This window comes from Lagenorhynchus albirostris, chromosome 15 (genome assembly GCF_949774975.1).
Source record: "Lagenorhynchus albirostris chromosome 15, mLagAlb1.1, whole genome shotgun sequence".
Classification (NCBI taxonomy): domain Eukaryota; kingdom Metazoa; phylum Chordata; class Mammalia; order Artiodactyla; family Delphinidae; genus Lagenorhynchus; species Lagenorhynchus albirostris.
The window spans coordinates 3,579,777-3,703,023 of NC_083109.1; the positions used below are offsets into that span (position 1 = coordinate 3,579,777).

Sequence of the window (123,247 nt, forward strand, 5' to 3'; positions counted from 1 at the left end):
GTAGGGACATTTAAAACCCTAAATGTTACTGTTATGTTAGCATAACATAATAAATGGGTAATCAAACTGTCTGTTCAGGGTGAGCACAAATGTATTTCCATGGGCACATGTAAATTAGCACCAAACGTTAATTGGTGGTGGGATTCAAGTGGGCTTTTTTTTTGTTTTTTCTTTTACGTTTACCTTATTTTTAGACTTTATCATACAGTCATCAATAAAATTAAGGAATTTGGTACTTTACGTTTACATAATTATTTACATTGAGAATTGTTTATCATTTTTATCTCAACAAATTTCCCCCTCAAATAAAACACCCCAAACATGTACAGTAAGAGTGTTGAAGTACCAAGAGAAAGAGACGAGCCCTGCAATGGATGTCAAACCAACACAAAACATGTGTGTCTGTATGTATATGTGTATGTGTGTGCATGTATGTGCATGTGTGTGACACCCATAGTTCTACTTCATTCATTTTCACTGCCCTGTAGCATTTCACTATACGAATAGAGGACAATTTATTTGTCATTCTCCTAATGATGGCCATTTAGGTTATTTCCAGTTGTTTGTTATTATACACACACAAAAAAGATGCTGTGGTTATAAACGTCCACATGCACATAGAAAATGTCTCTGGACCCTGGTTTTCACTTTGGTTCACTGTGGTCCCTGACGCTATCAGAGACTCCGCAAGGCCAAACACGTACATAATAATCTAAGATACTATTTGTGTTGCTGTGTGACATTTGCACTGATGGTACCAAAGATTGGTGACAAAACTGCTGATGCCTCAGCACCATTGGAGGCCATGGCACAGATTCCTCTGATAGTCATGCATTCTTCATCACCGCGCACGTGCAGGAAAGAGGAAGGAAGGGAGAGAGGAAGGAAAAGAAAAAAAGCCAGTCTCCTTTAAGAATGATGTAACTGGTGAATTCACTTAGTTATTGAAATCACTTGAGGATGGGCGAGGCAGGAAATGTTATTAATTTATCCCATTGCCACACCTGCATGTCTATCTTTTGAGCACTCTGGGTCTACATGGGAAGGATGCATGAACCCCTGTGCTGCCCATCAGTGTAGAAGGTTTGAATCAAAGAAGAGCAGGTTTGTAATTATCAGAGTTGACAGCTGAACAAGCCCCTTTTTTTTTTTGGCGGTACGCGGGCCTCTCACTGTTGTGGCCTCTCCCGTTGCAGAGCACAGGCTCCGGACGCTCAGGCTCAGCGGCCATGGCTCACGGGCCCGGCCGCTCCGCGGCATGTGGGATCTTCCCGGACCGGGGCACAAACCCGTGTCCCCTGCATCGGCAGGTGGACTCTCAACCACTGCGCCACGAGGGAAGCCCCAGGCCACTTTTTTCTGAAGCAGCATTTTCCTCGAAAGAATGACTGCCTGACCATGGCTGTTCGGGATCAGGTACTTGACAGACAGGTCGTTGGTAATGAACAGAGTCAGCCCGTCACTTCGAGAAAAACAATGGACAGTCATGTTGCCGACAGTAAAATTTAAGCTCTCAAGCAAAAATTAGAATTTTGGAAAATTTGTGTCTGCTACTCCGAGCTTGACAGCTTCCCAACAGGTAAAGAGTTTTCTGCTGATATCGGTGGACAGATTGATGAATGTGATTTTTTGATTTTGTAGAATGAAAAATGTCAACATTTGGAAGATCTTCGTTGCTCCGAGAGCTGAGTTTCCTACTGATTAAGACATCACGGTCCAAAATCATGCACAGGTGAGAATCATCTGCAGTGCAAGAGACACAAATGGTTTTAATGGAACGGAGTAAGGAAAGTTCATTAATATGCTTTCAGATTCCACATTGCAAGTAAATGTTAAAAAAGGACCACTTGTCAAGTTTTGGTGTGATGTCAAAAAGAATACCCACAATTATCTGTTCCAGGCGATTAAAATATTCCTCCCTTTCCATATATACCTATGTGAGGCCAGAATTGCTTCACATACTTTAACCAGACAACATTTACAACAGACTGAATTCAGAATCAGAGAGGAGAATCCAGCTGTCTGCTTTTAAGCCGGACAGCCAAGAGATTTGCAAAAAAACATAAAAGAGTGCCATTCTTCAAACTGAATGGAATTTTGAAAAATGTTTATTTTTCATAGACATGTGTGATTTATATTAACATGTAATGGACTTATCATTAACTTTAATGAATTGAGAAATACATTTAAAATTTCCCAGTCTTGGGAATTCCCTCTCGGTCCAGTGGTTAGGACTCCATGCTTCCACTGCAGGAGGCCCAGGTTCGATCCCTGGTCAGGGAACTAGGATCCCACAAGCCACATGGCGTGGCCAAAAAAATAATTCCCAGTCTTAATTTCTAACATGGTAAGCATCAGTAAATATAACCTCATAAGCAACAGTTCTTTGGGTTCTGCATAAAGTTTGCGAGTGGAAAGTCATCCTGAGAGCAAGAGGTTTGATAGCTGCTCCTCTAGGATTTATACGATCTCCCGGGACAGGGTAAGAGCTCACCAGCCCACCTAGAGCCTGCCAAACACCCCTTGTCGTGGTCACCCCCCCCATTATAAGGATCTGTAGCAGCATAAAGGACTGTGTAGTAAATAACAGCGTCATAGAAAATAAAGAAACATTCTCCAAATCTTCATTTCTTGTGGTCGGCCACCCTTCCGGTGAGTGGGGTATATTATTGGGTCATCTGGTTTTGTTAATGTCAAATATAAACGTATTTGTTTCCTGCCACAGACTCTATTTCTATCTTTTTCCCTAAAGGCAAAGAATTTTTTTAAACTCTTTCCAAAATCTCAAACATCGACTTATTCAGACAACAAATGCTTCTTGATTAATGTTGTTAATTTTAAATTAAGAGCCTAACCTCATGTGGAATTTTAAAATGGAGAAAATTGCAGGTCTTGCAACAGAATGAAGAAATTCATTCCATTTCTAAGACAGGTGTATTTCCGGGTGGCCCAGGTCATGAACAAGGAATACATTAAGGTTTTGTCTCCTCTCTGGCCTCAGTTTCCCCTTCTGTGAGCAAGGGTGTGAAGCGAGGTGTAGGGCCCTTTCAACAGGAAAGCTCTAGTTTCATTTTCCTATGACGGCACATAAACAGCACAGCCGACAGTCACTAGGAGCTGGCTGGAGCGCTGGAAAAGAGGCCTGAAAGAGTGTATTTCTTTACCCAGAGACACCTGAAATTTCACATCCTTGTGTGCACATGTGTGTTGTTTCTCCTCTCTTTATGCACCACTTGGAATTCATTTGCACTGTCTCGACTGGTGAGGCAGGAAGACTGGAAACAGTTATATTTGTCGAAATGATCTTGTAAGTACGCTTATTATAGCTCCCATCCCTGCCAATTTTAGGCTGTTTGTCCAAAGAGGATGCCATTCAAAAGATTTACATAATGTTTTCTGTAACACGACTGGGGAGCAAACTTTCTCCAAGCGCATCTCCAGCTGCACTGTCCACCTATTTCATGGGAGTGTGGCAGGTGCGCGGTCACTGTAAGGTCCAGCCTGCCCATCACATAATAGCTGCTGCTGACTTGAGGGCATGTCACCGGCATTGTGCGGGCCAGGCTGAGGAGCCGTGGCAACTCTGGGGAGAAGTCTTCTCAGTAAATGAAGGCTTTGTGTCTATAGAAGGTCGTAAAGAACTAAGAGACCTATATGGAAATAATTCTTTCCTGAAAATATTTTTCACAGCAAACTTGAATTCAAGAACAATTTTTTTTATTGGGGTATCATTGACATGCACCATTATATTAGTTCCATGAGCACAACACAATAATTCAATCCATATATGTATGTATTTCGAAATGATCATCACAATAAGTCTACTTAATATCTGTCACCATTTATAGTAACAGATTTTTTTTCTTGTGATGAGAACTTTTAAGATCTACTCTCTTGGCAAGTCTCAAATATGCGATTTGGAATTATTAACTAGAGTCGCCATGCTGTACATTTCAGTTGCCTTAAGCCACCTAGTTTGTCCTCTGTAATAACAGCCCTTGGAGACGAGCACACGGGTCCAAACACATTCTCTGCATATGGAAGCTTGGCTGATCGTCTACAGGTGCGGATTTGGCATAGAGCAACAGAAAATGCGGTTCTCAGGGCTCTTAGGACAGAGCCCAGCCACTCTGCCCCCTGCTGGGGGCTCAGCATCACCTCTGACCATATGACGCCTCACCTCCTGCAATCCGCCAGCTCTGTTGTTCTTGAATGAAGTGGTTGAGTGAGTTAATCAGGCAGAGCATAAATGCTAACAAACTTTTCAAAGATAACTCGACTCAGAATTTCCCAGATTAAAAACAACAACCAACCGTAACAGACTTTGTGCACTAACTTCTTTCCCAAACCCTCCCTTCTCTTGGGTCCTGGAAGCTGCCACAGCCCAAAGCTGAGGATGTGCAGGCTCTCAGGACTGGAAATGGCAAATAGGGGAGCAGGACCCTGCTTCTGTGGCTTGTCGTGGAATCTGGGACAAAGACCTGCAGCAGAGTCACAGCTTTGTCCTTTGCTTCATGTCAGGATGACAAAGCAAGGGTGGGGGATTTGGGGAGAAAACTGTTGTAGACATTGCAGCTCTTCAGCAGAATGGGTACCAGTTTTAAATCTGGATCAGAGGAGGGGGAGGGGGTGCCTACTTTGCACGTCAGAGCTGGTCAGAAGCCAATGTGGGAGGAAAAGTTAGAGGTGGAAAGGAATAGGTTACTTACAGCCCGCTCAGCAAATAATTGGGCACCTCCCAGGCGCAAAGGTCTTCGCCAATTAAGGGTCCAGAGTGTGGATTGCTCAAAACCTCTGAATCCTGCTGCATCCCATTCTCTCCCTTGGCCTTGATCCCCTGGAATCTATATAAAGCTGCTTTCAACAAACACAGAATTGCTACCCACAGTCCAGTCCTACTGCCCAGCCAACCCACCACACCCTCCGACGTGAATTGACCTGCCCGGGCTCTGTGCTAACACAACAGAAAGGAGAAAAAATACACCTCTGTTTTCTAATGAGTCCAGTTAGGGGTGAGGGCAGGAGCAAGACAAAGATGGAGACAGGGTTTGATTTGTGATGTATTCAAATCCAGGTGAACATGGGCTACTGAAACAGGATTCTACCAGAACACACAACTCCTCATGGCAAAAAGTAACCAAGAGGGCTTCCCTGGTGGTGCAGTGGTTAAGAATCCGCCTGCCAATGCAGGGGACCAAGGTTCAAGCCCTGGTCCGGGAAGATCCCACATGCCGCAGAGCAACTAAGCCCCTGTGCCACAACTACTGAGCCCCTGCGCCACAACTACTGAGCCCGTGCGCCTAGAGCCCGTGCTCCTCAACAAGAGAAGCCACCACAATGAGAAGCTCGCGCACCGCAATGAAGAGTAGCCCCCGCTCGCCACAACTAGAGAAAGCCCGCACGCAGCAATGAGACCCAACACAGCCCAAAAGCAAATAAAATAAATTTATAAAAAAAGGTTCTTCCATGTTAAAAAGTAGCCAAGAAAGTCCTCCGAACACCAAGCAAAGGGTGCCAAATAAGGCATCAAATTTCAGAAGCAGAGCTGGCTAGAGGACTGGGAACTTTTTGTATGCTCCTTTGTTTACTGTTACACCCCAGTGGCTATGAAAGCACCTGGCTCAGAACAAGTAGCCAATCAGTAGTAGCAGCCCCCGCCCTGAGTAAACAGAGCAACCATTTCACCAGGGCTGCGAAAACAGAAAGATGCAGATTTTCTGTATTACCTCATTGACTCCCACAGGAAAGTACAAGCATTAGCTCCAATTTCAGGTGGAGGAAATGAGGCTGAATAAGGTGAAGTTAAAACCTTTAAAAACCGGATGCCCAGGCCACACCCCACTAACCCAGCGCAGGCCCAGCATCTTGACCCTCGCCCACTGCAGGGCCTCCTGCCTCTGCCCTCCGCGGGTTTATAAGGGGGAACTCAGCAGCAACGCGAGAGTCTCACGGCTCTCCCTCCCGTTCTGAGGAAAGTGACTAAGCAGGTCGTGACCCACAAGCATATGCAGCAGCGTTAACTCCGTCCACTGTAAGTACAAACAGAACAAGCCCATACTTTTCTCACCTTGATTCTACTGTTTCCCAGTTGAGCCGAGGCAACTGGTGGGGGACGGGGGGATTTAGCTTTCCCACCCCCATCGGTTTGCTCAAACCGTCTTTGACATACTCAGTTGAGATTTTCTCAGTCTTATGTAAGGTGAATAGACGTATCCTTAGGAAATGTGTTGATGTAAATCTAAAAGTGTGTGTACTATGTACACCGGTTTTAAGGCGAGTCCCCTTAGCCTGTTCCCACTACTCTCCCAAACAGATCACGGCGCTAAACCCCTCCTTTGTATAAATTCTGGAAAATCCTTTTCCTCCCCTGTACTAAAGTTCCCAGCCCCCTCGCTCTCAGCTGCAGCCGATCACATGCAGTCCACCCCCGACCCCTTATCCTCGAAGGGGCAGAGCCAGCTGGAGCTGTGCTCTCCGTTCCTGGCACCTGGCAGATAGATCCCACGCGCCAGGTTGTGGGTACCCGTCCCTGCTCACCTGCAGCATCAGCAGTGCGAGAAGAAGCAGCAGCACGGACTGGGCCCTGGAACTCATGCCGATGTGGGGATGCCTGGGATACACCCAGAGCCTGCGGGCGATGGTCAGTCCTCCGGGCCGTGGGCTCACCTGCAGCCCAGCCTTTCCAGCAGGCCCTCTCCTCCAGTCACTCTTTGGTCACTTTGTCCCAGGCATTCTCATCTCAACTCTCCCCTCCCGTCTCCCTGGCCTTTCTTTTTTCTTTTTTTGAATTTTATTTTATTTATTTTTTTATACAGCAGGTTCTTATTAGTTGTCCATTTTATACATATTAGTGTGTACATGTCAATCCCAATCTCCCAATTCATCCCACCCCCCCCACCCCGCCGCCGCTTTCCCCCCTTGGTGTCCATACGTTTGTTCTCTACATCTGTGTCTCTATTTCTGTGCTGCAAACCGGTTCATCTGTACCATTTTTCTAGGTCCCACATATATGCGTTAATATACGATAATTTGTTTTTCTCCTTCTGACTTACTTCACTCTGTATGACAGTCTCTAGATTCATCCACATCTCTACAAATGACCCAATTTCATTCCTTTTCATGGCTGAGTAATATTCCATTGTATATATGTACCATCTTCTTTATCCATTCGTCTGTCGATGGGCATTTAGGTTGCTTCCATGACCTGGCTATTGTAAATAGTACTGCAGTGAACATTGGGGTGCATGCGTCTTTTTGAATTATGGTTTTCTCTGGGTATATGCCCAGTAGTGGGATTGCTGGGTCATATGGTAATTCTATTTTTAGTTTTTTAAGGAACCTCCATACTCTTCTCCATAGTGGCTGCACCAATTTACATTCCCACCAACAGTGCAAGAGGGTTCCCTGTTCTCCACACCCTCTCCAGCATTTGTTGCTTGTAGATTTTCTGATGATGCCCATTCTAACTGGTGTGGGGTGATGCCTCATTGTACTTTTGATTTGCATTTCTCTAATAATTAGTGATGTTGAGCAGCCTTTCATGTGCCTCTTGGCCATCTGTATGTCTTCTTTGGAAAAATGTCTATTTAGGTCTTCTGCTCATTTTTGGATTGGGTTGTTTGTTTTTTTAATACTGAGCTGCATGAGCTGTTTATATATTTTGGAGATTAATCGTTTGTCCATTGATTCATTTGCACATATTCTGAGGGTTGTCTTTTCGTCTTGTTTATGGTTTCCTTTGCTGTGCAAAAGCTTTGAAGTTTCATTAGGTCCCATTTGTTTATTTTTGTTTTTATGTCCATTACTGTAGGATGTGGATCAAAAAAGATCTTGCTGTGATTTATGTCAAAGAGTGTTCTTCCTATGTTTTCCTCTAAGAGCTTTATAGTGTCCAGTCTCACATTTAGGTCCCTAATCCATTTTGAGTTTATTTTTGTGTATGGTGTTAGGGAGTGTTCTAATTTCATTATTTTACATGTAGCTGTCCAGTTGTCCCAGCACCACTTATTGAAGGGACTGTCCTTTCTCCATTGTATATCCTTGCCTCCTTTGTCATAGATTAGTTGACCATAGGTTTATCTCTGGGGTTTCTATCCTGTTCCATTGATCTATCTTTCTGTTTTTGTGCCAGTACCATACTGTCTTGATTACTGTAGCTTTGTAGTATAGTCTGAAGTCAGGGAGCCTGATTCCTTCAGGTCCATTTTCCTCTTTCAAGATTGCTTTGGCTATTCGGGTTCTTTTGTGTTTCCATACAAATTGTGAAATTTTTTGTTCTAGTTCTCTGAAAAATGCCAGTGGTAGTTTGATAGGGATTGCATTGAATCTGTAGATTGCTTTGGGTAGTATAGTCATTTTCACAATATTGATTCTTCCAATCCAAGAACATGGTATTCTCTCCATCTGTTTGTGTCATCTTTGATTTCTTTCATCAGTGTCTTACAGTTTTCTGAGTACAGGTGTTGTACCTCCTCAGGTAGGTTTATTCCTAGGTATTTTATTCTTTTTGTTGCAGTGGTGAATGGGATTGTTTCCTTAATTTCTCTTTCTGATCTTTTGTTGTTAGCGTATAGGAATGCAAGAGATTTCTGTGCATTAATTTTGTATCCTGCAACTTTACCAAATTCATTGATTAGCTCTAGTAGTTTTCTGGTGGCATGTGTAGGATTCTCTATGTATAGTATCATGTCATCTGCAGACAGTGACAATTTTACTTCTTTTCTGATTTGGATTCCTTTTATTTCTTTTTTGTCTCTGACTGCCATGGCTAGGACTTTCAGAACTATGTTGAATAATAGTGGCAAGAGTGGACATCTTGTCTTGTTCCTGATCTTAGGGGAAATGCTTTCAGTGTTTCACCATTGAGAATGATGTTTGCTCTGGGTTTGTCATATATGGCCTTTATTATGTTGAGGTAGTTTCCCTCTATGTCCACTTTCTGTAGAGTTTTTACCATAAATGGGTGTTGAATTTTGTCCAAAGCTTTTTCTTTATCTCTTGAGATGATCTTATGGTTTTTATTCTTCAATTTGTTAATATGATGTATCACATTGATTGATTTGTGTATATTGAAGAATCCTTGCATCCCTGGGATAAATCCCACTTGATCATGGTGTTTGATCCCTTTAATGTGTTGTTGGATTCTGTTGGCTACTCTTTTGTTGAGGATTTTTGCACCTATATTCATCAGTGATATTGGTCTGTAATTTTCTTTTTTTGTAGTATCTTTGTCTGGTTTTGGTATCAAGGTGATGGTGGCCTCATAGAATGAGTTTGGGAGTATTCCTTCCTCTGCAATTTTTTGGAAGAGTTTGAGAAGGATGGTGTTAGTGCTTCTCTAAATGTTTGATAGAATTCACCTGTGAAGCTGTCTGGTCCTGGACTTTTGTTTGTTGGAAGATTTTTAATCACAGTTTCAATTTCAGTACTTGTGATTGGTCTGTTCATATTTTCTATTTCTTCCTGGTTCAGTCTTGGAAGGTTATACCTTTCTAAGAATTTGTCCATTTCTTCCAGGTTGTCCAATTTATTGGCATAGAGTTGCTTGTAGTAGTCTCTTAGGATGCTTTGTATTTCTGCGGTGTCTGTTGTAACTTCTCCTTTTTCATTTCTAGTTTTATTGATTTGAGTCTTCTCCCCCTTTTTCTTGATGAGTCTGTCTAATGCTTTATCAATTTTGTTTATCTTCTCAAAGAACCAGCTTTCAGTTTTATTGATCTTGCTGTTGTTTTCTTTGTTTCTATTTCATTTATTTCTGCTCTGATCTTTATGATTTCTTTCCTTTTGCTAACTTTGGGTTGTGTTTGTTCTTCTTTCTCTAGTTCCTTTAGGTGTAAGTTTAGATTGGTTATTTGAGATTTTTCTTGTTTCTTGAGGTAGGCTTGCATTGCTATAAACTTCCCTCTTAGCACTGCTTTTGCTGTATCCCATAGGTTTTGGATCGTTGTGTTTTCATTGTCATTTGTCTCTAGGTATTTTTTTATTTCCTCTTTGATTCCTTCAGTGATCTCTTGGTTATTTAGTAGTGTATTGTTTAGCCTCCATGTGTTTGTGTTTTTTATGTTTTTTTCCCTGTAACTGATTTCTAATCTCATAGTGTTGTGGTCAGAAAAGATGCTTGATATGATTTCGGTTTTCTTAAGTTTACTGAGGCTTGATTTGTGACCCAAGATGTGGTCTATCCTGGAGAATGTTCCGTGTGCACTTGAGAAGAAAGTGTAATCTGCTGTTTTTGGATGGAATGTCCTATAAATATCAATTAAATCTATCTGGTCTGTTGTATCATTTAAAGCTTGTGTTTCCATATTAATTTTCTGTCTGGATGATCTTTTCTTTGGTGTACATAAGGTGTTAAAGTCCCCCACTATTACTGTGTTACTGTTGATTTCCTCTTTTAGAGCTGTTAGCGTTTGCCTTATGTATTGAGGTGCTCCTATGTTGGGTGCATACATATTTATAATTGTTATATCTTCTTCTTGGATTGATCCCTTTCGTAGTGTCCTTCCTTGTCTCCTGTAACATTCTTTATTTTAAAGTCTATTTTGTCTGATATGAGAATTGCTCCTCAAGCTTTCTTTTGATTTCCATCTGCATGGAATATCTTTTTCCATCCCCTCACTTTCAGTCTGTATGTGTCCCTAGGTCTGAAGTGGGTCTCTTGTAGACAGCATATATATCGGTCTTGTTTTTGTATCCATTCAGCTAGCCTGTGTCTTTTGGTTGGAGCATTTAATCCATTCATGTTTAAGGTAATTATTGATATGTGTATTCCTATTACCATTTTCTTAATTGTTTTGGGTTTGTTTTTGTAGGTCCTTTTCTTCTCTTGTGTTTCCCACTTATAGAAGTTCCTTTAGCATTTGTTGTAGAGCTGGTTTGGTGGTGCTGAATTCTCCTAGCTTTTGCTTGTCTGTAAAGCTTTTGATTTCTTTGTCGAATCCAAATGAGATCCTTTCTGGGTAGAGTAATCTTGGTTGTAGTTTCTTCCCTTTCATCACTTTAAATATGTCATGCCACTCCCTTCTGGCTTGTAGAGTTTCTGCTGAGAAATCAGCTGTTAACCTTATGGGAGTTCCCTTGTATGTTATTTGTCCTTTTTCCCTTGCTGCTTTCAGTAATTTTCCTTTGTATTTAATTTTTGCCAATTTGATTACTATGTGTCTTGGCGTGTTTCTCCTTGGGTTTATCCTACCTGGGACTCTCTGCACTTCCTGGACTTTGGTGGCTATTTCCTTTCCCATGTTAGGGAATTTTTCAACTATAATCTCTTCAAATATTTTCTCGGGTCCTTTCTCTCTCTTCTCCTTCTGGGACCCCTATAATGCGAGTGTTGTTGCGTTTAATGTTGTCCCAGAGGTCTCCTAGGGTGTCTTCATTTCTTTTTCATTCTTTATTCTGTTCCACAGCAGTGAATTCCACCATTCTGTCTTCCAGGTCACTTATCCGTTCCTCTGCCTCAGTTATTCTGCTATTGATTCCTTCTAGTATATTTTTCATTTCAGTTATTGTACTGTTGATCTCTGTTTGTTTGTTCTTCAGTTTTTCGAGGTCTTCATTAAACATTTCTTGCATCTTCTTGATCTTTGCCTCCATTCTTTTTCCGAGGTCCTGGATCACCTTCACTGTCATTATTCTGAATTCTTTTTCTGGAAGATTGCCTATCTCCACTTCATTTAGTTGTTTTTCTGGGGTTTATCTTGTTCCTTCATCTGGTACATAGCCCTCTGTCTTTTCATCTTGTCTGTCTTTCCGTGAATGTGGTTTTTGTTCCAATGGCTGCAGGATTGTAGTTCTTCTTGCTTCTGCTGTCCTCCCTCTGGTGGATTAGGCAAACTAATCCCTGGCCTTTCTTGGTTTATCAGAGTGGGGTGGGCTGAGCCTTAGCCTTTAACCTCATTAGCTACAAGCAGAATTTTTAGGAAGGGAGTGGACGGAAATAAAACTGCCCCTGCCACACATACAGCAGACATGAGGCTGGGAATCTGACCCCAGGAGATTAGGGCTCAGTCAGAGGAAAGTGAAACCAGTGGCTCTGAGGAACTAGGGGTTTAGTTTCTTTATTTTTAGTTTCCAAAAATCAGTGAAATGCCCAGTGATCTCTTTCTATAGCAGGGTATTTTAATATTTATTTCCTTATAGTCTCTATCATTTGAAACCAAAGAACTGGAAAAGGAAAGGATAACTTTATCAAGGAAAAAAGAAAAAGTATACTTTTTACTTTGCAAAGCACTAACAATCTTTATCCCAACCATGTCTCGAGGCTCTGGGGTTTGTAGACTTTTTCTACCAAAATCTCTTTTATGCTTAGATGAGTCTGGCTTTTTGAGTTTGGGGTTAAAGGAAGAGGGAGGAGGGATGGGAAAGAGACTCCCTACGGGTGGGGTCTCTGTACCAACCTGGGGTCTTTGCATTAGAATTCTGAAAAAAAGACAAGTTGAGGTTCTACCATACCAATACTTAAGGCTGCAATGACCAAGTTTAAAACACAATCTGACATCCATTAGTCCTCATTACCTTAACCTATTACCTTGTTATCTCATCACCTTGTTTAAAATAGTAAACAGTTTTTGAGCAGGTGAAATAGAAGGTAGGCTTTCTTGCCTTACCGTACATTCATAGCTCCACGAGAGGCTGCTGCACATTTTAATTCGAATAGTTTATAATCTGAATCCAAATTAATAGTTTGTTATTGAAAAGAGTAACTAATGTAATTTTAAGACGTCTCTGTATTTCCTGTGCATAAAGAGAAGCATAACAATAATTATCAAATTTACAACCTTGCATTTATTTTCAACGTGGATTTTTAAAAATTTTATTTATTTATTTATTTATGGCTGTGTTGGGTCTTCATTTCTGTGTGAGGGCTTTCCCCAGTTGTGGCGAGCGGGGGCCACTCTTCATCGCGGTGTGCTGGCCTCTCACTGTCGCGGCCTCTCATTGCAGAGCACAGGCTCCAGACGCGCAGGCTCAGTAGTTGTGGCTCATGGGCCCAGTTGCTCTGCGGCATGTGGGATCCTCCCAGACCAGGGCTCGAACCCGTGTCCCCTGCATTAGCAGGCAGACTCTCAACCACTGCACCGCCAGGGAAGCCCCTCAAAGTGGATATTTTGATTCCATGTAAGTCTATTCAAAAACTTGATTAAGTTAGAGTCACTAATTCAGAATTTATAGGTGAGGTAAACTAAACCATGTGGAATGTTCATGAGAGATGCAGGTCGTACACTCCTAATGCTGGCGCTGAAAATGTTGATCAAGAAAGACAGTGTGGGGTTTCCCTGGTGGCGCAGTGGTTGAGAGTCCGCCTGCCAATGCAGGGGACAGGGGTTTGTGCCCCGGTCCGGGAAGATCCCACATGCTGCGGAGCGGCTGGGCCCGTGAGCCATGGTCGCTGAGCCTGCGCGTCCGGAGCCTGTGCTCCGCAACGGGAGAGGCCACAACAGTGAGAGGCCCGCGTACCGCAAAAAATAAAATAAAATAAAATAAAAAGAAACACAATGTGTTGGCCTCCAGAGATCCGGAGAGGGGCTGGGGAATGCGAGTGAAGGGTTCCACTTTTATATTTGCTTTAAGTTGAAGAAAATTAGTATTTTAATATTTTAAAAAGCAAACAAATTTTCAACATCCTCAAACATTTAAAACTAACTGAGCAAGAAGCCAGTTTCCCATATGGCAGTCCTTCTCAGTTAGGCTGTGACTCACTCGGCTGGTGACTCTGGGCTTCACCTGCCTCATGTCTTAGGTGAGTCAGAGCTGGAAGACGTCAAGTTTCTCTGTTCTGTGTATCCGCAATTCCGGGGAAAGACCATCAGTGTTCCTGTGTCCTTGGAAGTGCAGTAATACCTTATGGCCACAAGGTGGCAGCTCCCAGCTCAATGTAAGCTGAAATGAAGAAAGTGATGGTGAGATAAAAGTTTCTTGATTAAAAGGAAGGTGAGGGTGAGAACTAATTATCTAGACTCTACATTCACACCTTGGGTGTTGAGGGGTGCCCAACCCACCTCAAGTTCTCGGTGGTTTTTTTTTTTTTTTTACATCTTTATTGGAGTATAATTGCTTTACAATGGTGTGTTAGTTTCTGCTTTATAACAAAGTGAATCAGTTATACATATATCCCCATATCTCTTCCCTCTTGCGTCTCCCTCCCTCCCACCCTCCCCATCCCACCCCTCTAGGTGGTCACAAAGCACCGAGCTGATCTCCCTGTGCTCAGCGGCTGCTTCCCACTAGCTATCTATTTTACTTTTGGTAGTGTATATATGTCCATGCCACTCTCACTTTGTCACAGCTTACCCTTCCCCCTCCCCATATCCTCAAGTCCATTCTCTAGTAGGTCTGCATCTTTATTCCTGTCTTACCCCTAGGTTCTTCATGACATTTTTTTTCTTAAATTCCATATATATGTATTAGCATACGATATTTGTCTTTCTCTTTCTGACTTACTTCACTCTGTATGACAGACTCTAGGTCCAACCACCTCATTACAAATAGCTCAATTTCGTTTCTTTTTATGGCTGAGTAATATTCCATTGTATATATGTGCCACATCTTCTTTATCCATTCATGCGATGATGGGCACTTAGGTTGTTTCCATCTCCTGGCTATTGTAAATAGAGCTGCAATGAACATTTTGGTACATGACTCTTTTTGAATTATGGTTTTCTCAGGGTATATGCCCAGTAGTGGGATTGCTGGGTCATATGGTCGTTCTATTTGTAGTTTTTTAAGGAACCTCCATACTGTTCTCCATCATGGCTGTACCAATTCACATTCCCACCAGCAGTGCAAGAGTGTTCCCTTTTCTCCACACCCTCTCCAGCATTTATTGTTTCTAGATTTGTTGATGATGGCCATTCTGACTGGTGTGAGATGATATCTCATTGTAGTTTTGATTTGCATTTCTCTAACAATTAATGATGTTGAGCATTCTTTCATGTGTTTGTTGGCAGTCTGTATATCTTCTTTGGAGAAATGTCTATTTAGGTCTTCTGCCCATTTTTGGATTGGGTTGTTTGTGTTTTTGTTATTGAGCTGCATGAGCTGCTTGTAAATTTTGGAGATTAATCCTTTGTCAGTTGCTTCATTTGCAAATATTTTCTCCCATTCTGAGGGTTGTCTTTTGGTCTTGTTTATGGTTTCCTTTGCTGTGCAAAAGCTTTGAAGTTTCATTAGGTCCCATTTGTTTATTTTTGTTTTTATTTCCATTTCTCTAGGAGATGGGTCAAAAAGGATCTTGCTGTGATTTATGTCATAGAGTGTTCTGCCTATGTTTTCCTAAAGAGTTTGATAATTTCTGGCCTTACATTTAGGTCTTTAATCCATTTTGAGCTTTTTTTGTGTATGCTGTTAGGGAGTGCTCTGATCTCATACTTTTACATGTAGCTGTCCAGTTTTCCCAGCACCACTTCTTGAAGAGGCTGTCCTTTCTCCACTGTACATTCCTGCCTCCTTTATCAAAGATAAGGTGACCATATGTGTGTGGGTTTATCTCTGGGCTTTCTATCCTGTTCCATTGATCTATCTTTCTGTTTTTGTGCCAGTACCATACTGTCTTGATTACTGTAGCTTTGTAGTATAGTCTGAATTCAGGGAGCCTGATGCCTCCAGCTCCATTTTTCATTCTCAAGATTGCTTTGGCTATTCGGGTTCTTTTGTGTTTCCATACAAATTGTGAAATTTTTTGTTCTAGTTCTGTGAAAAATGCCAGTGGTAGTCTGATAGGGATTGCATTGAATCTGTAGATTGCTTTGGGTAGTAGAGTCATTTTCACAATGTTGATTCTTCCAATCCAAGAACATGGTATATCTCTCCATCTATTTGTGTCATCTTTAATTTCTTTCATCAGTGTCTTATAATTTTCTGCATACAGGTCTTTTGTCTCCTTAGGTAGGTTTATTCCTAGATATTTTATTCTTTTTGTTGCAATGGTAAATGGGAGTGTTTTCTTGATTTCACTTTCAGATTTTTCATCATTAGAGTATAGGAATGCCAGAGATTTCTGTGCATTAATTTTGTATCCTGCTACTTTACCAAATTCATTGATTAGCTCTAGTAGTTTTCTGGTAGCATCTTTAGGGCTCTCTATGTATAGTAGCATGTCATCTGCAAACAGTGACAGCTTTACTTCTTCTTTTCCGATTTGGATTCCTTTTATTTCCTTTTCTTCTCTGATTGCTGTGGCTAAAACTTCCAAAACTATGTTGAATAAGAGTGGTGAGAGTGGGCAACTTTGTTTTGTTCCTGATCTTAGTGGAAATGCTTTCAGTTTTTCACCATTGAGGATGATGTTGGCTGTGGGTTTGTCATATATGGCCTTTATTATGTTGAGGAAAGTTCCCTCTATGCCTATTTTCGGCAGGGTTTTTATCATAAATGGGTGTTGAATTTTGTCGAAAGCTTTCTCTGCATCTATTGAGATGATCATATGGATTTTCTCCTTCAATTTGTTAACACGGTTTATCACATTGATTGATTTGCATATATTGAAGAATCCTTGCATTCCTGGAACAAATCCCACTTGATCATGGTGTATGATCCTTTTAATGTGCTGTTGGATTCTGTTTGCTAGTATTTTGTTGAGGATTTTTGCATCAATGTTCATCAGTGATATTGGCATGTAGTTTTCTTTCTTTCTGACATCCTTGTCTGGTTTTGGTATCAAGGTGATGGTGGCCTCATAGAATGAGTTTGGGAGTGTTCCTCCCTCTGCTATATTTTGGAAGAGTTTGAGAAGGATAGGTGTGAGCTCCTCTCTAAATGTTTGATAGAATTCGCCTGTGAAGCCATCTGGTCCAGAGATTTTGTTTGTTGGAAGATTTTTAATCACAGTTTCAATTTCAGTGCTTGTGATTGGTCTGTTCATATTTTCTATTTCTTCCTGGTTCAGTCTTGGCAGGTTGTGCATTTCTAAGAATTTGTCCATTTCTTCCAGGTTGTCCATTTTATTGGCATAGAGTTGCTTATAGTAATGTCTCATGATCTTTTGTATTACTGCAGTGTCAGTTGTTACTTCTCCTTTTTCATTTCTAATTCTATTGATTTGAGTCTTCTCCCTTTTTTTCTTGATGGGTCTGGCTAAAGGTTTATCAATTTTGTTTATCTTCTCAAAGAACCAGCTTTTAGTTTTATTGATCTTTGCTATCGTTTCCTTCATTTCTTTTTCATTTATTTCTGATCTGATTTTTATGATTTCTTTCCTTCTGCTAACTTTGGGGGTTTTTTGTTCTTCTTTCTCTAATTGCTGTAGGTGCAAGGTTAGGTTGTTTATTCGATATGTTTCCTACTTCTTTAGGTGCGATTGTATTGCTATGAACTTCCCTCTTAGAACTGCTTTTGCTGCATCCCATAGGTTTTGGGTCGTCGTGCTTTCATTGTCATTTGTTTCTAGGTATTTTTTTATTTCCTCTTTGATTTCTTCAGTGATCACTTCATTATTAAGTAGTGTATTGTTTAGCCTCCATGTGTTTGTATTTTTTATAGATCTTTTCCTGTAATTGATATCTAGTCTCATAGCGTTGTGGTCGGAAAAGATACTTGATACAATTTCCATTTTCTTAAATTTACCAAGGCTTGATTTGTGACCCAAGATATGATCTATCCTGGAGAATGTTCCATGAGCACTTGAGAAAAATGTGTATTCTGTTGTTTTGGGATGGAATGTCCTGTAAATATCAATTAAGTCCATCTTGTTTAATGTATCATTTAAAGCTTGTGTTTCCTTATTTATTTTCATTTTGGATGATCTGTCCATTAGAGAAAGTGGAGTGTTAAAGTCCCCTACTATGAATGTGTTACTGTCGATTTCCCCTTTTATGGCTGTTAGTATTTGCCTTATGTATTGAGGTGCTCCTATGTTGGGTGCATAAATATTTACAATTGTTATATCTTCTTCTTGGATTGATCCCTTGATCATTATGTAGTGTCCTTCTTTGTCTCTTGTAATAGTCTTTATTTTAAAGTCTATTTTGTCTGATATGAGAATTGCTACTCCAGCTTTCTTTTGCTTTCCATTTGCGTGGAATATCTTTTTCCATCCCCTCACTTTCAGTCTGTATGTGTCTCTAGGTCTGAAGTGGGTCTCCTGTAGACAGCATATATATGGGTCTTGTTTTTGTATCCATTCAGCCAATCTGTGTCTTTTGGTGGGACCATTTAGTCCATATACATTTAAGGTAATTATCGATGTGTATGTTCCTATTCCCATTTTCTTAATTGTTTTGGGTTCGTTATTGTAGGTCTTTTCCTTCTCTTGTGTTTCTTGCCTAGAGAAGTTCCTTTAGCAGTTGTTGTAGAGCTTGTTTGGTGGTGGTGAACTCTCTCAGCTTTTGCTTGTCTGTAAAGGTTTTAATTTCTCCATCAAATCTGAATGAGATCCTTGCTGGGTACAGTAATCTTGGTTGCAGGTTTTTCTCCTTCATCACTTTCAGTATGTCCTGCCACTCCCTTCTGGCTTGCAGAGTTTCTGCTGAAAGATCAGCTGTTAACCTTTGGGGATTCCCTTGTGTGTTATTTGTTGTTTTTCCCTTGCTGCTTTCAATATGTTTTCTTTGTATTTAATTTTTGACAGTTTGATTAGTATGTGTCTTGGCGTATTTCTCCTTGGATTTATCCTGTACGGGACTCTCTGTGCTTCCTGGACTTGATTAACTATTTCCTTTCCCATATTAGGGAAGTTTTCAACTATCATCTCTTCAAATATTTTCTCCGTCCCTTTCTTTTTCTCTTCTTCTTCTGGAACCCCTATAATTCGAATGTTGGTGCATTTAATGTTGTCCCAGAGGTCTCTGAGACTGTCCTCAGTTCTTTTCCTTCTTTTTTCTTTATTCTGCTCTGCAGTAGTTATTTCCACTATTTTATCTTCCAGGTCACTTATCCGTTCTTCTGCCTCAGTTATTCTGCTATTGATCCCATCTAGAGTATTTTTCATTTCATTTATTGTGTTGTGCATCATTGCTTGTTTCATCTTTAGTTCTTGTAGGTCCTTGTTAAATGTTTCTTGCATTTTGTCTATTCTATTTCCCAGATTTTGGATCATCTTTACTATCATTATTCTGAATTCTTTTTCAGGTAGACTGCCTATTTCCTCTTCATTTGTTAGGTCTGGTGGGTTTTTATCTTGCTCCTTCTTCTGCTGTGTGTTTTTCTGTCTTCTCATTTTGCTTAACTTACTGTGTTTGGGGTCTCCTTTTTGCAGGCTGCAGGTTCGTACTTCCCATTGTTTTTGGTGTCTGTCCCCAGTGGCTAATGTTGGTTCAGTGGGTTGTGTAGGCTTCCTGGTGGAGGGGACTAGTGCCTGTGTTCTGGTGGATGAGGCTGGATCTTGTCTCTCTGGTGGGCAGGTCCACGTCTGGTGGCGTGTTTTGGGGTGTCTGTGGACTTACTATGATTTTAGGCAGCCTCTCTGCTAATGGGTGGGGTTGTGTTCCTGTCTTGCTAGTTGTTCGGCATAGGGTGTCCAGCACTGTAACTTGCTGGTCGTTGAGTGAAGCTGGGTGCTGGTGTTGAGATGGAGATCTCTGAGAGATTTTTGCCATTTGATATTATGTGGAGCTGGGAGGTCTCTTGTGGACCAGTGTCCTGAAGTTGGCTGTCCCACCTCAGAGGCACAGCACTGACTCCTGGCTGCAGCACCAAGAGCCTTTCATCCACACGGCTCAGAATAAAAGGGAGAAAAAGTAGAAAGAAAGAAAGAGAGAGAGAGAGAGAGAGAAAGGAAGGAAGGAAGGAAGACAGAAAGAGGGAAGAAAAGGAAGGAAGAAAGAAGGGAGGGAGGGAGGAAGGCAGGAAGGAAAGAAAGAAGATAAAATAAAATACAGTTATTAAAATAAAAAATAATTATTAGGAAGAAACATTTTTTTAAAAGAAAAAACAAAAACAAAAAACAAAATAAACAAACAAAAAACAGACGGATAGAACCCTAGAAAAAATGGTGGAAGCAAAGCTATACAGACAAAATCTCACACAGAAGCATACACATACACACTCACAAAAAGAGAAAAAGGGGAAAAAATCGTAAACCTTGTCCCGAAAGTCCACCTCCTCAATTTGGGATGATCCGTTGTCTATTCAGGTGTTCCACAGCTGCAGGTACATCAAGTTGATTGTGGAGCTTTAATCCGCTGCTTCTGAGGCTGCTGCGAGAGATTTCCCTTTCTCTTCTTTGTTCTCACAGCTCCCAGGGGCTCAGCTTTGGATTTGGCCCCGCCTTTGCATGTAGGTCGCCGAAGGGCGTCTGTTCTTCACTCAGATGGGAAAGGGTTAAAGGAGCCGCTGATTCGGGGACTCTGGCTCACTCAGGCCGGGGGGGAAGGAGGGGCACGGAGTGCGGGGCGAGCCTGCGGCGGCAGAGGCCAGCATGACGTTGCACCAGCCTGAGGCGTGCCGTGCGTTCTCCCGGGGGAGTTGTCCCTGGATCCCGGGACCCTGGCGGTGGCGGGCTGCACAGGCTCCCTGGAAGGGGGGGTGTGGAGAGTGACCTGTGCTCGCACAGAGGCTTCTTGGTGGCGGCAGCAGCAGCCTTAGCGTCTCCCGCCCGTCTCTGGGGTCCGCGCTTTTAGCCGCGGCTCGCGCCCGTCTCTGGAGCTCCTTTAAGCGGCGCTCTTAATCCCCTCTCCTCGCGCACCAGGAAACAAAGAGGGAAGAAAAAGTCTCTTGCCTCTTCGGCAGGTCCAGACTTTTCCCCGGACTCCCTCCCGGCCAGCCGTGGTGCACTAACCCCCTGCAGGCTGTGTTCACGCCGCCAACCCCAGTCCTCTCCCTGCGATTCTACCGAAGCCCGAGCCTCAGCTCCCCGCCCCGCCCGCTCCGGCGGGGGAGCAGACAAGCCTCTCGGCCTGGTGAGTGCCGGTCGGCCCCGATCCTCTGTGCGGGAATCTCTCCGCTTTTCCCTCCGCACCCCTGTGGCTGCGCTCTCCTCCGCGGCCCTGAAGCTTCCCCCCTCCGCCACCCACAGTCTCCACCCGCGAAGGGACTTTCTAGTGTGTGGAAACCTTTCCTCCTTCACAGCTCCCTCCCACTGGTGCAAGTCCCATCCCTATCTTTTTGTCTCTGTTTATTTTTTTTTCTTTTGCTCTACCCAGGTACGTGGGGACTTTTTTGCCTTTTGGGAGGTCTGAGGTGTTCTGCCAGCGTTCAGTAGGTGTTCTGTAGGAGTTGTTCCATGTGTAGATGTATTTCTGGTGTATCTGCTAGTGTTAGAGGGTCTCCTACAGAGGTAGGGGGTGGCTCTGTTTCACTGTGGGGACAAGGACACTGGCAGCAGAAGTTCTGGGAAGTACTCCTTGGCGTGAGCCCTCCAAGAGTCTTCTCAGTGTTTTTTATAATGATAAACGCATCGTGAGTGCATCTAAGCAAGGATTTTGTCTTGAATTATCCCTGTCAATCAGGGTTCCTACAATTGCCAGGCACTCACTGAGTTTCATTTTCAGGGTTGTTAGTCAAGACGACTGAAACATGTTCATCTTCCATCTTTTCAGGGAAAAGCATGTTTCATGGGAGGTTTCTACTGGCCCAGGAAGTGGTGAGTAGAGTCATTAACTGAGAATAAAGAAGCAGTAGTTCACAACGTTCTAAAAAGAGACACCAACAGTTAGGACCAGACACCTCAGCGTTCCCCCAAATGGCAGGACTGACCCTGTGGCCCACAACCTGCACCACAGCCCAGTCTCCTGGTCCCAGCCCACCCACTGGTGAGGAGTCCAGGGGGGCGGGTGTCAGCTGGCTTCCTTGGGCCTCATTTGCAGTGAGAGCTGATCCCACCTTCCCTGCTGCAGATGGATGGGATGCTTTCTTTCCACTTCAGGAAATCGGTGAGTTGGATTTTTCCTGTGAATGGGACGGGAGCTTCCTGCGGATCACTGGTCAAGCACGAGGGTCGCTGCAAGCCGAGGCCCTGGCGTCCCAGCCTGGCTTAGACTTCTGCTCGGACAGTGGCTGGCTGGCCGAGCCCTGTGCCCAGCTGAGTTGAAGGGCCTTGTGGTGGCCAGCAGGACTCAGAGAAGGATAACGGAAAAGTGCCCATCACTTCCTCCGTTGAGTGTGGCGAGGAAACCGAATTTCTCCCGTTGGTCAAGTCAACATCAAAGAAAGGAAATGGTCGGGTATGAGCCTTCTTCCTGCCCCCGCAGTGGGATGCTGCTGGTTGGGAGGGGGGGATACCTCATATGCATAGAGGAGTCCAGAGTCGGACATTTGGACGCCTTCTCCACGGAGGTGAGACAACCTAAGCGACCACCTGGAAACAGAAGAAGGAGGGAAGGAAGGTGTCCCAGTGGGACCCACAGCCATGCCCTACTGTGCCGGTGGGAGCTAGAGAGAAGAGGGGAGACTCTGTTTCTTCAGAGTCATGGGAAAAGCTTAACTTCTGAGAACAGTCTCCAAGAGACAAAACAGAAGACAACCCAAGGAAGGGCTGTGCTTCCAGAAATGGGGAAGTGGTTCCCACAAGCCCAGCCCTGCCTTATAGAATGATCACCTTTCAACAAAACATAAAACAACAACTGCCTGGAGCCTCTGGAGAGAGAACAAAGGCGCAGAAACTAAAGGGAACCAGGTGCCCGGAAAAGGATGGACAGACGGAGGATGGACAGACGGGCCGAGAGCCAGGTGTTCATGCAGGATCTGGGTACTGAGCGTGTGGGTGTTCCCTGCACAGTTCTTTCAAATTTTCTGTATGTTCACAATGTTTTACAATACAATATTGGTGAAAAAAGTCACTGGAGTGAATTTGACTCCAGCAGTAAAAAATAAAATAAAATAAAAAAATCCAAGTTATTATTAAGTGTAGTTTTACTCCAATGTTAATATCACGTATCCAGTTGTAGCCCAATATCTAACACACATACAGGGGAACACATCTAATGTGTTAGATTTCATGAGAGAATAAAATAATTCATCACTTGTATTTCCTGTCTTATTTTCAGTGACTCACAAATGTTTGTCTCCTATATGGGTGCTTTGTAGTCACATAGGTTGATCAGAAGTGGTCCCTTATGTTTCAGTATTTTGAGTCCGCCACCAAGAGCTGGCCAGAAAATTGCCTTTGAGAGATTTTAATCTCTTGCCCCTATTTGTTCAACTAATCATTGTAGATGAACAATTGGGGGGGGGATGCTGCCAAACACAACAGATTGGAGCGTTTTTCGCTTTGTGCAAGTATTCTGATAGTAGCATCACCAAGCTCTTTCTTCAGTTGTTTATGTATGTAAATGTTTTTATGCTTTTTTAGGGAAGAAGAAGGGAGGTAAAGATTTGAGGCTATTTACTTTGTCTCCCCACATAAGCTACCCTGTTGAGGTAAAAATATATGCTTCTTTTTAAAATTAGAATATTTTCAGTTAAACTTGGTAGATCATTCATTATTGCAGAAGACCTGTTAGCAAAGAGCATTTCATTTCAGTATTTAGAAAATTGAACAACATAGGAAAAGGGCCAAGCCTTCCTTTTCTTTCTGTTTCCTTTATTAAGGTGGACATCTCCAGAGAGATGAGTTCAGAGGAAAACCTTGGTGACAGGAAGTGGTGACCTTACCAAACCTGGCCAAAATGTTGAATGAAGAATGTGAAAAAGTCAGCTGAAGGGAGGGTGAGTTCTCTACACCTGGAGTTTAAAAATAGAAGAGTGTGGATGTAAGAAAAACATACTGAAGGTGGATGTGTTCTGAGAAACCTCTACTCCTTCATACCCACCTGTGGCACAGGTCATCAGAGCCATGAAGCATGCAGGTTAGTGTCCTATTTTCTTTTTTATTGAAGTATAGTTGATGTACAATATTAATAAGTTACGGGTGATTCACAATTTTTAAAGATTATATTCCATTTATAGTTATTATAAAATATTGGCTATATTCCCTACATATATCCTTTTAGCTTATTTTATACATAACAGCTTGTACCTCTGAATCCCCTACCCTATATTACCCCTCTCCCCACTGCTAACCACTTGATTGTTCTCTATATCTGTGAGTCGGCTTCCTTTTTGTTATAGTCACTAGTTTGTTATATTTCTTAGATTCCACATGTAAGTGATATCATTCAGTATTTGTCTTTCTCTGTCTGACTTATTTCACTTAGCATAATGCCCTTCAGGTCTATCCATGTTGTTGCAAAGGGCAAAATTTCCTTCTTTTTGATGGCTGAGTAGTGACCTATTCTTGAGGTGAAGAGCCAGCTAAGTGCCTTTAAGCCCTGGAGAAAGTAGACGGGGGTAAGCAAAAGGCTTTGTTAGTGGCCAAAGCATGAGAGGGGACTGGTCCAGCGGGTGAGATGCTGTCAAAGCAGCCACTTCAACCTTGCAGTCTTTAAGTGCCATAAAGGCAGTTTTCTCAAACTTTAACCTGCAAAGATGTTGTTAAAACATGGACTCTGATTCTGGAAGCCAGCGTTTACCTTTACCCTTGTGAGTGCCAACTTAAAAAAAAAAAAAAAAGCACAATGTGAGAGTCGTGAGTTAAGTTGTACTGGGGGCAAAATGAGGACTATAGCCTGGGAGACAGCATCTCAGAGAGCTCTGAGAAATCGCTCCAAAGAGGTTGGGGGGAAGGTCAGTATAGATGTGATTTTGGTGAAGGGGGAGTACATGCAGTCAAACACGTATCTTTTGGCAGAAGGTTTCTGCTAGTCACGAGGAGCAGACGTCACCATGAAGGATTTTAGTGCTTTTCTAGATACGAGGAGATACAAGAAGTGGGCTCTTAAAAATGACTCATGGAAATATCTAACTATCTGAAGACCTGTTGTGCTAGTTTTTTTCAGAGCACAGAGTGCCTCATCTCTGCTCTCCACCCTGAGCTCCTTTCAGGGGGTGTCGAAGGTCAGCAGCTGCAGCAACATGTGATTTAACCCTTGTAGAGGTGGATGGCAAGGGCCAATTTGTAGTTGACATGGGGAAGGAAAAATAATGTTTCCCCTACCCTCTAGCCTCTTGGCTGACATCCCCTGTAATAAGAGACAGATTAACACAAGGAAAACCAACAGAAGTTGAATAACCTGTATGCTCCCTGCATACATGGGAGACACCCAGGAAAAGTGAGGAACTCCCAGACACGGCCCAGCCGCCATAAATACCATCTCCAGCTAAAGACAAAAGATGTTGGATTTGGGAGAGCGAGTGAAAAAGGAAGTTGTCAGGAAAAGCACAGGAAACGGGAGTATAGTTGTTATGCAGGTTTAACTCCTGCCTTAATATAAGAGTTGATAAGACTGATAAGAATTTCTAGATTTAGTTCATCCTCCTCTTCCAGGCACAGAGAGGAAGACACCCTTACAGATGGAGATTTCCCTTAATGTAAATGTCTTTTTACAAAAGGGTAACGTCTCAGTTTTCGAAGCCTCTCCAGTGTCTGCTGTTTCTCAAAAATGATCAGCCTAAAAAAATCCTCATGCCAAAGAGGCATATTTTGTGGCAGCAAGTTCTGCCCCCCTCCACCCTCTTAGGGTATTTTTGGCTGGGCCTGACAGCTACATTGACATGAGACAGATCAACAGGAGAAAAGCACGCCAATTTATGCAACACGAGTCTTCCAGGACCCAGAAGCCTTCATAAAGAATGGAGACCCAGAGAAATGGTGACACTAACTTGCTTTTATATTAGGTTGAACAAAGTGGGCAATTGTCGTCCACGATGTGGACGGCTAGAGGAAGTTAAGAATCATTGAACAATTCAAGTTTGTGTAGAGTTCTCTCGGTCTCAACTTCTCATCCCTGACGATGAAAAACGTTACTTTCCTCCTGGTATAAGGAACACAGCTTTCATAGAGGAATTTAATTTCCTGCTTTTAGGAGAATGCAGAAAGGTAGGAGTGTTTGGTCTTGTACCTGCTGTTTTTCGAGTGCCTCTAACTCAAAATCATCCAAACGCCAGAGCGCCGTGTTTCGGGGTGGTGTGTTCTGAACTCCTTCACCATTAGTGGGTCTGAAGTGGGGCTCACAATACGAGGAGTAAGGCCTAAAATTGTGCTAGCTGAACGGGATCGAAAGTTAAATATGCATCATTAGTTTTCTCTAAAATATCATGCAAGCTGGGACAGTTCTATGTACGACTCTCCCATTTTTAAAGTTCCATATATATATTTTCCAGTGTTATCACAGTTAATTCCTTAAATACCAAATTGCTGAGGACAGATATACGATTGGTATTTTTTGAAACAGGGTCTCTCTGAAGATTTTTATAAACGAATGATTTATGTTCCTTCATGGAGCATTGTTTCTATGCTATAAATAGTGTTTTATGATATCAAAGTCGATGCAGGGAGGCTTTTGGACTGAGGTGGTTTTAACCCCTTCTCCGCCTACCTAAGCAGACCAAACCCTAAGCGGAGTATTTCCTGCAAATGCCTCAAGAGCAGGAAAAACAACCCAGTCACCAGCAGCCAATCAGGCTTTCCCAAATGGCAGGACCACCTAAGCCACAGCCAATCAAATGATTTCCTTGCTTCTGCATCCTCTCTATAAAATTTTCCGCCCTCAGCTCCTGTCTGGGAAGTAAGTAGTGCTCCGAACCTCTAAGGCTTTGCTGCTGCTCAATTTGAATTGATTTTTGCTCAAATCAATCCTTAAATCTTTCAAAGAGAAAAGTCTTAATCTTCTTGTGTCTGAAATCAAAACAGTCCTCCCCACTCCCCATGTCTTTTTGATTACAAGAAAAATGTCTCCATTTGGGCAGAAGGCATTCATAGAACCGATTCAGTGCTTCCCGAAAAGGTTTACATGCCACCTCGTGGATAAGAAAAGAGCCGCATCCAAAGATAATCTACCATTTTCTGTACAAACAAATGATTTAAAACCTCCAGCATGGTTAACTTTCAAGTTATCAAAAAATTATTTGTAAACCCCGTTAAAAACAAGACAGCAGGCCCCAAATGAGTCGCTTATGCTAAGCCCCACTTCACCAAACCGAGACTTAGTTTCAGCTCTCCCCAGACGGAATCTTCAGCCAGTCTGTCGGAACAGCCCAGTCGGGACTCGTTCAGTCGCCTGCCTGGTCCGCCCCCTGCCATCCTGGCCCCTAAAGGAAGGCGACCTTGACACCACCAATCTGCTTTTTGCTGGTATAACTTTCTCGTCCGGCTCCCTTCTGCCTGTAGTTCCATTTTATACAGCCCCGCAGAGCTCCTTTCTAGCTGCTGGACTCCATGCTGCTGATTCGTGAATCACAGAATAAAGTCAGTAAGATTGAAATTTACTCAGTGAACTTGCTTTTTTACACCCCAAAATTATTTTTTTAAACTGCCACTATTTGGTAGACTCAAAAGAGGGCGCCTCATTGTCAGAGTGAGTTTAGAAAGAGGGGCAGGAAACCTTTCAGAATGCTTACGCCAGTAGCTGCCCACAACTGCCATCTCCCAGCCGGGGGGCTTCCTCGAAAAGACACGGGGCTCATTTCTGGATGTGTAAGTTCACGTGCAATAGATTTCTACCGCGTTATGTCAATTTTATTGAATTTTCATCTGCTTCCCTAACCACCTTTGGGGGTCATAAAAGGAAGAGGGACCCAAGAAAGGTACAGCCAGGGGTGCTCCTCAGATGCCTCTAGTACTGCTGCCATGCACGCTGCTCAGTATTAAGAAAGGAATTGGAACAGAATTTCCCCCTCAAGTAGTTTTTTGAACTAATCAGGGAGAGAAATAAGACAAACTCTGAAATAAAACTGCATAAAAGGCAAATGAAAACCATACCAGAAAAATCCAGGCAATATTTTTCTAGTGTTTAATTGATCTCAAGGAAGGAAAAAGTCCAGATTCACAAAAACCTACGTGTATTGTTTTATTATATACAAAACCAAGCATACAAATAATTACACAGCAAATAACATGCTGAATATTTTCAGGCCATTTTGAATGGTGCTCTGTACATGTACATGAATAAGTAATAAGTGCTGCTTCTCTATTACCTTGAAATACGGTACCACCAAGAGTTTTATATTTTTATTTTACTACTCACGTAAATGAGCACAAAGGAAAGAGGAAATAGATAATATTTAAACATGGAAGGTAGAAATTCTTCCTTCTGGAAACTAACCAAATAGGCCTAAGAACCACTACTAATCAATGATATCCTCTCCCCCATCTTTTCTGTCATAGCCACCAATCCCACCCTATTCCAGTTAAGTTACAAACCTGCAGCCAGTTTAGTCATTAAAGATTTGAGAAGTAGTCTCAACCTAAACAATTGTAGCTAATACTGATATATATTTGTAATTCATTTTTGTACTGTTTTTACAACTTTTTCCCCAATCCTAAGCTTGAAGCAGTTCTTTTTACATTCTCTAAACGTTGGGGTTTTTTTTTTTTTGCTACCATTTATTTTATTTTATTGGATCATTTTAATTGGTTTAAATGCAACATGTATGTAAACAACTCCACAGAAATGAGAGGCACTTCTTAGAAATACAATGACTCATGTCACAAGATTCAATGGCTTCGATTTGATGAACTGAATGAGCTCCTGACTCAGCTCTCCAGTGTTGTCTGCTTGAATGGCAAGATCTTTATCTGCCGCGTTTAGTGCATTAAGATGTGTGCATCAGAAATCATAAAATTGTGCTTATCTTCCATAATGAACCGGTATTCATTAGGAGCTCTGATCCAATCACAATAATGTTGGTTAAAATAAACTACGAACCCGAGGCAAAAAAGTAAACAAGCCACTTTTTCAGGCTTTTAAAACTGTCTTAACATGTGACATTATAGCTATCCCCCAAATTAAGCAACCAACTTCAAGTCAAAGAGCTAGGAACAAATGGAACATTCGAGGCGTTACCTCAGCATTTCTCAATCAGCTCAGACATACGCGAGGCCGGGAAAGGTCTCTGAGGGTACCTGCACAGGTGCATTACTGGTAGAGGCGGCAGCTCAGCATAAACCCTGTGGGATTAATGTCAGGCGTATATACGTGTATATAGATGTGTGTAAATATATGTAATGTGCTTACAGAGATTTATCGACCCGGAATACTTCATAAAGAGCTGCATAAAAATCTAGCAGAGAGGGCTTCCCTGGTGGCGCAGTGGTTGAGAGTCCGCCTGCCAATGCAGGGGACACGGGTTCATGCCCCGGTCGGGGAGGATCCCACATGCCACGGAGCGGCTGGGCCCACGAGCCATGGCCGCTGAGCCTGCGCATCCGGAGCCTGTGCTCCGCAACGAGAGAGGCCACAACAGTGAGAGGCCCGCGTACCGCAAAAAAAAAAAAAAAAAAATCTAGCAGAGAACGACTCATGAATTGGGTCCTATATACATGCCGGCAGTATATATAGGACTAACCCATCTGTACTCACTGGAGCAGGGCCGTCGAGGGACATGTGGGGTGCCACTCAGGAACCACAGAAAGGAAAAGTAAGACTAGCACTGTTTTCAAAACACTATACTTATACTGAGTACAAAAGTTATAGTATAATTGCGAACCATGGAAGTAATGCCTGCCAGATGTACATTGTTTGTTCATTTATAAAAATGCATAAGATTTTATTGTAAGCAGTGCTTTCTCCAGTAGGGTGGTGTGAGAGAGAATATAAGAGGGACTCTGTAAAAAAAGTCTTAGAAGAAAAAAAATTGCCGTCAAAATTTTTGTTGTTTAATACAATTAAAATCAGATTTTAAAAGGGCATCTTAATATTCAACTTCGGCCTATTATTTTAATTATTTATAAATGCATCTTGTCTTTATGTTAACTTAAACAGTGCCTTGGATGACACTGAGTTACTGGGTGAAAAGTCTGCGAATTAGTAAATATTTTCAGATGAAAAGTGCCGAGTTTTTCATTTGTCCCAAAGGTGAGAAAACAGAAACAAGTATATATGTAAAAAAACAAATAGAATAATCGTTTGAAGGGATAAAATCAGCTACAGTCATTAAAACATACTGTACATCAAGAAGTAGTCAAGCAAAGGTTCTACGGATATTCACCATAATATCGAGAACTCTCTCAGCACAACCATAGGGACAAGTAGATGTGACTTAACAGCAGTTAAATAAGAAGCATTTAGGGGAGTCAGGAAGCCGCAGGGCCAGGTGAGGAGGTTTAAGACATTCAGTAACTTTATCCATGGTCCGCCCTCCCACTCCCTGCTCCCAGCAAGATTATAAAGTCCTGCTCTTGCAAATGAAGACAGATCATCATTCTCATGATTTTTCCCACGGCACCTCTTCAGAGAAGCCACACACGCCGGGGATTCTGGTGCCAACTGTTTCATTCTTCCTCCCATCACGTGCTAACAACTGTGCTTAGACCCGCCGACATCCACTGGGACGAAGCCTGCACGCTATTTTAAGTTCAGCTTAGAGAATACAGAAATGGACTTCGCCACCACCTCTAAATTGAAAAGGCCTTTTTTTTTTTTTTTTGCGGTACGCGGGCCTCTCACTGTTGTGGCCTCTCCCGTTGCGGAGCACAGGCTCCGGACGCGCAGGCTCAGCGGCCATGGCTCACGGGCCCAGCCGCTCCGCGGCATGTGGGATCTTCCCGGACCGGGGCACGAACCCGTGTCCCCTGCATCGGCAGGCGGACTCTCAACCACTGCGCCACCAGGGAAGCCCGGCCTTGTTTTTTTTAAACCCATATCAGGGAAAGTGTTTGAAAGCACTAGATTCCACTGTCTGGAAGGAGCAGGCAGCTTAGTGATAAATGACTTTGCTCATAATAGCTGCTCCGTAACTCGAGGAAGAGCCGAAGCTTCCCCAGGAGTGAGATGCCCGGACCTTATGCTTGAATAGTTTAGGATGAGGATGCAGAGAGCCCTATTTCAGACCTTCAGGATTCTACACCGTTTGAAGCAGGACGCACTAGTTTACCTGCACTGTACGTGGCCTGGCTGAGGTTTCAGAAGTTTAGTCCACTCTTCCCTTGGAGAGCTGTCGTTTTATTTCTTTATATGGCACAGACCTTGGTTAATTTTTATCTGAAGGGCTCTCATTTGCCTAAGACTGTCAACGCAAAATATGGTTACTGAAAGACACCCTTCTTTGGAAACCACCCTGTTGTGGCTTGGGTGGGCGTGGCGTGGACTAAAGAACTGGTCAACCTCTCCAGTGTCAGTAATCCCCAAATCTCTTAAAATTCACAGTATTGTAACTTTTGGGAGAGCTCTAATATTGAGGCACCTGCAGGTCCTTGCAATTCATCGTCTCAGTTATGATTTGAATTTGTGTGTGTTTTGTTTTACTTCATTTGTTTTGAGCTTTTTCTCGCTGGATACAGTGGCTCGAGCACAATTATTTGCATTTCCCTTTTGCTTAAGACTTGCATGTGCTGGCGCTCTGGAGGCCTTGTAGGTGTCCGTGGAGTCCCCGATCACCGCTGGCTGCCTGGGAAGGCGAAGGTTCACGCTACTCTTGATCTTAGGGTCGCCGCTGTCCCCACAGGACAGATCCCAGTGCTGCAGCTTGGAGCTCTTGTTGGATTTCTTTTTCTTCTCCTCTGTCTGCACGTCGAGGGTTTGCTTCTGAGAACACAGTCTGCTGCTATTCAGCACATCGAGGGGTTTGGTGGAAGCCTCACATGTGTAATAGGATGGATGGACTTCTTCGCGGTGCACGTCTTTCTTTCGTGAAGGGCCTGACTTCGGAGGCCCTTCCTGCTGAGGCCTGGACAGAGCGTTGGCAATCAGCTTGCTCCTCCCAGGGCTTTTCAGAGCCCCCGAGGTCCCAGGGGCAGTGGGAGGCCTCGCCTTGGCCCCCTTTCCTTTCTCGCACTGGACAGTCTGGATCTGCAGCCACTCGAGCTGGACAAGCCTGTCGATGTACCTCCCCAGCAGCCCCCCGGTTCTGGGCACGGCCTCTGTCCTGCGCTCAGAGTGCAAGAGCACAGCCATGTCCCGCAGGTCCCAGGAGTTACACGGGGCCGGGAGGAAGTCAGGGTAGGAGTATTCGGGCTGTTGGGTGGGACCCTGCCCTGGGTGCAGATCGAAGTGAGCCGCATCGATCTCTTCGGCCCGAAGATGAAGATCTGGAGGCGTGAGGGGAGAAGGGGGGACGGGGATTCTTTCTGAATCAGAGAGGTCACTGGCACTGTCCTCCTCAGCATCTTCTTTGATAATTTTCATCGTCTGAAAGTCCAGAAACAACTTGTTCCCTGAGGACCCCCGACACCTGTAGCCAAGGGGACTCCTTTTGGGGTTTCCTTCCGGGGAAATGCTTTCCTTCAGTTTATCCTCAGTTGATTGGGGGACACATCCTCCGAGACTGCTTTTCGGCTGGGACGAGAGATGGGGGACTTGGGATTTACTCTGCCTTTTTCTTGAATTCTTTGGACGCTGTACTTTATTCCAAGAGGGGCCCGCATTCATATTGCTGCGAGAAATAAACCTGCAATTCTTAGTCCATCTGACAAAAACTGGCCAGCCGATGATTGAACAACGGAACCAAAAGAACCCCCTGGTGGTAGATTTCAGCTATCGCGAGGCATTAGAAAATGTGAGGCCTTTAAACTCACAGAAGAAGTTACAGGACGATTTTCCACTTCACACTCTACTTAGGAAACATCACGGAGCAGGTGCCAGAATACACGCGTGGACTCTGCTTTGCATCAAACATTAGCTTTTACGAAGAACACTAACATTTCATAAAGTGCTTATATTATCATTTTAGACATTAGTAACATCTCTCATAGGACTCTGTCCTGTTAATGATGAGCAGTGTTTAATAACACGAACAAGTAAAATCCACAGCTTCCTTTCATATACCTATTTTCAACTAAATGTAAACAGGATGTAAAATGCAAGTTTTACAGAACTTAATCACTGATTGGTGGTAATTCTGAGCTGACAAAAATCTTAAGGAAAAGTGTAGCATGTACAACCTACACCTTAAACCAAAAGCTTATCGAAGTGTTTTCAAATAGAAAACACACTCAGAAAAACTGGTTAGAGGAATAGGAATAAAATCATACCTTTTAACACAATATGAATTTAAAAAATAGGCTTAATGCAATCCTTCAAATGGCGGGGAAGTAGACGTTGTGAATACCGTGTGCATTACCAGCATGGCAACTGATCCTGCCTCTAATTTATTCTGAGACAGGGTCTCATATCAGAGTTGAAACTATTTTCTTTTTGACTTATTTACCAAGAACGTAGCATTTTGCCAAGATGAATAATACTTCTCAGCAATATCAGTCTGGTGGGCTTAAAAGAATTGGGTGGTAGGGCTTTCCTGGTGGCGCAGTGGTTGAGAGTCCGCCTGCCGATGCAGGGGACGCGGGTTCGTGCCCCGGCCCGGGAAGATCCCACATGCCGCGGAGCGGCTGGGCCCGTGAGCCATGGCCGCTGAGCCTGTGCGTCCGGAGCCTGTGCCACAGCAGTGAGAGGCCCGCGTACCGCAAAAAAAAAAAAAAAAAAAAAAAAGAATTGGGTGGTAAACATGCTTTGTGGAAACCTCAGAGGTTCATCTGTCTGGTTTACATTCGTCTGTGTTTCCACCACACTAAGCAATTACTTGAAAATGTGTCACTTCTTAACAAATAAACACGTTGGAGGTTAAATCATTGCCAGTAGCATAACACGTGCTCAATAAATGTTGACGAAATGGATAAAGGAATTGCCATTATTTAGAACTCATAGCCAATATTGTTAAAACTTTCATTTACCTCTAGCTGTCTGTGTGCATCCATAAACGTTAACAGTATCCTTTTTATATAAAAGGAAACTAACATAGACAGATGATTAAGGGATTTACCCAAAATTGTGGATTCTGCTAACGGTGCAAGAATTATGACCTCTGGAATTTTTACCAACTAGTAATGTTTAAAATCATTTCTGCCAGACAAGAAATATATATTTCCTATCAATAGACATATTTTTTCCCAACCACACATATCAATCTGGAGAACTGAGATAACGTGCCTTTTGCAAGATAAAGCAATTACATGAAAAACGATTTACCTGCTTTTCTGATAAGATTTATTCACCCTATTCCCTTTCTTGAAAAAGTCACATGGCTGATCATCATCTAGGGTTTGATGGACTGTCTAAAAAACAGACACGTAGTTAATAAATACCCTGAACACACACACACACACACACACACACACACACACACACACACACACACACACAAGAAACAAACAGGAAAAGAAACCCAACAAATCTAAATAAGATTTTACTTCAAAGTTTACATCACCTTTGCTGTAGCGCTCGAAATATTCTTGCTCAGTCTGTTGGGAGATGATGGCAGCAGGGGAAGTAACTTCTTTATTCCTCTTATATTTGGAAAGGACTCCTTACCACCGGAACTAGAAGCAACAGAAGTGTCGGTAAGTACTGACTGCAAACGGTCCTATCACCAGTATTGTTGGTTTTCACTTGTTTGTTCTTAAATATTCAAATTGTATAGAAAAACTGGTGGAAGGATATTGCCTTCTATTTACGGTTTAATCTTGTTTGTTTTTCACAGTGGATATTAGATACAAGATCACACTACTACAAATGGATTCCCTCTCTCTCTCTCCCCATACCCACACATACCCACACACAAAATCCCCTTGGAAATAACATGCTGTGGAAATCTGTGGGGCTAATTAAGGTCGGGTGTTGCTCCGAAGTTCCCATGTCCATTCATTCATTCATTCGTTCGTTCTTTCAACAAACACTTACAGGAGTGCCTAGAAAACGGCAGGATTACACACATGCCCTGCTCTTGTGGAGCTTAAACTCTGCTGTGGAGGCTCTCTTTCAAGTCTCCTGCCTTCACTATCACATCAATCCACGAAAAAGTCATATCAGTATCTTCATACACATCACACGATGTTATCTCTTTGTGACATTCTGTTGATTTGTACCACCCAAGGTTGCTTTTCGCCTCTTATTTTGAGTGGGCTACTAAAAGTGCCCCATTTGAACGTGAATACGTATTTCTTTCTTCCATAATATCCCTTGCCTCTGAAAAATGGAAGAGGTGGGATTATAGAAGATTTTTATTTCCTTCCTAAAACTTTGCTGTGTTATTTTTCAAAAGAAGCACGTGTGCCATTTTGGTCAGTGTACATACGATGGGAATAAAAAACACATGCGGGCCCTCACAATGAATGAATTATACCATCATCAACGGCTTGATTCGTTTTGGGCGTAGAAAACGTTCTTTACCAACCCTCCTCCAATTAGCCTGGTGCACGCCCATCTTCTCGCCTTCACCTGGCAAGCTTTACACCCTAGGCTGTGCCGTTTTCTGCACCAAATTAGAGACAGATGACAGCCTGCAGGGTCCCTAAGGACGCAGAAAACAAGCTCCGGTTTCCCTGACGGTTCCGGCTCCCATCGGAACAAAGCTGAAAGTCTGAGATTCTGGCTCCAGAAACGCGTCCCAAGCGCCAGAGGCTGCTTGCTTAAAGGCAACCGCATATGTCACCCGGGGTATGAACTGTTACTCCCACATCTTCCTCTCCGGCGCGGCGCCACGAGACAGCCGCAGCCGCAGCCACGCCGCCTGCTCCCCACCCCCGGGGACGGTCCCGGGCGGCAAAGCATTGTGGGTGCCGTGGGGACAGGACGCTTCTCTACGCAGCGAGGCTCCCTCGGTCTGGCCTAGGGTACATGCTGCAGTGCAAACGTCCAAAGAGCTGGCTAGCCTCGAGGCTTAAAATCAGCCTGGGGACGAGCTCCTGGAAAGGCCGGGCTTTGCACGCCTCCCCCGCCCCCATTAACCCAGAAATCCGAGGACCAGCAGCATGCACGTTCCTGGTCCTCCGTTTGTGCAGACGCGGAACTATGATCGATCGGCGGGCGGGCCAGGCAGACGCGGACAGAGATTGATCAGACCTGTTTCGCGATCGCCGAGGACACTTGACGCGGCCGCCGGCCTTCTTTCCCGGGCCCGGGCGGGAGGCCGGACTGCGGCGCGCTGCTGGAAGCGCGGCGGCGGCGCTCGGGCTGCGGGAGTCAGCGCGCGGCCGCGTCACGAGGGGCGGGGCGGAGGCTCGCCGGGAAGTTGCACCGACAAGTTGCAGCCGTGTAAGTAACGCCAGGGCCCCGGGGGTGGGAGCGGCCGCTGGGCGGACACCGCCTTCCCCCAGGCACCCGGGAGGAAGCAGAAGGCCGGCGCCACCCCGCGCTCCGCGGTGGCCCCGAAAAGCTTCCACGAGAGCAAGCACTCATCGATTGAAATCAGCTTTTTTTTTTTTTTTTTTTTTTTTTGCTGCCCAAAGCGAAAAACCCGGGCGAGGACTCGAGGGGCGAAGTGGCTGTCGAGGGGAGGGCGCAGCCGGCCCACTGGATCCCCTGCAGTCAGAGGTTCCGGCGGACCCTCCCCAGGGGCAGCTGAGCACGGCCGGGGACACCGAGGGAGCGGACGCGGGGTCGGAAGGCCGCCCCTCGGTTCCACCTCCCCATCGCTCGACGGCCGGCCGGGCCATGTTCAGAGACCCAGGCTCCGCGGTACTCCCCGCCGCCGCCGGTTTCCGGAAGCCCGCCCCGCGGAGCCTCAGCTGCCTCTCGGACCTGGACGGCGGCGCGGCCCGGGAGTCGCGGCCCTGCAGGCCCCCCGGGAGCCCGGGCAGCGCGCCGCCGCCGCCGCCCGCGCCGTCCGGCTGCGACCCCTGCCTGCGGCCCATTATCCTAAGGCGGGCGCGCTCGCTGCCCAGCTTGCCTGAGCGCCGCCGTAAGGGCGCAGGCGCGCAGGGCGCTGCGTGCCGGCAGGGCTGCAGCCGGCAGCACCGCGTGCGCTTCGCCGACGCTCTGGGCCTGGAGCTGGCGCAGGTCAAGGTGTTCAACGCGGGCGACGACCCGTCCGTGCCGCTGCACGTGTTGTCGCGGCTCGCCATCAACTCGGACCTGTGCTGCAGCAGCCAGGACCTGGAGTTCACCCTGCAGTGCCTGGTGCCTGACTTCCCGCCGCCCGTCGAGACCCCTGACTTCGGCGAGCGCCTGGGGCGGCAGCTCGTGTGTCTGGAGCGCGTCACCTGCTCAGACCTGGGCGTCAGCGGTACGGCGCGCGTGCGCAACCTGGCCTTCGAGAAGCAGGTGGTGGTGCGCTACACGTTCTCCGACTGGCGCAGCGTGCACGAGGCTGTGGCACGGTGGCGCGGGCCGGCGGGCACTGAGGGCGCCGAGGACGTCTTCACCTTCGGCTTCCCGGTGCCGCCCTTCCTGCTGGAGCTCGGCTCCCGCGTGCACTTCGCGCTGCGCTACTGTGTGGCCGGCGCCGAGTACTGGGACAACAACGACGGCCGCGACTACAGCCTCACGTGCCGCAACCACGCGCTGCACATGCCGCGCGGGGAGTGCGAGGAGAGCTGGATTCACTTCATCTGAGACTCCGCGCGCAGGCCGCACCCGCGCTCACTTCCTGGCTGGGCTGTCGCATCTGGGCAGTGGCCCTTTCTCACACCCCATCTCCTAACCGAGGTCGTTTGACCTCACTTCCTACTGTAAGGTGTGCTGGCATGGCCCGTCCTGTCTTCTACTTGCATCGTCTGTGTCACTTGGTCTAAAAAGTAAGCTCAGGTGCCAGAAGGCCGAGCTGTGTCCTATGCTGGGGCAGGGTGCTGGGTGGGTAGACTCATGGGTGCGTTGGCCCCTCTGAAGAAGGCCCAGGCAGGTGGTTTTGGAAAGGCCTGCATCCTCCCGCTGGGAAAGCCTGTGGCTTTTGCGTGTGTCCTGATTGGGTCTCTGTGAATATAGCTGTTACTTGTCATCATTGTGACATTGGGACTTTTTACCCTTGGTGGATGCCTTCTTCGGAACATTCTGGATTTAATAAGCTAAAAAAGAAAAAAAGTCATTTTGTGTGTTTGTGCCCATTGTAAACAATGTACAGTGTGACCCCCATTGTGGTCCCTTGTGGCATTCCTGCCCTGGGACAAGAAAAACCTGTGATCACATTTGCTTGCCAATGTCTGTAGGCTTCTAACAGCCGGGAAACTATTAATAGGCAAGAAATTTATGCCTCATCTGGTCATCTTACAACCATTCCTGGGAGTTCAGGCTGCCCGGTTAGGCTGTGTGTCTCCTGCATCAGCAATTGCGAAGGAAGAAAATGCTTAAAACTTTTAACTAGCAAAAGAGCCAGCCCTTTCTGCAGTCTCCTTTCGCACGTCATGTATTATTCTTGTACATGTTTGATAATTATGTATCTGCACTTTATCAGGCCATTCTGTTTAGATTTGAACTACCTAAATATTTTAAAAAATTCTGCCTTAAGTTATTTCAGTTTTCAGGCAACTCTATGGAATTTCGGGCAACGATGCCCTTTGCGATGACCTTTTTGATGAATTAAGGTGACTCTATGTCTTCTTGAGCGTCAAAGGTTCCAGCAGTCATCTTTCAGAAATCACGTTACCAAGTGGAACTAGCAGGTATTTTCAGCAACAGCCAGACTGGAGGAAAAACAATACACAAATATTTATACTTTTTAAGTGTTTTAAACTGTATTTATATATGCCTGGTTTTATCAGCTACCTGCCAACTTTGTTCTTTGCGCCTTCAGATAGAAAAGTTTATAACCTCATCTGGACTTGTTTCCCAATTTTAAAATGTTAAATGCTGTTGTTGTTTTTTTTAAATCTCTAACCAAAAAGTCAAGGCCATTGTCCCCTGCAGACTGCCACAAGAACTTAAAACCTCAGTGAGGGGCTGGTGATTGTTTTTGCTGAGTGGTGGTCTGACGGCAGGTGCTAGCACTGAAGTGTGAAAACCCAGCTAAGATGGACACGGTCTCCAACTTAGGAAGCTTGTTTCTGAGACAGCTGAAACCAGTGTAATCAATTTTGTGATAGCTGTCACCAATGCACTGACTCTAAATTTTTGAATGTTTGTTGCCATTTGTCAAATAAGTATGTAAAGGACACATTTTGCCTTTTAACCAATTTCTTTTTTATAATTGCAACTGTGTTGTTTTTAAAATTCCATCAATAGGGGTGGCTTTCTTTGGTACCTTCTGATCTAAGAATATGGAACTTTGATTTAAAATATTGTGACTAAATTGAACAATCGTTGGCTGTTAGCACTGTGTACGCCATTGACACGCAAGAGGGAGAGAAGCCTGGTTGCATTTCCTGCTATTTGACAAACTGTCCAGTTAGTTCAGCAAGCCTGTGAGGGCCTGGGTCCCAGCCCAGCGTGCAAGGCAGTTGTCCACAGCATTCAGGTATGAGCTAGAGCTGGCAAATGTATTGCTATGTAAAGGCATGTAGAGAATCTTATAATCCATATGAAGGTCACTTACCAAAAAGGTTCTGGTCACAGAATATGAAGTAAATGTTATATCTTTAATATTAAGAGAATCTCCATGTGCCTTTGAAAAAAGATCAACGTTTAAAAAATTTTAAAGCTTAAATATACCTGTCTAGTTAATAAAGCAGCTTTGGAACAGCTTCAGGAGATTTTCAGGCCTGAACACACAGTTATGTGGCCTAGACGTTCAAATTTTGTTGTGGATTGTGCAATTCTTGGGTTGTCTTCCCAAACATATTTTAATACCTGCCATTTAAGGTGTCTTCACCTAAGCCTAAATATTAAAGTATATGTGCACAAGTGGTTAGCTGAAGTGTGTTTTTCTTGTGGTCTAATTACTGTGAAACAAGGCTTTAGAAGCATGCTGATTGCCATTTCACACCTAAGTCTTATCCTTCCTAAAAGGCTGTCACAGTTAGGATCTTGGCTAGATAAGTAAATAAATGCATCGTATGATGGTACCTCAACTTCAGTAGCACAGTTGTGTATGTCTTTGAGAAACCGAAATACACCCTTTTATGCCACGTCAGTATTACATGAGAAGAAAGCTCTAGTGGGACATAAGGGATGGGACAGTTACTGTACTTCCTTAGTGCTTACTGAAGCCTGTATATGGAATAACTAGTGTGTATCTGCCTTCCCCCCCCAGCACCCCGATCGTGACTCTCACTCAATTGCAAAGCTTTGAACACAGGGCAAGGAAACTAACACTTATTGTGTCCTCTCTTATTTGCTTGCCTAAAATGTTAGGTGCTGTATGTATTTGATTTCATTTAATTCTGAAAATTGTAGTACCTGCTAGATAATTTCCCCATTTTCTCAGCTGAAATGAATGAAGCTCGGGGAAGTTTAAGGAGCTCACCTAGAGCCCTACAGCTGGTAAGTAGCAAAGCTAGCATTCGAACCCACGCCAAAGCCCAATCTCTCTCTGCCATGTGATGAGATGTACCCAGTAAGAGCTTGTTACATTTAATTGAAAGCCCATTCGGATTGAGTGATAAGATTTTCCATCTGACATCATAATCTAAAAACCTATTTAAAAACAATTCAAATAAGGTTGAATTGTATAATAATTAATAATGAAAAGGGCTCTGACATTTTTCTTCTCTCTACTAAAAAGTGGCAAGGTGAGAAATCACTAACTTAATTTTTTGTGCTTGTCTGCTGTAATTATTTGAGTTGCTTGCACAGTTTACACCACAAGCATCCATTGCTTTTATCATTTAAACTGATACTTTAAATTGAAACATTCTAAAAAGCCTGGGAATACACTGTTGATGAGTCCCCTCAGTGCCAAGCCTAGATGGCCTCAGCGCTCTGTGCCCCAGGGGTCTGGGGTTCAGGCTAACGAGAGGGCAAGCACTCGCAGCCCCTCCTTCTAGGAAACCCTGGCAGGGGCGGGGCGGGGCGGGGCGGGGCGGGGCCGGAACGTAAGGCGGGGCGGGGTAGAGCGCGGCTGTCAGCAGGGACAGGCCCGGAGTGGCTACGCTGCCCTCTGCTGGCCCGCAGCGTGCGCCTGTCTCCCCTGAGTGTCCGCGGGGACACTCTGACCATCGTTTCCCCGCGGGTTCGCCGAGTGCCCCCGTGTCACTGCGGCCCCTTCCCGCCTTCGCGGGTGGCTGTCGGGAGCCCTGGAGTCTTCTTGAGCCGCCGGCGCTTCCGACCCTCCAGGTTCAAGTCCTGCAGGCAGAGGAGGGACACTGTCGCCGTCTCTCGCGGCGCGTCCGTGTGGGGAGAGCTTCGCGGCGCGGCCGCCGGCCGACCGGGGTCAGGGGTCGGTGTCGGGGCGCGGCCGGCCCACTTACCTGAGGCCCTGAGCCTTCCCCACCTCGGAGGCCCTGGTTCCGGCCTCGGGCGGCACTTGCGCCGGCGTGAGGGGCGGGGCCTGTCAGGCCGGCGGCGCTGATTGGACGCGGCGCCGACCGCACGCGACGCCGACCGCACGCGACGCCGATTGGACTGGCACTTCCCGCCTTCCCTCGGCTGCGTGAGGCGCGGCGGCGTTCGCTTAAGGGAGACGCGAAGCTGGGCGGCGGCGGCGGCAGCGGCAGGGGCAGCCTACTCCAGCCGGCAGGTTGAGCTGGGCGCCGGAGAGGACTTCCCTGACGGCGGGGTGCGCGAGTGGAGCTGCGGCGTCGGCTGGGCCTCAGGGGCCGGGCGGGCCAGCGAGCGAGAGAGCGGCCTCCGGACGGTTGAGGCAAGCCGTTGAGGAAACGGCCGGGGCGGCGGCGCCGCCGGGGCTGAGGGGGGCCGACTCCGGGGCGTCCGATGGGCGGTGCGGGCCTCGCGCCGACGGGTCGCGGGGCGTGCGGTCGTGAGGGGCCTGCGGCGGGTGTCCAGGGCCCGGGTGGGGTTGGGGGGATCGGGGGGAGCGCGGATCCGCTGGTCGGGGGATGACCAAGGACGCGAGCAGTGGCCGGAATCACGAAATTGAGGGCGACGCGGGTGGAGACGCGGCGGGCCGGGGCTTCCGGAGCGGGCGCGGAACCCACAGCTTAGCGTCGGAAACGATGTAACAGAGCCCAGGTGTGTGTGGGGGGCGGGGAGGGGTTAGCAGCTGGCCTCGCAGTGGCCCGTGCTCTCTGCTCTCCGGAGAGCCAAGTGCGCACACGTGTTTCCCCTCTCGACACCGCCCTTCCTCCCCGGCCCCTGTCCCGCAGCTTTTTGCCGCGAGCGCGTTCTCCATGGTCCCCCTTTCCGGGGGGAGCCACATGTCCTGATGTCCCCGGTCGCAGAAGGAGGATGAAACGGGTCTGTGCGCTGGGTGTCGTGGGTGATGCCGCTACAGGTGTCGTGAAGTAGCTTGTGGTAACTGTTTAGTGGTGACAGGAGAAGGTGGTGGTTCCTCCCCGGCTCGCGGGCTGCTTCCGGCGTCACAGTCCCAACTGTTGCACGTCTGCTCTGGTGGCGCAGAGGGCTTTGCTGCATTCGTTGATTCAGCTTTGGGGAAAGAATGTATGCCTGTGTCAAGCTGTTGGGTGTTTTTTAAACCTTCCTCCTGCCATGCGCCTGCGCGTGCACATTCATCTTGTCCCAAGGTCTGTGTTGCCTGTAAGGAAACCAGAGCGCCAAGCCCGCTTAGTTGACCCCACCCCCCGCCCCCCAGACTCCTCTTGAAAAAGTATAATTCTGTGCTGGGTCTCTCAGGTCGTTCTGTTGTTCCTTGTGCTCGGGCATAGCGCTTCATAAAGGTATTTTTAATTGTTTACTCAGGGCGGTGGAAAGATGAGTGTGTTGCTTACGTTTCCCTCAGGACTTAGCCTTCCCTCTCAGTCGCAGATGTTTGTCTTGTATCATGGATGTTACCCAGTATGGGGCTCTGTTAGAGCCAGTATGCATTCAGCCTTGGAAGGGAGGGAGGAGTCGCTGGATTGTTTAGTTCAGTTTTTCTTAAAAAATAACTCTGCCTGGGTAGACATTAATTTTCCTTCCCCTTGACGGACTTCTTGCACAAAAGTAGACTAGGAACTAAGCCGTCTTGTGAGCCTTGTGGCCTCTTGGCCGTAAGTAATTCCTCTGCACTGTATGTCATATCTCAGAGTAACCTTGTAAATGACATGGCAAATTCACACTCAGGTTGCTGTAGCTGTGATGCAGCGAAGCATTCCGCCATAGGCAGGCTTGCCCCAACAGTTGCTGACCCTAGGGAAAGAGTACAAACAGAGGCCCCTGAAATATTTTAAGTGCTTAAACTTTTCAATCGAGTTTTCAAGTGGTGCAATAAAGTCTTCAGTTTCACACATACCTTCATCGTAATGAAATAGAAGAGTTTGTGTGAAGCTATTATTTTTATGACCGAGTGTTGGCAAAATATCAAAGATAATTGAACGCATTTATTATGGATATTTGATGATGGACTGCCGAATTTTGGATAAGTAATAATGACCTATATAATTCGTAAATTAGTACACATTTCATAAATTTCTTTTCATTTTAGCAAAATCAGTATAGTCAAGATTTTTACTTATTTTCTGTTGTATTGATAGTATGATTTAAGGATTAAAACAACATGTAATTTTGTTCAAAATGTACTAATTTGAGTACTTTTACCAGAAACGTGAAATAAGTGTAAAAAATTAAAAGGTATTGTTTCTTTAATATTTTCTGAAATACTAAATTCTTCTTAAAATTAAGGTAGATACAAATTACTAACGAACATTAATCTAAATAAAATCGTTCTGATAACACTGAAATTATTTTTGAATAAATCTTATTAAATATTTTTTATAAAATAAACTTAGTCATTATTCTAGTGTTTGCTTGCCATCTAACTGTAAATATGTCATGTTCATGCGGTTGTCTAGATTTACATATATACAAATTAAAGAATAATAGCAATTGCTTAGAACCACAGAATGTTTCTCAGTCACCATGTGCAATTGTTGCAAATACTGTGCACTTAGTTGCTAGTACTTCCAGAGCCACAAGTTGGAATACAAAGAGAAGCAAGAAAATGGACGTTTGGCACTATTAGGAAGCAGTTTTTCATTATGCAAGAATCAACTGTAGTTTTGCTCTGCCAGAGGAAGGATTTGACAGTTAACTAATGTCTTTTCTCTTACCTGAGCACTTAGGTTGCTCAAATTTTACCTCCTTTCTGAAGCAGAGACTAAAATGTCAGTATCAGCACAACCTGCAATCTTCTCTGCATTGTTTCAGCCTACCCTCCCCCCCAACCCCCGCCCACCCTGCCCTGAGTCCCTTAAACATTATTATTAGGGAAGATTTCTAACATACAAAATAAACAGAATAGTGTAATTAACTGCAGTCCCCTTCTTTTAAAGGCATAGGCAAAGGAAATGTTTCTCTAGGGCTTGAAGGGTGTGAGTTATGCCAGTGAATGTGTTCACGGTTATAGGACCGGCTGGGGCAATACTGAGTACTGGATTAAGAGTGAATAGAGAGTCCTTAATGAAATTATATATGTGTGTGTGAGAGAAGGAGACAATGATGTACAGAAAGTTCATATCTATTACTTTTTATGCTTTGTGCTTTTTATGTTTTAAATGTTTTCACATTGCAGAGTCATAGAGATATCCTCCTGTGTTTCCTTCTAATGGTTTTTAAATATTTTCATTTTACATTAGGTAGTTAATTCATCTAGTTTACTTTGTGAATGCGGGAAATAAGGGGCTTGATGTTATATTTTTATATGGTGAGTCAGTTTTCCCAGTGCCAGTTTTGCACATTTGGGAGCATTTACTGACTAATTTACATTTACTATTTGCAAAACCTTCTTACTCATATATGAAGTTCCAGTATATACTTGGGTATGCATTTGGATTCTCTTTTGGTTATTGATCCATTTGTCTATTTCCTATTTTTAATAGTGTTTTTAGTAATTGTAACTTTGTAATACATTTTAATAACAAATAGGATGATTCTTCCATTTATTTTTAAGTAGTACTTTTGTTGGTTATAGAACTCTAGCTTGCAGTTTTTTCTTTCAGAACTTTCTAGTTTCTTTCCTCATAGTGTTCTTGTCTGGCTTTGGTATCAGCATAAGCCTGGCTAATAAAATGAGTTTGGAAGTGTTCCTTTCTCTTCTATTTTTTGGAAGAGTTTGAGGATTGGTGTTAGTAGTTCTTTAAATGTTTGTTAGAATTCACTGGCAAACCCGTCTGGTCCTGGACCTGTCTTGTTGGGAGGTTTTTGATTACTGGTTCAATCTCCTTACTAATAATTGGTCTGTTCAGATTTTGTTTCTTCATGATTCAGTCTTGATAGGTTGTATGTTTCTCCTAGGTTCCATTTCTTCTAGGTTGCCCAATTTGTGGTCAGAAAAGATGCTTGATATGATTTCAGTCTTCTTAAATTTATTAACACTTGTTTTGTGGCCTAACATATGATCTATCCTGGAGAATATTCTATGCGTCCTTAAGAAGCATGTGTGTTCAGCTGTTCTATGAAAAGTTCTGTATAGGTCTGTTAGGTCCATCTGTCCAATGTGTAGTTTAAGTCCAATTTTAGAGCACTTTAAAGAAGTTATTATTCTAAATCTTTTGGCTTTTATAGTTTCTATTGGTCATCTACTAGTCTTATTGATGCTACTTAAAAGTAACCTGTCTTTTTTACTCTCTGACAGCAGTTTGATATTTGATTTTGATTTTGATCTTGACTTTCAGCAGTTTTCTGTGGTGCACCAGGGTTTGGGTGTTTTTTTCCCCCTGCTGGGGTTCATGGGGTTTTTTGAATCTATTGTTTGATGTATTTTATTGGTTTTGGGAACTTCTCAGTCATCATTTCTTAGATATTGCTTTGGTCACATTCACTATCTTCTCTCCTGGGATTATAGTTACACATATGTAGGGCTTTATAACTTATCCTCTGTGTTCTTTTTTTTTTTTAACGTCTTTAATGGAGTATAATTGCTCTACTATGGTGTGTTAGTTTCTGCTTCATAACAAAGTGAATCACTTATACATATACGTATGTCCCCATATCTCTTCCCTCCTGCATCTCCCTCCCTCCCACCCTCCCCATTCCACCCCTCCAGGCGGTCACAAAACACCAAGCTGATCTCCCTGTGCTAAGCGGCTGCTTCCCACTAGCTGTCCATTTTCATTTGGTAGTGTATATATGTCCATGCCACTCTCTCACCCTGTCCCAACTTACCCCTCCCTGTCCCCTTATGCCCAAGTCCACCCTCTGGTAGGGCTGCATCTTTATTCCCGTCTCAACCCCAGGTTCCTCTGACCTTTATTTTCTTTTTTTTAGATTCCATATATATGTATTAGCCTACGGTATTTGTTTTTCCCTTTCTGACTTCACTCTGTATGACAGTCTCCAGGTCCATCCACCTCACTACAAATAACTCAATTTCGTGCCTTTTGATGGCTGAGTAATATTCTATTGTGTATATGTGCCACATCTTCTTTATCCATTCATCTGTTGATGGACACTTAGGTTGCTTCCATATCCTGGTTATTGTAAATAGAGCTGTAGTGAACATTTTGGTACATGACTCTTTTTGAATTATGGTTTTCTCAGGGTATATGCCCAGTAGTGGGATTGCTGGGTCGTATGGTGGTTCTATTTTTAGTTTTTTAAAGAACCTCCATACTGTTCTCCATAGTGGCTGTATCAATTTACATTCCCACCAACAGTGCAGGAGGGTTCCCTTTTCTCCACACCCTTTCCAGAATTTATTGGGGTTTTTTTTTGTGTCTGTGGTACACGGGCCTCTCACTGTTGTGGCCTCTCCTGTCGCGGAGCACAGGCTCCGGACATGCAGGCTCCGGATGTGCAGGCTCAGCGGCCATGGCTCACGGGCCTAGCCACTCCACAGCATGTGGGATCCTCCCGGACCAGAGCACGAACCCGTGTCTCCTGCATCGGCAGGGGGACTCTCAACCACTGTGCAACCAGGGAAGCCCTGTTTTTGTTTTTTTATTCAAACAGAAAGTCACAAAAATTATAATCATCCTCATCAGTTCACTCAGTTCCATGTTCCAGCATTTATTGTTTGTAGATTTTTTGATGATGGCCATTCTGGCCAGTGTGAGGTGATATCTCATTGTAGTTTTGATGTGCATTTCTCTAATGATTAATGATGTTGATCATTCTTTCATGTGTTTATTGGCAATCTGTATATCTTCTTTGGGGAAATGTCTATTTAGGTCTTCTGCCCATTTTTGGTTTGGGTTCTTTGTTTTTTTGATATTGAGCTGCATGAGTTCCTTGTATGTTTTGGAGATTAATCCTTTGTCAGTTACTTCATTTGCAAATATTTTCTCCCATTCTGAGGGTTGTCTTTTGGTCTTGTTTATGGTTTCCTTTGCTGTGCAAAAGCTTTTAAGATTCATGAAGTCCCATTTGTTTATTTTTGTTTTTATTTCCATTTCCCTAGGAGGTGGGTCAAAAAGGATCTTGCTGTGATGTATGTCATAGAGTGTTCTGCCTATGTTTTCCTCGAAGACTTTGATAGTTTCTGGCCTTACATTTAGATCTTTAACCCATTTTGAGTTTATTTTTGTGTATGGTGTTAGGGAGTGTTCTCATTTCATTCTTTTACATGCAGCTGTCCAGTTTTCCCAGCACCACTTATTGAAGAGGCTGTCTTTTCTCCACTGTATATTCTCCCCTCCTTTATCAAAGATAAGGTGACCATATGTGCGTGGGTTTATCTCTGGGCTTTCTATCCTGTTCCATTGATCTATCTTTCTGTTTTTCTGCCAGTACCATACTGTCCTGATTACTGTGCTTTGTAGTGTAGTCTGAAACAGGGAGCCTGATTCCTCCAGGTCCATTTTCCTCTTTCAAGATTGCTTTGGCTATTCGGGTTCTTTTGTGTTTCCATACAAATTGTGAAATTTTTTGTTCTAGTTCTGTGAAAAATGCCAGTGGTAGTCTGATAGGGATTGCATTGAATCTGTAGATTGCTTTGGATAGTAGAGTCATTTTCACAATGTTGATTCTTCCAATCCAAGAACATGGTATATCTCTCCATCTATTTGTATCATCTTTAATTTCTTTCATCAGTGCCCTATAATTTTCTGCATACAGGTCTTTTGTCTCCTTAGGTAGGTTTATTCCTGGATATTTTATTCTTTTTGTTGCAATGGTAGATGGGAGTGTTTTCTTAATTTCACTTTCAGATTTTTCATTGTAAGTGTATCGGAATGCAAGAGATTTCTGTGCATTAATTTTGTATCCTGCTACTTTACCAAATTCATTGATTAGCTCTAGTAGTTTTCTGGTAGCATCTTTAGGGTTCTCTATGTATAGTATCATGTCATCTGCAAACAGTGACAACTTTACTTCTTTTCCAATTTGGATTCCTTTTATTTCTTTTTCTTCTCTGATTGCTGTGGCTAAAACTTCCAAAACTATGTTGAGTAATAGTGCTGAGAGTGGGCAACCTTGTCTTCTTCCTGATCTTAGTGGACATGGTTTCAGTTTTTCACCATTGAGGACGATGTTGGCTGTGGGTTTGTCATATATGGCCTTTATTATGTTGAGGAAAGTTCCCTCTATGCCTACTTTCTGGAGGGTTTTTTTTATCATAAATCAGTGTTGAATTTTGTCGAAAGCTTTCTCTGCATCTATTGAGATGATCATATGGTTTTTATTCTTCAAGAATTTGTTAATTCTTCAATTCTTCAATTTGTTAATTTGTTAATTCTTCAATTTGTATCACGTTGATTGATTTGTGTATACTGAAAAATCCTTGCGTTCCTGGGATAAACCTCACTTGATCATAGTGTATGATCCTTTTAATGTGCTGTTGGATTCTATTTGCTAGTATTTTGTTGAGGATTTTTGCATCTATGTTCATCAGTGATATTGGTCTGTAATTTTCTTTCTTTGTGACATCTTTGTCTGGTTTTGGTATCAGAGTGATGGTGGCCTCGTAGAATGAGTTTGGGAGTGATCCTCCCTCTGCTATATTTTGGAAGAGTTTGAGAAGGATAGGTGTTAGCTCCTCTCTAAATGTTTGATAGAATTCGCCTGTGAAGCCATCTGGTCCTGGGCTTTTGTTTGTTGGAAGATTTTTAATCACAGTTTCAATTTCAGTGCTTGTGATTGGTCTGTTCATATTTTCTGTTTCTTCCTGGTTCAGTCTTGGCAGGTTGTGCATTTCTAAGAATTTGTCCATTTCTTCCAGGCTGTCCATTTCATTGGCATAGAGTTGCTTGTAGTAATCTGTCATGATCCTTTGTATTTCTGCAGTGTCAGTTGTTACTTCTCCTTTTTCATTTCTAATTTTATTGATTTGAGTCTTCTCCCTTTTTTTCTTGACAAGTCTGGCTAATGGTTTATCAATTTTGTTTATCTTCTCAAAGAACCAGGTTTTAGTTTTATTGATTTTTGCTATCGTTTCCTTCATTTCTTTTTCATTTATTTCTGATCTGATCTTTATGATTTCTTTCCTTCTGCTAACTTGGGAGTTTTTTGTTCTTCTTTCTCTAACTGCTTTAGGTGTAAGGTTAGGTTGTTTATTTGAGATGTTTCTTGTTTCTTAAGGTAGGATTGTATTGTTATAAACTTCCCTCTTAGAACTGCTTTTGCTGCATCCCATAGATTTTGGGTCGTCGTGTTTTCATTGTCATTTGTTTCTAGGTATTTTTTGATTTCCTCTTTGATTTCTTCAGTGATCTCTTGGTTATTAAGTAGTGTGTTGTTTAGCCTCCATGTGTTTATATTTCTTACAGATTTGTTCCTGTAATCGATATCTAGTCTCATAGTGTTGTGGTCGGAAAAGATACTTGATACGATTTTAATTTTCTTAAATTTACCAAGGCTTGATTTGTGACCCAAGATATGATCTATCCTGGAGAATGTTCCATGAGCACTTGAGAAAAATGTGTATTCTGTTGTTTTGGGATGGAATGTCCTATAAGTATCAATTAAGTCCATCTTGTTTAATGTATCATTTAAAGCTTATGTTTCCTTATTTATTTTCATTTTGGATGATCTGTCCATTGGTGAAAGTGGGGTGTTGGAAGTCCCCTACTATGATTGTGTTACTGTCAATTTCCCCTTTTATGGCTGTTAGTATTTGCCTTATGTATTGAGGTGCTCCTATATTGGGTGCATAAATATTTACAATTGTTATATCTTCTTCTTGGATTGATCCCTTGATCATTATGTAGTGTCCTTCTTTGTCTCTTGTAATAGTCTTTATTTTAAAGTCTATTTTGTCTGATATGAGAATTGCTACTCCAGCTTTCTTTTGATTTCCCTTTGCATGGAATATTTTTTTTCCATCCCCTCACTTTCAGTCTGTATGTGTCCCTAGACCTGAAGTGGGTCTCTTGTAGACAGCATATATAAGGGTCTTGTTTTTGTATCCATTCAGGCAATCTGTGTCTTTTGGTTGGAACATTTAATCAATTTACATTTAAGGTAATTATTAATATGTATGTTCCTATTGCCATTTTCTCAATTATTTTGGGTTTATTATTGTAGGTCTTTTCCTTCTCTTGTGTTTCCTGCCTAGGGAAGTTTCTTTAGCATTTGTTATAAAGCTGGTTTGGTGGTGCTGAATCCTCTTAGCTTTTGCTTGTCTGTAAAGGTTTTAATTTCTCCCTCAAATCTGAATGAGATCCTTGCTGGGTACAGTAATCTTGGTTGTAGGTTTTTCTCCTTCATCACTTTAAGTATGTCCTGCCACTCCCTTCTGGCTTGCAGAGTTTCTGCTGAAAGATCAGCTGTTAACCTTATGGGGATTCCCTTATGTGTTGTTTTTCCCTTGCTGCTTTTAATATTTGTTCTTTGTATTTAATTGTTGATAGTTTGATTAATATGTGTCTTGGCATGTTTCTCTTTGGATTTATCCTGTATGGGACTCTCTGCGCTTCCTGGGCTTGATTAACTATTTCCTTTCCCATATTAGGGAAGTTTTCAACTATAATCTCTTAAATATTTCTCAGTCCCTTTCTTTTTCTCTTCTTCTTCTGGAACCCCTATAATTCGAATGTTTGTGCATTTAATGTTGTCCCAGAGGTCTCTGAGACTGTCCTCAATTCTTTTCATTCTTTTTTCTTTATTCTGCTCTGCAGTAGTTATTTCCACTATTTTATCTTCCAGGTCACTTATCCGTTCTTCTGCCTCAGTTATTCTGCTATTAATCCCTTCTAGAGAATTTTTAGTTTCATTTATTGTGTTGTTCATAACTGTTTGTTTGCTCTTTAGTTCTTCTAGGTCCTTGTTAAACGTTTTTTGTATTTTCTCCATTCTATTTCCAAGATTTTGGATGATCTTTACTCTCATTATTCTGAATTCTTTTTCAGCTACACTGCCTATTTCCTCTTCATTTGTTAGGTCTGTTGGGTTTTTACCTTGCTCCTTCATCTGCTGTGTGTTTTTGTGTCTTCTCATTTTGCTTAACTTACTGTGTTTGGGGTCTTCTTTTCGAAGACTGCAGGTTTGTAGTTTCCATTGGTTTCGGTGTCTGTCCCCAGTGGCTAAGGTTGGTTCAGTGGGCTGTGTAGCTGGAGATATCTGGGAGATTTTTGCTGTTTGATATTACGTGGAGCTGGGAGGTCTCTTGTGGACCAGTGTCCTGAACTTGGCTCTCCCACCTCAGAGGCACAGCACTGACGCCTGGCTGGAGCACCAAGAGCCTGTGCTCCACACGGCTCAGAATAAAAGGGAGAGAAAAAAAAAGAAAGAAGATAAAATATAGTAAAATAAATAATTATTAAGAAAAATTTTTAAGTAATTATAAAAAAAACGGACAGAACCCTAGGACAAATGGTAGAAGAAAAGCTATGCAGACAAAATCACACACAGAAGCATACACATACACACTCATAAAAAGAGAAAAAGGGAGAAAATATATATATATCGTTGTTCCCAAAGTCCACTTCCTCAATTTGGGATGATTCGTTGTCTATTCATGTATTACACAGCTGCAGGGTATATCAAATTGATTGTGGACATTTAATCCGCTGCTCCTGAGGCTGCTGAGAGAGATTTCCCTTTCTCTTCTTTGTTCGCACAGCTCCCAGGGTTCAGCTTTGGATTCGGCCCCGCCTCTGCGTGTAGGTCGCCTGAGGGCATCTGTTTTTTGCTCAGACAGGACGGGTTTAAAGGAGCCACTGATTTGGTGGCTCTGGCTCACTCAGGCCTGGGGGAGGGAGGTGTACGGAACGCTCAGCGAGCCTGCGGTGGCAGAGGCCGGCATGACGTTGCACCAGCCTGAGGCGCGCCGTGCGTTCTCCTGGGGAAGTTGTCCCTGGATCCCGGGACCCTGGCGGTGGCGGGCTGCACAGGCTCCGGCAGGGGAGTTGTGGACAGTGACCTGTGCTCGCTCACAGGCTTCTTGGTGGTGGCAGCATAAGCCTTAGCGTCTCATGCCCATCTCTGGGTTGCGCGCTGATAGCTGCAGCTCGCGCCCATCTCTGGAGCTCCTTTAAGCGGCGCTCTTAAATTCCCTCTCCTCGCGCACCAGGAAACAAAGAGGGAAGAAAAAGTCTCTTGCCTCTTCGGCAGGTCCAGGCTTTTCCCCGGACTCCTTCCCGGCCAGCCATGGCGCACTAACCCTCTGCAGGCTGTGTTCACCCCGCCAACCCCAGTCTTCTCCCTGCGATCCGACGGAAGCCCGAGCCTCAGCTCCCAGCCCCTGCCTGCCCCAGTGGGTGAGCAGACAAGCCTCTCGGGCTGGTGAGTGCTGGTCGGCACCGATCCTCTGTGCGGGAATCTCTCCGCTTTGCCCTCCGCACCCCTGTTGCTGCGCTTTGCTCCGTGGCTTCAAAGCTTCCCCCCTGCCCACCTCCCATCCCTGCCAGTGAAGGGGCTCCTAGTGTGTGGAAACCTTTCCTCCTTCACAGCACCCTCCCACTGGTGCCGGTCCCGTCCCTTTTCTTTTGTCTCTGTTTTGTTTTGTTTTGTTTGCCCTACCCAGGTACGTGGGGAGTTTCTTGCCTTTTGGGAGGTCTGAGGTCTTTTGTCAGCGTTCAGTAGGTGTTCTGTAGGAGTTGTACCACATGTAGATGTATTTCTGATGTATTTCTGGGGAGGAAGGTGATCTCTGCATCTTACTCTTCCGCCATCTTGAAGCTCCTCCTTCTTCTGTGTTCTTGATCTGACTTCTGATACCCCCCCATATTTTTGTCTCTGCTTCGTTCCAGATATTATCTTCTGATACCACTTCCATTTCTCTTTTACTTCATCTGTGTCTAATCTGCTATTAAAACCATCCATTTTATTTTTTCTTAATAATCTTGTTATTGACTATTTTTGTTTTTAGGATTATTTGATCTTCTTTCAGACTTTCTGTGGCCTTCCTTACTGCCCACCCCAGTTTCCAGTTCTCTGCCACAATTCTCAGTCTTGTATTATAATCATTATGTACACAATACTCAGTTATTTTGAAGTATTTGTCTAATAACTACCATTTGGAAGTCCTGTGGGTCTCTTTCTTTTGGCTAGTTCTGTTTCTCACCTTTTAATTAATTCATCCAAGTCTATGAATTGTACTTTAACTGCTGATTTGGTTGTATCCTATAGGATTTTATATGTTCACATTTTCTTAGTCACTTAAATATTTTGTCATTTCTATCTTTCTGTATCCCATGGACTATTCACACGTATGTGTTTAAATTTCCAAATATATAGGAAGTTTGAAGCTATCTTGTGGCTGATTTCTAAATTTATTGCATTGTGAGAACAGAGAATCTATTATGTTTATTCTTTTGCATGCATTTGAGTTTTTTTTTTGCTGTGGTGACTTAAGATTTTCTCTTGTATTCTTACTCAGAAATGTTCTCACAGTATGTCTAGATGTACTTTTTCTTATTTATCCTGGAATTCCATGGACTTTTTCAACTTGTGGATGTTTATATTTATTTGGGAAAGTTCTTGGCTATTATTCAGTTGTTGCCATCCCACTGCTCTTTTTTATTTAAAATTTGTTTCTGGATTTCTCATTGAATAGGTAGTGGAATGTGTGAATCTCTTCTTCATATCTCAACTTTTTATTCTATACATTTTGTTCCTTTGTGATCCTGTGATATCCTCAACTTTGTCTTTTTATTCCAAGGAATGTTCCCTCCTGCAGCTTTCAGGCCTATTGTGTAGTGGCAGTGGTGGATGCTCAGGGTTCTCTAGCCTACCTTGTTCCTCTTATGTTTCCTCATTAATCCCCCTGTTGGTTGCTGACCTTCAGTACTTATTTCTTACCTCCATAATTGAGTTAATACAGGCTAAATTTCCATCTTCTGTGATGGCCTGGGGAGAAAGAGAGAAAGATTGAAGCCAAGCAGAAAATAGGTACACCCCTTGTTGGGAATTGGGAAAGCAAACTGATGGGTCCCTGCATTCCCAGTTTCCCAGGCAAAATGATAAAACAACTACCAACTATTTAGAGATCTTGGAATCATTGCTGGTATACTGGAATCCCCAGCTAGCCACAGACCTAGAGTCACCCATTTAATATTTAAGCTAGAGCAGACAACCATAACCAGATGGGGCAAAACCACAGCTAAGTCGTGGATAGATTTGGATGGAGCAGCTGGACTGTAGCTGCTTAATTGCAGAGGCTGGCCTTGTGATTTCATTTCCCTCACAATAACCCAAACCCACATTTTACTGATCCCAAGTTTTGGACCCCACCTACCTGCATTTTAGTATGAATTTACTTTTAAAAAGGTTAAGTAAGTATAAATTACAAATAAAACTGAAGTTTCCCGTTGCCAAATAGCTGATTATGGTTCTGTGCAACTCTCTACTCTTCCTCCCCAATAAGCTGACAGATAGAGTGTCCTGAGTGGTGTAGGTGAATGTCACTCTACACACACACAGGTGCACGCATGCACACAAATATGTGTATACTTATGTGTACCTAGAGGTATAATCATAAATAATACAAAGTTTCTTTTTGCATATAAGTGGCATTATGCTGTATTTATCATCTGGCAACATGCTTTTTAATCACTAAAACTGTTTGGCTGCAAATATCTAAAATTCTGGTTCATTTTATCTAACTGTTATCTTTACAAAATTGATTAGCATATGCCACATTTTATTTATTCATTCTTTACCCTCCCTCCCATTCGTAGCTCCCATCTAAGTACTTTTGAATTTTCTCACTCAGAACGATGCTGCAGAAGCATCTTTATACTTGGCTCCCTATGTATGTGGAATCAGTGTTTCTCTGTGGATCAGATTTTTTCCCCTGGAGTTAATCTTTGGAAATGCAGGATATTTTTTTGCTCATCCCTTTTGTATGCCTCTTATGTATGTCCTCACTGGCACTTAAATATCTCTACTGGCAAGTCTGCAAGAAAGTAGACTGACTAGTGCCTCTTGTTGCCTTCAAGATACACAGGCCTGTATTCCTCCTGGATTAAGTAATTAATTTCCCCTCTATGTTGAATTTCCTGAGGTTCTATTACAAAGCTCTTCATAGTACAGATTATTTTAAAATTGTTCTAGTTATGATGTCTAGAAAAGATTGTTTTATTTCTTTTCCTGTATAGGACTAACCTCCAAACCTCCAAATTGCATTTGCAAATGTTAGATGCTTTTGTTAAGATGGTGCTTAATGTAACCCTGCTGTTTCCTGTTTCCATTCTCTTTTGAAGGGAAAAATGTGTTTAGGTTATCTTTTCCTCCTTTCATTGCATATTTGTATATTCTTACATATCCTGTTCTTTGGCAGTATACTTGCATATACTTCCCTTCTTAAATACTGTATTACTAGCTTAAATTTCATTTAGGCATTAATTCAAGATTATTTTTCTTCTTGTTCCCAAAGTTGGAATCTCTGATGAGGGAGGTTCACATTTATATTCTTTCAGTGACTAGTTTTGTGACCTTTTGGCAGGACTTTGACATTTATTTAAGTCATTTATGAAAAGGGAAAGCTTGAATAAATGATCTTCAGGCTTTCGTCCAGAAACTTCTATGGACAGATTCAAATGAGTAATTTCATAAGCAGTGAGGAACTTGAAGAAACAACATTTATTGCCTTTGGTATAAGCAGTAATGCTTATTTATGTGTGTTAAGACTTTAAAACTGTAAACATATAAAATAGATTGTAAGATTCAGAAAGTATATGCTTTCTTTTGTAGGTGTTTGTTTTGTCCACCTGTTTTAAAATTAAGTCAAAATGCCAATAAGACCAAATCTCCAGGTATGTAGTCCTAGACCAAAAGGCAGTCTTTTATTTTAATTCCTAAAATCACTTTTTGTTTATTTATAGGTATTAAATGCCATCGTTTTAGGAAAGACAAAGCTTACTTGTTTTTATGAAATGGTCAAGAGTCAAATAATTGAAATAAAAATGTTATCCTTTTATTTTTTCAATAGATTTGTTTCCAAAAGCTTTATTAAGAATATAAAGTACTAAAGATGATTTATATATACCTCTTACATAGAAATGAATCATACACTGATCTATGTATCATTTATGGCTGGATACTTTTATATCAAGGCTTAAAATTGTGAGATACTTGCATTTAGGAGAATCATATTAATGTATGAAAATTCCTTATTAATGGTGGTGTACTTTAATAGCAGGGATGGCAGATTTTATAAAGCTTATAAATATAATAAATAATAAATTATATGTGTATGTAATGCTTAAGTTATATTGGTTGGTATAATTCCTAAAAAAGTGCTTTTACCTATCTTTATGCAATTTTTTTTTTAACTATTTAAACTTCATGAAGAAGTTGATAGATATGTTAGGGTTTTATCCATGGTATTAAGTATTAGTTACTATAAAGTTGATTTTTATTTCCTTCATTAACAGGTTTTTGTTGAGTTTAGCATAATGATGACTTTCCAATAAGAAATATGAAGTGGAAAATTAGTAAAATATATGTTTCTTGTATAGAGCTGCTTATTATCAAAACACTTAATCTCTAATTGTTACTCTGAATTTAATAGTGGACAGTTTTTTTAAATAAATGAATTGATATTATATAAGCTCTTCTGAGAATTTTCAAATGTGAAAACAATTCTTAAATTACTTGATTTCATAAGGTGACTATTCGGGTTTTGATTCAATATATTTGCCATTTTCTATATTTCAGCAGTTGGAAAAATGCATTGATAATGCTTTAAGAAAAAATGATTTCAAACCTTTGAAAACACTTTTACAAATTGATATTTGTGAAGATGTGAAGATTAAATGCAGCAAACAGTTTTTCCACAAGTTGGATGACCTTATGTGCAGGGTAAATTTTCATTTTTGTTGAATGAGCATTACAGTTATTAGATACCACTCTACTTTTTAGGAAGAGATACTCCGTTGGAAGGAATGAATAAAAAGGCTTTGGCAAGCTCACTTATAACTATCTAAATAAATGCTTGTTTCACCACTTGCTTTTTGTGTGTGTTTGTTTGAGGAGTCCCAAATAACATGTTGGACTGTTGTTTTCTAAATAATATATAAAAAATGTGTGTTTACATAGTGTTACCATTATTAACTGTTATCTAAACGGGGAAAAATAGCTTACCTGTTTGAAGTTTAAACAACTTGAACTATTTTTTAAAAGCCTATCAGCATGTTCTTCATGTTGTGTGGACAGTGCTTGGTGCTTACAAAAAATAAAACAAACAAAAACAAATAAAAATCATCAAAAACCTTGTACTTGATTTGTCATGTATAAAGTATTTTTATATGTGAGAAAAAAGTGATTATTGACAGTCTCCACCAGAATTTGATGTTTGTTTCGAATCTAGAAGAGTGAGTAAAAATTTCTTGTATCGGGCTTCCTTGGTGGCGCAGTGGTTGAGAGTCCGCCTGCCGATGCAGGGGACACGGATTCGTGCCCTGGTCCGGGAGGATCCCACATGCTGCCGAGCGGCTAGGCCTGTGAGCCATGGCCGCTGAGCCTGCGCGTCCGTAGCCTGTGCTCCGCAACGGAAGAGGCCACAACAGTGAGAGGCCCGCGTACCGCAAAAAAATAAAAAAAGTCTTGTATCCCTTAGTTAAATACATAAAGCTTTTTAGAATGGAAGGTAACTGATTCATTGCCTCATAAGTCTAAAGTTTCTTGAGTTTATACATGTCTGCAATTTTGTACTGTGTTTGTCATTCACTGGCTGAGTGCTTGTAAGCAGGTTGCCTTTTCGTGTGTGTTTTTTTTTTTTTTTTTTTTTTTTTTTTTTTTTGCAATACGCGGGCCTCTAACTGTTGTGGCCTCTCCCATTGCGGAGCACAGGCTCCGGACGCTCAGGCTCAGTGGCCATGGCTCACGGGCCCAGCCCCTCCGCAGCATGTGGGATCTTCCCGGACCGGGGCACGAACCCGTGTCCCCTGCATCGGCAGGCGGACTCTCAATCACTGCGCCACCAGGGAAGCCCGGTTGCCTTTTTAAAACCACACTTTTGTCCTTTGCAATATGGAGATTATGATTATGATAATGACTAACACTCAGGATTTGTGAGGATTACAACGCTCCTAGCACAATGCCAATTCCATTCTATTTTGTATTTACAGATGTTTAAATGTATAATTTGCATTTCAGGAGCTGAATAAAAAGGATATCCAAACTGTTTCAACCATTTTGGTTTCTTTTGGAAGATGTGGCAAAAATATCAGTATATTGGGGAAAGCTGGACTTCTAACTATGATAAAACAAGGACTAGTACAAAAGATGAGTATAGAATATGTAACATATTTCTTTGAGGGAAATATGATTAAAGGTGTGTTTTCTAATTAAATGGTTCAAAGTGTTGGAAAATAAATTTGAGAACTGTATATAAAACAGATAAAATATTTTTATAACCTGTGGTATATGTTAGAAAAATAAAGATCACAAGGGAACTGTATACAGGGTCCTTGATAATTGTGTGAATTTAAGGTCACAAGACTCCCTAAGACCTTTACTTGCTTTATTTTCTCTTTAGCTCATCTTAATCACTATCTAACTTAATTTACTTTTCTTTTTATATCGTTTATTATTATCTATTTCCCATTTTAGAATGTAGGATATTGATTTTTGTCTGTTTTGTTCATTGTTGTATACCCAGCACCAAGAACAGTGCCTAAGACATAGTGTGTACTCAAATGTCTGAGTTAATAAAAATAAAATAATACCAAAATATTTCAAATAGTAAAAATGCCACAATAATCTAATGTGTAATGATAATTCTTTACCTATGAATATGAATGTACATGAACTAAGAATTTGAATGGGGGGAAGTAAAGATTTTCTACTTGGAATTGGATTAACTTCATCCATTCCCATCTAAAAAATGGGAACATATAGTGAGTTACTAAAAAGCAAAAACAATGATGGTGTTTAAGAGCATAAACTTATTTAGTACAATACTGGAATTTTAATTTTTAATGTTTCTTTATTCTTAGGTTTACTGTTTGTATGAGTACATTCTTAAAATTATTAAAATTGAATTCAAAGTAACTAATATATTTACATTTCTTTTTCTACATGGTTACCTGGTTTGAAAAATCCAAGGAGATTATTCTGAGTCAAGGAAATTCAAAAGATGAAGCTGTTATGATAGAAGACTTATTTGAGCTTTTGATGGTAACAATCATATTGATTCACTGATGTTATAAAGCATATGTTTATTTAAAAACAATTTGTGTTCTATATGCCCTGAGACTAAAAGTCACTAACAGATTGGTTAGTGCATTTATCCTGATTAATTAGTAAATACATAAAAGTTAAATAATTATGTGGTGAGTTCATATGTAACCTCTTATTTTAATACTATTTGTAATGGTTTATAATATAAGATAGTAAGTTTTAAATATTATTCACTTTCAGGTCATACATGACATGGATGATGAAGGTATAATAAACATTTTATTTCTACTGGAACAATAATTTGCTGTTAGAGTTTTGGTATAATGTTGCAATTCTTGTAGTATTGTCCTAATATTAGGAATTCATTACCTAATTCAGGGATCGACAAATTTTTTCTGTAAAGGGTCAGATAGTAAATATTTTAGGCTTTGTGGGCCAAGAAAATAATTGATGGTATTATGTAGGTACTTATTTAACAAGAAAGAAAACAAATTTCCACAAATTTTTTTTGATGCAACTCAAAATATATCAATAATTGAGTACAGTGTTTTTGTAATACAGGTCTACTAATGAGGAGAATAGCACTCTTTTTTGAGAAGATGACGTTTCTCTTAAGGTTCAGAGTTAGTGTTTGCTGTTATAAAAATTAATTGCAAATATTCATTTGTTCATGCTTATCTGTAGTGAAATTTTGTGTATATTACATTAGAAAACGTCTTTTCATGCAGATAATGCCAAATACTGATATCAGTTCATGAGCATGATTTTTAATTGAGCATATTCATCACTTGGAAAGCATTTATAGAATTATATTAGACTTTTTTCTTAATATTTGCTTTTTAGAATGCCATTGCATTGCAGATTAATCACTTCCAGTTGAAGGTTAGGTGGAAGCTCCTCAGTTGCAGAGTTAAAATGAATTTTGATATAGGGAAATTTCCTTTGCACCTGCATCAACGTCCAGAAACGCTGCTGGATCTGTAGTTGGATCTTGGAAAAAATATATCCCCTATAAATTTGTTGTTGGAAATGGAGATGTCATTTCTTGTCTCAGCTTTTGACAGCCTAGGAGATGTATAAAGCAGCTGGACATTACTTGTGATTCAGATGACCTTTGTTTCATTGAAATAACTTTACTGAAGTATAAGTTTCTCATATACGCACTAATTTTGCCTTGGACTTTGGTGTTGAATTCATTAAGAAACACTATCAACTCTGCAGCCCAAGCTAATTACCAAAGCCATTCATTTAGTGGTGGCTAATGATGGCTAAGTTCATAAGAATGAATGAAATTCACCTGAGACTGCTGGTTCAGTAAATCATGATAGATTCACATATTTCCACAGAGTACCTGCTGATGAATACAGCCATACAAAAAGGGACAGTGAGTTGGATTTGGTTTGTGGGCCATAGTTTGTCCTTGATCTAATGAAACAAAATTTTCAGTAGTACACGGAGACTATAGAACATGTTACAACTCATCATTTCACTTGTGCTTGGCAGTGCCTTATGTCAAACAATAAACTCAAGTTATTTTATCTCTGTGTTGGTTGAGGAAGAATTACCTAGGATTGGTAATTGGGGCCGGTGAATTGTTTATAAATAAAGGAACAGCTAATTGCTCCCAAAACATTTAAAAATATCAATTGCTATTTATTTCAGTAGTAGTTAATGCTACCTTTTCATTGGTTTCTTTGCAATTAACATAACAATTTAGTCTAAATTCTTAAGTTTGTAAGCGAGAAAACAGTCCTAAAGCACCAGTGATTATGAAGTGATCCAACTGTTTTTTTTAAGTAAATCACTTTATCTTTTCAAGTGATTCAGTGATTTTTTTTTCTTTTAACATAGTCACTTTGTAAAGTGCATTTTCTGTTGCAGCGTTGCCATTATTTAAACTTATTTTAGAACTCTGCATCATGAATTAGCATGAAGCAAATTCCTCTTAATATACTTAGTATTAATAAAGCTTGTCTTTTGAGAGAACAGTGTCAAATTTTAGAAATAGGACAAGATATTTAGATCTTCATGAAGTCCGGAGGTGTTAATGGCCATTATGGAATTTTGGAGGTATGACTATAAATTACTGAGGCCAGTTTCATAAAAACCTCAAATTAGACGTTTCCAGTTTTGGACTGTATTTATTTATCCAAAAAAGTAATACTGCTTTAAGTGCCTCAAAGGAGAAGCTGGATCTGGGGTTATTCCTTTGCCAGAGTTAAAATCAGTCACATCTGTTTGAACGGTGTTTTTTCGAAGTTACATAGCTAGTTAATGGCAGAACCAGGACTGAATTTCAAGCTTCCTGGTGCCCAGGCCAGTCCATGGGCCTTTGTCTGAACTGAATTAGTATGTCCGATTTCCATTAACACATATAAGATTGTCATTGAAAAGAGTTTAAAATACACATTTGTCAATAATTTACTTTTATTCAGGTAGAAGGCAAGTAGTGGAAAGTTTCATACCTCGAATTTGTGCCCTGGTTATTGACTCAAGAGTGAATATTTGTATTCAGCAGGAGGTAAAGTCATTTTTTAGATTTTCTTTGAAAACTTAAAGAGAAGGTGAAGACAATTTGGTAGCAATTTATCAGATTGAACAATTATTTTATCTTGGCACTAAATTATCATGTACTGTGTCTCTGTTGTCTTAATTCATTGTCTGACACGATGAAATATATTGGGTTGGCCAAAAAGTTCCTTTGGTTTTTAAGTTAAAAAAAAAAAAGACACATTTTACATTTTTCACCAAGAACTTTATTGAACAACATATGCACTGTTTTGTTCCACTGCCTTCTGCCATTTTTCAGGCAATTTGATAATTCCATCTTCCCAAATTTTTTACCTTTATGAGCAAAGAACTGTTCTAGGTATCTTTTACAGTCTTCCAGGGAATTGACATTTTTTCCATTAAGAGAATTTTGTAAAGACTGAAATACATGGAAATCCGAAGATGCTATATCTGATGAATATGGCAGATGAATCAGAACTTCCCAGCCAAGCTGTAAGAGTTTTTGCCCGGTCATCAAAGAAACATGCGGTCTTGTGTTATCCTGATGGAAGATTATGCGTTTTCTGTTGACTAATTCTGGACACTTTTGGTCAAGTGTCGTTTTCAGTTGGTCTAATTGGGAGCAGTACTTGTTGGAATTAATCGTTTGGTTTTCCGGAAGAAGCTCATAATAGAGGACTCCCTTCCAATCCCACCATATATGCAACATCACCTTCTTTGGATGAAGACCGGCCTTTGGTGTGGTTGTTGGTGGTTCATTTCTCTTGCCCCAGTGTCTCTTCTGTTCCACATTATTGTACAGTATCCGCTTTCCATCGCCCATCACAATTGTTTTAAACACGGAACGTTTCAGTTATGTTTCAGTAGAGAACTGCATGTGGAAATAGGGTCAAGAAGGTTTTCTTCGCTTAACTTATGTGGAACACAAACATCAAAGCGATTAACATAACCAAGCCGGTGCAAATGATTTTCAACGCTTGATTTGTATATTTTGAGTATGTCAGCTATCTCCTGCGTGGTAAAACGTTGATTGTTCTCAGTTAATGTCTTGATTTGATTGCTGTCAACTTAAACTGGTCTACCCGACCATGGAGCATCATCCAGGGAGAAATCTCCAGCATGAAACTTCGCAAACCACTTTTGACATGTTTCATCAGTCACAACACCTTCTCCATACACTGCACAAATCTTTTTTTGCATTTCAGTTGCATGTTTACCTTTCTTGAAATAGTAAAGCATAATATGCCAAAAATGTTGCTTTTTTCTTCCATCTTCAATATTAAAATGGCTACACAAAAATTCACTAATTTTGGTAAGTTCTTTTTAAATGCACGCTGATATGACAGTTGTCACAATACAATCTAACAAAATTGTTCCAAATGAAGTTAAAGACAACTAAGTGCTACTAGAGCCATCTTACGGAAAAAAAAAATGCCAAACACACCTTTTGGCCAACCCAGTATTACCTAAATATGTATTGAAAATTCATAAGCATGTGGGTTTATGTATACATATATAGCTCATATGAAAATAAACTATACCATGTAGATATTAGTAGTTCCTAAGTATTTAAATGCTAAAAATAACCTGTATTAGTATATATGTGTACATGTGTGTAGTCATAAGAACAAACATTAATAGGGTAATATTTTTTGCTTCTTTAGTTCTTAGAGTAATAATAAACATATGTCATACTGCAAAGAGTATAACTGCTTTAAGTACAGGAATCATGGTATATTCTATTTTTGATATCCTGTGTTTTATGTTTTCTTATATTCATTATTTTATGCTTTATATTCTTTCCTCCACCCTTCTTTCCCTGCATAAAATGCTGTGATTAAGAAAAAATAGGCTTCTAAGTTTATATACCTATAATATATATCTCTAAGTACTTAATGTTTCACTGAATATATAAAGTTAATGGGTTATTTTTTCTTTTCTAGGCTCTAAAAAAAATGAATGCTATGCTGGACAAAATGCCTGAAGATGCCAGGAAAATACTCTCTAACCAAGAAATGTTAATTCTCATGTAATAACTTGTACTATATTTCTTTAATTAGTGGTTCAAGCCAAGAATTTAAAGGATGTTTTATAAGGCAAATAAGGCAACCATGAGTTGCATTAAGAATTAAAACTGATAAACTCTTGTAGGTTTCTAATATAATTTATATATATGTTTTCTGCCAAAGTCTGTGATACTAATCAATTGTAAATTTTGGTGAAGTTTTTTTCCCCCAAACATATGAGCTTTCTAGTTAATTGATACTTGTCTAGTATATAACCTGTTGTTTTGATTCACAGGAGTAGTATGGGAGAAAGGATTTTAGATGCTGGAGGTAAGTCTGTTTTTTTCAAAATGTTCATATTTGAAATTACTCCAAATTTATTAATAGACTATAATATCTAATTAGTCAAAATAATATTAACATTGTAATGTAGTGAAATTATGCGAGGGAATTCTAAACTAAACTAAAAAATTAAGTATGATAACAGGAGTTGTCAAATATAATTTGTGCCTAGTGGTAGGTTTTTGAATAATAACTTAATTTTCAAGTAGATTTGGATTCCTTTTGTGAAGAAATTTCTTAAATGTATTTTATGAAATTAGGAGGTTTAATATTCTTGGGATTGATAAATTTGTTTGTAAACAATGTTTTTATTAAAAGAGCTCAGATTTTCTTTCCTAAGTTTCATATGAGAAAATTTTGATGTAGTGATTTACATATAGAACAAACCACTGGTTTAAAGTACTTTAAAATAACTGTAAATATCATGATATGCAGAAGGAAAACAAAGATTACCTGTGATTTATAGACTTTTCTATGAGTTATTTTGCAATTCACAACTCTAATTATGGAATGGAGGAATCTTTGAACATTTAGGAGTTTCTTTTAAATATCCTTAAAAATATTCTTTTACTCCTTTCTTCTATTAGTAAACTTATTTTGTTATTTGGGCTATATTCACGCCTGTAATGATGAGATGTTTCTAATCTCTATGAAGAAAATGGCAAAAGATGAGTAAATTACACTACGTTCCTTATTACTCTTGCTTGTTCTAACAACTTATGAAATGTATTGACTTTTATAAACTTTAATTTTCATAATTTCAAATAATACATTAATTTTTTTTTTTTTAAAGATTATGACTTACAAGTGGCTATCGTAGAAGCTTTATGTAGAATGACCCCAGAAGAACAAAGAGAAGAACTGGCATGTCAGTGGTTTTCAATGGATTTTATTGCTAATGCATTTAAAGGAATTAAAGTCTCTGAATTTGAAACAGTAAGTAGTGTAAAAATAACAAATTAACAAGTTTTTTAAAATTACTGTGTTTTTTAAAAGCTCTCTCTTTTTTAAAAATTAGGATTGCAGGATATTTCTCAACCTTGTAAATGGCATGCTTGGAGACAAAAGAAGGTAAACAATGCAAAATACAACCATTTAATGATAAAGAAACAGAGCTCAAGAAAGGGCACACAATGGTAGGCTGAAATAATCCTCCACTGGTCTTATTTTGCTTTGTACTTTTTAGAGGAAAGAATACATTTTTATTTAATTAATATTAATAACTTTGTCTAAAATTGGTTTACTGTATTTCAGAATTGCATATATATTATAAATTTGGTGTTTAAGGAACAATAAAAATCTAGGTATAAATATTACTTGAGCTACCTCCTTCGTACACATACTGGAATAAAAATATATAGCAAACATAAATCATCTTCTTTTATAATTAACATATTGTAAGGATGTTCTTTCTGCAGTTATTTAATCTCAAGAATGGTCATGGAAGGCTAGGTAATATAAATTTTTATCACTTTTGACAATGACAGAAGAGGTAGTTTTGTAGTGCAATGCCTAGCACCTTATAGGTGTTCAGGACACATTGGATTGAATGAGTTCACATTTAGTTTACCTGCTAAGGAAATGAAAGATACGGTGAGGGTTGTGTGCAGGGAGTCACACTATTTGGATTTGAATAACAGGTCCCCCTCTTCCTGTTCTAATGTTGGACAACTTATTTAACCTTACTCGCCTCAGTTTCCTTAACTGTAAAACAAGAATACTAATAATATCTACCTCATATGTTTGTTGTAAAGATTAAATGAGATGGTTATACACTTAGTACTTATAGTAGTATCTGACCAAGAAAGTATTCAATGAATTCAGCCATTTTTATTAGCAGTATTATTCACTTCTACTCTTCTTTTCCCATATAATCTTATGGGAACTTCCACTGTATCAATATCACTAGTATAAGCTAAATTAGGAATCTCTGTTCATAGTCAATAACATGAAAAGTAATTTGGTTCAGTCACTTTAGTCAAAATGGTAGGTTGAGTAGTATCCTCAAAGTAATATGCTGTCTTTCAGAAACAGATTTCCTGTGAACTCTCACTTTAAAGAGTAATAAAGAAGGAAATATGATTTTATTTAAATTGTTGTCACTACTGCCTGATTTCCTGTTGATCCTAGGTATGATTTGTATGGCAAGTCAAAATTATGTTGTGAAGGCTTATTAATTTTTTCTTTAATTCAGACTACTTTTTATTTCAGGGTCTTTACATTTCCTTGTTTATCAGCCTTTCTTGATAACTATGAGGTAAATTTTTAATTTAGTATGTGTTTTAGTTATTAGATGAATTTTGATGGAAAGGTCAAGTGAATTGTAGGTTACAAATTGACAAGAACATTAATGTTAGTCATAATTAGATCACAAATACAGCTGGTCTGGTATTCTGGATCTAAGTGACATTTTATGAAATGGCACATTTGTAGCCAAGGATAAGTGAAATATAAAGGTTGTACTTCAAATTTTCTTATGTTTCCTTAATCAAGCCCGTTATTGTTTATCATTCATGAATATATTCAAACATGAAAATATTTTCAACCTTTATTTGTACTTGGAATATTTGTGATATTTTGGAGCTAGCTAATTTCTATGTAAAATATTAAGCAGCATTTCTTTTGATTGTTTCTAAATTGATTTAAATGCTGTACTTGCCTGCTGTTTATCTTCCCATACCTTCCAGCTCTACTCTTTTATTTTTCAAAAAAACTCAACCATGAATATAACATCATAATTTTCTGTTGTCACTTTTAAAAGCATAGTATATTCTAGTTTTATATGTTTATTTTATTAGTTGCAAATACCATCAGATGAAAAACTTGAGGGATTTTGGATAGATTTTAATCTCGGGAGCCAGACTGTATCATTCTACATTGCCGAAGACAATGATGTAAGCTTTAGATACCTCTGTACCATTTTGTTGTGTGTGTGTGTGTGTGTGTGTGTGTGTGTGTGTGTGTGTGTGTGTGTGTGTGTGTGTGTGTGTGTGTGTGTGGTGTGTGTGTATATAATGTTGTAATTCAACTTAAGAATATGGATTTCTTTGATATTTATTTTCTCGCTATTTTAATAGATTTCAATGTTAGCTCTAGTAGTTTTGATGAGCATGGTAACCTATCAAGTTAATTAGAATTGAAAATTATTTCTGATGTCTTATTGCAAGAGAAAAATGCTAAAATTTAATACTAGTGTTTAAATATGAGCTTTTCAGAAATTAATTACATGTTAATGATTAAAATTTAACATTCACATGAACAAAGTGAATTGAATCTAGAAAAGACAGCAGTTACTCCAGTACAGAAGCATTCAGTTAAAAATAACATTAACAGATGATGACAGATGGTCTTACCTTATTCTTTCATAGAATCTTCTGTTTGAAAATAGTGAGGGATTAATTCTTTTTTTGTTTGTTTACATCTTTATTGGAGTATAATTGCTTTACAACGGTGTGTTAGTTTCTGCTGTATAACAAAGTGAATCAGTATACATATAACCCCATATCCCCTCTCTCTTGCGTCTCCCACCCCTCTAGTTGGACACAAAGCATGGAGCTGATCTCCCTGTGCTTTGCAGCTGCTTCCAGCTAGCTAGCTATTTTACATTTGGTTGTGAGGGATTGATTCTTATGGTGGTACTTAGAAGTGAATTTTAGTTCTTTTCTTTCTGTGCTATATTGTAACTATGTTTAAACTTTGCAACCAGGCAGGTATGTTTTCTACTGACCTCTTTAACCTGAGGAAAATTCTTGAGGCCTTGTTTCCAAATAGCCACCACTTAATATTTGCTACATTTGCATACTTCTAGCTCAAACTGTATGGCCAAGATCTGAGTAAGAGTTGATTTGCATTTACTAATTTGATTGCGGCTGCTGATAATACAAAGAGGCTTTAGTCTTTTTAGTCTCTCTCTTGTAAAATCCTGCCTTTTGTTCCAGGTAAATTCTTTTTAGACGAACATTAACCAAATGCCTCTTAGGATTTCCATGTACCTTTATTTCTTTTTAGAGTACCTTTTTAGAATGCTTAATTAAAATTGAGTTCCAAAAACTAGCACTACTTCTCAGGGGTACTGATGGTTTTCATTAGTGTATTTATTCTTGCAGCGTTTTTAGGTGTATTTTTAACTGGATTTTCTTCAGGAAGTGGACTTTCATTTTGGGAAAAGAGGATAGAATAGGACTGATGTGGTTCCTGACTTCACTCACTTGGTCTAATGGATGATTCAGACAAGAAAATAAGTAATTTTAGTATTATACTTGATAGGGATAGTATAAAATGCATTTATAAGTATTAAATGCCTCCTATGTTCCTGTCACTGATCTAGAGATGCTGGGAGAGAGTTCTTCCCACAGAGATATTTAGACTCCTCTCCCCTCTGGATTTCTATAGCAGTAGTGCATTTCTCCCTGTCTTCAGGCTTACTCTCCTCAAAGCCATTCTTCCATATTGTGGCTGCTTAAAACCCTCCCTTTGTCTCTTTAACATGGTGTTTGAGGGCCTTTATGACCTCGCCCCTGACTATTTCTCTGATAATCAGACTGTTCTCTGTGCTTACTGTGTTCTAGCCACATTAATTTTTTTTTTCTTTTCCTCTAGATCACGCTCTTTTCAAGTCTTTTTACTTGCTGGTTCTTCTGCTTAGGAACTTCCAGATCTTTGCGTCTTAGTTCCTTCCCAGTTTAGATTTCAGCACAAATGTCATCTCCTAGAGGTATTCTCTGGTAACTCAGTCTGAAGTAGCCACCCAGCCACATTATATAACACTGGCCTCTTTTTTTCTTTTATAGTAGTTATTGCTACTTAAAATCCTTTTGTTTATCTGTTGTTTTTTCTGTTTTCCCCCTCGTAGAACATAAAATTTATTAAACCAGAGACATGTCTTTTCTCATTTATGGCTATTCAAGGGCTCGTATTTATTTTAAGAATGAATATATAGAATATTCAACTAAAAGATACATAGTATGGTTAGTGCATAGAGTTCAAAGGGTATTGGAAAGAAATAAGGCAGGCAGTATAGAGCCAAAGAAGGATTGTAAGTAGGAGGCAACATCAGTTCAGTGAATATTTAATAAGAACTTACTGTGTGCCAGATATATGCTAGACACTGAGCATCACATTCATGTAAAAGATTCTCCTGGTGGGGATGATCTCGAAGAGGCAGCAGTGAGTGGTGGCGTGAAGCGAGATCTTAATTCCCTGCCTAGGAATTGAACCTGGGTAGCCTGGATGAAAACCAGGAATCCTAGCCACCAGACCCCCTGGCTCTTGCCCCCAGTGAAAAATGCATTTCTTACGGAGGCAAAAACTGTAAAAAAAAAACAGGTACAAAGTTTATTATTTAGAGACATTGCACAACAACTAGTGGGAGAGCACACAGAGAAACACTTTGTTTAGTTAAGATGGAAACAAGGCAGAGATGCACACCCGGAGAGCAAAGGTGTGGGCCTCCTCCCTAATGAGGAGGAGCGCAGTAAAGAGGTGGTTAAGTCATTTATATAGGGCAGTTCTTCCGGGTCTTTGTTTACCTTTGGCCAATTATCTGGTTTCTCAACACCTGACCTGCCCTAGGACCCTCCCCGAGGTGCATGCGCAACTTTTTTCCAAGATGGATTTCAGCCCAGAGGCCTAGGGGATGGCCTTAGCATCACATATTATGGGGTGGTGCCCCCTCCTTTTTGAACCCCAAGGAGCCTTTCTGTGCGTGTGCAATGTTTCCCTTGCACCAAGGATGGGAAATGCATGATGTCTTGATCTTTTAACAGGGTTCAGCCCCTCTCTGTCCCTGCCATAAAAGTGTCCAATGTCCAGTTATCTACCCTATTCCTGTTGTTGTTTCTTATATTGAAGTGCAGATCTCGAAATATAGACTGGAGTCCAGTCATAAATATGTAGTCCAGAGCCGGTTTGTCTCTTGCCTCAGGAAATGTAAACATGGGGGTTGGGGGTTGTAATGAATGTCCAGCCTGGAGCCCATCTTCTTCTCACCCCAGGAAGTTGGAACAGGAGGCCAGTTGTAAATGTCTAGCTTGGGGCCCACCTATCTCCTGCCTCAAGGAGAACAGATTAAAAAGGGACAAGACCAGAGGCAGTTAGGAGACTTGCAGTAATCCGCGTGAGAGAAATCATGGTGGCACAGTTTTGGAAAGTGACAGTGGGGATGGATGGAAATGGATGGATTCCAGAAAAACTTGAGGAGGTAGAATTGAGCAGACTTGGTAGTTTGTAGTAAAAAGAGGAGGTTGATAAAACTTGGGTAACTGGATGGATGAAGATGCTGTCACAGGAGGATCACTTTTGTAGGGTAAGATGATGAGCTCAACTTTGGATGTTTTGATTTGGAGGTGCGTGTGGGGTGTTCAGCTGAAGATATCTTGTAGGCAGTTGGATGTATTGGTCTGAAGTTGAGGTGAGAGAACTGAGCTGTAAATGGAGATTTAGAAGCTCTCTGTATATATAAATGATAAATAAAACCATGGGATTTAATGAGTGTCTACATGACAGAACTGTGAAAAACACAAATTTATACAGGATAGGTAGAAGAGACTCTAGCCTGAAGGATACTTGACGAATCAGCCAAAAAAGAACAAATTAAAAGGGTATCATGTTATAGAAGACAAAGGAAGGGTGTTTTATGAGCGGAAATGATGAACACTGTCAAAACACGTTAAATAAATAAAAACTGGCGATCCATGAAAGAGCAATTTCACTTAAGTGATGAGGATTTAAGCATTCCTGGAAAGTTGAAATATTTGTAGAGGAAGTAAAGACAAGGGAAAGAGAACAGTAGAAGCTAAAGTGAGATGTGGATTCCAGGGAGGGGTTTTTGTTAGGTACTTTAATGATAAGAGTTTTAAAATTGATGGCTGGGGTGACAGAGAGATTAAATAAAAAACTGAGGTCAAGAGGAGGAGAGTGTAGTAGAGGGAAAGTAGGGGGTAAAGATGAAACAAGTGGGCATAATATATCAGTAACTGTTGAAGCTGGGTATGGGCATATTTTGGATTCATTATACTGTGATTTCTATTTTTTATAATCTGTTTGAAAATTTTTATAATGTAGACATTTTTTCAAAAGGAAAGCTTTGAACCAGGTGCCTCCATGTATGAGGAAGAGTCACTTTAAAGTTAGTAGATGACAACCGATGGGTATGCGTGCCAGCTGGCGTGTGCCACAAAGGAGCAAGGCTTTTACGCACAGAGGAGTGCGAAGCTGCTCAAAGTGTTGGGGAGAGAGGAGACCAGCCCTTTCCTGCCGACCCTGAGGTTTTGAGGTCTGTCTGGGAGAATTAGCACCTTAACTGGAGAAGGCTGTAATTATAATAGTAGTGGTGTCCTCAAGAGTATAGACTGGTTCCAATTAAGGCAAATAAGGGAGGGAGTTAGTGAAGAGATTGAGGATTTGGCAGAATTTCTATACAATGAGTGGTCCTTAAATAGCAAAAGAATTGGATCTATTTTCATCATAAGATTACTGAAGGTTTTAGGATCCCATCTTTTAGGAATGGTTCTAATTTTTACCATGACTTTTTTGTGTGAATTCATATTATTTTACTCACTTATACAAATTTTCAATGAAAATACTTGGAAGGGGAACACATTTTAGGTTATTATTCTCATGCATTCAGTGTTTGAATCTAAGGACAGTCAATTAATGAGTGAGAATTGGGGGATGAATATGATCACACAACATTTCAAAGGAAGAAATGACAGGATTTGGTAATATTTTTAAAAGTGTATACTCTAATAAATATGAATGGCTAGTCATTCTTTGCTTTTGGTTAAGAATAGGAAACCATAAAAGTAGTCAATACTGTCATTTACTTTTAAGAATGAACGAATAGATTAAATGCGGCAAGTATAATATATTATCTAGTCAATTGATGGAGCAAGAAATGTGTTATATCAACCAGTTACTTAGTGATACTTAGTAAAAGAAAATAGTAATAACCTTTATTGTTTGTATAACTTAAAATGGTGTTTAAAGGAGCTTTAAAGCAAGAATAAATTATTATTTATGATCAAAACCTGTTTTTAAATTTAAGAATCATCAGTGGGAAGCAGTCACTGTGCCTGAGGAAGAAGTACAGATATACAGCATTGAAGGTATTCAACTTGCTTTGATAACTGTCTTCTTGATTCTGCTTGAGTAGAAGTTGCACACTCTATGGAAAAACACAATGGACTGATGAAAGCAGATCAACATTTCCATATGTTCACATTCATAAATTTGATAGTTCAATATCATCAAATTCCCTGCCCCCACAATTCCCCCAATATCTTATATTTATTTCCTTCTCTATCTAGTCTAAAACCCATGGTCAGTCACTTTCTTGTCAATACGTGCTGGACAAAAATCATATACCTTGGCAGACTGGCACCACTCCAAATTCAGATATCAAGACGTATTTTAGTTACCTCAGTGGGCATGTAGTGGTATCTCATGATAGCTTTTATATGCGTTTTCCTAATAACCAGTGATGTTGAGCACTTTTTCATGTGCTTAATGGCTACTCATATATCTTCTTCGTGAAGTATCTGTTTAAATATTTTGTCTTTTTTTTTTTTTACTGGACTGTCTTTTTTATTATTAAGTTTTTGAGTTCTTATGTATCCTGGATACAAATCCTTCGACAGATATATGTTCTGTGAGTATTTTCTCCCTATCTGTATCTTGCTTATTCATTTTCTCATTGGTGTCTTTAATGAGCAGAAGTTTTTAAATTTGAAGTCCATATGATCAGTTTTCTTTTTTTTTCATGGTTATTGCTTTGTGTGACCTAAGAAATTTTGCCTACTACCAAGTACCAAAGACGTTCTCCTGTTTTTCTGTAAAAACTTTATGGTTTTTAGCTTTTATGTTGAGGACTATGATCCATCTCAAATTAATATTTGATTATGGTGTAATATAGGAGTTAGGTTCATTTTTTCATATGGGTATACAGTTATTTCAGGACTATTTGATGAAAAGGTTTTCCTTTCCCCACTGGACTTCATTGGTTCCCTTGTTGAAAATCAAATGACGGGTAGAAGTGCAGGTCTTGATGCTGTAGTCCATTCCATTGATCTGTTCCCTATGCCAGTACCACATTGTTTTAATTACTGTAGATTTATAGTGAGTCTTAAAGTGAGATAGTGTAAGTCTTCTAACACTGTGGGTTTTTTTTTTTTTCAAGACTTTCGGAAATTCTAGACCTTTTGAATTTCCATGTAAATTTTAAAATTGGCTTATCAATTGCTACAAAAAGCCTGCTAGAATTACAACTGGGATTGTAGTTTGATATCTGGAGAAATAACATTGTAACAATAGTTACACTTCATTGTGACGTATTATTCTTTTATATATTATTGGAATTGATTTGCAAAATTTAGTTAGGAATTTGGTATTTCATGTTCTAGAAGGTCTGTAGTTTTCTTTGCCTGTAATGTCTGGTTTTTTTGTTTTGTTTTTTTTAAGTTTCAGAATCAGGGCGTTGTTAGCTTCATAGGCTGAATTGGCAAGTATTCTATAATCTTCCATTTTCTCTAAGAGTGTGTGTAGAATTGGTATTGTTTCTTCTTTAAGTACTTGGTAGTATTTACCAGTGAAGCAATCTGGGCTTGCACTTTTACTTTGCTTTGCTGAAGGCTCTTAACTACCAATTCAATTAATTTAATAGATAAAGGGTTTTTCAGGTTATCTTTTTTTTTCCTTGAGTAAACTTTGGTAATTTGTGTCTTTCAAGTAATCGTGTTGTCAAATTTATTGGCATAAAGTGGTTTATAATGGTCCCATTTTATCTTTTTACTGTCTGTAGATTCTGTAGTGATGGTCCCCCTGTTGCTGCTGATACTGCTAAGTTGTATCTTTTTTTCCTAATCAGTCTGATGAGAGTTATATCAATTTTATTGATATTCTCTAAGAGCCAGCCTTTAGTTTCATCGATTTTTCTCATTTTTGTGTTTTGATTTTTAATTTAATTGATCTGTGCTCTTATAGCTGTTCTTTTCTTCTGATTACTTTAGTTGTAATTTGCTTTCCTGTTTCTAGCGTCTCAGGGTGAAGCTGAAGTCATTGACCGAGACCATTTTTTCTCTTCTAATATAGCCATTTAGTGCTTTAAATTCTTCCCCTAAGTACTTCCTTAGCATCATCCTACAAATTGCCATGTGCTGTGTTTCCATTCTCATTAATTTATTCTTTTTAAATTTCTCTTTTGGTTTCTTCCTTGAGCCATAGGTTTATTTAAAAGTTTTTTATTTAGTTTCTATATACTTGAGATTTCAGGGATATTTTCCTGCTACTGATTTCTAATTTAATTTCATTGTTATGAGAGAGTATACTTTGTATGATCTTTGAGAATCCTTTTCAGTATACTGACACTTATTTTATGACCCAGAATATGGTCTGTCTTGGTGAATGGTGTGAGTGCGCTTGAAGGAATGTGTATTCTGCTGTTGTTGGGTGGAGGGTTGGGTTGATAGTGTTGTCATATATCCTTCCTCATTGTCTGCCTCTTGTTCTATCACTTATTGAGGGAGGGGTATTGAAGTCACCACTAGAACTGTGGGTTTTTTTTATTCAGTTCTGTTATTTTTTTGCTTCAGATATTTTGAATTTCTGTTATTAGTTTTATAAACATTTAGTGGTATTATCTTTTCTTCATAAATTTATCATTATGAAATGACTCTTTTTCCTGTGGTAATATTCTTTGCTCTGCAGTCTACTTTATATAATATTAGTATACTCTCTCCAAGTTTCTGTTGGTTAATTATAGCATGGCATAGCTTTTCTTTATTTTTAAGTCCTTTGTGTCTGTGTATTTAAAGTGGGTTTCTTATAGGCATCATATACTGATACTGGGCATCATATCAGAGACTGTCAGTGTAATTTGACAGTCTCTGCCTTTTGTGGTTTTTAATGTGACTATTGATTTGCTTTAAATTCATCATCTAGCTTTTGTTTTTTCTACGTGCCATCCCATCTGCCATGTTTCTTTTCTTTTTCTCTTTTTCTTCTTTGGTGTTAATTCATTTTCAGTGGTTTAATTGTATTTCTTTTGTTGGCTTTATATCCACCTTTTTAGTGGCTGATTTACAGTTTATTTTATACATATTTAACTTAATAGTGTGTATGTTCAAGTAATATTATACCCTTTTATGAATAGTATAAGAACCTTGTAGTAGTAAAGTTCCATTTTTGCTTTCCTGGCCTTTGTGCCATTGCTGCCAATAATGGTAAAAATTTTTTGCTTCTGAATGTGTCAAAGACCTCATATTATGTGTAATGATATTTTTCTTTATGCAGCCAATTAGTTTTTAACGAGATGTAAAAAGTGGATTAAAAAGTATTTTGTATTTACCCACCTATTTACAATTTCCAGTGTTCAGCTTTCATTTGTATAGACCCAGATTTCCATCTGGTATTATTTTCCTTCTGCCTAGGTGACTTCTCTAATATTTCTTGTCCTGCAAATATGCTGGTGATGAGCTCTTTCAGCTTTTTTATGTCAGAAAGTTTTTATTTTGTTTTTATTTTGCAAAGTATTTCTGATACATATAGAATTCTAGATTGCCTGTTGTCTTCTTTCAGTGTACTTGAAAGAGGTTACTCTACTCTCTCTTGGCTTGCATTGTTTCTGATGAGAAGTCTGTCACTCTCATGTTTGCTCCTTTTTGTTTAGTCTTTTTTCTCCTGGCTGATTTTAAGATTTTCTCTTCATTAGTAGTTTTAAACATTTGATTATAATGCTTTACTGTAATTTTCTTCATATTGTTCATTCTTGAGGTTCATTGAGCTTCCTTGCTTCTAAAGTTTTTATCCATTGTTCTTCAAATATTTTTTTCTGCTCCTTTTTTCTCCTCTCTGGAGACTCTGATTACATATATACTAAGCTATATGAAGTTCTTCCATAGCTCACTGATTCTCTGGGTTCTCCACCCAAACTCCAGGCTTTTATTTCCACTCTCTTTTTTCACTTCGCTAGTTTTATATTGCTTTGTTTTGTTGCTAGTTAATATTTTCTTCTGCAGTGTGTAACCTGCTTCTGTTCTATCCTGTGTAATGTTTATCAGGCATTATATTTTTCATCTTGGGAAGTTTGATTTGGGTCTTTATTTATTTATTTATTTTTGGCTGTGTTGGGTCTTTGTTTCTGTGCGAGGGCTTTCTCCAGTTGTGGCAAGCGGGGGCCACTCTTCATCGTGGTGCACGGGCCTCTCACTGTCACGGCCTCTCCTGTTGCAGAGAACAGTCTCCAGACGCGCAGGCTCAGTAGTTGTGGCTCATGGGCTTAGTTGCTCCGCGGCATGTGGGAAATTCATCCAACTTACTTCATGTATCAATAGTTTATAACTTTTATTCCCAGACCAGGGCTCGAACCCACGTCCCCTGCATTGGCAGGCAGATTCCCAACCACTGTGCCACCGGAGAAGCCCTTCATTTGGGTCTTTTTTAAAGATAAATTTTAAATTTTAGAATAGTTTTAGATTACAGAAAACTTGCCAGAATAGTGTAGAAAGTTTCCATATACACCCTCACACGGTTTCTCTTATTTTTTTTATTGTGGTAAAAATCACATAACATAAAATTTACCATCTTAACCATTTTTTAGTGTATATAGTCCAGTAGTGTTAAGTACATTTACATTATTGTGAAACAGATCTTCAGAACTTTCGTCATCTTGAGAAATTGAAACTCTATACTCATTGAACCGTTCCCCTTTTCCCCCTCCACCCAGCCCCTGGTAACCACCATTCTACTTTTTGTTTCTATGAAATTGACTATTTTAAGTGGAATCATGCAGCATATGTCTTTTTGTGACTGGCTTATTTCACTTAACATAATGTCCTCTCCTGTAGTTTTAACATCATACATTTTTATGGTACATTTGTCACTGCATCTTAAAAAAGTCTACTTGGATCCTATGTCTTCCTCTATCTCATTCTTTTTCCATTCATAGCCAATTTTGAGAGAATAGTTTTTGCTAAATCTTTCCCTTTCTTGCTCTTCATTTCTGTTCTTTTCTACTTTCTGTTTTACATCCCACTCCACCAAAATTTCCACTGAAATTTCAGATGTCAAGATAATAATTCACTCTTTCATTATCAACATCAGTATACACACTTCAGTCCTTATACTGACCCTTGGTGGCACACCCCAGACTCCACAGGGATAGTGTCTTCTGTGCTCAGGACTTTTCCAGACCTCGCACTATCTCTCTTCATCTGGCTGTTCATTGGTATCTTTTAATATCCTTTGTAATAAAGCGGTGATGTGGTCTACCTATGTGGAGCAGGCAAGATCTGAATTTTTTATATGACTGGCACTCAATGGAAGTTAAAAAAAAGTGTGGACTCTGGAGATCAAGCAGTAGTTCTAGTGAAAAAGAGCATCTACAGTTGCAGACTAAAGGGGAAGCTGCAGCACAATAGGGTGAGGTTAGACCCTTTTATGTTCAGTTTATAGGAGTATATAAAATAAAGGCTCCATGGACAATTAAGTGTTATTTTGAATGGCTTTGCAGGAGAAAACATTATTCATTTAAGCCCCCACCAGGGGGCTTCCCTGGTGGCGCAGTGGTTGAGAGTCCGCCTGCCGATGCAGGGGACATGGGTTCGTGCCCCGGTCTGGGAAGATCCCACATGCCCCGCGGCTGGGCCCGTGAGCCATGGCCGCTGAGGCTGCGCGTCCAGAGCCTGTGCTCCGCGACGGGAGAGGCCACAACAGTGAGAGGCCCGCGTGCCGCAGAAAAAAAAAAAAAAAAAAGAATGGTATACTGGAATCCTACAGAAATATCTAGATAACATTATAAGATCCAAATATGTTGATATCTATAAATACTTGGATTTTATAGGAAGCAACAAAATAGGAAGTTTTCTGGTATTTCAGTAATATTGCTAACTAGAAAGCAAGCCACGATATAGTCTAGGCAGTCAAAGCAAATATCAGAAATTTCAACAAAGTCAGCAATAAAATATAACAAATATCAACAAATTCTTATGTAGATAGTCATGACATGTGGAGAATGCTTTGTAGAAAAAGGTACAAAGCATTCAGCAAAATAATAAATTGGAAGTAATTCTAATACCATGTTCATGCAAGCAGTGAAGCAAATACTGCATTTACTTTAAGTTCACAGCAAGCTGCAGAAAAAAATTCAAATGCGTATCAGAGGGATATAACAATAAACAAAAATATTCATAAAGATTATAAGTGTTCTAATCTTCATCATCAAAATCTGAAACATTATCATTTTCAACGTCACCTGATCTTTCATCTCTAAGGCCTGAAAACTTTTCCTGTTGAGACTTGTGACTTTTTTTCTTTCAAAAAAAAAAAACACTGCCAGCATTTTGGATTAGAAACTGCGTTACCACTATCTTCAGGCAACTAATACTTCTTAGTACCATCAAAGGACATCACAGAGGAAGTGTCATGACCATATAGCTGCAAAAGCAAATAAGACACTTTCTGCTTGGGCAAGCCTTACAAGGATCAGAGAGTTTTAGAGCCGATAGGGACATTTGTCCTTTAGGGTAGAGCACGGAGTGGCCAGCGGAGCTTTTCCTGATGCAGACACAAAGTTTTATCCTTGGTGTGGTCCTTCTCCCTCAGGATGTTTTCCTCTTGCCCAAAAGCAAACACTGGGGGCAGGTGTGGAGACTTCTCAGTCAGCAACAGGAGCAGCACCAGAGGTAGGACAGGACCATAGTGGCCTTCGGTCCATAATACAGGCACATTAATTGGGTGCCAGGTAATTTTCTGTAACTTTTTGGAGGAAGGGAGGTGAATACTTCATATAAACTGGCGCTTAACAGTATTTTCTTTTCACTGGATTGGTGAATTCATTGAGGATTAGCACTGTATCCTTCCTTCACAATATCCTGGTACTCAAGTTTTTATCAGACGTTCATTGTCAACACGTTTGTAACTGTGGATTTAATAGAAATGTCTGAATAGATGCTTATGCCTAGGAATAGTTTGTTATGGAATTAAAGTTATTTTCTTTTTTGCCTGTTTTAAATTAAGAAAATAGTTTTCTCAGATGTGTTCAAAGAATATTTATTAAGAACCTGTTAGTGTCCAGGATGTACTCAGGGCTTTAGTTCATTAATTATTGTATTACCTTGTAATTTATAGATCAGGAAACTGAGACTTTGAAAAATAAACTGAATTGTTGATTTCTTTACGTAAGTAGTTAGTACCAGAATTGATTAATTTAAATACTTTTAAATCCTAAAAGTTAATTTTATTTCAGTTCATTTTAATTGGTATGCTGCATGCTTTTCTTATTTATAGTATACCTATAGAGTGGTATCATAGGAATTAATGTAAACTAATCGGTGTGATTCATTTGTGTACAGTGAGAGAATCGAAGAAGCTACTGACTATAATTCTGAAAAATAAAGTAAAAATTAGTAAAAGAGAAGGGAAAGAATTGCTTTTGTATTTTGATGCATCGTTAGAAATCACTAATGTGACACAAAAAGTTTTTGGTGCAGATAAGTATAGGGTAAGTTAAACTCTTTTTAATAAACATTTTCATAATTCTGGAAACTTTCAGTTACTTGGGACTAAGTTTCATTGATTTTTTTTTCCTACAATTCTTTATAAAATAACATGTAGATTTTTAGTCCTTTAAGTTTGTATTGTGGAATGGCCATCAGATTGTTAGCCATACCCTTTCAGTTACCGATTAGAAAGAATCTCAGATGACAGAATTAGCAGCACCTACTCAAAACATTTAATGAATTTCTGCGAGGTGTTTAAAAAGTGAAATGAGACAAAGACTTGTTTTCAAGATATTAAACATTATGAGAATTATAGAATGTGCCTCAGAAGAAGTAAGTGGCATATAGAAAATGAAGTATAGATGTTGAAGAAAGAATGCCCATTAAGAGTCAGATTTGAAGGAAAGGCTATGGAGGTGGGCCTTGAAATGGCCTTTGAAGTTAATGAATGAAATTTAGATAAGATGCTTTCCAGGACTGTGGAAGACGATATGAGTCGGATATTGTTTAACTGGGAATCAAGGTGGCAATTCATGTTATGTTTAGGGAGATGTTCAGTTGACAAGCTTGGATGGTCCACGTCTTAGTTTGTTCAGGCTACTGTAACAAAAATACCATAGACTGGGTGGCCTAAACAACAAACTTTTTTTTCTCATAGTTCTGGAGGCTGTGAGTCAGATCAGGGCGCCAGCAGACCCAGTGTCTGGTGAGGGCCTGTTTCCTGGTTCATCGATGGCCATCTTTTCACGGTGTCCTTACATGGTGGAAGGGGTGAGGGATTTCTCTGGGGTCTGTTTTATAAGAGCACTAATTCCATTCATAAGGGCTCTGCCCTCATGACCTTAGCAACCCCCAAAGGCCTCCACTCCTAATGCCATCCTTGGGGACTACGTTTCAACATACGAATTGTGGGGGAAACATTCAGTCTATAGCGTGCAAAAGATTTATGGTGAAGAATAGCAGATAATATGCTTGTGAGGAACCCTTACCAAAATAGGCTAAGACTGTGGTTAGTGGGGACTCATTGAATTATTCTGAAAAGAGTATTTATATGTATAAATAATAATGATTTAAGATAATTTGGCAATTTTGGAAGGAAACAGGTATAGGAAATAATTGTATTAAAATGGGAAGAACTGGGAGAAAATGACATCCCTTTGAATTAATTTTACTTTAGGAATTTACCAGAAAACAAGGCATTTCCGTTGCCAAAACATCTGTGCATATTCTTTTTGATGCAAGTGGATCACAGGTATGTGTCTGACTTACTTGATTTTTACCACTGGGCTAAGTTTAACCCTAAATAATGAGAGCACAGTAATAAAGTTCATCTTGGAGGGTGAATATCTAAAAAATAAATTGTCTCAACATAATGCCCCAATAAGATGTATATACTTTTTAAACACATTAATAATCATTTATTTCAGTACAGAAGGTAGATTGTTATTAATACCAGTTTTGGTAACTTTAAATAAAAATCAGAAGTACATGTTCTTCCACTAATGCCAAAGCCTGTATTATGTCTATTAACATTTGAAAAAGGACTAAAAATTATAACAGTACATAGATATAAGACAAAAAGAATTGACCTTTATGAGTGTGAGATGAATGAGCGCTTTACGAAGTCATCCAGTGATTGAGAACTTCCTATGGTTTGCAGTTTTAAACACTTTTTCCTTATTCTCCAACAGATTCTAGTCCCAGAAAGTCAAATCTCACCAGTCGAAGAAGAACTTGTTAGTTTGAAAGAAAAAGCTAACCCCCAAGAGGAATTTGCTAAACCTCCAAAATGTATCAAAAACAGTAATCAAGGAGACATAAAAAATAGTCAGCCTAAGGTATATATGGTATCAAAATAGTCATTTATAAAATAGCATAGGTCAAATCATTGCTATATATAATTACAGAAAAAAGCATCTAGAATTCATATGTTCATCAGTAACATTTCAGAGTATTTCCCCTGCATTTTACAAATGCAAACAAGAGTTAGTGTTTCAGCAGACTGTGTTTATATGTAAGGTTTAGGGATTTAGGACACGGTATACTATACACTTGTAAGTTTCAAATTAGAGATATATAGGAAAGTAACTACCACTTTTTGCATTTATCCTTTCTGTTCTGTCTCTGCACTGGCCAATACAAATTTATAATGTAATGTTCTGTTTACTGGCATGAGGAAAGAAAGCAAAATACTAGGTTCTTTCTCCTCCTCCTCCTGCTCCATTGAGGATCTCCTCTAGGCTGCATGTGATAGAACCATTTCTCAGCCGCCTCTCCACATCTTGCTGTGACACTTGACATTGCTAACAGCCCTCTCTTTCTTAATGTCCTCTCCTTTGTCTTCTATGTTAGCATTTTAATTCTCTTTTTACTTCTGTTACTACATCAGAGATACTTTCTCTCACTGTCTCCTAAATGTAGATTTGCTCTAAAAGCTTGATACCCAGCTTTCTGAACATGTCTACGCCTTCTCCCTTAGAGAGCTTCCTTCCTGTGCATAATTTAAGCTCTTAAAATGTACCAGGCTTCTGTTCAAAGTTCTATAGCTACGTTACTCTTTTTTTGTGTGTGTGGTACGTGGGCCTCACTGTTTTGGCCTCTCCTGTTGAGGAGCACAGGCTCCGGACGCACAGGCTCAGCGGCCATGGCTCACGGGCCCAGCCGCTCCGCAGCATGTGGGATATTCCCGGACCGGGGCACGAACCCGTGTCCCATGCATCGGCAGGCGGACTCTCAACCACTGCGCCACCAGGAAAGCCCTCCACTTACTCTTTTTATATTTCCCTTGGTTGTGTCTCTTCAAGCCCTTTCCTAAAGTCTACCTCAAACTCTTTATCTTTTGCCTCAAGTTTGCATCTGCCTCCATACTTCAGTAATGTTACCATTCATTTTTCTGATGATATCCTTGATTCCAAACTCTTCTCCCCCCATACCTAGAACCAAGGTGCTAGTGATTGTTCTTTCATAGTATCTCTCACATCGTTTCCTCCTTATTATTCCCTTTACCATTACTCATTTTAGCATACGTAGGTTATACAGTAACCTTCTAATAGTGTCTTTGACACTATTGCTCCATTTTGTGAGCTACCCTGTGTCGTACACCACTGATTTTTCTTAATACCAGTATCCTCATAGCATTCTTCTGCTCAGAAAGCCTTGTCATCTCTGTGTTTATCCCATTAAATCTAAGTTTTGACTTAGTTTGAAGACATTCTGTAATTTAATACTACTCTATCAAAATACCCTCCACTTTAGTATGGTCAGTTGCTTTACTGTCTCTTTTTTTATGGCATGCTCATTCTTGCCTCTGTACTTTCATTCATGCTGCTTTTACCTCTACTTATCTAAAGTGTACTTACATTTGTAAATCTTTGTTCATTTTTACTTTCTTAATGGAGCTTTCACCGATTATTTGTTTTTACTAATCTCTCACCTTTAGGCAACTATAACTCTCACAGGCTCTTCCATACATTGTGTTACTATTTTTCCCTGTAGTCTGTGTCCTTCATTAAATTAAAAGTATCATTTTTGTCAACTGTAGTTCCCTCAGATGATTAGATTATAAAAGCCTTTTTTTGTCTTTATATCAGAATCATAACTTGAGTACTTACTAAAAATGCAGATTCTTAGAGCCCCCCCCCCCTCACCTAAACCTATTGAATCATAACACGAACTCTGGAAAAGATCTTAACCACACTAAAGTTTGAAAAACATTGCACTGTTGTTAAATACCCACTGTGTTTTCAATAAGGACTAACTGTTTTAAGCCTTTATATGAATAAGTAACTTTTTGGATCTCATTCATTATATACCACTAGAACTGTAATTTCTTTAAGAAGAATCTGCTGATTCAGTAGCTTATTTTCTGGTTAATCTTAGAATTCACTTTCCTCCTGTCCTTCCCCACCTTTCCTCCATTGCCCTATATACATACCTACTCAAAACTCCATCAATATTTTTTTCTCTGTCTTAGAGGCAGGTGCCTTTTTCAAAACAGCTGTCTTCTCCCTCTTTATGGTTTGTCATCATGTACTCCTTTGTACGGCATCCTCTGGAACTCCTGTCTCCTGTAGTCCCTCCTCTGCTCTTATCTGTCATTCTAGGCTAAAGTTAGAAAATGCACATCTTTTTTGGAACACTAGCTTGTGTGCCACTGAGTCTCTGAACTCCTGTAGCTGCGTTTTACTCCAAAGGCAGTTTAGTCTTCACAGAATATTAATACAATTTTTTAAATGTGTGAAAGTTTTGAACAAGGCTTAATGTTATGAAAACTTTCACAAACAAGTTTACATAAATACGTGTTCCAAACATTATCCTTATGAAATACAATAGGAAATTGTGAGCCAATGGTTAACTAGATAAACTGAGTGTCAATAAAATATTTTCAGCTAATATATAAAGGTACAATAATTCCAAGTCTGGATATTCTTTAAATATTCTTTAAAACAACATCCTTTACTTGTTTCGGCTATCTATTCAATACCAAACGTTAGGATAAAATCCCTCAAGTCAGGCTAAACTGCAGATATTTCTGGATATCATATTGTTTATAAAATACCATATGTCTTTTGTGTGTAGTCAAGGTGAAATGTTGTGAATAAAATTACAGGATATTTAATTTCAAAAGAGAATGTGTATTTACTGTGGGTTTTTTTTTCTCATGGTTTAAGATAATTACTCCTAGCAAAAGAAAAATGTCTGAAGCATCAATGATTGTTCCTGGCTCAGATAGATACACTGTGAGAAGTCCAATATTTTTAGTCAATACATGTAAGTTTTATTGCCTTTGAAGATTCCTAAAAAGTATTATTGTTTTAAGCTGGCATTTTTTAAATTCAGGAGTATTCTGGACCTAATTTATCTAGAGGATAATTTGGGGATATAAAAATTAATAAAATATGAACCACAAATGTCTTCTGTCAAAAAATTACAAATGTCTGAGAAGTTTAATGGGTATCCATATAAACATTATTCAGAATATTAATATCCAGCATTAATAATTTGTTGTAATTTTAAGTGAGAGCCAGCATAACACAGTGGATAAAGCATTAAATTAATCAGGCTGCTTGGGCTTGTTTCCCCACTCCTGGGTATGTACTTTGTAGCTAAGTTTAGAACCAGTTTCCTTTCTATGAAATGGGACTGAAGTGTCTAACCTCATCAAATTAAACTGTTTAAAGGATTAAATAAAAATTATTCATTAAACAAATGTTGTGAAACATTTAGACAGTGCCTGGTACATACTAAGAGCTAAATAAAAATTTTAAAATAATCTGATACTGTGTACTAGTTGCTATAAACACAGTATTATTTAATCTTTATGACAATTTAATAGTGACCTTCTGTTCCCAAAATCTGATTGCCTACTGGGAAATTATCTAATATTTGACAAACTTCTCAAACTTAACAGGTCCAAAATAAATTCATCTTTCCACCCTCCCTGCCAGTTTTTCTCCATTTCTTACCTTGGAATATGGCGTCCATATCCAGTTACTCATCTAAATCAGAAACCTGGGACCCATCTTAGAATCCCCTTTTTTAACCTTCCTCAGCAAAAAGTGTCTCAGTGAGAACAACATAGAAAATCCTACAAATATAGCAGTCCTTTGTTCTCCTTTTTAGCAACACTACGAAGAAGAAGAATTAAACCACCACTGCAAATGATGAGTTCTGCAGAAAAACCTGGTGCTTCTAAAACATTGGAAAATGGAGTGGATAATGCTGTATCACTTAAATCTAGACCATCTGAAGAAAGAAATAAAGGAGATAATACAGACAAAGTAACTTTACTTTGAAAGCATTTTTAAATAAATTTTTATCAAATTATTGTAGAAATACATAATTGAGCTAATTACTTTTGCAAGCAGTGAGTGTTTCACTTTTCCTACAGTATTGCTTTTTAAATTTTTTAGATATCATTTATTGTCCTTGAAAGTAAGTTCTCATCAATCATTTACTGTGCTAACAGTAAAATTTAGAAATATTCATTCAGTGTAACTGATTTATGCCTTCACTAGGAGAAATGGACTTGCCATCATTCTTTAGTTTATTATACAAATTAGTGTCTGCTATGGGGAAGGTTCTGGTTTAGAAATATAAGACACAAGTGGAATCTTTTAGTATCTCAAAGTCTAGCATGGGAATTAGACAAATTAATAAGATGATTATAATACTGTATGTGTTCTCAGATGTACATACAGGATGCAATAGAACCTAGTAGAGGGGCAAGTGCCTAATCCCAGAGCTGGAGGGGAAGCTGAAGATCAGGAGATGCTCTTTTAGGAGATGGAGAAGAGTTGATTTTTGAAGGGTCAATAAAGGTTATTAGTCACACATGGACATCGAGGAGGGCATTCTTTTCAGGAAGTTGAAGGGGGGACAGAGCAGGGAATGGATGAGAGAAAGTTGTGTCTTGGAGAAATAGGTAATCAGAGATACAGATAAGTTTGTAGATGAGGAGGAACACCTGAAAGCTTTTGTTTTCTCTGAAGTGTGAGCATGGTGAGCTTCTCTTGGGGACAGAGCCTTGAAGTAGAGGGCTCAGAGACACACAGAGGTTTGGAATAACTACTGAGAGAGAATGGAGAGGGGGAAGAATAAGTACAAGTGTTAGGCAGTGTTGAGGGCCCAGTTCAATTTTAAGACTATGAAGCTTATCATGGCATTAGTTTAGAAGTAAGTATAATTTCCTCAAATAAAGCTTAGCAGCCTTGGTGTTACAGTAAAAAAAAGAAAGATGGTGGATGTAAAAAAATTTTTAATGGTTATGAGGCTGAAAGATAAAGGGTGCAAGAGTTGAAGATATTAGGAAAAAATAGTCAAAGTAATGGTTCAAATTGTCTAGCTAAGTGTTTCTTAATAGGGGCAATATTGTTTAGCTGTGCAGTGTGGTTCTGAATGTTGTAGGATGAGAAGTGTCCTAGGCCTGTGCTTACTTATTGTCAGGAGAGCCCTTCTGTCACTGTGACAACAAAAAACACACCTGTACATTTTCATACTGCTCCTCTTCCAGTAGGGAAGACAGCCAGGATGAGGCAAAATATCTTAGTTAGAGGGTATATTTTTCTGATAGTGATGGCAAATTTTTATTTGGTCCGGGAAGGTATGTATCTGTGGCTGTGGAAAGAGGGAAGCTTGCTACAGTCAAGAAGTTACTTGTGCAGTGGCCAAAACTTTATAAAATAAGTTAATACTTCATAATTTCCGGTTCATATGTATGTTAGTGAAAAGACAGAATAGATGCAGGCTATGAGATCAATAGCAAGAGAAGATACGCCATGGAGGTGCTAGAAATTCTCAGAGAGGAAAATTGAATTATTTTTCTAGCTGTGGCTGAGATCAGAAAATTTGTAGGATCTTCTGCCTCCTTATCTGCAATGAAAGTTACTTTCTTGTGTTTTAGGATAGGCAATATTCTAGAATGGGCATAATCGTATGAAATAAATAGAAATACTATCCAACTTTTAATAGTAAGGCAAAAAAGTTTTAAACTTTAATACTCTGACTTTTAAAAGTTGTTTTCATATAATGCCTTAATTCAAATTTATATTAAAATTTCTCCCGTTTATAGCATATCGAAACTGATAGAGAAAAGACAGAAAATAAGGACATTGAATTCCCAAACCAAAATTTTAGTAAGTAATCTTTGGTTTAATTTTAGTCATCCTTTATATACACACACACACACACACACACACACACACACACACACACTCCTCTCTATACTTCCCTTTCATTTATTTGAAAAAAAGATTTATAATGAATACATTCAGCTTTATGCAAAGAACTTAGAGGTTACAAGAAAATATAATACAGCCTTGGTTCCCAAGAAGTTTGGGTCTGGGAGGGGGAAGATGAGATCAATCAATCTTTCCATCCCAGTATGTGAACTTCGATCAAATTCTAGCTTTCATTTTACCCTGCCAACTGCACGAGAAAATGAAAATACCATAATTTTTGTTTTATTTAGGTGAACTCCAGGAAATTGTTCCTGATTCACAGGCAGTGGGAAAAATAGATAAACCTGTGTAAGTATGAGAAAACCCATCAAATCATTTAGCCTATAATAATGTTACTTTTAGATGAGTGTAACAAATTTAAAGGACAAGGCCTTTATATTCTTAGAGTGTAGTATTGGTTATAGAATTTATCATCTTTCAAGTATTATTATGATCGCACAATGGGGAATAGCCTATATGTTTCTTCAACCAACGTAACTCTTTTCAAATTGACTTAAAATGAATGAGATTTTAAAACAATAAAGAATGTGAAGAAAATTAACCAAGTTTAGATATACATGAAGACGTGTAAGATATGTGAGATGTATTTAGGTAGATATCAAAATAGTAGCAATAATGGAACTTTTAAAATAATATTCTTTAATCTTGATCAATTATATAGTAAATTTTAACTTTCATTAGGACTTTTCATACTTGACTGTTAAATTTCTGTCAGTAAACATTGACTAAATAAAAAGAATGAAGGCCTTATATCAGTCATAGGCTAATGTTTTGTGATAAGCAAATGAATTTATTTTGCAGGTTACCTGGTGTTTTAGACAACATCTGTGGAAATAAAATGCACTTCAAATGGGCACGTTGGCCACCTATAACAAATATTAATCTGTGTAATAACAAAAGAGCAAGTACTTCATCAGGAGACACATTTACTCAAGGTGAAACACAGTTTTCTCTGTATATAAAATAGTTGTTCAAGGAACTACTCATTTCTTGAAATGTCTTAACAAATATTTTGGTTTTAACAAATTTTGTATATGATCAGTTTATAAATTTAATAAGGATTAATTTCTCATTTTCCCATTAGATATTGTTATCAACAAAAAACTTACTAAACAAAAATCATCCTCTTCAATATCAGATGATAATTCTCAGGAAATGGGAAAGGTGCAGTATGGGAAAGAAATAATGCAGCATAACAAAATACATAAAGCAGAAGTAGAAGTTTGCAAAAGAAACAAACAACAACAACTAAATCATTCTAAACATTTGGAGGAGAAAAATACTGAAAATACAAAGCAGAGTGATTGGCATATTGAATCTGAAACTACTTTAAAATCAGTTCTCCTAAATAAGAAAGTTGAAGAATCTGTGATCTGTAGGAAGAAATACATACTGTCAAAAGATGTGAATACTGCTATCTGTGATAAAAGCCCTTCTCCTAGAAAAAATGCAGAAAGTCATAGAAAATCAGGGGAAAGACTGACATCTGAATTTAATTCCTGGGATTTGAAACAAAAAAAAATGGTGAGCTTTCAGTATGTTTTATTTCTGCACACCCATAATATGCCTACTTAATAACATAAAGTGAAAGAAGCTTGATTAATTGCTACAAATTTAGTGTTTGTAATACCCTGTCCTTTTTTTAATTGAAGTATCGTTGATTTACAATATTACATTAGTTTCAGGTATATAACATAGTGATTCAATATTTTTATAGATTATACTCCATTTAAAGTTATTACAAAATAATGGCTGTATTTCTCTATGCTGTGCGATTTACCATTGTTGCTTATCTATTTTATATTTAGTAGTTTGCATCTCTTAATCCCATACCCCTATCTTGCCCCTTTCCTCTTCCCTCTCCCCACTGGTAACCACTAGTAATACCATGTTCTTTAATTCAGGCTTAGACTCTGAGAGTGCATGCCTCCTGAACCCCTTTCTGACCTCTCCCCAGTCCCAGCCCTGATAGAACCTATGTGCCTGCTGGCTGGCACATAGCTGGCATGTAAATAGGTATAGCATGAACGAACCCTGCAGTTCCTTGTCTCCTCTTATTGGGTCTCTCCCACTCTGTCCCTTAGATTCTTCTGAACATGCATATAGAACTGCCTGTGCCTCTCTTATGGTGCTTACCTTTCTTTTTTAATAAATGGTTATTTTGTGTGGTCTTTCCCCCCGTTTTAACCTATTAGAGTGTAAAGACTATGTTTTATGCAACGTTTGTTTTCCTGCATGGCCTAGCACAGCTTTGCACGTAGTATCATCTGAAACATTTCTTGGATTATTGCCTTAAAGTTTGACGAGGTTTTTCAAGAAAGTATGTAAGTGGGGTGGAGGAGACTTATCTTCTATTGTAAATGTTGCTTGTCCTCATTGCAGACTCCACTTCTTCAAATTAATCATCTGTAGAACATCTCCAGGAGAGTTTTAGCTAGTTTGCACCATACTTTGAGACTGAAAGTTTACTTTTTGTAGCAGTTAAAGTTATAAACCTTTTCTTTGGTCATTGCTACCAAGATTCAGATTAAGAAAATTTTCTAATCAGAATACATTTCCACTGCCAGTAATGCAATCGCTTTTGCACTATGCCTTAAAAGATCCAGGTTGTACAGGCCTTCATTTATCTTCCAGAGTGTTACTAATACCTGGGTGGCCAAATTTCTAGAGTCAGTGTAAAATGTTCATATATTGGAGCATCTTAGTGTGCAAGTGAAATAGTTAATAGCCAATTTTGCAGTTGTTGTATATAATTAGATATTATTTCATTTGTCTTGACCAGGCTACTCTTTGTTTTGTTTTTAACCTGCAATTCCCTTTTTCTGCCTCATTTGGCTACTTTCCTTTTTAACCAGATCCTTTTGGGTTACTTTCTTCTTGATTCTCAGTACGCTATTCTCTCTTCTTTCTAGTCTTAGCTGCTATTTAGTTCCTTCAGACCCAGTGGAAGTAAGTTTCTTTTTGTCTGAATGCTGATCTGTCCTTCAATTTTAATTTTAAACTGTTTTCTTTGGAATTTAGAATCATTCCACAGAATTTTTCTGATCTAGTCATTTTTTTCCTGGGAGCACAGAAACTTGATCTTTTCTAAGCTGTGCTCTTTTTTTTTTAAATCAACTTCCCGTTTTCAGAAGTTCTCTTTGCTCTTTCATAGCGTCACTCTCTTTATTACTGTGCAGCATTTCCTGCCACTCTCATTCATGGGTGACGCTCCTCTAAGGTAGTCATCTGTCTGATCATGTCTTTCTATTCACTGGATAAACCCAGAGAAATAGAACCTCTGTAGTTCAGTGGTACAGATTTCCCACATTGGCTCTATTTATGTCAGAGTTCTTAATAATATTATATTATTATATACTGTTTTAGGGGAGGTTTGTTTTTGCTACATTTTTATCAAGGCAGGTATACCCTGTCTTCTGGTAATCTCAAGAAGGGATAGTAAGTAATAACTTACTATCTATTATATATAAAAACATATGAACTTAAAAATGGTTAAAATAATAAATTTTATGTCATGTTATGTTTCTATTATATTTTACCATAATTTAAAATACCCATATGCATGATGCTCAGAAAAAAAATAAAACTAAAAGCAAGAGAACTCATATCTTTAGTAAGAGTGTTCAAGTTTTCTTTTAACCAGATAATCTAAAATTATGCAGATAATATTCCTACTTCGTAGTCTTTCCATTAAAAAATAGAATTTTTTAGAGCAGTTTCAGGTATACAGCTATACAAAGAGTTCCCATATACCCCTTCACTCCACCCCAGTTTCCCCTATCATTAACATCTTACGCTAGTAGATTTGTTACAAATGATGAGCCAGTACTGAAACATTAACTCAAGTCCATAGTTTACATTATAGTTCACTCTTTGTGTTGTGTATTCCATGTTTTTTTGACAGATGTATAACAACAGATATTGACCCTTAGAGTATCATGCATAATAGTTTCACTGCCCCAAAATTCCCCTGTGCTCCACCCCTCCCTTGTTTCCTCCCTCCTCTGCCAAACTGCAGGCAATCACTGATCTTTTTACTGTCTCCATAATTTTGCCTTTTCCAGAATGCCAGAGTTGGAATCATATAGTATGTCATCTTTTCAGATGAGTTTCTTTCACTTAGCAATATGCATTGAATGTTCCTCCGTGTGTTTTTATGGTTTGATAGCTCTTTTTTTTTTTTTTTTTTAATGCTGAATCCATTGTATGGACATACCAAGATTTGTTTATCCACTTACCTGTTGAAGGACATCTTGGTTGCTTCCGTGTTTTGACAATTACGAATAATGCTTCTATAAACATTCGTGTGCAGGTTTTGTGTGGACGTAAACTTTCAACTCAGTTGGGAAAATACCAAGGAGCATGATCGCTGGGTCATGTGGTAAGAGTATGTTTAGCTTTGTAAGAAACTGCCTGTCTTTCAAAAGTGGAAAAAATGGCTGTACCATTTTTGCATTTCATCAGCAATGAGTAAGAGAGTTCCTGTTGATCTACATCCTTGCCAGTATTCGATATTGTCAATGTTTTGGATTTTAGCCATTCTTACAGGTGCTTGGTGGTATCTCGTTGTTTTAATTTGCAGTTCCCTAATGACATGATGTTGAGCATCTTTTCATATTTTTATTTACCATCTGTATATCTTCTTTGGTGAGTTGTCTCTTCAGATCTTTTGCCCAATTTTAATTGGGTTGCTTCCTAATTGGTGAGTTTTAACAGTTCTTTGTGTACTTTAGATACAAGTTCTTTATTAGGTATGTATTTTACAAATATTTTCTCCCAAACTGTGGTCTGTCTTTTCATTCTCTAAACAGTGCTTTTTGCAGAGCAGACATATTTAATTTTAATGAAGTCCTACTTATCAGTTTTTTCTCTCATGGATTGTGCTTTTGGTGTAGTACCTAAAAAGGTATTCCAAACCCAAGGTCACCTAGATTTTCTCCTATTTCTCCTATGTTGTCTTCTAGGAGTTTTATAGCTTGCACTTTACATTCAGGTCTATTATCCCTTTTGAGTTAATTTTCATGAAGGGTATAAAGTCTCTGTCTAGATTCTTTTTTTTGGCATGGTATGTTCCAGCACCATTTGTTGAAAAGACTAACTTTCCTCCACTGTACTGCCTTTTGTTCCTTTGTCAAAGATCAGCTAATTGTATTTATGTGAGCCTCTTTCTGGGCTCTCTGTTTTTTCCATTATTCTATTTGTCTGTTCCTTCACCAATACCACACTATATTGTATTCAATGTCTTTTCAGTAAGTCTTAAAGTAGGGTCAGTCCTCAGACTTTGTTCTTCTCTGCTGATATTGTGTTGGCTACTCAGGGTCTTTTGCTTCTCCTTGTAAATTTTAGAATCATTTTGTCGATAACCACAAAATATCTTGCTGGGACTTTGATTGAGATTACATTGAATTTATAGATCAAGTTGGAAAGAACTGACATCTTGACAATATTGAGCTTCTTAAAATACACGAACATGGAATATCTCCATTTATTTATTTAAAAAATTTTTTATTTTATATTGGAGTATAGTTGATTAACAATGTGTTAGTTTCAGGTGTACAGAAAAGTGATTCAGTTTTACATATACATATATCTGTTCTCCATTTTTTTTTTAGATAGTCTTTGATTTTTCATCAGTCATGTTTCCTCGTATAGATCTTGTACATGTTTTGTTAGATTTATACCTAAATATCTCATTTTGGGGGGTGCTAATATAAGTGGAATGTAATTTCACATTCCAGTTGTTCATTACTGGTTTATAAGAAAGTGACTGACTTTTGTATATAAACCTTGTATCCTTCAATTGTGCTATAATTGTTCTTTAGCTCCAAGGATACTTTTGTTGATTTTTTTGAGGTTTTCTACATAGACAGTGATGTCATCTGTAAACAAAGACAGTTTTATTTCTTTCTTCCCAATATGTATGTAGTGTATTTCCTTTTCTTGTCTTACGGCATTAGTAAGACTTCTAGAATGATGTTGAATAGGAGTGGTGAGAGCAGACATCCTTTCCTCGTTTCTGATATTAGTGGGAGTATCTAGTTTCTCTCCATTAATTTATAATGTTAGCCGTAGTTTTTTTTTTTAGATGTTCTTTATCAAGGTGAGGATATTCTTCTCCATTCCTAGTTTTCTGAGAATTGTTATTGTGAATGGGTATTGGATTTCATCAAATGCTTTTGTGCATCTACTGATATGATCATATGATTTTTCTTCCTTAGCCTGGATTTTATTTATTTATTTATTTATTTTATTTTTCGCTGTGTTGGGTCTTCGTTTCTGTGCGAGGGCTTTCTCTAGTTGCAGCGAGCAGGGGCCACTCCTCATCGCAGTGCACGGGCTCTCACTGTCGCAGCCTCTCTTGTTGCGGAGCACAAGCTTCAGACGTGCAGGCTCAGTAGTTGTGGCTCACGGGCTTAGTTGCTCCGCGGCATGTGGGAGCCTCCCAGACCAGGGCTCGAACCCGTGTCCCCTGCATTGGCAGGCAGACTCTCAACCACTGTGCCACCAGGGAAGCCCAACCTGGATTATATTAGTTGATTTTCAGATGTTGAATCAACATTGCATACCTGGAATTCCACTTGGTTGTGGGTACATAATTCTTTTTATATGTTATTGTATTCAATTTGCTAAATTTTTTGTTGAGGATTTTTGCATCTATGTTTATAAGAAATATTAGTCTACAGCTTTCCTTTCTTGTAATTCCTTTGATTTTGGTTATTAGGATATATTGGTTTCATACAGTGAGTTAGGAGGTACTCCCTCTGCTTCTGTCTTCTGAAAGGTTGTGAAAAGTTGTATAATTCTTCCTTAGATGTTTGATAAAACTCAACAGTGAACCCATCTGGGCCTGTTGCTTTCTGTTTTGGCAGGTATTAATTATTGTTTCAATTTCTTTAATAGATTAGGCCTATTCAGATGATTTATTTCTCCCTGTGTGAGTTTTAGTAGAATTTATCTTTCAAGGAATTGGTCCATTTACTCTAGGTTATCAAATTCATGAGCATAGAGTTGTTCATAATATTTTTTTATTATCCTTGTGATTTATCCATGTGATCCATAGTGATAGCCTCTCATTTCTGATACTGGTAATTTCTGTATTTTTTCTTAATGAACTTGGCTAGAGGCTTATCAATTTTATTGATCTTTTCAAAGAACCAACTTTTGGTTTCCTTCAGTTTTTTATGATTTTTTCCCCCATGGATAGAAACTTTTTTTAATAGCTGCAAAGCACTCTGCACATTTCTATATGTTAAAAGACTTTTCCTAAGTTGTTGTAATGCCTAACAAGGTGCAAACTTATTAAGTTTTAAAAAAAAAAAATTTCTGACCCCTTTTATTTCTCTTTGTAGTTATAGAACCAGATTTTTTTCTTAAATTTTCTTTTCAGCCTTTTTTTTCCTTTGAAGGTTAACTTGGTAGAGTTTTTAAGTAGCTAACAAATTGTTTCAGAGAGAAAAGTCAAAAGGGAAAGGATTTACTGATGCAGCAGAATCTTTGATAAGCCAAATTAATAAGAGATACAAACCAAAGGATGGCATAAAGTCTACAAGAAAATTAAAGGAGTCTTTGATTGACAGGTATGTTCTTAAATTTAGAAATGAATATTTTTCTGAGAGATACAACTAAATTATTTTACCTAGTTTTAAGGTTAGTTTTAAACATATGTCCAAATAATGTAACTTTCCATTAGAAAACACAGGTACTTATTTACTTTTATAAATAGAATCTGTTTAAATTATATAGAAAGGGAACTACAATTGAAATTAGTCATTCTAGTATCTGATTACATTTTATAAAGTATCAAGAGCACCATATTGATACAGCATACCATTTCAGAAATAAATCTTTAGGATATAGACATTTTAAAAATGTTATTTATTGAGACTAGAGATGAGTAAGACTAAATATATTTACATATATTGCTTAATAAAATATGAAATTTAAATGACCTGAAATGAGTTATTTTGTATTGTATATATGTATTCCTTGTTTGCAGTCCTTCTGAAGGTTTTCTTTTATTACAAAATGTTTCTTTATAGGCTTCCAGGTAGTTAATTCATGTTTAAGTTAATTCTGACTCTATATGGCATGAAAAAAATTACTCTCATGGCAGAACCATTCATTTAAATTGTCTGGCACCTCCTGCTGCATAAGTGATTCAACTTAGACTTAAGTTTTTTTGTTGCTGTTTACTGTGTGTGGAGTTGCAAAAATATCAGACTAGGACTGTCACATTTCAGTTACTTGTAGCATATTGAATGTAGACTTAGTGATCCAAATATGTTTTACCTTATATAATATGGATTTTATGAAAAACATTCTACTGACATTTAATTGCCTTTTTAATTTTGACAAAACCTTTTCTATAGTGGTTTTTCAAACAAATCTGATCTACAGCTCAGTAAGGTAAGTTTCATGTATTTAACTACACCAAATGTATAGTCAAACTCTATGATATTTGACTTTACAGTAAAATAGAATAGTAGTAGGATGGAAGTAGATTTAATGTTTTCAGCATATTGAAAAATGGATTAAACAACTGACCAGATTAGTGGCAAGTACTCAGAAAAGCCCCCTAAACTTCTGTTCTGCTTTTCAAAGAAAATGCTTCTTTTACACATGTGTGATATTTTTACTTTTTGGTACATGATTCAGTACCATTTTTTTCCTAACTTATCCCATCTCTCTTGACAATAAGATCATCCTGAAGTCCATATTTTTGTTAAAAACATTTATTATTCATCCAGGTTTAAAATATCAGTTATCTTTGATTTATTCCTCACAGTTATCTCCAGTTAATTTCAAGTTTTGAGCTTTACCTTCTGTAAGTTCCTCTTGAGTTTTCCCTCTCCTGCCTGTGCCAACTCCTATTTTTTTGAGTTCTAATTTCTAATCCCTGGGTTATTATAATATCCTTTATGTAATTCTTTTTGTCTCTAGTATTTTCTCTGTGCCAATCCATTCATTACATTCAATACTAGCTTTATTACTTTCCAAAGCACACAGCTTCAATCATGTCATTCTCTTATTGAGAATCCTTCTTTGGTCTCTGTTGCTTTTTGTTTGTTTTTAACATCTTTATTGGAGTATAATTGCTTTAGAGTGGTGTGTTAGTTTCTGCTTTATAACAGAGTGAATCAGCTGTACGTATACATATATCCCCATATCTCCTCTCCTCCTTATTGAATTAAGTGGAGACTTAAGCTGGCTCCCTAGACCTCTTAAAAGTCTGTCTTATTTCCTAAAATTAGTTCCCTAGACATGTCTTATTTAGCTGAAACATAATAAATTGAGATTCCTTGAAGTGTCTTTCCTAAGTGTTTATTCTTTTTCTTCCCCCTTTGGAAAGAACTGCGAAGCGAGTCTCCAGGTTCTTTCACCCTCTTTTCTCCTTGTCAAAACTTTATTCCTCCTTGCAAGCCTTGCTTCAGAGTCTACCTTCTTTATGAAAACTTTCTAAGGTGCCCTAACTCAAAATCCAAATGGGCAAGAATTCTGAATCTGTGCAATAATGTCTTTGTACCTTTTTATTAACTTTGCAGTTCTTTTTTTCTCTCTTCTGTTTTCTACTAGAATGCAACTATTTAGAATCATCTTTGTATCCTATATAAGTAAGACCTTCGTATCTTCTTTAATATCTGCTCATTTTTGGATCTTCAGTAAAACTTAGCAAACACTGGCATGCAAAAGATGAATTGAGCAAATGTATCTAAACAATGGTAAAAACATTTTGGAAAGAACAAGTCAGATCAGTGATTAGAGGAGTAAAATATTGAAGGATAAACTTTTTGGAATAATGTAAACTATTTTATTATAAAACAGCCAAAAGAAATAATAAAATTGAAGATGAATCACAACTAAAATGAATATTTTAGTTTTAATATTTCCAAATTCCAGATATTAAATTAGACTTCTAATTATTTCTGATCAGTAATCAATCATTCAGTGGTATTTGTGTACTAATTATAGTTAAATTACTTTAATAACGTAATTACACACTTAAGTATGTTAAAATTTTATTTAACTTTTCTGCCTACTTTTTGATCAGATTGAATATACTTTGAGCAGTGGGCTATAGGAATAAATGTACACACATCTTTCCCTAATAATACTAGTTGATTGATACAATTTTGTCTCTTTCACATGAGATTTTACATAAACCTAGCCTCTCCTGAAATTGTTCTATTTAACAGTTTAAAGCAAATGAGATACTGGGGGGAAAAAGTAGAAGCATGATTGTTTTGTGATCCTAGAATCACTAAATTCAGCTTGTAGAATACCAGTGAGGTCATTTACCTATGTACAGTAATGTCAATAAATATTAAAGATATAAGGATCGTTTGTATTTGATTTGCAATACTTTCTATTATGTTCTCAGTTAACACTTAAGTCGTCAATATTTTTTAAAGTGTGGATGTTTATAAAGAAACTCACAAATGTGAAATTTATATTAATAAAAACACAACTAGATAATATATGAAAATTTAGTTGCATCTGTTATTTGTTTGACAAGTGATGCACAAGTTTGAATGGTTTTATGTAAATTTCTTCTGTATTTAGGAAAAGGTTCAGAAAAAAAGTTATAGACAATTGAAGACTACTTTTGTTAATGTTACTGCTGAATGCCCATTGTAAGTAATTTTTCATAAATCTTAAAAGTTTTCTTCATATTTGAAGACAGTAAATGTATTTGTTGTATAATGAAGTTAATATTTCTCTTCATTTTTACAGGAATGATGTTTACAATTTTAATTTGAATGGAGCTGATGAGCCTATTATAAAGCTTGGAGTAAGCCAGAAATCAGAATTTTGTATTTTGTACAAAATACTAAATTTTGTATTTAGTTATTCAGTATTTATTTTGTATTTACCATGCAGTTATTAGAGCATGTTTTCTAATTTCCATCCTCTTATAGATATGCTTTAAAATATTTTAACATATATTATTAAATTCTTCAAAATTTATTTGGTATCAACCTAGGTATTTTTGGTTTTCTTTCAAATCTTTTGGACTGAAGTAGAGAAAAATGAGTAACTGGGGCAACAAGAAATTCACTTTCTTTACTGATGCAACATATTTAATCTTATTTTGTTTTTAATATAGTTTATATTATTAGCTTTCTTCTTAAATATAAAAACATTTTAGTAAGATTAATTTTATTGTCACATCTTACATGAAGTTATAGAAACAAGATTTTTATGTTAATTTAATTGTTGTTTACCTTCTTTTAACACTAAAATTTTTTTAATGCTTATTCAAAATGTAGATCCAAGAATTTCAAACTACAGCTAGAGAAACCTGCGTGGATAGTTCAGTGACACTGTAGGTATTTTTATTATAATTAGATGGATCAGTTTAAAATACAGTTTTCTCAGTTCTTTTTCTTAAATATTTCCTCCCAGTTTGACATTTTAACATATCAAAAGAGAATAAAAATGCTGTCATAACTACTATTATTCTATTATTTTAGCATTTACTTCTAAAATTGATTTGCAGATTCTGTACACTTAATATTAGTTGTAAGCTGAAAGGACTTAGTCTTTTCTAGTCTTTTCATCTAACCTTGTTACTTTATAATTAACTGAGGTCAGAGAGAATAAGTGACTTGGCCACATTTATATAGGGACGTAGTAAAAGAGTTAAGGCAGAAAACCCAGGTCTAACTGTCCAGTTGCATGCTACCTTAAAAAAACAAGTAATTAAGATTTAAATTAATGCATATTTTTGTTTAAGGTTAGGTTTAAGGAATCATGATGAACTTGAACCTTCTCTCAAAACAAAAGATAAAAGAGTAAGTTATAATATCGTAATGTGTCTATTAAAATCAGTATTTCTTTTACTAATTTTTCAATGCCAAAGATTATCCCAGAACTGAAAAACAAAAATATTTGGATCACTTTTTTTTTTTTTTTTACTCTGGAGATTATCCATGTTCCTATTTTGACTTTTCCTATAGTGTCTGAGCTATTTGTAATCATCTAGTAATAGAAAATATGACAACCTTAGTTACTCTCTTCAATGGTATTAGGTTTTGTCTCTATGAAGTAAGCTGTTTTGATTTAACTTTTAATTAACAACAACATTGACAGCAAAATATAAATCTCAACCTCTGATCTGGGTTTCTGAGTGATTTTATTGGGTAGGTCCTTAATGCCAGATAGATGATTTAGTGTGCTAAAAAAATGAGAAGTTAGTTTTTCTGAGTTTTTTGGTGGGTTTTTTATTTTTTATTTTTTGGTTTAACTTCCTTTGTATGACATATAATAAGCCAGATTCCTTCATCTATTACAAGGATTGTGTTTTTTTGTTTTTATAGACTGTAACTAATCACAAAAAGAAAAATCTCTTTAGTGATAGTGACACAGAATACAAATGTGATGACAGCAAGACCGATATTAGCTGGCTAAGAGAACCAAAATCAAAACCACAGCTAATAGACTACAGCAGAAATAAAAACGTGAAGAAACATAAAAGTGGGAAATCAAGTAAGAAATCACTTTTTAGAGAAATCTGTAAATGATTTTACCGTTTCAACTGTATGAAATACTTTGTTGGTTGATAAATGTGTTTTTGTTATGTAGATAGTGTTTATAATTACATACTCTTGAATAGGAAAAAAAGTATGAAAGTAAATACACCAAAATGCTACAGCGGTTTTTATTATTTTTGGTAATATGGTTATATTTAAATTTCTTTTTTATTGGAATCTTTAGGGACACAAAATATGGTTTATCATAATCTTTGGTTCATGACACACTCTCATCATTTCTCTACTCATGGCCTACTATTCAGTTATTTAGCTAATTACTGTGAGTAATGTATTAAGTACTTATGAACCCAGCACTGTAAACAAAATCAAAGCTTGGACAACACCCCACTCTCTGCTTTTCAGGAATTCATATAGATGCAATAAAAATTTATTGAAAGGAAAACAATTTTCTTACAGAAATATTTTTGCCAAAATCTTTTATAAAATGTTTTCCCAGCATAAGTCTTCTGCTTCTTGAAGTAGCTGGACAAGAAGAGTTTGAGGTATGCATTTTTGGCTAGACATAATGGCCATTTTCATAGCTTAGATAAATTTCAGTGTTTACTAAACCACAGAGATTTTATATATTCCATTTTTAAAAGAAGGTAACATAACTCTGAGCTTTTATATTTGTTTTAAGGAATCAGTTTTTATTTTCTTTCAGGATAAAAATAATTGTTAGTGACCTGTGGGAGTTGGGGGAGGGAACGATGGCTTAAAAAGAAGTAAAAATAGAGGAAATAGGAAATGAACTTTGGCGTGTGTTTAGAAATGAGGCTGAATCTTGAAAACAGATGAGAGTTCAATCATATACATGAGGAAGAGAAGTAATAGGATTATCATATATATAAGAGACAGCAGGAAATAGCATAGTGTACTTAGGAAGTGCAGTATCAGGGTAGTTGGAATGTAGATCAGACTTGTGGCAAAATGTTGAAAAATGTGGCTGGGTCTAGTCACAGTGTGTGGACTTTGAAGCAGTGTGTTATAAGCCAAGGAGAAACATGATAAGATTCACATACTCTCAGGGACCTTATAGTCTAGTAGGAAGATGTATAAGTAAAGACATTTATGACATGGGAAGTTATTAAAGGTTAGAATACTGAAGTCAGTAAATACTCTTAAAATAGAACACTTCTGAGTGAATTGTTTTGTTTTTATGGTTGAATGACAGTGAGCCAATATGTACGAGCTGGTTTATTGCCAGGAAGACCTTGGATAATCCCAATTCATTATTATTTCCTTGGCTGGGATAAGCCCAGTTCTTAGGCTTCAGTGAATATTTAGAAAGAGGAAATTGTCCTGGAAATGCAAAAAAGGGAATAGGGACTGAAGCAACTCTTAATAATATGGGTAAATCTTAGAAACATAATGATGGGTGAAAAATAAACCAAATCATAGAATATTTCATATAATGTGATACTGTTTTACAAAGTTCATTATATTGTCTAGGGATATATATCTGTGAAGTAAAACTTTAAGAGCAAGTGACTAAGAAACAGATTTCAGGATAGCGATGACCTTTTGGCAGAGGGGGATATGGAGGATCGTGTAAGAGGGAGTACACAAAGTAGATTCAGTATTATTCATAATCTGGTTCTTAGTGGAATGGTAGATTCATGGGTGTAACTTTATAATGTATGTTACATATTGTATGTTTAAAAGTGTATACTATAAAATAAAGGAGAATGGAAATTGGTAATTCATGTTGTACCAAACTATACTGTACAATTTATCAATGTCAGTTTAGTCTTATCTTGAAACTTAAAATTTTGAATGAATTTAAAGGTATATTCTTATTGTTTTTATGATTTTAACTTACATGCAGAAGTATTCTAACAAATTTTAATGGCAGTTCTTATCTATTTGAAAAATTTAACCTTATTTTCTTGAATTGCAGGACCATCTTTGGAAAGGGGACAGCCAAGATCTAAAATGGTAAAACCAGGAAGTCTGTGTTCAAACATCCCTTTAAAATTATTTTTCTCCTTGTAATGAAAAAATATCATTTGTCCCCTAATTTTATCCTTGTTATCAGTTCCTTGTTTTCTATAATTGTTCCAGGCTTTGCACACTTACTTCTACCTTCTGCCTTTTTGAATCATGTTGACTTGTTTTAAGTCTATTTTATTCTGTGGTTGTAGGTATTTTTGATATCTTTTCCTTTCTCTCTCTCTTACTTTAGTTATGTAATATATATCAGGCCTCACAGAGCTTTAATGATAAGGATAAAAAGGTGATAAAGATATATTTGAAATGGAAAGATAAAATCCAGTCATTTTAAAAGTATTAATCAGGAATCTTTTTATTCCTACAAATATACAGATCTTGTCACAGTGCCAATTTTGTAGCAAATAGCTTGTATCTCAAAATATTGATCTAATATATTCAGGAATTTTTCTCCTAAAAGACACCCAACAAAAACATCACCAAAAAGGTAGATGAGACAGTTCCAGAGGGGAGAATGAGACTTCCACGACGAGCCGCAGAAACCAAAAAAAATTATAAAGATCTCTCAAATTCAGAATCAGAGAGTGAACAAGAATTTTCACATTCATTTAAAGAGATAGTAAAGGTAAATAGATACAATTCAGATTAATAGTTTCTAAAAGCCTTTTAAAATATTAAATATAGAATATATTTTTGTAAGAATGTCAGATTTATCTTGTCACTTCTTTTTATATGAGAAAACTTATACAACAATTCTAAAAATTGATCCTTAGGCAATATAATGTTAAAATTTATAATAAGTTGGCATTATTGTTACAAAAGAGATGTCTGACTCTAGTAAAATTATAACTTTAATATCTTTGAATTAGAGAAGTACTTGGTCTTTCCAAAATTATGCTTCAAGAAACTACAGACTGTTGGGAAGCTGTGGATCTTTTTCTTGAATGAAAGCAAAAATATTGGATCTGAGGTTCTTTCCATACCCTGCCCCACCTCTGTTCACCCCTGACTTCTAGAGAGATGAAGGAACTTACCCAAGGTCACACAGCTAGGAAAAGGTTAAAAAAAAAAAAAAAAGATTTGAACTCAAAAGAGTCTGGCAGGTCTCTGATCATTACACTGTTCTCATTTTATTACTATTATTTTTTGTTCTTTTTTGTTTTGTTTTGTTTTTTGTTTTTTTGTTCTCATTTTAAATCATTAAACCTCCATCGCCCTCTGTTATCTCTTACCTGGAAGAACTTAAGGACTTCATAACTTACCTCCACATTTTCTTATCGCTTCCTACTTTAATTTACTATGGAAATAATTAGGTAAACCTTACCAAGCCACCTCTCATCTTACCTTCTTCAAAGGAAAACCCTGAAAATCTCCAAATAGACATTCAAAACACCGAAATACCTTTCCAAGCTTATTTTCTCACTTCCCCAGTATATACACAGAACTGTACCAGTCAAATAGAATAACCTGTGACTGCCAAACAAGAGCTGTGCTTCTCGCTACCTTTGCTCATATCAGTCGTCCTCCATACTCTCAGTATGTTCCCTTGCCATCTTCTTTTACAAACTCCTGAGCATGTTGAGTACCATGAAATCGGGGAATTCTGGTTTCCCTAAACTGGAAATCATCTTTTTTGAACCGTTATAGCATTTTATTTGTATCTATTAGGATATTTATTATAGTCTATAATATTTTCCTGTGAATTTGTCATATGCTTTCTTGTGTATTAGAAGGTCTTTCACTACTCATGTTGAGGCCCCTGTTATGCCTGTATGTAGTGATACAAGGCATTTAATAAATAATTCAATGTAATTTAATTAAATTGTTTTATGTGTCCAAGTATAAGTTATTTGTATTCGAGTATAATTGAAAGATATCAATACATTTAGGAGAAGATCCATTCCAGACGCAAAACCATGAAACTGCCAAAGAAACAGCAGAATCCCTTCACTGCCGAAACACAAGAGGATGTATCAAAAGAATGGAAAAACTCACCTCTACTGAAAGATACTATAAGAGATAATAACCTTGATCTATCTCCTGTAACTTTATCTGGGAATCCGTCATCTATAGAAGTAATGAGATGTCAGTATCATTTTTTTCTTTTAGTTGAATGTTCAGTAACTTTCTTTTATAACTAATTATGTGAAAATACAATTTGAAGACTAATTTGGGGGATATGTTTTAAGATTTTCAGTAGTCAAAACTTCATTTTTAAACTAGTTAATGCTAGTAACTTGGTCTTTGCTAAGTAGACTTGGGAACAATATTACTATGACACTGAAGTTTTACATGTTAGGAAGTTAAAGACCAAATGCTTCAATATAGAAAATATTTAATGTATACTTAAAAATTATAATGTGAAAGCTTGAATAAACACTTATGTTTTTAGCTCAAAATATATTTAATAAGAGGGAAATAATGATGGGGATTTCTATTTTCTCATTTTTACATTTCATTGACAAAATTCTCCAAGGAATATCATGGTCAATCTTTGGAGCTGTAGTGGATTATCTTCATAAACAACTGAAGTTTTGCTTTTATTTAAAAATAATTGGGAAAGAGAAAATTTATTCTTTGGAGCTCTGGCATATGTATATATTTTTCTAGTATAGAAACTATAAGAATAAGTTTCTACTTTTAGTATATTTTTCATTTCCCTTTATGGCTATTTTAAAGCATTTCTAAGTGTCTGTCATTTTAGCTAAAATTCAAGACCATTCAATACCAGTTAATGTACATTTCCTCTAAAGTAGCTACTTTGTTCTTTTCTAGAATATTTTCATAATGCTTGGGACCACTGTCATCTCAGATAAGCACACACTTAGAAGACAGATGCACATGCCCTGATTTGATTTGAAAACTGTCTGAGAATTCATTTATACTAAGACTTATTTCAGCCATGAATTTTCTCATCTATATATAAAGGATGTAGACCAGATGATTTCCCAAGCCATTTCTAACCATAAAATTCTGTGACTTTAATATATATCAGTACTGCTGTCAAAATTACTCAAGATAATAATTAGGTTGATCATTATAGTGCAGCCCATACTACAGATATTTGTGTTTGAAAATGTTTTGAAAGTTCTTATAGTTACAATTTTGTTTTAAATTGAGACATTAATATTATTCAAAGTCTTATAAAAATATTTTACACTTAATTTTATCTTGATTTATTGAACATTTATCCTTTCTAAATACAGCTAAGATTTGAGGATTTGATAAATTACTGTATTTTTTAGAATTTAATAATACTATTTCTAAAGATGTCAGTGATTAACACCTGCCATCTCTTTTTGTTTGTGTTTTGTGAGGCAATATAGGTATAGAGAAAATAACAGAAAGGGATTTTTCTCAGGACTATGGCTGTATAACAAAATCAGTATCACCATATCCAAAAATTTCATCACCTGAATCCTTAAACAGTGGAGATGGAAGTCCAGTAAAGTCACCCAAGAACAGTGAGAAGAATTTACTATGTACAAGAGAAAGTTGCTCACCAATTCCACGATCATTCTTTTTGGTAAGGAAATAATGTATATATATTTTTTCCTTTATTAGATATACCTGAAGGGAGTAAATCATTTGCCTCTAATCTTAATCAAATGTACAGTGCTTGTCTATTTAAGGTTTTGAGTTTGGTCTGGGGGAGAGAAGGAACCTACCAATAAGTAAAACAGCCTCAGTGAACTAACAGACTGATACACACAGGAGAAAGATGTAGTGGTATGAGAAGTACAGAGTACTGATAAGAATTCTGTGATAGGAACAGTCACTTCCAAAGAGGTACTGCTTATTTGTCTACATGTCAGAACTACATTTCCTAGATTGGAACAGGCTTATTCCTGCGACACAGGCGCTTCTTTCCGGTTTCACCACAACTCGAAGTCTGTAACCTTTTAGTTACTAAATCACAAGTTGGCAAAGCAAACTAACAAAGAATATAGTTGAAAACAGTATGACTATAGCATTTGCTTTACAGATTTGTAAAGAAACGTTAATAGTTAAATGGCATGAATATTAAAGTAATGGTATATCGAAAAAGTCTTTATTCTGCCGCTCATTTATTATATGTACCATTTCTTATTAATAAAATACATACATATGCTCAAAAGTCTTTTAAAAAGGTATTAGAGAAAGGAATCAATTATGGGTCAAAGTGAGGGAGTGTAGATAAAAATATAATGTCTATGAGGAGTAGTTTGTAGTTTGAATTTTTTTTTTTTTTTAAGTTGTTTGTACTTTGGTACCAGTTTACAAAACCCACCTCACCTCCTTGGCTTGGGCTGTATAGAAGGCTTAATTTGGAGAATTTTGAAGTAGTGATAAAGCTACAGAACTGATTGCCAAACAGAATCTTATATGAAACCTTCAGTGTGCCAAACATAAAAATAAAAATGCAGTTATGCTATTTAAAGCAGATGGGTCTAAACTGTCGCCTACACACCTCCCTCCCTCTCTGATAACCCCCCAAAAGCACCTTTGCAAGACTCTTAATTTCTACAGACCACAATTTGAAACCATTTCCCACTAGACCATCATCCCATGGTCCTTTCTCAGTATTGCTCTGTCATCCCTCCTTTCCTTGAATCCTTTCTCCCTTTAGTATCCCATCTTGCAAATCTCAACACCTTAGGTCATCCCCACCCACCTACTTTGATGCTATCTGTGCTAGATGGAATTTTAATTGTAACATATTTATTGGCTGGACATTTACAGGAGACACTGTGTTTCCATTTACTGTTGACTCTTAATTAGGTATTGGAAATTTGCTATATAAATTAGTTGTACCAGCTTACACTCTCCAACAATGCTATGTGATAGTGCCCATTTTTCTACAGTTTTTTGCCCATCTGATGAGTGTAAAGTGTGTCTGACTTTAATTTGCATTTTTCAGATTAACAGCATCAGTGAGTATTTTCATATTTTTTGGCCACTTTGTAAATTGTGTTTTTTCTAATTTTTAAATTGCATAGTTTGATTTTTCCTATAAATTTGTAGGAGTTCTTACTATATTCTGGAGATTAATTCTTTATTGGTTATATACATTGCAGACATTCTTTTTCTAGTATGTAGCGGTCTTTCACTTAGTTAAATCAAAATGTGATGTAATGAAATTTACCAATCTTTTGTTCTTCAAGAAATCCTTCCCTCAGTTATTGTCATAAAAATATTTTCCTTTCTTGTACAAATGTTAGTTTTAACTTTGAGGTTTTCCATCTTCCTAGGCTTCCTCTTTGCATATGGCTAGTGAATTAGTGCCACATCATGCATTGGATACCCCTCCTTTCTCCATCATTTGTGATGCCAGTTTGGTCACAGCCTTGGCAACCACATGGGTCAGCTGTTTGGCCAGTAGAATATAGAACAGTGCCTATCTTCGAGCTAATACAACATTGCTTCAATTAGTGTAGATTTATGCTTACAGGGGTTTCACCACCCCCATCCTCACCCTCATCTCATTCTGCTTCTAAATTCTCTTGGCCCTATACTTGTCCAATAAAATTTAGAATTAGTTTGTGTAAGGGAAGAACTGCCATTTCCCAGTATCGTTACTGAGATTTCTCATCGACATATTTCATTTTTCTACTTTTTGGTCTTATTTCCAACAAAGTTGTGTCAAATCTTCCACAAAGAAAGTTGTACTTCTGCAGTGTTTTATGGGCCTTTTTCTTTACTGTATGTAAAAAAAAAAACTTTAAAACAATTGTTTTCTGGATTTTTAACTTTTTGCTTTTGTGTAGAAACACTATTGATTTTTATATGTCCCCACACCCTTGGCAAATTCTCTCATAATCGCCTGCCTAGATTCTCTTGTATTTTGAATATAGATAATCATAAACTGTTTTTTATGGTAATTTTTGCATTTTCTCTTCCAGTCCTTATACTGCATGGTCTTTTCATTTTTAAGGTTACTATGACCTGTAGAGCAGTGCTAAATAGATACCATGCTAGCATGCATGCTTATCGATAGTTTTTGGTAGATACTTGTTATCAGATTAAAGTTCTAATTGTTTAAGTGCCTTTTTTTCAGTTATGAATGGGTGTTGAGTTTTACTAGGGAATGAGTTACTCCCTCAAAATTTAAGTAGTCTGATTTAATGTTGTTGTGTTTTTCTTACTTTAGTTTTCTAACTTCCTTTGGGTTTCTGTGTGTCTTGTTCATTCATAGCCCAGTTAAGAATAATACCATTGTGAATAGAAACAATGTAAATTCTGTGGTACAGTTGGCCCTCCATATCCATCGGTTCCACACCTGTGGACTCAACCAACTGTGGATCACTATTTTATATATGGGACGGTAGCATCAGTGGATTTTGATATTTGTAAGGGTCCCGGAACCGAATCGGCCCCGCAGATACTGAGGGAGGAGTGTACTTATACAGGAAATACAAAAATTGCAACAGCTATTCAGATGTAAGCAGTTACAGTTCAGAAAAAATTTATGGAAATTGAACCTCCACATAAGAAAATCATATTTGAAGCAAAAGAGGGGTATATATGCTGGTGTATCCATCAAGCTTTCCTTATACTAAGTTGGTTCTTATAAGAATCAGATTACAGGCCTTTAATAATAGTTATAATAATTTAGTATTTTTCAATGGTTATTATCTGAAAATATGATGTTTAAAATATGTAGGATGGTTTGATCATAGAAAAAGAGTTGAAATTTTTAAAATGAGATGGTCTTAAATAGGCTATCACTGCTAAACCACTGACATATTTATAATTAGGACTTTCTGGTTTCATGATCATACAGGAATTTGGGTGAGCTTTTTTTCCACTATAGAAGTCCACCAATCCATCAACAAAAATATTTTAATAACCTATAAAATACAGAATGTTAAGATAGAATTTTACAGCTTGGAGTGGGCTGGGTTTTGACCTGGACCTAAGTGGATAGGTTGGTATATATACAGACTGACTGGAGAAGCAGCAGTAACCTAAGTACAGAAAGGCTACCGGAAGTGGACATGCATTTTCATAAAACAGGAAAAAGACTAATGTGACTGTAACAACAAACTTGTGTATTGAAACAGTAAGACATAAGGTTAGAGGACAAAGATATGGCTTAAAGATACAGCTTGAAAGAACTAGTTTAGACTTTTCTTTTCTATGGCTTCCCATTTCTTGACTCAAATAAAGAAATCAAAATCCTAATAAGGAAGAACTGAAAAGTAGGAGTAGTTTAAAAAAGCCAGCTCAAAACTATTGCTGTAATTTAAGATTGAGGTTAACATAAGAATTTAGGTAAATGCATGGTAGTGTGAGACATAAAAAGGTATAGAAACAAAACAATCTGAAAAAAAAGAATTGATAGCATTTGCAATTTACTGTCTTTAGAGTTTGAGAAAGATGGTCAAAGGTGAATCCAAGAGTAATTACAGAATATTTTTTCCTATTTCTGATACATACTTTAGGAAAGTCATTCAGCATCTCCATTATCCATGTCTAGTGAAGGAAGAGGGAAAATATGGTGTGGCATGTCCTATGACTCCACTCATGTATCAGGTTTGTAGTCAAAGACTTGCTTTTTAAAAAACTTGTTAATCACCAAAATACTGCTGTAAAATTTCATCTGAGGAAATTATATATTTTAAGTCAATTTAGTTAATGTTAAAATGAAAGTAAGTACAATAGAATTTAATGCACAGTTACCTAAAACTATACAGATAATGGAAACAAAGGCCTTTTTTATAAAAGCAAGTATATATTAGGTATTTGTAATTAAGATTGTAGCACTGTTAATTACTTTTTAACTGTTTCTAAGGCCCTACACAACATCTTAGTCGCAAACGAATGTACATAGAAGACAATCTAAGTAATCCTGGTGAAGCAGAATTGGAAGAAGAAGAAGAAGAAAGAGCAAACTTGCTTCCCAAGAAAGTGTCTAAAGGAGAAGGTGCAGATCATCACACTTGGAAAGGTAGGTAGAGCAAATGCCTATGTCAAAATGCATTTATTTTTGAAAATGGTTTCTTAGATCTTGAGTGGTTCTACTCACAAAACAAATTCCTTTGTAAAGATAACTTTGTATAAATCCAAGAAGGATAATGCTTTATCACAAAGTTCACTTTACCTGAATAATGTTATAGTAAGAGTCTTTTTACTCATAAATCTCCCTTATCATTCTATCACTGATTACCACAGACAAGTTTTACTAGAGTATGAATTTACTGATAGATGAGTGTGTCACTAAATACTTGGGTTAATAATGTAGTAGTTAAGAACTAGTTTTTTTTAAAAATCAGTCCAAGTATGTTCTATTTTAATGTTACTGTTTCTGCCTTAATTCCCATGCTAGAAGGTTTTTTTAGTTAAGTCAAAATAATATTTTAAATGAAAAATATAGTAGTCTGTCTTTGATTTTATAATCCATAGATTACCTATAGAATCTAAAAATAAGATAGATTTGTTCGCAGCCTCATGACAAATAATGCTGAATTTATAACAATGCATATCTTAATTTTGGCTGATTGTCTTCATTTTTTAGTGTCTGAAAGTTTATCTCCATTATCAACAAATGACTTTTGTATTCCTGGGGAGAACTGGGAAACTGAAATTTCAGGTATAGGGACGATGTGTGAGGAGTTCAATACAGAATTTAGGAGGAAAGTTCATGTGAGTTGTCATTCTTTAAATTATGATTTATATTTGCACCCAATAACATGACAATATGGCACACTTTCTACTAGACTGTCAGTTTGACCCTTTGGCAACAAAACACTTCTTCATGAACTCACCTTTCCTCATGTACTGGTGAAAAATTGGAATGATTCCTAGGCGAAAAGCCTTATTATCTCATGAGCCCAGTTCCTTTTCTAAAATCTGTGCATTACTTGTATTCTTTCTTTTTCTATGGGTTCTCTTTGTCCTATTTTCCTTTTCAGTTTAACATTTTGAGTCTTCTGTTAATTTTCTTTTTTTTTTTTCTGAACGATTTTCTTTTCATGCCTAGTCTTTTTAATACATTCTTTAATCTCCACAGCAGTGACTGCTTGTTGAGGGTACTATATTAAAGTATAGAGGATGAGCAGCCTCAGAGAAATCCATTTCACTTTGTTTGTTTCACCAGTTCTGTACCTACATATCCTTAGTTACTGAGGTTCCAACGAGGTGATGTTTACAAAAACACTTTCTAAAATAATTTTTAATTATTATTGTTTTCTCCACCTATCTCTTTTTCTCACATGCCTATATTTAGAGTAGGCAGTTCTTTTTGCCCTCCTGTTAAGATATTTTTCTGCACAGGTTATCAGCCCTATCTCTTCTTTGCCTTTTTCATCTCTTCATGGGTAAAATCTGAAATTATTTAAGATTCTGTATATTTCTTTTGTTTTGATTTGATTTATCCAAGGTCAGTCTCATCTAAACAGAGAAGCCCTGATTCATATATTCTGTTACACATCTGTGACTAGCTGCGAATATATGTTTTTATGAAAAATGGTAATAAATAACTTTGAGTGTGGCTCTTATGCTGTGTTCCTGAAGAGAATTATAATCACTAGCATTTTTGTAAATGTAGAATGTCATGTACTTATGAAAATAATTACCAATTCCAACCCTCACTCAGAGCCTTCCTGGTGGAACTAGGCCCTGCTCTGAGCTTATTCATTAACACTTCAGTTGAGATCACTGAGTTTTTAATTTTTCACTTTTCTAAGTTCTTCTTAGGTATTTATATTTCATGGAAAAGGCTTTGGCCTTAATATAGTCTTGGTTAGATTATTATTTTGTAAAGATTTTTCAAGTTAAAAATGAGTATTTTTCAGATCCGCCACAAAATGATGGATTATTTTACTAAACAGTCTTGGAAAACGGCTCAACAACATATAAAAACAGTGGACCATCAGATTCAGGAGTATAGGTCTGTGCTAAAAATCCCTTCTGAAATATTCTAAGTGCTGTGCTATAAGTGCTATCATTAAAAAAAAAAAACCTCATTTTGTTTCTTTAATAGGATCAAAAAACTTGACAAATTCCAACTCATCATCATAGAGGAGCTGGAGAATTTTGAAAAAGATTCACAGTCTTTAAAAGATTTGGAGAAGGAATTTGTGGTTTGTGCTTTTGAGAGTTTAAAAACCTCATTTTTAAAGAGCTACACTCAGGAAAACTTCTGTTAACCTTCTGCTTGTAGACCACACCATAAATGTTTTTGTTTTTTAGAACATAATCTTAGATTTTTAGTTAGTTTCATATACATACACTAAAAATACACTTAAGTTTATGATGCGGGGGAGGGATAAATTGGGAATTTGGGATTAACAGATACACACTACTATATATAAAATGGATTAACAACAAAGACCTACTATATAGCACAGGGAACTATATTCAATATCTTGTAAGAATCTGAAAAACAATATATATATATGTATGTATAACTGAATCACTTTGCTGTACATCTGAAACACTGTAAATCAACTATACTTCAGTAAATATATATATAAAGTTTATGATGAATACCTTCGATAATAAAGGAGAAAGTCTGAAAGAGTTTGCTTTCAATTTTTTTTTTAAGCCGAAAGAGTATAGGCCATCTGCAATATTCTTAGCATATAGCCAAGTTCTTAAAATTAGGAATAATATAAATATAGTAAATTCTGCTAAGTTTTAATTTTTAGTCATAATTTACTATAATCAGTTTTGTATTTTGAAATTTAGGGCTTTTGGGAAAAGGTATTTCAGAAGTTCAGTGCCTATCATAAAAGTGAACAGCAGAGGTTAGTATGACATTCTTAATGATTAGAATCTATAATGTTAGATTTTATTATAATAGTTTAAAATTAAAATTATATATACTATATTATAGCAATTTAATTTGTTAACTAAAATACAAAGGTAACTTTCATTATTCTATTTGTTAGACTTCACCTTTTAAAAGCTTCATTGGAAAAGAATGTCTTCTACAACACTGATTATGAAGAAACTATTTTTACATCTGAGGTATAAATTTTATATTTTTATATATAATCTCAATATTAGTCAGTCTAACTTGTCTTTTTGCTGTGAAAATTTTATAGTAAATTTCATGGGGGAAATTATTTATTCACAGATGTGTTTGATGAAAGAAAACATGAAAATGCTGCAAGACAGACTTCTTAAGGAAATGGTAAATCAGCTATCTAGTTTGGGTTTTTCAAATGGAATGGTCAGTCATGCTTTTATATATTTAAATGGGAAATTCTTCCACAGGTTTTTCTTCTGTCTTTTTGGATTGAGAGAAGCCAGTTTTAGCCCCACTGGGGTTTAGTTCTTTAAGTTTTTAAAATTAAAATGGGAGCAAATTTACAGTAGAAAAATAGGGGTGATTTAAATAATGAGTCCGTCTCCTAAGAAAAGATGGATTTAGAAATTTAAAAATAAGCTAAAAGCATGATTTCTTTGTATGCATCTAAGTACGATGCACTGCAACAGTCCTGATGTGTCTTCTGAAGTCCTGTGTCAGGGAGAACTACCCAGAAAGAACTATTGTCTACTTGGACAAGACTTCATTTCCTTAGATTTGGGGATTAAAGTAGCTGGCTTTCCAAAGGTCTAGTAGACCAGCAACTGCAATCAGGGGTTGGGGAGGGGGGAAGGTGTCTAAAGGTACTTCTCCAAGTGAACATGCCTTTGGTGTTTTCTCAAAGGTGGAGGCATTTCTATATGTATTTTAGTACTAATCTTTGATACAGGATATTTTAATACAGGATATTTTAATACACTTTTATTAAATTTTAATAGAACCAGTATGCTGATATATAGCAGAGGATCAGGATGTGTGGCTAAGCCAGTTCAGTGTAAAGCACATAAGCTAACTAACTAGACTGATTCTTGCTGAAGTTCTTCTCCAGACTAGACTATAGATTTAATATTTAAAGGAAGAAAGTAAAAAATAAATTTCATTGATTTGGGGTTTAAAAGATGAGGTCTTCTCGCAACTGATCATCTAAATTCATCTAAATATATCTAAAATATCAGTAATAAGCACATAATTCTGTAGAGATCTAGGAATGGACCCTGGTGAACTGGATAGAATGAACACTGATACATAATATCTTTATTCATAGTATCTAATATCTTGATTTTTTTTTTTACTGTTTTATTAGATTTTAAAGTTTCACTGTAAAACTACCAAAGTGTGATTTTTTTTTTTCTTGGCCATAGCAAGAAGAGCAGCTTCTTAATGTACGCAGAGGATTGATGTCATTATTCATGGCTCATGAAAGAAACAATGTGTGATGTCTAGTTGTTATCAACAAGTTTTATCCAGTTATTCCTTTGTGTGTATAGCTGGGGAATACCAGAGTAGCTCTACAAAGAAAATACATGTCACCCAGGCAAGAGTACCTTTGTAGGAACCTCTGAATTCAAAGAAATGTCCTCTAATGGATGAGAAAGAACCTACAGTCACTATAACATGAGTCTTGAGACCCAAAGAAGACTTTTGTCTGTACGATACTATTTTTTTTAGAAAGCTTTGGGAAACCAATCAGTAAACAGTAAAAGAAATTGGCTTGTTTTTATAGTAATATTTGCAGGAGACAAATATTGCCAAGTTAACTATACTCATAAACTAATAAACTAAAATTATCATATAAAATATATTTTAAAAGTCTGAACTAAAGTATTATTAAAATTTACTAGTTCAGAATATACTACAAGTAATAAAAATTTAGTGATGCATAGAAGGGGGAGGAGTCTGATTTAAAATGCTTCCCTGAGTGTAAATCACTACTTTCAGCACACTGTTGGAGAGTATATTTATTCAGTTATGGCTCCATTGTATTAGAAGGCACTAACTAGCCTAAAATAGTTAACATGTCTCTCTAGAATTAAAATGGTATTAACTCGCAGCAGGCTGTTTTGACAAGTACTTTTTAAGCCCTAGTGTTCATTGTAATAATATATTTTGCTAGATTAATGTATAAAAATGAATATACATTTATTTGCTTTAATTATATAATAAAGTTGAAATAAATGCTCTCACTGGGATTTTATACAATTATTTTACTTTATAAGTCATTTTCCTGTTTTATGAACACTGGATCAAGCAAAATATCCTCCAATCAATCAGACATCTGAAGTGTATGTACCACCACGCAGCCTCACTCACTGTCGCACTTACCTGCTTCATGGTAGCAGAGTATTTGGATATTACCGGTATTTAAATACAGGGGTACAGGCTGCTTAGTCTAGATAAGCAAAGGAAGACCCTTCACATCTTAGCTTTATCCCATTGCTAGCATCAGCTAAGATTTACTGATTGATTGATATGGTAGCAGGGATTCTATGTCAAGAAACAGTGACAGGTCTGCTGTAATATTAACTACTACTCAGGAGTTGAAACTCCATGTTGCCCTGTGAGACTTCTTTAGAATCAATCCCATCGTGACACACATCCTTGTTTGCCTCATCCTTGGCCAGACTTCCAAGACTCCTAAATAATACATTATACTAATTCCTATACTGTGCTGTATGTGTAATCCTACCCAGGTTCCTACTTCCTCCCAGCTCTTTAAACCGTTCTGCTGTGACCCTGTCATGACCATAGTTGTGCCCTGAATCTCAACTTTAAACATCATCACCCCAGCCTGCTTTCTAGAGTAGTCCCAGGCTGTTTACTCCACCACTCTTCTGCTATTGCCTGTTAGGTACCCTTCTTGTCTGTCCTTCTTTCCTTACCGATTCTAGAGTCCTTAGTCCAAAATAAGTCTCTTGCCCTCTCTCCTCTCCTCAACTTTATCCACTAGTTCATACCCCTCATTCCACAACCTGAACATCACTTGAGAAGTATAATCAAGGTTTAAATTTATGACTACATATTTCTTTTTTTTTTTTTTTTGCGGTACGCGGGCCTCACTGTTGTGGCCTCTCCCGGACGCGCAGGCTCAGCAGCCATGGCTCATAGGCCCAGCCGCTCCGCGGCATGTGGGATCTTCCCAGACCGGGGCACGAACCCGTGTCCCCTGCATCGGCAGGCGGACTCTCCACCACTGTGCCACCAGGGAAGCCCTATGACTACCTATTTCAAGTGGCTACACAGCATTGCTCAGTAATCCTTATTCTGCCCTGTTCAACTGCCTTCACCGTGTTTCCAGAGTATTACTGTATATCAGTACCTCCTTAATTCTTTATCTTTTAGGGGATGGACTTACCTCATACTTTCCTCATCTCTTCTCCCTAAAATCTAACATGTTACCTGCATCAATACTGGCATTTCTGATTTCTCACATGTTCCAATGGCAGAATAGCCTCATTATTTCAGGACAATCTAATACCCCTGGCTAGTGCTCTGAATCCTGTTGTCTGACTTCTCTCTACTGATGTGTATAGCCCACACTTATTTTTATTTATTTTTATTTTTTAAAAAGGACTTTGACAACAAGTTCCTCTTTAACTGCTGCCCTCCCTATGTAATTCTCTACTCACCCTCACACAGAACGTATCAGAAGAATTTTCGCGAGTTACTATCTCAACCCACTTCTTATTTGCCCCTTACCTACCTCCCCTCAGTCCAGCTTCTGTCCCTACAATTTCACTGAGATAGCTTTTATCAAAATCACCAGTTATTTTACCAAATCTTATCTCTGTGTACTTCTCACGCAGCTTCTCAGTACCATTCCACAGTTAAAAACCCCCTTGGCTGGCACATATTTTCCACCCTTTCTTGGCTTATTTCTGGCTTCCCTTAATAGGGGGCTCAATCCTAGTCTATCACTTCAATCTATACCTTCTCCTTAGGTAATTTCATCTTTGTATTGATGACTTCCAAATGTAGAAACATGCTGACCTTCACTTTGGACATTAGAATGTCATATACACTACTTTATTGATAGTTTTAATAAACATCTCAATTCTCCAAACAACTCGATTTCTCTCTCAGCAGCAGTCCCTCTCACCACCAGAGAAAAGAAAAAATAAACCTGTCCTTCCATCTCAGTAAATGTCACTTTTATCCACCCAACTATTCAAGCCAAAACCTAGAAGTAATTCCTGATTGCTCCGTTTCTTTTGGCCGGTTAATCAATCAACAAGTCCTGCAGATTGTACTGCCAAAAATATGTTCTACATATGTATACTTTCTGTCACTTCCACTGTCACTACCTTTGACAGTGTCAACATCATTTCTCACATAGACAATTTCAACAGCCTCCTAAATTGCTTTCCAGTGTTCATACTTGCCTTTTTACAACCCTTTATGCACTTAGCAGCCAATATGTTCTTGCTAAATCATAAATCAGACCATGCTTCTGACTCCGTATGTAAAACTCTCCAGTGAAAATACATTCTTAACCAGTGGGTCAAAGAAGAAATCACAAAGGAAATTAGAAAATACTTGGGGACAAATGAAAATGCAACATATTCAAAGCAGTGCTCAGAGAAATTTACAGCTGTACATTTATATACATTAAAAATGAAGAAAGATCTCAAATTAATAACCTAACTTTATAACTTTAAAGAACTAGGAAAAGAGCAAACTACACCCAAAGCTGTCAGAAGGAAGGAAATAATAGATATTAGAGTTTTTTTTAAAAAGAATAGAAAACAAAATAAATAAAACCAAAAGCTGATTCTTTGAAAGTTCTTCATTAAGTCTTAGTGATGCAAACACAGACAGCTGAGTGGGTCTTTTATCTCCTGCCAGGACCCTGACTGACACCCCAGATGACACAGAGCCTGCCTGCCCTGCCCACTTTTCTCTCCTCACAGCCTCCTTAGGGAGACTGAGCTATTATGTCCATCCCACACATCATGACTCTTCCTTTGCCAGGCTGAGGCCCCCTCCTCCCTCCCAGAACCATCTTTGCCGGTCTTACGGCTAATAAAGACCTGGGTTTTACCTGCACCTCTCCTCCCTCTGCCCTCGCTCCAAGAGATGAGACAGATCACTTCTCAGTCAGCAAGTAGGTGACAACCCGTGGGCACACACATGGTGGGAGGCATAGGCATGGCTCCGAGCTGGCTGCCTTCCCTTCACTCACCCCCCGGCTCCAACCAGGAGTCCTGTCTGGAAGCTGGAACTGGCCAAGGGCCACTTGAGTGGGACAGGGAGAAGAAAAGGAAGGCCTGGGGTGAGGAGAGGGAGGTACTTGCTCTGAGACTGGGTCCTCTCTAGACCTTTGCCCTCTTCCCCCACCATCGCCTCCCTTTGGTTGAACAGCCCTGAACCATGGGGTCAATATTGTCGGCAGCCCAAGGCCAAGTTTGCACAAAACCCATGTGTCCTTTGGGAAACGTGATGTCAGTGTTCGCGTATAACCCCCTCCTATCTAGGTCTGAGGTCCTTGGAAATGGAACCCTAAAAGGAGAAAATCTGGAAGACACCTCCTGGAGTACTGCAAATCTGAGCCATGGGGCTTCATAAGCAAACTTATGGAAGTTATCCCAACTTTGACTTGAGGAAGTCATCTAAGCAGAGAATCTAAGGAAGTCTTTTGGTGGCTCTGCCTCCCCCCGCTTCCACCGCTGTCTCCCACCCCCAATTCCCCCCTCCCCCAGATCTAACCTCCCTCCCTTCCTCCCTCCAACTACAGCTTCAGTCCCCAGGGCCAAGACTAAGGTGACAAATGAGGCACTTGCCTTGGGGGCAGAATTTTAAGGGGATGCCAAAAAAATTCATCAGTCAAGATAAATAATATCTTAATGCAATATTTTAAGAAATCAAAATCAATGCCAAAAATCCAAGATGAACAAAATAGCAAATTTTAAAATAAACTAAATTTAGAAAGGGGGAAAAAAGTTGATTCTTTGAAAAGATCAAGAAAATTGATAAAACATTAGTTAGATTGCCTAAGAGCAACAGAAGACTAAACTTTCTAAAATCAGAAATGAAAATTGGGAATATTACTACTGACCTTACAAAAACAGGATTACAAGAGAATTATGAACGACTGTATGCCAACAAATTAGACAGCTTGTATGAAATGGATGAATTCTTAGAAACACTACCAAAACTGATTCAAGAAGAAACAGAAAATCTGAACAGACTTACAACAAGTAAAGAGATTTAATCAGTAATCAAAAACCTCCCAGCAAAGAATTCTACGGAACATTTAAAGAAGAATTAATACCAGTCCTTCTCAAATGCTTCCAGAAAACAGAAGAGGGAACATTCCTAACTCATTCTATGAGGCCAGCAATACCTTGCTACCAAAGTCAGATAAAGACGTCACAAGAAAATTACAGACCAATATCCCTTATGAATATAAATGTAAAATCTTCAACGAAATACTGGCAAACTGAATCCAGAAGCATATTAAGAGGAGTATATTTAATGAAGGAGTTGAAAGATCTGAACACTGAAAACTACAAAACATTATTGAAAGAAAGAAGACCTAAGTAAGTGGAAAAGACATCCCATGGTCATCCCATCCGACTGCAAGACTTAACACTGTTAAATGGCAATACTCTCTCAAGCAGTCTACACACTTAATGCAATCCCTATCAAAATTCCAAGCCCTTTCTGCAGAAATGAAAAAGCCAATCCTAAAAATCACACAGAAATGGAAGGGACCCAACATAGCAAAACAACGTTGATAAAAGAATGATAAAGTTGGAGGACTCACAGTTCCCAATTTCATACTTACTACAAAGCTAAATTAAAACAGTATGGTACCTACAGAAGGATAGACATAACAGAGCAATGAAACAGAATTGAGAGTCTAGCAAAAATCCTATTCATCTATGGTCAGTTGAGTTTCAAGGTGGTGCCTGGAAACCTTGGCAAGGGTGCCAAGACCATTTGGTGGAGAAATAATAGTCTCTTCAACCAGTGGTTATGGGACAACTGGATAGCCACATGCCAAACAATAAAACTGGACTCATCCACCTCACCTTACACCATATATAAAAATTAACGTTAAATGGATCAAAAACCTAAAAGTAAGAGCTAAAACTATAAAACCCATAGGAAAAAAACATAGTAAATCTTCATGACCTTGGATTTGGCAATGGATTCTTAGATATGACACCAAAAACACCAGCAACAGAAAAAAAATGTAATTTGGACTTCATCAAAATATTTTTTTAAAAAAGGACTTTTGTGCATCAAAGAATACTTTCATGAAAGGAAAAAAGAACAACCTACAGAATGGGAGAAAATTTGCAAATCATATATCTCATTAGGGTCTAGTATCCAAAATATACAAAAAATACTTACAGCTCAACAACAAAATGACAATCTGATTAAAATATATGGGCAAAGGACTGGATAAACAGTTCTCCAGAGAAGACATACCAATGTCCAACAAACACATGAACATATACTGAGCATCATTAGTCATTAGGAAAATGGAAGTCAAAACCATAATGAGATCCCAACTTTATACCTGCTAGGATGGTTAGAATCAAAAAAACAGAAAGTAAGTGTTGGCAAGGATGTGCAGGAATTGGAACGCTTGTGCATTTCTGGGGGAATGTAGAATAATGCAGCCACTCTGGAAAACAATTTGGTGGTTCCTCAAAAAGTTAAGCAAGGGGGCTTCCCTGGTGGTGCAGTGGTTAAGAATCCACCTGCCAATTCAGGGGACACTGGTTCGATCCCTGGTCTGGGAAGATCCCAGATGCCATGGAGCAACTAAGCCCATGCGCCACAACTACTGAGCCTGCGCTCTAGAGCCTGCGAGCCACAACTACTGAGCCTGGGCGCCACAACTACTGAAGCCCGCACGCCTAGGGCCTGTGCTCTGCAACAAGAGAAGCTACTGCAATGAGAAACCCGCGCATCGCAACAAAGAGTAGCCCCTGCTCGCCGCAACTAGAGAAAGCCCGTGCACAGCAACGAAGAAGCCAGTGCAGCCAAAAATAAAATAAATATTTTAAAAGAAGAAAAACTGTACAATTAAAAGAAAATTAGACAAGGAATTATATGACTCAGCAATTCCACTCTTAGTTATATACCCAAAAGGATTGAAAACAGATATTTAACAAATACTTTTGTAAAACAATGTCCACAATAGCACTATTCACAATAGCTAAAAGGTGGAAACAGCCCAAATGGCCATCAGATAAACAAACATGTAGTAAATCTATGCAATGGAATATTTTTCAGCCGTAAGAGGAAGGAAGTATTGATTAATGTTACAGTGTGAATGAATCTCAAAAGCATTAGGCTAAGTGAAAGAAAATAGACACAAAAGGTCACATATGATTCAATTTACATGTAATATCCAGGAATTATAAATTCATAGAATCAGAAAGCAGGTTAGTGTTTGGTAAGGGGAGAACGAGGAGTAGCTACCTAAAGGGCATGGGGTCTTCTTCGGGTGTGATGAAAATGTTCTGGAACTAGACAGAAGTGGTGGCCGTATGACTTTGTGAATGTATAAAATGCCACTGAACTGTATTCTTTAACACTGTTAGTTTCATGTTATCTCCTTTTCACCTGAACTAAAAAACAACAACAAAGAACCTCTCCAGAGGTTTTCTGTGCCCGTAAAACCCAACCTTTATATCATGGCCTAAAAGGCCGTGCGTGAGCTAGCCTCTGCCTCTTTCTTCACTCTTACCTCCTACTCCTTTCTTCTTGTACAGTACACTTCAAAAATTCTATGGGGACAGAAACCTTGCCTACCTTGTTCATCACTATTTCCAGAACCTAAAAAGAGTGCCTGGAAAAGCAGGCTTGCACAGTGTGAATAAGTGAGTGAACAGATGTAGTGTTTCTAGGGAGGAATTTGCTAAGTACAGAGAGGGCCAATGTGCCTCCTAAAACTCTTTAGATCCTCAAATCCCGTATAATGTTGGTATTTCTATTAAAATTGATAAAGTATTAGTCAACCAGCCATATGAGCCATCTATCATGTGACATGTACTGTGCTCAGCTCTATATACAAAGGTAAGAAATGAACCCTCTCCTTGTACTTAAAAATGGTATCTATCTGTTTTTAAAGCAGTCATGTAGAATCATATGGATTTCTTTTTTATTGGCACCTTTGAAGAATTGTGTAGGCAAATCAGAGGTACACAGGCTGCATTACCAAAGACGATGTCGTATTTGTAATGGTTAGTTTCTGTTTTTTAAAAACATATTAGGTCAAGGGGCTTCCCTGGTGGCGCAGTGGTTGAGAGAGTCCGCCTACTGACGCAGGGGACACGGGTTCGTGCCCCGGTCTGGGAGGATCCCACATGCCACGGAGTGGCTGGGCCCGTGAGCCATGGCCACTGAGCCTGTGCGTCCGGAGCCTGTGCTCCGCAACAGGAGAGGCCACAACAGTGAGGGGCCCGCGTACCGCAAAAAACAAAACAAAAGAACATATTAGGTCAAAAGAGCCAATGGAAATATTCTAAAACAACATCTAGAGGGAAATAACTCAATATTTTTTTCAGGAATACAAATGTGTTGAATGAGATCTATGTGTTGTACTATCTTGAACTGTAGATAATATAATTTTGGTTTATGCTGTGATAGCAATAATTTGAAATAAACGGAAGTTGGAGCACTGTGTTTCACTGTCACACTAATGACACATGTGCCTTTAATACCAACAGGGCCTGTGTTAGTTTTACCTAACTTGATGTGCATTCTACGCACGTCAAATAACTACTGTCAGTGTGAGCTTATGAGTCTGAAATTTGTAACAGATTTATTAAAATTTCAAGCTTATTTAGAAACAAAATTAACTGTTTGTTCTGTGTAATTCAACATTTTCTATTATATATTTATTTAAAAGTTAAAAAAAGTTTTTAGACCAGGAGTTGGCAAACTCTTTTTTAAAGGGCTATACAGTAAATGTTTTAGGTCAAAAAGGTAAATTTGAGGGTATCATGTAGGTACTTGTTTAAACATGTCAAATGTAACCTTTTAAAAATGTAACAATTCTGGGGCAGGAGACGCTAAGGCTGCTGCTGCCGCCACCAACGGGCCTGTGTGCGAGCACGTCACTATCCACACCCCTCTTCCGGGGAGCCTGTGCAGCCCGCCACTGCCAGGTTCCTGGGATCCAGGGACAACTTCCCCGGGAGAACACACGGCGGACCTCAGGCTGGTGCAACGTCACACCGGCCTCTACCGCCGCAGGCCCGCCCCACACGCCGTGCCCCTCACTCCCCCCGGGCTGAGTGCACCAGAGCCCCCAAATCAGCGGTTCCTTTACCCCGTCCTGTGTGAGCAAAAACAGACGCCCTCCAGCGACATACACACAGAGAGGGGCCAAATCCAAAGCTGAGCCGCTGGGAGCTGTGAGAACAAAGAAGAGAAAGAGAAATCTCTCCCAGCAGCCTCAGAAGCAGCGGATTAAAGCTCCACAATCAACTTGATGTACCCTGCATCCGTGGAATATATGAATAGACAACGAATCATCCCAAATTGAGGAGGTGGACTTTGAGAGCAAGATCTATGACTTTTTCCCCTTTTCCTCTTTTTCCGTGTGGATGAAAGGCTCTTGGAGCTGCAGCCAGGAGTCAGTGCTGTGCCTCGGAGGGGGGAGAGCCAACTTCAGGACACTGGTCAACAGGAGACCTCCCAGCTCCACATAATACATAATATCAAACGGGGAAAATCTCCCAGAGATCTCCATCTCAACACCAGCACCCAGCTTCACTCAACGACCAGCAAGCTACAGTGCTGGACAACCTATGCCAAAC

General features: G+C 38.6%; 3 protein-coding genes across 4 annotated transcripts; 2 read left to right on the plus strand and 1 right to left on the minus strand.

The window, feature by feature from the left end:
• Nucleotides 1–31,087: 31,087 nt before the first annotated feature.
• On the minus strand, nt 31,088–35,835 carry FAM217B (family with sequence similarity 217 member B). Of its 2 annotated transcripts, none has more exons than XM_060122624.1 (4): nt 35,739–35,835; nt 34,105–34,216; nt 33,867–33,952; nt 31,088–32,277 (listed from the first exon to the last, which is right to left on the minus strand). In XM_060122624.1, the coding sequence occupies exon 4, from the start codon at nt 32,271–32,273 to the stop codon at nt 31,119–31,121; it is 1,155 nt and encodes a 384-aa protein (XP_059978607.1). In that variant the 5' UTR covers nt 32,274–32,277; nt 33,867–33,952; nt 34,105–34,216; nt 35,739–35,835; the 3' UTR covers nt 31,088–31,118. The 2 variants fall into 2 exon arrangements, with proteins under 2 accessions (XP_059978607.1, XP_059978606.1); XM_060122623.1 differs by having other exon boundaries at nt 31,088–32,292.
• Nucleotides 35,836–35,968: 133 nt separating this feature from the next.
• PPP1R3D (protein phosphatase 1 regulatory subunit 3D) lies at nt 35,969–39,456 on the plus strand. The gene has a single exon (XM_060122948.1). The coding sequence runs from the start codon at nt 36,330–36,332 to the stop codon at nt 37,227–37,229; it is 900 nt and encodes a 299-aa protein (XP_059978931.1). The 5' UTR covers nt 35,969–36,329; the 3' UTR covers nt 37,230–39,456.
• Nucleotides 39,457–55,708: 16,252 nt separating this feature from the next.
• On the plus strand, nt 55,709–114,542 carry SYCP2 (synaptonemal complex protein 2). The gene is given in 44 exon segments (XM_060123124.1): nt 55,709–55,732; nt 56,637–56,780; nt 58,077–58,205; nt 59,001–59,099; nt 59,343–59,367; nt 61,538–61,623; nt 63,557–63,642; nt 63,915–63,949; nt 64,755–64,897; nt 64,980–65,032; nt 66,173–66,218; nt 66,760–66,855; nt 72,006–72,066; nt 79,306–79,454; nt 80,630–80,704; nt 81,144–81,290; nt 84,123–84,222; nt 85,075–85,232; nt 87,023–87,086; nt 87,422–87,479; nt 87,993–88,126; nt 88,276–88,715; nt 94,641–94,768; nt 95,561–95,597; nt 97,752–97,822; nt 97,923–97,980; nt 98,459–98,514; nt 98,926–98,983; nt 99,509–99,677; nt 101,622–101,659; nt 102,132–102,296; nt 103,561–103,756; nt 104,998–105,203; nt 107,842–107,900; nt 108,061–108,169; nt 109,096–109,186; nt 109,446–109,601; nt 110,169–110,296; nt 111,448–111,542; nt 111,636–111,735; nt 112,343–112,401; nt 112,546–112,624; nt 112,734–112,790; nt 113,828–114,542. Coding segments are annotated over 44 exon segments (4,542 nt in total). The 3' UTR covers nt 113,903–114,542.
• Nucleotides 114,543–123,247: the final 8,705 nt, after the last annotated feature.

Bases quoted from the DNA above. Each gene is read 5' to 3' on its own strand.
- FAM217B (XM_060122624.1), bottom strand. From the start codon at position 32,273: ATGAATGCGGGCCCCTCTTGGAATAAAGTACAGCGTCCAAAGAATTCA.
- PPP1R3D (XM_060122948.1), top strand. From the start codon at position 36,330: ATGTTCAGAGACCCAGGCTCCGCGGTACTCCCCGCCGCCGCCGGTTTC.